At 36.6% G+C, this 121896-nt stretch overlaps 3 protein-coding genes across 3 annotated transcripts; 2 read left to right on the forward strand and 1 right to left on the reverse strand.

Moving 5' to 3' along the window:
- Nucleotides 1-15044: 15044 nt before the first annotated feature.
- On the reverse strand, nt 15045-22409 carry FAM217B (family with sequence similarity 217 member B; the record flags this gene model as incomplete). Its single annotated transcript, XM_081291441.1, has 4 exons — nt 15045-19053; nt 20442-20527; nt 20639-20750; nt 22144-22409. Coding segments are annotated over 4 exons (1584 nt in total), but the record flags the coding sequence as incomplete, so codon positions are not given.
- PPP1R3D (protein phosphatase 1 regulatory subunit 3D) lies at nt 22366-24381 on the forward strand. The gene has a single exon (XM_081290448.1). The coding sequence runs from the start codon at nt 22818-22820 to the stop codon at nt 23712-23714; it is 897 nt and encodes a 298-aa protein (XP_081146574.1). The 5' UTR covers nt 22366-22817; the 3' UTR covers nt 23715-24381.
- Nucleotides 24382-28908: 4527 nt separating this feature from the next.
- SYCP2 (synaptonemal complex protein 2) lies at nt 28909-117856 on the forward strand. Its single transcript, XM_081291963.1, has 43 exons — nt 28909-28946; nt 47516-47578; nt 48745-48888; nt 49608-49740; nt 50515-50615; nt 50900-50924; nt 52847-52932; nt 53524-53609; nt 53865-53899; nt 54707-54849; nt 54935-54987; nt 56213-56258; nt 56820-56915; nt 60574-60634; nt 73006-73154; nt 73946-74020; nt 74442-74588; nt 76572-76671; nt 77486-77643; nt 79607-79676; nt 80477-80534; nt 81215-81348; nt 81685-82112; nt 95925-96052; nt 97057-97093; nt 99199-99269; nt 99367-99424; nt 99878-99933; nt 101076-101133; nt 101750-101918; nt 104283-104320; nt 104772-104939; nt 106282-106480; nt 107761-107966; nt 112473-112563; nt 112911-113063; nt 113681-113808; nt 114807-114901; nt 115014-115113; nt 115571-115629; nt 115776-115854; nt 115967-116023; nt 117125-117856. Exons 2-43 carry the CDS (start codon nt 47555-47557, stop codon nt 117200-117202), a joined length of 4380 nt encoding a protein of 1459 aa, XP_081148089.1. The 5' UTR covers nt 28909-28946; nt 47516-47554; the 3' UTR covers nt 117203-117856.
- Nucleotides 117857-121896: the final 4040 nt, after the last annotated feature.

Genomic DNA, 121896 nt, shown 5'->3' on the forward strand with positions numbered 1-121896 from the left:
ACCCAATGGCCCTCTTACCTTTCCATCCATCTCTCAGCCTTTCTGAAACCCTTGTGAGAAGGTGGGCATCAGAGCCAATGCATCTCTGGTGCCTGTCTGTCTGTGACGCTCCCTTGTAACAAACTGATGGCTAATCTCCCCTGTAACAGGGAGAGACAGAAACCAGAGACTCAGATTCAGATCCTGGGCTGAGATTTTTGTGAGGCCTGAGAATACAGAAGAACTTAACATGGTTTGGTCGTCATTATATGTTGTTGTTTTTTTTTTTTTTTTTTACAGCTACAGTCTACTTATTGTAAGTGAAGTTGGTTTCTAACCACATTAATTTTTATCCATAAAAAGCAAAGTCTTTTTTTTAAAGTGACTTAATTACAAAGGAAATTGATCAAAAGAACATCATTAAATGAACGGTCCTGCAGTGGCAGGAAAACGTGGTGGAACTCACAGCGGTGGCAGGTACGTGACTGCGTTTTCATGTCATAAGAAGAAAGTGGTGTGGACGCGCCTGCAGGCCAGGGCCATGTGCTTGATTCCTGAGACTCACAGTTTGCTCATATTCTAATTAGACATAAAAGCCTCTTCTACGACTCCCTGACAGTACCTGGAGACTCTAAAAGGCCACATCTACTTACTATTTTATTTTCTGCAAACCAAACATTGACAGGGCACTAGAGAACTCACAACTGCCATCCCGTCTCTAAATAAAGTCAAGATACCAGCTTCATTTATTAAGCAACAGACTTACAAGCCCTGTCTTTGACTGGGAAGATCATCTTTTTCATGTTAGAAGCTGTTAACAATGTTGACCTTAAAAATAAAAAGTGGCATTAATTAGTGGGGAATATACTTATCAGAATCCCATAGAAACTACCAGAAGCCATACACATCTAGAATTAGAAACAACCAAAAATAAAAATACTCCTGCGTTTGGTTTTGATAACAGTGATTTCTTGTTTGCTGCATCCAAATTCATGATTACCCACTTCTTTAAGTACAAGCAAAGTTACCAAAAGATTTCTAATGTCTTATGACCAATGGTAAGGACATTTAAAACCTTAAGAAAATACTGCTCTGTTAATCAACAAACTAAGAAGTCAGCATGTCTATTCAGGGTGGGCACAAATGTACTTGTATGTAATATGTAAAACACCAATTGCCAATGGCAGTGGGAGTTAACTGGGTTTGGTTTCCTATCTTCCCTTATATTTAGACATATAACAATTAATGAAAGAGTAGAACTTGGCACTTCACATTTACAAAATGATTTACATTGAGAATTACTTACTTATAATTTACATCTCAACCACCTTCCCCACTCACCCACTAAATACACCTTCCGTAAGACTGAGGAAATAGAAAACGGAAGTCCTGCTGTGTCTGTGTGTGAGAGACAGAGCGGGGGAGACAGAGGAGGGCATGCAGGATAACTAGGGTGAGACAACTGGACAGGGAAATAAACAGCTGATGAATGATACGAAGGGTCTTTTGGAATTCTGTTGTATATTTTCCTTGAAATTGACATGTTTTTATATCAAAATTTAAAGTTATTACTTAGGTTGAGTGACTAAAATTAAATATTCAATTTAGCACTAAGATTCTGACCATTAAAGTAAAAAGAAAAGGCTGTTTTTAAAAATTAAACATTTTCAATAAACTTTTTCCAGTTTACAGTTCCTGATATTTTTTGATAACCTAATGCTTTGAGGAGAAACAAACTGAGAAGGGCCCGGGACTCCTCACCCAGTCCTATCGAACCTTGACATTTTGCCTCGTGTGCTTTAGTGTCAACCAACTGCTACAGATAAACTGAAGCTCCACATGTACCCTGCCCTCACACATCCCCTTCTCTCCTCAGAAGGAAGCCTCATCCTAAATTGCATTTAGCATTTTAGCACACATGCTTAAAACTTGTGTGTGTATGTGTGTGCACGTGTGTGTGTGTGTGTGTGTGTGTGTGTGTGTGTGTTGCTATGTTCAAATGCCTTCCGCAGAGTGGTGCTATGTGCTTGAACCTTCTCTCCAATTCAGAGAGGCAGGTCCTTTAAGAGGAGCTTAGGTCAGCAGGGCTCTGCCCTCATGAATAGATTATGGTCAGTATAGAGAGTGGGCTCCTGATTGGGTTGAAAGTGAGTTTGGCCCCTCTTGACCCTACACTCTTGCCCTTCCTCCTTCCACCACAAGACAACACAGTGAAAAGGTCCTTGCTAGATGCCAGGCCTTTGACTTTGGATTTCCCTGGCCCCAGAACTATGAGAAATAAATCTGTTTCCTATATTATAGGTTACCCAGTCTCAGGTGTTCTGTCACAGCAGCACAAATGGACAGACATGTATATACACATAATACTATGTAGGTTTTTTAGGGTTGGGGATTTTAAATAATGGTTGGGAATAAGCATTACTCCATAACTTATATTTTTACTGGAGGCTTTTTGTTTATTTTTTAAAAGTTTTTTGGGGTGTATGACCTATAGTTGTAGGTCATTCGTTTTCCACACTATATTTTCCACACTGTATGAATAGGGAACAATGTTCTTACCCCTTCTCTTGGTGATGGTCATTTAGACTGGCTCCAGTTTTTCATGAATACCAAAACCACAAAACCTCATGTGCATATCAATAGATCTGTGGAGCATCAGTTTTCAAAGTGTGGCTACCTTGGGGGTCCGCACAAGCCCATCAGAGAGTCCACAAGGCCAAATGGCTTTCGCAGTCGCACTAAGGCATTATTTGCCTATTTTCCTGTGTTACACTTACAGAGCCATGGCAGGTCGAATCGCTCCCGCCAGCAATGGCAGACTCAGTGGCACCGAGCTCCAAGGGGTCATCGCCACTGCTTGCAGGAAAGACATAAAAGAAACACGGAGAACTACCTGTGTGTAGTGGGTGAATTGACTTAACTACCAGAATCCCTGACAGCTGATACAGGGGTAAGAATTACGCATGGTCTTCAGCTCCAGCACCGGACACAGTTCAGTGTTCTCCAAGACCCGGAGGGAGCTGCAGACAGCACCGCTGCTGCCATCCCAGCAGAAGGTTTATCTCAAAGAAAAGCGTGGGTGTGATTGTCTGAGGTGCCAGATGAACCCGCCACTTTCCACACAGAACACCACTTTACTTGAAAGAACTGACGGACCGTGACGGTTCCGTGTGGAAATCTGATGTGCAGCACCTTCATAATGAACCAAGAGCCTGCCGCTACCAGAAAACGGTGGGCAGCCTCTAAACCCAATGATCAAATTAAAGCCTTCAGCAAAGATCAGAATTTTACAAAACTTGTGTCTGCCATTAAGAGTGACAGCTTCCCAGGAACTGGATTTTTTTGGAAGGCCTCCTTGGAGATATGAATGGATTTTGTGTTCTGGTGGAGTGAAACGTGTCAACATTTGGACTCTCTGCTTGTGTTCATTTTGTGTTGCTAAGGGTGGAATACCTGAAGCAGGCTTCTTATGAAGAAAACGAGGCTCATTTGGCTCAGTTTGGGAGGTGCAAGGCCATGGTGCTGGCAGGGCTCAGCTCTGGTGAGGGCCCTCTCCGCTGTGTCATGACAGGGTAGGTGGCAATTGGAGGGGCGTGGGTGGGAGGGCGCCGTTACATGGCCAGACAGGAAGTGGGAGAGAGCCCATGGCCAGACCTAGGCTTTCGTGATATCCCAGGGGCCTATGATAAGTCCTCTTGACCTCCCACTGGGCCACCTCTTAAAGGTGCCACACCTCTGTCACCACAATGGGGCCTAAGCTGCGCTAACACATGAAATTTGGGGAGATAAACCACATCGAAATCAAAGCACCGCATGACTCAGTGAGCCAACGGCTTCCTAACGACCAACCCAGTACGTGCCAAAATCACCTACCACTGAGGGGTTCGCAGAGCACAAGAGACAAAAGGGTTTTAATGTAAGAGAGTAAAATGGGTTTAGATTCCACATTGTAGGTAACTGTGAAGATACTGCCAAGTCAGGCTTTCGTGCATTATTAAAGAAGAAGAGCCACAATTATTTGCTCAAGGCTATTGAAATAATGCATACCTGTGTGAGGCCAGAAGTTCTTAACGGACTTCGACCAACCGTGGGGCACACTGGATGGCATGCAGATGCACAGGATAGCCCAGCGGGCCCCCTGGGTCAGACAGTCAGAAGATCTGCAAAAGTAGAAAGCAGCACAATGCTTCTCCCTCCGTGGCATTTGAAAAACATGGTTGGTTATTTTGCATAAAGATCTGTTATTTGTATTAGCATGTAGTCGGTCTACTATTGTCTTTAATGAATTGAGAAATAAGTCTAAAATTTCCCCACACAGTATCAGTAAATAGAACCCACATGAGCCCAAACCCTAGGGTTTATACCTGAATCACCAGGGGGCAAGGCAAGTGCACTGATGGACCACTCAGATCCTGCCTGGTCACTCTCTGTGGGCGCTGCCTGGCTCCTGCAGGGACCCATCCTCCCTTGAGGGCGTATCCCAGCACAGTGGGCCGAGGGTTGGGAAGTGGTTTCATAGAAAGTGAAGAATCGTGTCTTCCCTTGTGGTCTGCCACCCTCCGGGGGTGACATGGCTGGGTCGTTCCATTGACTTCAAAGATGACGATGATATTTGTTTCCTGTCATCGACTGTGTTTTTACATATTCACCCCAAAGAAAAGAATTTTTAAACTCACTGAATCCCAAAATAGGAACCAATTATTCAAACAATGAATGGTCCTTGATTTATATTGGAAAGGCCCAACCAGCTGGATAATTTTAAGACAGAGAGTTGTAGTTCATGCAGACGAATGAGAGAGTTCATTCCCTTTCCAAAACAGGTGTAGGTAAGTTCACTGACGAGACTAAAGTGAGGTTTCATGTTCTTGTGAGCCTCAATTTCCGCTTCTGTAAAGGGAGGGTGAAGACCAGCCATTTGAAAGGCCCTTCCGGCACTCGGGCTCAGCCTACTCATTTTAGTATGATAGCCCATAAATGGCGCAGCCAAACGTCAGATCAGAGCCGGCTGGGGGTTCCAAAAGGGATTTGAAATGATGACTGTCTGCTCCTTGCCTCAGAGAGGCCTCAGTTTCCCGAGGCCGCCCCGCTTCCCTTCTCCTCTTTTTATGCATGTCTTGGAGACTAACTTGGGATATCCAGTCTGAACGATGCGGGAAGACTAGAAATCATTACATTTGCTGAAATGGTTTTGTAAGTGCTCTTGTTATATTTCCCATCTCTGCCAATTTAGGCAGTTTGTCCAAAGAGGATGTTACTCAAAAGGATTTGCATAATGCTTTCTCCCCATTGAGAGGGGGAGGTGGGTTCCTCCAGCCACAGCGTCCACTGTGTTTTATCAGAGAGGGGCAGCCAGGTGGCTGATGCACGGGCTGCCCTAACATCCTTTCTCAGGTGGGCCTGGGCTTAGGGCGTCACCAGGGTTGTTCAGCTGGCTGCCTAGGTAGCAGTGGCTCCTTGGGGGAGGAAATTACTTGACTAAATGGAACCTTTGTGTCTCCATAGAACCAGAAAGCTCATATAGAGATCATTCTCCCTGGAAATGTCTAAAAATATTTAATTTTGAATGTAAACTTTCATTCAAGGAGAAATTTGGCTTTCTAGAAATTGGTTATTTGAATTTCCTGCAAGAGATTCCAATAGAGGTTCTTTTGCTCTCTACCCTGTCTCTAGCTGGGGGAGTATAGACGGGGTGGTTCAGGGGAACCCTCGAGGACTGGAGTAGCCACCCCTGTGCTGTCGACGGGGCAGCCACCAGCCACATGGGGCTTGTGCTAGTATGGAACTGAAATTTGAATTTTATTTACTTCTAGTTAATTTAAAGTTAAACTGCCATGGGATTAGAGGCCACCCCCTCATCTATCACAATGAGGACTGTGGTAATCGTGGGGCAACGTGTGCATTTGCGGACTCAGATGACCTGGGTTCAAGTGGCTCTTGTGATTATTCCACAATGTGCACATGAACTCAAACACCACAAGGCTCCCCACAAATACAGATACTTTTGTTACTTTTCCGGTACAAGTCTCTCTGCAATATTAATTTTATGAATTTCATTAATGTTAATTTCCATTCTCCTCTCTCAAAGGCAACTCAAATTTAACCTGTCCAAAATGATCCTGTGGCTCATCTTCTCACACACCTGCACCTTCCTCGGGGCCCCTAATTCTATGAAAGTCTGTCTGCTCATCCCAGAGGTCAACCCCGCTGTTCCTGGCTCTCCCCGCATCCATGCCCTATCCCCTTCCCTTCCTGACTTTCTGGTCTGCCAGATCTTCTCTGCGGCTACCTCCACTGTGGGAGTTACCATCATCCTTTCCTGAGAGATGCTGCAAGTGTCCTTGTGACTGCCTGCTCTTGTCCCTCCTTGTCCTGCTGGGGGTTGAACTGTGTTCCTAAAAACATAGGTTGAAGCCCTGATCCCCAGAATAGGATATTTGCAGATGTAATGAAGTTCAGATGAGGTCGCTCTGGATTCGGGTGTCCCTAAACCAGGGACCAGTGCCTCTATGAGGAGAGAAAACAGAGGTGGATACAAATGGGGGAGGCCATGCAATGACAGGCTGGAGTCGAGGAGCGTTGGGCAGAGCGGGCGACCTCAGGAACCCAAGAGGCAAGGGAGACTGCCACCCAGTCTCAGAGGGAGCTGGCCCTGCTGGCACCATGATTTCAGACTTCTGGCATCTAAGAACTGAGAGAATCGGTCCCTCCTATTTCAAGACCTCTGGTTGTGGGTACTTTTTTCGGCAGCCCTGGGACACTGACACACTTTCCTAATCCATCCTCTACAAGGACACCTGGGTGATCTTTAGAAAGCACAAATTCCATCACATCACAGCATGAAGCCGCACAAGCCCCCATGCTCTTAGGAAAGAGTCCAGCCTGCTCTGTCTCTGCTGACCTCCACCAGATTCACCTCTGACCACTCCTCTGTCCACCTTCTACAACCCTCCAATTCAGATGTTCCTGAATGAATTAATGGGTCAGAGAATAAACACTAGCGATTTTCTAAAAGATCACACAATTCAGAATGTCCCAGATTAAAACCACCATCATAGCAACAAAAATAACAGGATTTCTTCATTGTCCAGTTTCATTCTTTTCAAGTCTCTCTCATCTCTGGCCTTTCAACCCTGTCCAGCCCAAGCTGAGGATTCATGGGCTCTGGGGACTGATCTCCCATGGCTTGTCACTGCATGTCACTCAACATGGAACAAAGACAAGCCTGCAGAACAGTCTCCTGTCATTTGGGTCCATGCCAGAATGACAAGGCCAGGGAGTTGGTTCAGGAGAAAGCTATTGTAGATTTACTGCTGTCCTGCAGGATGGGTACCAGGTCAGAGGAGGGAGAAAGAGGTATCTGTGATGGATGTCAAACATGATTATAAACCAATTTGGAGGGAAAGTAACAAGCAGGTCACCTATGGCCAATATGGTAAATAATTAAGCACCTACTTGCTGCATAGCTCTTTGCATAGGTAAAAGTCCAGTGTTCTGATTGCTAAAAACTTTTGACACTTATTAAAACATGTCCCCTCCATCTGTTGTGATTCCCTGGGGTCTGTAGAAAGCTGCTTCCACCACACACTGAAGTATAATCACAGCACAATCCCTGCTGCCCACCACCCAGCCAACACTTGCAGAGGTGAATCACCTTGCTGAGGCAGTGTGCCAACTCGGCAGGAGAGGAATACGCAGCTCTTCTTCCCAGGGAGACCAGCGGAGGGCAGAGCAGGAGGGAGAGCAGGGGGAGAGAACTGGAGCTCAGGATTCTCAAACCCATGCTGACGGGGGATAATAAGACAAGGTTCCGTGAAGCATTAGAGATAAACTTAATGCACCGTCTGATTTAAAACACTCCCAACTCCTGACATGGCAAAATGTGGCCAAGAAAATTTGCCTAACTCCAAGCCACTGGCCTGGAGAAATGGAGTTCCATTAGAGGGTGTGCGGCCGAGACGGGCTTCCCTACATTTTGGGCACTGCTGTATCCAGGGCCTCTCTGAGCATCTGACCTGGGCAGGTGTCCAATGCCTAGCTGTAGTCTGAGCACAGAATGAAGGCAACCAGCACTGCCACTGTGATTAGAAAGTCAGAAAGACCCAGGAACACGCTGGTGAGCCACTATGGTGCCATGTCCCCGGGGCACACCCACCAAGTCAGCTGAGTACAGTGATTAGCTCCATTTTCAGGCAAAGAAACTGAGGCTTAACGAGGGTAAGTTAAAAACCCCAACAGGTGATTCAGTTGAGGAAGCCCCAGGCATTGAGATGTGTCAGAGCTCCCCAGGGGAGTCAGACGTGAAGCCAGGTGAGGGCCAGAGTCCCCAACCGTAAGTGGACGTGCCTGGGTTTGTTTGCTAAGCACCTCAATCCGGAGTCCACAATCTTTACCCCTGATTGCAGTGCTGCCTCCCCACTTGGCCAACTTTAACAGGAAGGAGTGATTTTCTCAAATTAACCCTGTCCACTGCTGGGGCCAACAGAGTAAGCACATTTTTCTCATCATCATTCTGCTGTTTTGATTCCTGATCAAGCAGCGGCCACTGGTGGTGGTAAAGGGTAGATTTAGCCTCCCATCCCCTTTGGTTTGTTCACACTGTCTTTTGTAGAAATACTGAGATTTTCTCAATCTTACGAGAAGTGCGAACACAAGTGTTGTTAAGAAACTTGTGCAGATTGACGTCATCTCAATTAAATGCCAGTTTTAAGACAAGTCCCTCAGTGGCCCTCGCTCCTCCTGCAGACAGGCTGTGACCTGCCCTACCTCCTCATCAGCTCTGGAACACACCTTCCCTCGGTCCACCGCACACACTCCTCACTCCAACGCTGTCCAGCCCTCCTCTCTAGGCTCAGCCACACCACACTCACTCTGCCCTCTTCCTGTAGCCAGAAAGGAGCAAGCCAGCTTGTGTTGGGTTTTCAGTTTCTTGTACCTGAGTTCTGGGACCTGTCCCAGCTCACTTGCAGCAGCAGCAGTGAGACCACTGTGGCTCATGCCTGTGTGGGGATGCCCAAGATGTGCCCGGAGCCCACGGGCAATGGTCAGTCCTCCAAGGTGTGGCTTGGCTCAGAAGCTGGCACCTCCTTCCCAGCCAGGGCCATCTCCTCCAGTGGCTCTCTGGACACTTGGGCTCAGGCACTGTCACTGCAGCCCCTCCCTTCCTCTCAGCCCTTCTTCCTTTGCCAGTGTGAGCAGCTGGTGAGTGAGCTTTAACCTCCTCTGCGGCCAGGAGCGGCCCTGGGAAGGGAGTGGTGGAAAACCCCCAGAAGGCCAGGGGAAGTGGCCAGAGCCACTGGGAAGGTCTGGCTTTGTTCATTCCTTCCTTTATTTCTTGGTTGGTTTTGAGTCTCCAGATAGAATGCTCACTCCTCTTTCTCTAGCAGGCTATCTACTATAATAATCAAACACTGCAAAAGAACTCCAGGAAATTAGCTAAAGAGGTGGCAGGGGATTGGAGGGTAGGTAGGGAAGAAAGAAATGAAAGGAAAAGCCTTTTACTTTCCAAAGGACTTTTAAAATAAAAGTCTTCATCCCAAACATGTCTGGGCTCTGGGGTTTAGATTATTTTTACCAAAATCTCTCTTGAGATAAGATTAATCTGCCTTTTTGAGCCTGGAATTAACTGACCTTGGAATTAAAGTAGGAGGAGATATGGGAAAGAGCCTCCTCTCAATAGAAAATCTGTGGCAACCAGGAGGGTTTGTTTTGTTTCTAGTTTTGTACCAAGGATTGAACTCAGGGGCTCTTAACCACTAGCCACATCCCCAGCCCTCGTTCAACTTTGAGACAGTGCTTCACTGAGTTGCTGAGGCTGGCTGTGATCTCTTGACCCTCCTTCCTGCACCTCCTGTGCCACTGGGATTACAGGTGTGTGCCTCCGCCCTCAGCAATCTGGAGGTCTCTCTGTTAAGATTCTGGGAAAAGGGCCAAGTTGAGGTTCCACTCTACCAACACTCAAGGTTGCAATGGGCACTTTGTGAACCAAATCTGAGATATGAACAATGGTCACCTTAACTCCTCAGCTTGTCATCACATCTTGTTTTTAGCAGATGGAGTCGAGGCGGATCCTTGACTGTGCATTGAGCTCTATGATCTGCTGCCCAGTGCTGTAATTGAATAGGTTATCACGTTGTTGTCCCAGATGGATGGCTTATTAGTGAAAAGTCATAACTGTGATGTGACGGCCTCTAGACGATTCTTGTGCATAAAGAGAAGCAGAATAATGATGGAATGGACCACCTTGCACTTGTGCATGGTTCTGTGATGGCAGCCAGGTGCATGCACCTCACTTAAGTTAGTCCCTAATTAGAATTCATGGGTCAGGTGAGCTAAGTCTCTGAAGGTTCGTTGGGAGAAGTGCAGGTGGGGCCCTCCTGTGGCAGAATAACGCTGGGGTTGAGATGTAGAGCACCAGAGGCAACCCATTAGGCTACACAGGGCTGTCTGAGGAGCTAGGGAAGGGTTCTGCTTTTACATGTGCTCCAATTTGAAAGAAATTGGCATTTTAACATTTTAGTAGTAACTACATTTTCAACCTCAAATAATAATAAGGCAGAATGCCGATTGCCCTTCAGGCATGTCTTCCCTCTTAGGCTGGGGGTCCTCGAACTCAGCTGGCAACCTCAGGCTGCACCTGCCGCAAGTCTGAAGTAGGAGGTTTCTGTCCTAAGCCTCTGGGACTTTAGGGACAACAGCCAGTGCTCCTGTGTCCTCAGAAGTACAGTAATACCTCACAGCCACATGGTGGCAGCTCCCTGCAAGCTGACGAATGAGTGTGTGTTGAAGCCCACAAGGCCAGAGCCACAGTAAGTCGACTAGCCTGGGTGCCACAGTGTGCTCCCCGTCCGTTCTCTGAATTCTCTATGGTGAATGCCTCAGGATGCTTCCAAGACGTGGTGAACCTGCCTGGAGGTGTCCGTGTCGGAAACAGCTCTGCGATTGTCAGGCTCACTGAGTTTTCTTTTCAGGGTTGTTGATCAAGAGGACTTGAACACGGGCATTCACGGTGTTTTCAGGAAAAATCATGTCACAGGAAGGCTCCTACTGTGACCAGGACCTTAGCTGGGAATAAAGGACCATTAAATTCACTTCATTCTAAGAAAGCCACGGACAACTGGGGCCAGACCACTCTGGGCTCCCAAATGCATGCAGTGGTAATTCTGCCACCTCCGCCTGCACCTCAGCCCAGCCTCCCCTCTCCTCCTGCTGATGTCAGGCATGGAGGAGGGGTGGCGCTGTCCTCTGCGGCCTCTTTCACAGAAACAGCCCACTGCCTGGCCCCTGGAGTTGGGTTGGGCTTCTTTCCTCAGGAAGCCAGATGGGAGCATCAGGAAAATCACTGGTAAAGAATAAAGATGACGGACTGGGGATAGAGCTCAGTTGGTAGAGTGCTTGCCTCGCATGCACAGAGCTCTGGGTTCAATCCCCAGCAGCCCCCAAAAGAAAAGAATAAGTGTGATGCCTAGAGCTCAGCCCAACATGAACTTCTGCTGAGACGCTGTTCTGCCCGGTCAGGCCCCAGGGCCAGCTGGGAGGAAAGGAACTCAAGTGGACTGCAGGACGGAGAGGACAGGGATGCGACACACATCATGGCCTTTCAGTGTGTCTTGAATGGACCGAGTAAACACTTAAGAGCTGGTCATGCACCCCCTTCCTGACTCCCCTGTGTTCCTGCTGGCTGGGGTGGTGAAGGACAGGGCCCCACACAGAGCAGCTGGCATTTGGCACTTGGGTTCCTCTGCATGTGGGCAAGCAGCACCAATAGCTGGGGAGGACAGAGGAGCCCAGCCTCAGGCCTGGTCTCTCCTTTCTGTCCCAGCCTTGGAGGCCCCGAGTGCAGCAGAGGTGAGGGGCAGAGGACCCCACGGAACCCTGGCCTTGACCTGCTCCCTCAGCTCTGTGGGAGGGGAAGCAGACTGCAAGCTAGCCACCAGCCTGCCCCAGACAGAGTGTGCAGGTTGGTTTCCATCAAGGTTGACCTTGGAATTTTAAACTGAAGAGGCTGGAAGGAAAGGTCCCGAGAGGGAACCCAGGGAGGACAGACAGCAAGGCAGATCCTGAGCGGAAATGGTTTCTGCTCAAGCCTCCTGAGTTAAGACTTCCCTGATATCCACCCAGTACATCTGAAGATGAACTCTTCAGAACAGCCTGGAGAAGGGTCTCTTCTTTTCATCGGAAGAAGTGGCCAAGTAGCCCTGCAAGTCCCAGCTGTCATACACGCACATGACAGCTATCAGCTACCTGGTGGAGGTGCTGCAGGGTGACGGAGAGCAGCAGACTCACCTGAGGGAGGCAGGCGCCTGGAAGAGGCTGCAGAGGGATGGACTGGTACAAAGAGGGACGGGTGAGGCAGGTGGACACTGATGGGAGCTGTCAGAGATCCACAGGGCCTGTGGGTGTTCACTGGGCCCCTTCAACTTTTCTGTACGTTTGAACATTTTGCATTGTAGTCACGCCTGCCAGAGACAGCAGGCCCAAGTCTTTCTCACTTCTCACACGTATCTTTCCAAAGGGATGACACTGGTAACGAGCTACCTGGCTCTCCTCAGTCATTGACCTACAAACATGTTTATGCCTCTTTAGGGAAGAAGGCTGCACACAGGGAGAGGGCGGTGGGGAGAGGTCCAAAAGGGAGTGTAGCTGAACTCATAGCAGCTCTCGGACGACCCAAAGATGCATTTCCTTTAAAGATCAGAACATCTTCCATGAAACTTGGCATGCTATACATAAAAAGCATTTCTTTCCAGTATTTAGAAAATTGAAAACACCCCCAAAAACTGAGACTTATCTTCTTTTGTTTGTTGGTTTAAGGCAGGCCTCTCTGGAGGAGAGCCGAGAACAGCCCTGGGACAGGCAGGGAGGCCTTCTACACCTGCCCAAATGGTGAAGCCCTGAAAGGGACAGAGGCAGAGTGAGACTCCTCCAGGCTGGACTTTAAGAGAGTGAGACAGTGAGTGCAGGCACCAGGTGGTGTCCCAAGAAAGCTCAACTCCGAGCTACCACCTGCAGGGAGAGTCAACAGAGGCCACAGTTTCTCACACTGGGGATCAGTGGTACAACTAACAGCCAGCCAGTACCTGAGGCCCTGGAGGAAATCACCCAGGTCAGCTGATGATTTCCCTAGCAGCCCCAGTGTGCCAGGCCATGGGTGGGGTGCCACTTTAAAGCACTGGACAGCAAGCAGTCAGTTCAGCCTTGCAGAGGTCTGTGACCCTCTTTTCAGCATGCCCAGGGGCTCCTTAGAATGCAGAGGGGCTTGGAGGTTGGGGACATATCTCTGTGGCAGAGCACTTGCCTGCCCTGGGTTCAATCTCAACCCTGGAGTGGGGGGACACTGAAAATCCAGATGGACTGGGTTTTGGGGAGGGGCTCATGGGCTCGAAACTGTGCTTTAGATCAGTGCAAGTTAATGAGCATCATGAGCTGTCTCCCACGGGATGGAGAGGTGGCAACTCTCCCTACTCATCCTAAGGGCAAAGCCGACATTCCTAGAAAAGACAGGTTAAAAAGAGAAAAGCATAAAATGTTCATTTGATGGATGTTCTGGAGGCTTCAGCATTGAAGACCGGATGGTCCAGGGAAGCGTGTTTATGTTTGTGCTGAGGCGTGATGCAGCACGGACAGCGTGTGGACTGTGATGGGACCACATGGGTACCTGGGGAGACTGTGGGCATCCAGCAGGCTCTGTTACCGACCAGTCCCCTCCCAGGTGTGGGGCAAGGACACACTCTGAATGAGGACACATTCTAATGCCAGCTCTCGCACAGAAAGGTAGGGGAATATTCCCAGGTTTATGACTGGGTTGGTGGCGAGGGGTTCTAGTTGTTTCTTAGAGGAGAAGGGAGAGCAGGGGAAAGACAGCAGGAGAGGGTCGGAGAGGGTCTGTGAGCCCCTCCTCAAAACCCAGTCCATCTGGATTTCAGTGTCCCCTGGCCCCAGGGTTGAGGATTGAACCCAGGGCCTTGTGCGCTAGGCAAGTGCTCTGCCACTGAGATATGTCTCCAGTCCCCAGCCCCTCTGCATTCTAAGAGCCCCTGGGCATGTTGAAAGGGAGTCACAGATTCTGCAAGGCTGAACTGACTGCTTGCTGTCCAGAGCTTCTGAGCCCCTCCCCTCGAGTTTGAGATGTTCAGCACATCACAAATCCACACCTGAGTGTCACCCTTCCTGAGCTCCACTGCTCAAAAAACCATTCAATCTAGAACAATTGTAATCATATTCATAAGAATCCCATTTTTAAATTCCTTATGTATTTTACAGTGTTATGACAATTCCTTAAATATTATATTGCTGAGTATAGGAATATTTAAATTAGGTTTTATGAAACAGGGGTCTCTATGAATATTTTTATGAATTAGTGATTTTTGTGACTTTGCTGAGCATTATTTTACCCTAGATATGGTGTCTTTTATGATCTGGGACTGTTCAGTGAATGAAAGAGAACCCTCCACAGCACTTAACTACACAGAATAAACCAGGTTCTCTTCTGAAGGCAGAGCAGAGCTAAGTAAAGCACCTGGTCTGTGACTGCAGTCATTCCTTCTCTCTCTCTCTCTCTGATTCCCGGACAAACCTCCTTACTTGACCAGAAGGCACAGACAGGGCAAATCCATGATCATCCAAAAAGCTTTAGTCTCCCCCTCGTGGACGATGGTAAAACAGCAACGGCCCCAAACCATCTGCTGTTGTCTGTGCCAAGGAGGGTTATGGTGGGATTCATCCCACCACATGCCACTTTAATTTCACACTCACTAAATCTGCACCCTTCTCCCACACTCCTCGACATCTTTGGGTGATAAGGATACCCAGGTCTCGCCACTTGAGAGGTGCTCCTCCCACGGACCTAGCAGCGGGAAGCTAGTCAGGTCATCGCTCGGTAGGGGGATAGGATCGAATGGAAGTCCAGCTGAAGCACTTCTTGGAAAAAACCAAGGAGAAAATAAAGACAAATTTAGAAACCAAACAGAATATAGAGCTAGACAAAAACCACACCCCAAAATCCCAGATAATATTTTTCTGCTGTTTAATTGATCTCAAGGAAGGAAAAAAATATGAGTTCACAAAAACTTACATGAATTTGGTTCTGTACAAAACCAAACATACAATCATTATGATACCAATGAAACATGCTGAATATTTCCAGGCCATTTAAAATAGTGTCCTGAACATGTACATAAATAAGTAATAAATACTGCCTCTGTTAACCTTCAAATGCTGGACCACCAAGAGCTTCATACTTTTATGTAACTACTTGAGTAAATGAGCAAAGAAGGAGAGTGGAAACAGACGGCATTTCTACATGTAACGCAGCGATTCTGGTCTCTCTGGGATGTGGCCTAGATGGCTGAAGAACCGCCATACACCTCCTCCTTGTAGCTAGCAGCTATCTTCAGACCAATGACAGCATCTCCCTGACATTTGTCAGGCCACCAATTCTACTCCCTTCAAGTTGTTGACAAACCTTCAGCCCCTTTAGGCATTCAAAGATTTGGAAAATAGTCCAACTCTAAACAATCTGATGGGGTTTTGTGGCCCATTTTTGTACTTTTCTACAACTTTTTCCACTGAGTGGAAGCTGGAAATATTTTTTTACACACTCTTTTGAATTGTTTTGACCTCAGATCATTTTAGCTGGTCTAAATGCAAGGTGTATGTAAACAACTCCTCAGAAATGAGAGGCACTTCTTGAAAACGCAAGGACTTCTGTCACCAGATTCAGGATTCAATGAACCGAGTGAGTTCACACTTGAGCTTTCCAACACCATCGGCATGGAAGTGCCAGGATTCTTTTCCGCAGCAGTCAGTGCATTGAGATGGGGTTGGATATGTGTATCAGAGTTCATCAAACTAAAATTGTGCTTATATGAGTACTGTAATAGACCTCTGACTTTAAGAAAAAATCTTAATACTCTTCATTAGGAGCTCTGATCTGATCCAATAATACTGGTTAAAACAACCAACTTCAGGCAAAAAAAAAAAAAAAAAAAAAGTAAACAAGGAAAGACAGTTTTTTTGGCTTTCAAAACTGTCTGAATATATGACTATTCTCCAGAGGAAGCAACTGACTATCTTCCAGTTAAAAGAGCTGGGAAAGAATGCAGGAGGCATTGCTTCATCCTCAATCAACACGATCCTCAGCTCAGACACAGGGGAGGCAGGAAAGGAAACAGCTTCAGCTTACCCACTCTAGGTCTCTGAGAATACCCAGGAGAGCACACCTCAGGAAAGGCAGGGGCTTAGCACGAACGCTCAGTGCGTATAAGAAATACACATGTGTGTGATATTATATTACATATATTAATTGGTCCTGAAACCTTATATAAAGAGCTGAATAAAAATCTTGCAGAGAAAGAATGACAAGGGGTGCCAACCATACGTAATGGACTGATCTGGGCTCACGGGGAGCAGGGCAGGGCAGGCCAGGGCACAAGGGACACCACTCAGGAACCACAGAAAGGAGAATAAGGGCTGCTTTTCCAATGCAATGCATCTACTGAGGACAAAGGTTAAGCGCATATTTGAGGACTATGGGAGCAATGCCTACTACGCGTACATCTTTTGGTTGCATAAACAGGCAGAAGACTGTAGCATACAGCATGCTTTTTCCAGTGGGGTGGCGCACGAGGTGGAGAATCTGCAAAAACTTGCACGTAAACTCAGGAAAAAAAGGCTATTATAAAATTCTCCTCTGTTGTTTCGTATGATTAAAGTCACGTTTTAAAAAGATATCTTATTATTTAACCTCTGCACATTGCGTCTTGTCTTTGTGCTATTTGCAATAAGGGTTCGTAAACCACTATATGTTCAAATATGACATGAATATGACATGTCAAGTTTTTCATTTGCCCCAAAGGTGAAAAGACAGAAACACAGATGTAAAAACAAAACAACAACAACAACAAAAAACCAAACACAGTAATTGTTTGAAGGGATAAAATCAACCACAGTCCAGTCATTAAAACACGCTATCAAGAATCTGTCAACCAAAGGTCTTGAAGATACAAACATCCACAGAAAGTTCCCAGCACAACCATAGGAACAAGATGTCACTTAACTCCAGAGCAGGAAGATACTTGTAGAAGAACCACGAAACCAAGTCTGGATCTGGATGGTGAGAACACCATATATATATCCAGCGACTTCGTCTACACTCCTCCCTCCAGCACTTCCTGGGGCCTCCCCGCCCCCACGCCCAGGCTAGATTGTAGAACCTTGCTCTTACAAACTGAAGCAGATCATTATTTTTGACTAAGGACAACAGAATCTAGGTCCCAAGTCAGTAATTTAAAATCTGCAAATTATTTTTAATCTGTTTAGAAAACTCAGAAATGGGACTTCACCACGGCCTCTAAATTCAATGATTCCTTAAAAAAAAAAAAAAAAAATTCCATGTCAGAGAGAAGTACTGAAGTTCCAGATGCCTTTGTCTCTAGTGAGTGAGCAATTTAGTGACAAATGACTGCTCAAAATAGAAACCTGTGTACTCCCTGACCCAGAAGGAATGAGGCTTCTCTGGGAATAAAATGAATACAAATTCTGCTTGAAGAGCTTACGCAAAAGCAGGAGAGCGTCTTGTTCCAAATGCTAGGACTTCACATCATTTCAAACAGTCTGCCCTGTTTTACACGCTTACATGCAAGAGGAAATGGGGCACCAACCTATCAGTCCCACCCAGAAGTTTCCTTGACTCTTCCCAAGTACTGCCATGTGATCCCTTTATATGGCACATACTTTGGTTAATTTTTACCTAAAGGGTTCTCAATGCCTAAGACTGTCAAAGCAAAGAAAGTCTCACTGCAAGACACAGACTACTGAAAATAACACTACTGGGGGTGGGGTGGACTAAAGAGCCAATCAACCACTCAGCTGTCAGTCATAAAATGCTGTCCGTCAGTCATAAAGTGTAATTTTGGAAGAGCTCCAGTATTGAGGTCTATAGTCTTTGCAGATCATCGTTATTTTAATTTGCATGTCTTTTGTTTTACTCCATTTGCTTTGAGTTTCTTCTCACTGGGCACAGTGGCATGGCCACAGTTATTTGTATTTCCCTTTTTCTTCAGGTGTGCATGTGCTGGTGTTCTGGAGCTCTTGCAGGGGTCTGCGGAGTCCAGAATCTTGGCTGTCTGTCTGGGAATCCAGATGTTACCACTGGTTTCCATCTTGGGGCTGCTGTCACTGTAGGGCAAATCCCAGCCCTGCAGCTTGCTACTCTTATTTGATCTCTTTTTCTTTTCCTCCGTCCTTGTCTCAGGGGTTTGCTTCTGGGAACACAACCTAGTGCTACTCGGCACATCCGGGGACCTGGGGCAAGTCTCAAAGGTGTAATAGGAAGGGTGAACTTCTCCCTGGTGCCAACCTTTCTTTTGTGAAGGGCCTGACTTTGAAGCCCCTTCCAGGTACGGTAGTGGCCTGGACAGGGCAGTAGCAATCAGCTTACTTCTCCCAGGGCTCTTCAGCGCCCCCAAGGTCCCAGGGGCAGCAGCAGGCCTTGCCTTGGCCGCCTTCGCCTTTTCACACTGCACAGTCTGGTCCTGCAGCCACTGGAGCTGGATGAGTCTGTCGATGTACTTCCCAAGGAGTCCCCCGGCCCGGGGCACCTCCGTGGTTCTGCACTCTGCATTCAGAAGCAGGGCCATATCCCGCAGGTCCCAGGAGTTGAAAGGGGACGGAAGGAAGTCGGGATAGTGGTACTCCGGCTTGGTGTGGCCCTGACCTGGGGGAAGGTCAAAGTCAATGGGATCGATTTCTTCAGCTCGAAGCTTGAGATCTGGAGGGGAGAGCGGAGAAGGAGGAATGGGAATTCTTTCAGAATCTGACAGATCACTCGCACTGTCCTCCTCCACGTCTTCCTTCATAATTTTCATGGACTGGAAGTGAAGAAACAGTGTACTCTCCGAGGCCTCTCTGTACCTAGACCCCAGGGTGCTGGCCTGGGGCTCGCCTCCAGCGGAGGCCCCCAGGAGGCTGCTTCTCAGCTGGGAGGAAACATGGGGTCCTTGGGATTTACTCTGCCGTTTTCCCGAAGACTTCCTTGATTGTTGGGCTTTGCTCCAAGATGGGCCAGCATTTGTACTGCTGTGAAAAACAAAACTGCAATTCTTACCACGTAGAGCCAAAAAATGTCTAATTGAGCTATGATTAGAGAAACCAAAAGAATCCTCTGGCTATCTATACTTTTCAGCTATTACTAGGCCTTAGAAAACCTAGAGCCTCCAGATCCTTGCAGAAACAGTAGCTTTACAGAAAATTCTCTGCAAAGTGATCTGCTCAGGAAACATTAGGGACTGCCTGTGCCCAAGTACCATGTGGATTCTGCTCGACACCAAATGCTAGCATTTAAGAAAAACAGTCATAATTCTCAAAGTGCTTGTTTCATAATTTTAGATCAACTGTGTGTGCTTTAAACAACATTGGTCTGGAGAATACCTGCTATAGGACTCTCCATCTAGTCTGTTAATAGTCAATAGAGTTTAAAAATATTCAGAAATAAAACCCACAGCTTTCTTTCGTAGACTTATTTTAGGTTAAAGGTAAATATAATGTAAAATGCACATTTTACACTGTTTAATCACTTGTAGTGATTCTAAGCCAATTCAACTCTGAATATGTTAAAGTACAGCATATAAAAACTATACTTTAAACTAAAAGCTCATTTGTTTCTTTCCATATAGGAAACATGCTAAGGAAAGATGCAATTAAAAGAATAGAAATAAAATTATATGATGCCATTATAATTCAATATGAATGAAAAATAGAGTTAGTGCTGTCTTGTGAATGGCAAGCAGAGGCAAACAAAGAATATTGTGTGTGTTACTAGTGTAGCCCTGGATTCTTCCTGGGGTAATATGCTCCAAGGCAGAATCTCACATCAGAGTTGAAAATACCTGTATTTCAATTTATTCATCAAGAATAGAGGATTTAACCAAAGTAAGTACTTTTCTGTAACAGAAGATAGAAAACAGAAATGGGAGATAATTATACTTCCTGGAAAACTCAAGAGGTTCATTTGCCAGGGATTTCAACCACACCAAGAATGTGTTACCCTTCATCAATAAATATGGAGTATGTTACAGACCGGCCATCAGCTCAACATGCTCAACAAACATGAGTGATGGAGAAAGCAATGAAAGATTGCCACCATTCAGAATCCACAACCAGTACAGTGAAAACCTTGGTTTACAACCAGCTGTCACCTGCACCCCCAGAAGACAGCTATTGATAGTGCCCTTTAATATAGAGGAAACCAGTGGAGCAAAGTGACGGAGGGACTTGCTGACACTGCCAGAACCTCCCCTGTGCAAGCTGACAAGTAACGCCACTTTGTCCACTCGTTTGTGCTAGGTGAAAAATATGAATGTGTATTTCTTATTCAGACCTATTTTTTCCAATGACACATATTCAATCTGGAGAACTGAGGCAACATGGCTTTTGCAAGATAAAGCAATTATATGAAAACTATTTACCTGCTTTTCTGATCACATTCATTCACCCTATTCCTTTTCTTGAGAAATTCACATGGCCGACCATCATCTAGGGTCTGATGGACTGTCTAAAAAAGAGATATTCAGTAGTAAATACTGTGAACACAGATATGTGCACACATACATGAAAACACACAAAAAGGAAAAAAAAAAAGACTGTCCCTTAAAGTTTACATCACCTTTTCTGCACTGCTCAAACTATTCTTGCTCAATCTGTTGGAAGATGATGACAGCTGGGGAGGTGACTTCTTTATTCCTCTTATGTTTGGAAAGAATTCACCACCACCGGAACTAGAAGCAACAGCAAACTGACAGTAAGTATTGATTGCAAATGGTCCTATCGCCAGTATTGGGTCATTTTTTCTCGTTTATTCTTTAGTATTTGCAAAGCACTGAAACATCGAGGCTGTAACATATATTCTGAATTGTGACAGATTAGAGGGGTACACAGTCATATGTTTCCAGTTTAGTCTTTTCAGTCCCCCCCCCCCACAGTGGACAGTAGATACAAGACCACACTAGTATCAAGGCCATGACTGGATTCTTTCTCTACTTCTGCGTATGCACATGCATGAACACGCACACGCACGCACGCACGCACACGCACGCACACACACACACCCTCCTTGAAAATAATGCATTGTTGAGGAAATCTGTGATGCTAAAGTCAAGTCTACTCCAAAGCTCCCACATATACTCATTCGCTCATTCAACAAAAAATTTCAGGAGTGCCTAGAAATGGCCTCCTCTTCCCATGGAGCCTAAACTCTAGTGAGGCAACTCCCTTTGAATTCTTCTGCCTTCCCTACGATGTCTTCCCTTCTGAAACTTCAGTCACTCAAACCAGGCCGTGGTTATTCCTCTTCTTTTGAGAGGCCAATGAGGCGCGTTCATTAGAAACTGAATACTTCTCTCCCATAACACCCCTGTCTCTGTGAAATGGAAAAGAGGGGAATGACAGATGTTCCTGTACTTTTTAAAATCATTTTTCATTTTAAAAAACGTTATTGTACTTCTTTATCATGACCATGTGGGCCTTTTTAGTTGGTTCATATATGATGGTAACAGGAATCACAGGTGGGCTCTGGCAGTTAACTGACCACACCACACTCAGCTGGCTTGAACTCTGAGGTGCAGACAACGTTCTCTGCTTGACCCAAACTGCTCTCCACAAAGTGCTCTTGTACCCTCTCCCTTTCACTCCACAGGACAAGCTTCACACCAAGAGCTGCCTATTTCCTGCCAGAAGTGCCTGGGAGAAAGGAACGCCTGCAGGGTCCTAAGCAAGCAAAAACAAACTCCCATCTTCCCGTGGTTCCGGCTTGCATAGAAAGGAAGCCAAAAGTCAGAGATTCAGGCTACAAAAATGCTCCCCAGGCATGGGACAGCTGCACAATTCATCACAGGGCATTAACCCCCCATCCCGGGTCTTCCTCTGGCGGTGATCTCAGGCAGGAGCGGTCCCCACCCCCACCCCAGGGAACCCGCTGGCCATTGGGCAGGCAAAGGATTATGGGGACGTGTGAGCATGACGCTTCTCTACGCAGCGAGGCTCCCTCGGTCTGGCCGCGGGTACAGGCTGCAGGCACACGTCCAAAGAGCTGGCTGGTTGGACACTAAATCAGCCCCGGACCGGCTCCTGGCCAGGCTGGGTTCTGCCCTCCCTCGCCCCACCCCCACGAACCCCGAAATCCGAGGACCTGCAGCGTGCACCTTCCTCCTCCTGGGTTTGTGCAGACACCAATATGATCGATAGGCGCACAGCCTAGGCAGACGCAGACAGAAATTGATCAGACCTATTCCTTGGCCGCTGGGGGCACGTGACGAAGCCGCAGCCCACTGGCTCCGGCGCCGCGCAGGGGACGGACTGCGGCGCGCTGCGGCAGGCGGGCGGCGTGGCGGGCGCGGGGCTCGGAGGCGCTGGGCTGGCGGGGCCCGCCCGCGGCGGCGTCACGAGGGGCGGGGCGGAGGCGCGCCGGGAAGTGGCGCCCGCTGGAGTTGCAGCCCACCAACGCGGAGGTGGGAGGCGCCCTCGGCCGGGCGCCCTTCCCGTAAGCCCAGCTGAGCGAGAGGAGGTGCGCCCTGCCCTCTCGGGGTGGCCCGAGCAGCTCCACCAGAGAAGCACTCGGCGCCCTGGAAAATACTTGGTGCTTTTTTTCCCCCTCCTTAGGAGAAGCGGAGGACCTAAGGTGAGGACTTGAGGGGAGGGCGTGGCGGACTCAGGGTCCCCTGCAAGGTTGCAGATCCGGCGGACACCCAGTGGCTTCGGAACAGGACTGGGGACACGGAGGAAACCGGCTAGGAGTGGTAAGATTGCCTCGCGGTTCTGACTCCCACCGCCGGACCGACGGCTGCGCCATGTCCAGAGGCCCAGGCTCTACCATCCTACCGCCAGCCTTGGGGTTCCGGAAGCCTGCTCCCCGGAGCCTCAGCTGCCTATCGGACCTGGACAGGGGCGCAGCCCCGGAGCCGAGGCCCTGTAGACCCCCGGAGAGCCCGGGCCGCGCGCCGCTGGCCCCCGCCCCCACGGGCTGCGACCCCCAGCTGCGGCCCATCATCCTGAGGCGAGCGCGCTCCCTGCCCAGCTCCCCAGAGCGCCGCCCGAAGGCGTCGGGTGCGCCAGGCGCTGCGTGTCGTCCAGGCTGCAACCGGCAGCTCCGCGTGCGCTTCGCAGATGCTCTGGGCCTGGAGCTGGCCCAGGTCAAGGTGTTTAATGCGGGAGATGACCCATCAGTGCCGCTGCACGTGCTGTCACGGCTGGCCATCAACTCGGACCTGTGCTGCAGCAGCCAGGACCTGGAGTTCACTCTGCGGTGCTTGGTGCCAGATTTCCCACCGCCTGTCGAGGCCGCTGACTTCGGCGAGCGTCTGCAGCGCCAGCTTGTGTGCCTAGAGCGGGTCACCTGCTCGGATCTGGGCATCAGTGGTACGGTGCGCGTGCGCAACGTGGCCTTCGAGAAGCAAGTGGCTGTGCGCTACACCTTCTCCAGTTGGCGCAATGCGCACGAAGCGGTGGCGCGGTGGCGCGGGCCGGCGGGCTCTGAAGGCACGGAGGACGTCTTTGCCTTCGGTTTCCCGGTGCCACCCTTCCTGCTAGAGCTTGGATCGCGTGTGCACTTCGCCCTTCGCTACCGAGTGGCCGGTGCTGAGTACTGGGACAACAACGACAGCCGTGACTACAGCCTCACATGTCGCAACCACGCTCTGCACATGCCACGTGGGGAGTGTGAAGAGAGCTGGATCCACTTCATCTGAGCAGCGGTCAGGGTACCTGGAGCTCTGAGGTGCTGGTCTGCAGGTCTTTCCTGACTGGGTGGCCACTTCTTGTTTTTAGGTTCACCTACCCTTCCGCACCCCCAAGTTCTGAACTCGTTTCCTTTGCAAGGTCTCTTGACAGTGGCCCTTCCTGCCTTCTACATGAAATTTCCGTGTCTCCTTGTCTAATGAGTAGCCTCACGTAGCCAGCAGGCCAACTCGGTTGTGGAGTGTGTTGGGGGAGGGTCGGTGCATGGGAATGTGTGCCTCTCTGGAGAGGACCCAGGCCCGGTTTTGGGGAAAGACCCACCTGCTGCTAGGAAGGCCTTTTGCATGTGTCTGGAATGTGTCCCTGAACTAGTTGATATTTGTTATTGTGATGTTGGGACCTTAGGCCCATAGCTGATACCTTCTCAGGAATATTCTGAATTTAATAAGCTTAAAGTCCTGTTGTGTGTTTGTGCCCATTGTAAACAAAATGTGCAGTGTGACCTGCATTATGGTCCCTGGAGGCATTCCTGCCCTGGGACAAGGAAAATCTGAGACCTCATTTGCTTGCCAATGCCTGTAGCCTTCTAGCAGTGGCAACTATTAATAGGCAGAGACCTCTGCCTCACTAGCCATCACACAGCCTTTCTGGGCTTTGCGGCAGTGTCTTTCCCATACCTATAGCTGAGGAGAAAGTCGAGGCTGCCACAGGCAACAGCCTTTCCTCTGCCTGCCCTCCTCTCCCATCCTGCTCTTCTCTTGTTCTTATTTGGTAATTGTGTGTCTGCACATTATCTCTTGGGCCATCCTGTTTGGGTTTGAAACTACCTAAACATTTTAAGAAATCTTGCCTTAAGTTATTTCAATTTTCAGGTGACTATAGAATTTCAAGCAACATGCCCTTTGTAATTACTTTTTTGACAATGAAGGTGACTTTAATTTCCTTTTAAGCATCAGAAAATTCCAGGATTTGTCTTTTCCAAGTCCAGTTACCAAGTGGAACTAGGTGTTTTCAGCATTAGCTAGAGCCCTTGAGGAAAAATAATTCACAAATTTTATACTTCTGAGTTATTTTAAATTGTACTTATGTCAGGTTTTTATCAGCTACCTGCAACTTTATTCTTTGTGCCTTCAGATAGGAGAAATTTTTAACATTTTCTGGACTTGTTTCCCAGTTTTTAAATGTTAAATGCTTTAAAAAAAAAAAAAAAAAAACACCTCCAACCAAGTAGCCAAGCCCACTGCTCCAGTGTTATCTGCTACTCCCATGGAGAGGCTGAAGAGTTCTTTTGGTGCTGAGTGGTGGTCTTTCAGACAGCAGGTGCTAGAATTGATGAATGAAAACCCAGCTGAGATGGACAGAACCTCCAATATGGGACCCATATGATACAGCTGAAGCCAGTGTGGTTGATTTTGTGATGGCTGTCACCAGGAGTAATGCTTAAATTTTTGAATACCTGTTGACACTTGTCTAATCAGTATTGAAAACATGCATTTTTGCCTTTTAACTAGTTTGTTTTTGATAATTGCAACTTTGTGTTTTTAAAGTTCCAAGAACAATGACTTTCTTTGGTAACTTTTGATCTAAGAACACCAAATCTTGATTTAAAATCTTGTGATTAAATTGCACACTCGTTGCCTCTTAGGGCTGTGAACTACATTGGCATGTAAGACAGGGAAGCCCTGGTGCATCTCCTGCTGCTTAACAAACCATCCAATTAGGTCAGCAAGTGTGGGAGGGCCTTGGCTGCTCTGCCTATGGCCCCAGCCCAGAGTGCAAGACAATTGTCCCTACTATTCAGGTACAAGTGAGAGCTGCCAAATGGGTTGTCTAAAGGCATGTAAAGTATCTTTCATCTATGTGAAAGTCACTTGCCAGAAGGATTCTGGTCATAAAATAGTTATATCATCAAAATTAAGAGAACCTCAAGGTGCCTTTTAAAATAACATTTTGAAACTTTAAAGCTTCAATAGACAGCTCAAGAGTTTTCAGACCTTAGTCAAAGCTATATTGCTTAGATGTTAAAAGCTTGTAGTGGATCGTGCAATTGCTGGGTTGTCTCCCCAAATGTATTATAATGTAATGCAATGAAAATGATTTTACTGAAGTATTAAAGTATTATGTGCAAAAATGTCTGTGTGCTCTATTTAAGTGGAATTTTTTGTGGTCTAATCACAGAAAACAAAGGTTTAGAAACTTAATTGTTTAAATCATTTCATGCATAAGTTTTATCCTTTTCCCAGCACTGATAAATGTAGGGTCTTAGTTTAAAAAAAAATATGTTGCACCTCACCTTCAGCAGCAGAGTTGTATATGATTTTGAAAAACTGAAAGTTTATGCCAGGTTAACATTACATATGAAGAAAGCTCTAAGGAACCTGGGGAGTGCTAATTATTCTACTTACAGCACTTACCCCTGTGCGTGGAATTGTATGAGTCTGCCCTTCCACCAGTGTGTGATCCTGTTAAATACAAAGCCTTGCCCTTGTTGGAAATGAAGTTTAATTTGTCCTTTTTTAACTGTTTAGGCAAAGTGATAGGTGCTTTATTTGATTTCAGTTAATTCTGCAAAATGTTACCTGGTTGATAATATATATGCCCATTCTGTTAGCTGAGGTGACCAATTTCAAAGAGGTTTAAGTAATTCACCTAACATCCCACAGCTGGTAAGTAGTCAGTTCAGCCTTCAAATTTACAACAAGCTCCTTGTTCTTTTGGCCATTGTGATATGGCATCCAGGATGTTTCCAATAAGTGCTTGTTAAATTTAGTTAAAAGGGGCTGTGGAGGTAGCTCAGCAGTTGGTTATTTACCTAGCATACACAGGCCCTGGGTTCAACCTTCTGCAGTGCAGGGAAAAAATGCTGTTATAATTTGGATATGAGGTGCCACCTGAAAGCTCCTGTGTTAATGCAGGAAGTGGAACAACTAGATTATGAGAAATGTAATCTCATCAGTTGATTGATCCATTTGCTGGATTAATAACTCAAAAGAACTGGTAACTACGCAGGTGGGGCATGCCTGGAAGAGGTGGATCACTGGAGAGGGCCCTTGGGATTATGTCTCCTCCCCCTGGTTCCTCCCACTCCGCTCCTGGCCGCCACAGGTGAGCAGCTTTCCTTTGTCTTGCCTTTCTGCCCTGGTGTTCTGCCTCCACTCAGGCCCAAAGTGATGGAGTGATGGGGACGTGTGAGCATGACGCTTCTCTACGCAGCGAGGCTCCCTCGGTCTGGCCGCGGGTACAGGCTGCAGGCACACGTCCAAAGAGCTGGCTGGTTGGACACTAAATCAGCCCCGGACCGGCTCCTGGCCAGGCTGGGTTCTGCCCTCCCTCGCCCCACCCCCACGAACCCCGAAATCCGAGGACCTGCAGCGTGCACCTTCCTCCTCCTGGGTTTGTGCAGACACCAATATGATCGATAGGCGCACAGCCTAGGCAGACGCAGACAGAAATTGATCAGACCTATTCCTTGAAGTGAACCTTGGAAAAGGTGAGTAAAAATAAACTGTAAAAATAAAAATTGAACTTAGGTATTTTGATCACAGCAAGGAAAAGCTAACACGGAAGCCAAATTTTGATAAGGTTTTCCCTCAAACCCCATAATCTAAAACATTTTAAAAGAATACAAATAAGATTTTTCTTCCACATTGTACTTTATTGATATTTACTAAAAAGGGAAGATGAAAATCACTACTCTTCATTTTTACAGTGTATTAGTAAAATTCCTGTGCATTCACTACTCCATCATGAAGGATGTTAAATCTATTAGGGGAAAATTAGATGTGAAGATTATTATGAAATTCTGTCAGGTCAGGAGGTTGAGGCACTCCGAGTTTACATTATGCATAATATGTATATGTTATTAACACTAAATTGTGTAAAGAATCCAAAAACATTGAGAACTTTGATTTTATAAAACACCTCCAAATCCCTCTAGATTACCTACGTATTTTGTACACTGAATTTACAGGTTAAGATCTCAAAATTAGTTCAACGTAGCATTTACAAAATTGTCAGGCAGTTTGTAATTCTACCTAAGCAAAATATTTAAAATGCTTGGTGGGCATGGTGTTCATTCCTGTAATCCCAGCCACTTGGGAGACTGAGGCAGGAGGATCACAACCTCGAGGCCCTAAGCAGTTTGCACCCTTCCTCAAAATTCAAGAACAAAAACTAAAAGGGCCTGTGGATGTAGCTTAGTGCTAAAGCATGCCCCTGGGTTTAATCCCCAGTATCAAACAAAAAAGGCTACAAAATATTTAAAATGCTTTATAATTTATATTATCCTATGTGATTTGATCTGCTTTGGTCCTCAGTTTTTATTCCCTTGCGTTTACTTTTTCAAGTGCTTTCCACTGTATGTTTGAATCTTAATTTCATACATAGGGGGGCGGTGTGTGTGTGTGTGTGTTTACGTATATAAATGTTATCTGTGTGTTGGAGGGGTGCTGGTTATCCAACACAGGACATCCTGCAGGCTGAGCGTGTGCACTCTGAGCTGCACTCCAGCCGCCTAATCCAATATGTTAAAACAAGTGTTGCCCTTTAGATAGATTGCTACGGAAATACCTTGTTGAGTTCTGCCCTGGCGCACGTGCCACGGGGCCACGGCATTCCCACGCGGACGGTTACCCAGCACAGAGCTCCAACAGGCTGGGGCTGCAGCACTTGCTGGTAGGAGGGAAGCAGGGAGCGTGCACGCAGGCCCCGGGGCAGGATGAGTTGGAGGCGGGGGATCCGTACCCAGTGCCTGGCCACCGGCCTCGCAGCAGCCAGCCTGGCTGGGCGCGGGCTGTGTGTGCCCAGGCAAAGCTGGGGCGGCCCAGAGCCTAGCAGACGCCAGCGGCGCCCGGAGTGGGACTGACGCGAGCGCTTAGCGCCCTCAGGCGGCCCCGTCCCACGCCAGGCAGGGCTGGGGCGGCCGGTCAGCTGCGCTGCGCCCCCTGCTGGTCCCTCCGGCCGACGCGCACCATTGGCGGGGCAGACGAAGCCTCCCCGGCCCCTAGCCTCAGGGCCGGCCTGGGAGACCCCAGAGGCGAGAGTGGAGGGGCGGGGCTCGGCCGGCCGGCACGGATTGGCTGAGCGGCTGACCGCCGGTGCCAATTGGAGGGGCTCCTCCCGCCTTTCGTCAACCGCCTGACGTGCCCGGCGGTTTTTGAGGGGTGAAGACTCGACGCCCGGCGGCGGTGGTGGCGGTAGCGGCGGCTCGAGGACAGGACGCGGAGTCCTGCTCGGCCAGCAGAGTGAGCAGGTGCCGGGGTGGGCCTCCTTGACGGCAGGGCGGGGGTGGAGAGTCCTGCTTCCGGCCGGCGGTCCCCACGCTTGAGGCCAGCTGCTGTGGTAACGGCTGCGGGCGCGTGCGTGCAGTGGGCACCTAGGCCGGGCAGAGGGCCGCAGCGCGGCCGGTGTCGGAATCCACCTCCAGGCCACGTGTGTGCCCTGCAGTAGCCGGGGTGGACACTGTCGTCGTGGTGGGGAAGGTGTGCCTCATCGCCGCCCTCTCGCGGTGGCCCCGCTCCTGGGCCCCAAGCGCCCTGTTGCACTGCGCATGCGCGCCGCCTTGGCCTTGCGGCCTGCGGGCACAGCCCCTGCGCGCAGGACCCTGTTCTTGATACAAGCTGTGCTTGATTTCCCGGGTTGTTCCGTGCCCCCAGTCCTTCCTGTTGTTTATTGGAGTGGTAGAATATATATGCTCTGATTCTGTTTGCTTCTAGAGTTAGATTTCCCTTTTATTTGCAGTTGTTCCACTTCTTCAGAGTACCTGGTAAAGCTACCGTCTGGACTGCAGTCTTTACTCATTGATCCTTTCGGGGAAATGTGAAACTGGATTATTAGTTTCTTTTTCTTAAAAAATTATCTACCAATATAAAAATTATTTTTTCTTTTTTCTTTCATTGATCTCCTTCTGAAAAAGTTGCTAGAAATTAAAACCACCTTATTAATGTGCCTCTTGGCCATAATTCTTCAGTGCTGTTAGAAAGATGTGTGTAAATATAAACATCCCATGCATTTCACTGTATCATAATCGAGACCTTTTCTACTTATTTTATGTTCTGTTGACAGTAATGATCTAAGGATTAAAACAAAATGTAAATATATTCAGAACGTAAACAAATTTGAGTTTTCTAAAGATTGACCACCGAATTTTAGATTTTTTAATAACTGAATCTTACTATTTTTTTTGTAACGATAAACTTACCATTCTAATTGTTGTTGTTGGCCAGCTAACTGCTGTCAACAAAAATGCACTAGGAGGAAATAATTTAAAATTAAAAGGGAGGCTTAAAAAAAGAGTTTGCAAACCAGGAAGAGGCAACTTTGGGTACAAAAGGAATATGCCCCCAAAGGGATAGGCTGGCTTATATAGAGGAACCACAAATGAGGGGGATGCAAGCATGGTTAGCATTCCTAGCATTTCTATTCCTGATTGGTTGATGTTTATATATGACTGTAGGTCATAGTTCATTGGTCAGGTCTTTGGAGATTGGGGAGGCTTTAATCTGGGCAGTTGGAACAGGAACAGACCCTGGACTTCAAAGTTTAGCTTGTGATATTTACATAAACACAGAGTAGAATCGGTGAATGGCTGTCAGGCTTTATACTGAATTTTAGGTCTAGTTAGCAACTTGGGACCTTTGGAGATTCAACTTTTCCTAAAGTTCTCACTGCCATTGTAAAGAGTCCATATTATGTTCATGAAGTTCTTCTAGGTCTGCAAATCTGCAAATCGGGCATTAAATATGAATTGCATAGTGCTACAAAATGTTTTGGTTACCATGTGCAACTGTTACAAACTATTGTTCACTAATTTGCTGATATTTCCAGAGCCACAATTAGAATACAAGAAAATGGTCATTTGGCACCATTAGGAAATAATTCATTATGCAAGAATCTATTAGTCTTACTCTGCCAGAGGAAGGATTTGACAATTAATGTCTTTTTTTTTTCTTACCTAAGCTCTTGAGTTGCACAAATGCTACCTTTGTTCTGAAGCAGAGACTAAAATGTCATAGCTATCCCAACCTGCAACCTTCCTTATTTTCAGCTGTAGGTTTCCATTCCCTCTTGCACTTCTTGAATTGTTTTTATTATAGAAGATTTATAATACTTAAAGCAGTCCATTTAATTGCACTTTTCTTTCAAAGGCATAGGCAAGAGAAGTGTTTCTCTGGGCCTGAAAAGTGTGATTTATGAGTGAATGTGGTTATAGAATTTGCTCAGTTGGTACTCAGTAGTGGATCTAAGTGAATAGAGATGTTTGTGTGCTCTTTAATGGGAGAGAACAGGGAAAGAGGAGAGGGAGGCTGGGTCCCTTTTTGCCTGTCCCAAGGATTGTGGTGATTGAAAGTGTATACTGTATCGATATATGCTGAACCTTAGGCAAAAGAGCTGGGTTAATTTGAGCCATTGTATTATCACTATGGTATCATGTAATTGGTCTAGGCACCACTGTATTCTATCCTCAGTTTTTATCACAAATGAACACTATAATAAAAGGCTATATACATATATAAGAGTATATAGCCTTTTATTATAGTTTTAATTTTACGTAGACATTGTCTCAGTATGTCTTATTCTGTAAATTTGTTTTTATCCTATATTGTGTTTGAGATGCATCACGTTCTAAATATCACCACTATACCGCATCGAGTCTGTTTATATAACCCTTCCCCTGCTACATTGACATACAGGCAGATTGCAATTTCTTGCTACTAGAAGTAATAACACTTCAATAATATTTTTATTCTCCCTTTTTACTTTTGAGTTTTACTAAGGTAGGAGATTAGAAGTATAACTACTATAGTTAAACAAATTTGAATTTTTATGAAATGCCATGAAACATTTTTTACAAAATGTAGTCATTTACTCCCATGCTTTCCTAACTTCCATATTTTCATTAAAACTTGGTATTTCAGTTTCTTCTTCTAATTCCTGTTTTTGCCAATATAGTGGATGGAGGATATTGTTTTAATTATCATTTCTGATTACTATACAAGTAGCATCTTTGCTTTTTTTTTATTAGTTGAGTTTCTTTTTTTCTGAGTTACTTGTCCTTATTTAATCTCCTCTACTTTTCTATAGGATTATTGTTTTTGTCTTGGTTTGTAAATTCTTTGTAATTATTTTGATGTTAATCTTTAAACTGTCATTCCATTGCAGAACTTTTCATAATATGCTGCCTCTTTTATAGAAAATAATGTACAAAAAGTTCAAATATATTATTATACTTTGTGATTTTGAGGTCTTAAATTCTTCCCTATTGCAAGGTCATTTAACTATTTTCCTGAATTTTATCTGAATAGTTTATAACATTTGGGTTTTTTTACATTTTAATAGTTTAATTCATCTACAGTTTATCTTTGTGAATAGAGGAATACAGTTATGATTTTATTTTTCCACATGGTGATTCAATTTTCTCAATACCAATATGTGCCTAACTTACTTTGTTTTCCTCTCTGATTTTTCAAAACCATCTTGCTCATATGTAATCTTCCAATATGTAATTGGGTATGCATTTGAATCTAAAAAACAAAGTTGCAAAAATATAATTTTTTGTTTTTATTGGAATTACTTTGAAGTTTGGAATTCAGATTCATGTTAGGGAAGAATTAATAGATCTCTAATGTTAAGTTCTCACATTAATGAATGGGAATAATTCCATATATTCATATCTTTTATTAATGTACTTAATATATTAACATCTTATGTATCTTGTTTTTTTTCATTAACTTGTTCAATTTAGTTTTATATATCTAAAATTTTCTTTTTTTTCTTTTTCCTTTTTTTTTTTTTTTTTTTTTACTATTGCTGATAGTTGGATATTTGTGCTGAGCCTTATTGGAATTTCTCAAAAAGCACTTTTTTTTTTCTTTTGGTTTTCTGCAGAAACTTAACTAGCCAAAAAGGTTAAATGAAAGTTTGGTGAATTGGGGTTTAGGATGTTGGTGTAATAAATTTGTGAATACTAAGCTCCAGAATTAAGGAATTTACTATCTGAAATGCAGCAGGTTAGATAGATCTTTCCTGCCCTGTATCCCCCACCTTACACCCTGGAACAGAAAGGAGGCTTACTCTAGAGGAAAGAGAGGACAAAACAAGGTGCTGAGTTTCTCACAAAGTCAAATTTCCTGAAAGAACAAAACTGAATACAACATGAAACTGAAGAGTTCCCATGTACAATTAAGTGTGGGGCTGAGCAGAGTCTGGTTCATTATCCATTCAGAATTTACCAACCAAATAAATAATTACAGATCATCAGAGGTAATATGAGAAAGAGGCCAGTCATTTCTCACAGAAACTAGGATTAGGGAAAAGGTTTCCAACTTTTTGTTTACTTAATTATTTCAGAGATTTATCTAGACAATTTTGTTCCCTCCTTGATAAGGCCACTTCCCCCTTTTGTGAATCATGTTTGAACTGGAGGAGAAGTTTAGATGTTGGCCCTAGAGGTACTAGATTTGAGTAAATTAATTCAAATCTAGTAATATTTTGTATCTGAGGCAAAATTTAATTCCCTAGTCTGCTTCCCATTTGAAATTATATCAAGATATATTGTCGATCCTCTGATATGCTATATAGAACAAAAAAAAATTTGTAATAGCACTTAAAGTAAAATGCATAAAGATGTCTCAGTAGTAAAGTACCAGTAGACTAGATTCTCCACATTTGAATATAAGGTCCTTCTATTCTAGGAAGTTTAAGAACTTTAAAATTTAAAGATTAAAATCTTCTGCAAGTCAAAGCCCAAGGACCAAAAGAATTAAAAGTTTAAAATCTAATTTTCTGGTACTTTTGAATTAAAGAAAAAGTCTTTATAGACAAAATTCTTAAGTCCCAAATATCCATCTACAGTATCTTATTTTGTTCAGGATATCAACTTTCATAGCTGCCTTTCACGGAAGAGAAGTGCTAGTTCTAGATTTTCAGAAAGTATATATTAGCTCAATGTCAAATTTCTGATATATAGTCCCTTTGAAAGCATTTAAAAATTTACAGGACATATATGTGTAGTATAACACTAGCCTTATTTGATGTAAAAAAATGGCCAGTGCTTGGCTCCTGGTGCAGTTATTTCAGGGGGAAAAATGTATTTTCATTACCTAGTGTTTAGTGTTGCCAAAGAATGATTCAAAAGAATCTCAGTAGTATGGGGTTGAGGGAAGAGAGCATCCAGAAATGATGATCTTAGACTCTCCAAAAGACCAGCTCATCTCCATCAGTTATCAAGAATCTGACTTCTTTAACTGAAATGGAAAAAAAATTGGCATCACATTTAAGGAAAATTTCTATGCATAAATTACTCTCTAGGGGCATTACCATCATACATAGGGGAGTACCCTAGTTACTAGATCTTAAATGAGGTTTCTTATATTCAGAACCTTAACTTTTATTCATGCTTTTTTTTTTTTTTTTGAACTGGGGATTGAACATGGGGACACTAATCCACTGAACCACATTCCCAGCCCTGTTTTGTATTTTATTCAGAGAAAAAAAAAAACTCTCACCGAGTTGCTTAGTGCCTCACTTTTGCTGAGGCTGTCTTTGAACTCACAGTCCTCCTGCCTCAGCCTCCTGAGCCATTGGAATTACAGGCGTACACCACCGCACCTGGCCTATTTTTTGTTTGAATCCCGTATTTCTGGCACCCAAGTGTGGAATTAAGTGTAGGTTTTAATTAGTGACTATTTTGTGTTAAATTGTTTCCCCTCAATAAAATATGTTAAAGTTTTTACTCCTAATATCTCAGATTGTGGCCCTATTTGGAAATAGGGTTTTTGCATTACTGAGTTAAGATAAGGTCATGACAGGTATCCTCATAAAAAGGGGAAATATGTCCACAAATAGGCATAGAAAGAAGGCACTTGGAAGAGTAAAAATGGAGAAAACTATGCAACAAAAGGAGTCCAAGGTTGGAACTATGCTCCCACAGGTTAAGACATGCTACCAGAAGCTGGAACAGGTAAGGAAGGATCCTTCCCTGGGTATCATCAAAGGGAGTATGGTCCTACTCCCATCTTGATTTTTTTTCAGATTTTTAGTTTCTAGTACTGAGATAATAAATTCCTGGTGTTCTAAGTCATTGAGTTATTCATGCTTTGTTAAGGTAGCTCTTGGAAATTAATATAGTAGTATAGCAAACATTTTCTTTGTAGTATCACAGAAGCTAACTGCTGCTACCTCTTGTGGAGTGTCTGAGGTTTGTAAAACCTCTTCTTTTAGTGCAGGTTCCTCCCTCAACTTATACTTTTCTTTGCTGGATACTCCCCCAGCAGATTCTTGAATGGAAGCTGCTTTGGTTACTTCTGAAGTTTAATCCTTTGATACTGGGAGGGAGGATGGAGAAGATGATTTCTGAGCCTAGAGACAAATCAACATAAATTCAATTATTTATTCCACAGTTCTCTATGAGGTTTTTACAAACTAGTTACATTTTAAAACAGACAATATTGTTGTTACATTTAATTGAAATGAACACAGTTTTGAACTTCTAGTTTTTCCTCTTTTTTTTTTTTTTTTAAAGAAACCTAGTGATTGGGTTGTTACCCTTGTGCATTTGGGAGAAGGGAATACCAATGCTCTCTTTGAAGAAACATTACATGTATTTAAAACATTTAGGAATCAGATGTCAATTGAAACCTTATTACCAGGGGAATACATTAACAAGTAGATAGCTGGTCAGCATCATAGACTTCTTTTGTAGGTTGACAGTCAGGAGATGTGGCATTAAATAAGTTCTGGTGACTAAATAAGTCTCTCTTGTTCAGTTAACATTTCCAACTATATATTTGCACAATCTGTTTAATCAAATAATATAGTAAAAGTTTTGAATATTAACACAAGTTTAATAACAGGAGTACTAATCTTTTTCTGTTATCTATTATCTATCTATATTTGGCCCTCATCAGATCAGAATCTTTTAACTAGTTTTACCTGGTTTTCCTCATACTTTTCCTTTAATGTGTTGTCTTGGTGTGATTATAATGTCTATCTTTGCTTTTGTAGTTTTTAATTTTTGTGTCTCAAGAAGGTCTCTCTCACTAGTAGAGGAGACATTCTTCTAGATTTTCTTCTATTGTTTGTTTTTATTTTTATTTTTTAATTTAATGCATTGGAATTTTTCTATGATATAGATTTTGTTTGGGATTTTTTTCTTCTGAAGCACAATTATTGAATATCAAGTCACTCATGAAATTTTGAGAGCCAGAAAAACAGGCTGGGATAATATATAGTCAAGATATAAACAAGAAACAGATTTGTTCCATGGACTACGCTTTCTAGTAAAGTAGCCATTAGTCATATATATTTAGCTTTTGAAATATAGCTAGTCTAACTGGAGAAATGCTATCAATGTAAAATATACTGTGAAATTCAAAGTTATAATTCAAAAAAGCAAATGTAAAATATTTACATATGTAATTATCACTGAAAAGGTCAATATTCCTAAATTATTGATAGAATAAGTAAAATTAGTGAAACTGTAGAAGATTTGAATGGTGCAATCATTTAACTTGACTTAACCATTTTAGAACATTTCATCCAGTAGCAGAATATTCATTATTCTCAAGTACACATGGAACGTTTACCAAAATAATCCATGTTCAGGGCCATGAAAAAACTTTGAAAAAAATTAAAATGATGCAAATCATGCCAGGCATGTTCTGTGACTATGAATACATATATGAATACATACTTCTAAATAATTCATGGATCAAAGAAAGAAATCAAGAGAGATAGTTCATAGTAATTTGAACAAAATGAAAGTGAAAAGAATAATATATCAAAATTTGTTGAATACCACTAAAGCAGTATTTAAGACAAAATTTATTGCAGTAACTGCCTATTATAGAAAAAAGGTCTGAAAATTGTTGTCCTAAATTTCTAACTTCAGGAACTAGAAGGGAAAAAGAAAAATTTAACTCAAGTAAAAGAAAGAGAATAAAGAAATCAGCAGAAATTAATTAAATTGAAAACAGAAAATATCAAATCAAAATTGCTCTTTTTAGAAGATTAATAAAATAAAACTGTAGACACCAGAGAAAGAAGAAAAATACTAAATATCTGGAATAATAGAGGCAACATCTACATCTGATTATGAAGAAATTTAAAAGGATAGTAGGGAAATATTACATAGAAGAATAGAAAGTTTAGAAATAGTCCCATACATACATGGACTCTGACTTTTGGTAGAGATGAAAATGAAAAGGCAGTTTGGTGGAGAAAGGATGGTACCAAAATAGCTGGATATCAATTTGGTAAGGAAAAAGAAGCCTTTTATTTACATGTTATATTATATATGCAAATAAATGGAGCATAGGCCTGAATGGAAAACCTCAAACTATAAGGGAACAAAAATATAAAACCTTCATGACCTTGGGTTAGGCATGGATTTATTAGCTATGTATGAAAAGCATGAGCCTGAAAGAACAAATTGACGAACTGCATTATTAAAAAGGTTTTGCTCTTCACAAGACATTATCAAGTGAATACAAAGACAGGCCATAGTCTGGAAGAAAATTTTGCAAATGGTATATTTTAAAAAAGATTTGTTTCTAGAATGTGTGAGGAATTCTCAAAATGCATTGAGGAACTCATAAAATGCAGTAAGCACACAACAATTAATTAACATAAGATGGGAATAGAAACTTCATGAAAGAAGATCTCTGTATACAGATAAACACATTACAAGCTCCTCTGTATATAGTTCATCAGGGAAATACAAATACAAAATGACTTTAAGAAAATACTATGTAAACTTTTAGGATGGCAACAATTAAAAAGATGGACAGTACTCTTTTTGCATCTTAACCATAAAATAACATATAAATAAGCCAATTAGAGTTTCTTTTCCATTTTTGTTATCTTTTTAAAAGTGATACAAGAATTCTTCATCTAGTTTAGAAAAAAAGACTTGGTGGCTGTAAAAATGCAGCCACAATGACTTTTACTTTGTGGCTTGCTTTATTACTTTCTTAATGATGTATTTTGAACAAGTATTTTTAATTGTAAGCTTACCCAACATAGTTTTTTCCTGAATGGTTAGTGGTTTTTTTTGTATAGAAATTGGGACTTTATTTTTTTTTAGTAATGTCTATTTAGTTAGTGCTTTTATAATAAAAATCCTTACTTATAAAGTCTAGAAGTTGTTCTAATATATTATTTCACCTTTTTACATTTTAATTTTCAATCCACTTAGGCATGTTTGCATATGATATGATAGTTGGTAAGCATTAGTGAGGCTTGGTTGTATTGCTTATGGTCATTCAGTTGAACAGTACAATTAATTGAACAGTCTGTCTTTACTCCTTTGTATCATAAACCAGAAGTCGTTATAAGTTATGTCTGGATTATCTGTTGTGTTCCATCTGTCTTGGCTAATACCACATTGACTTTTGGTAAATCTATGTTAATATAATTTAACTAGCTTTCTTTTAGTTAATATTTGTATGTTTTATACATAAAAGGGTGTGTATCCTTTTATTTTTTGTATTTTTATCTAGATGTGTGTCTTAAAAGTATCATTTTTTGGATTGCATATATAAAATTTAAATTTTTTTTTGTTTTAAACTGGAGTTGTAGAGGAGACAAAATTTCCTCTCATTTTGACCCCCACCCCCATCCCAGATAAGCCTGAGAATTAAGTTGACCTAAGACAGATTAATGAGAGAAAACCACAGATTTATTTTATGCAAGTTGTACCTAGCACAGAAGCCCTCATAAGAATATGAAAACCCAAAGAAGCAGTTAGAGTCAGACAGACTAGTAATTCATAGAATACGATAAGGCAGAAGAGGCTTGAACTAATATAGGTAATTGGGTAGAAAAGTGACCAGAAAGGTAAGGATTAGTTTAACAAATTTGTTTGTATAAATTTTTCTTGGCTTTACTTTTCTGTACTTGATGGAAAGAATGTTACTTTCTTTGTAATAGGAAGGGCATCTTTAACATGGGAATTTCATCTTCTGCTTTTGAAAAACAGAATGGAGGCCAGAGTGATCTTAGACCTCCTTTTTATTTAAGTGACTTTAATTCAAAATGGTTTTGAAGAATAGCATATTTTAGGATGACACATTCTTAATTCATTTTCTTGTATATATTAATATAATTACTGATAACTAACTTTAAGTGTACCATCTTACTTTGTGCTTTCTGTTTGTCCCTCCTGTTCTGGGTTGAGATCTCACTCATGCTCCTTCTCTCCCTCCTGTTCTTTTGGATTTATTAAAAGAAAAACATTACCTTCCCCTACCTTACTTTAATACTGATGTATTTGCTCACTGTTAAAAATGATATTCTAATTTTTATCAGCATATATTAATAATTACAGTGTGGAATGCTTTAAGTTCATTTCTACTATATTGACCACATAGCCTGTTATGTATTTTAAATTTATACATAACATTATGAAACATTATTTTATATGCTTAATATATATTTAGAATTTTTTAACTCTTTGATTCTTCCTATGGTCTTCCATCTTCTATATGGGATCATTTCCTTCTGAAATTTTAGTATCTTATTTAGAGAGTCTGCTGGTAACATTATATAAGTTGAGTTTTTCTTATTTTTTCCTCTTAAGATGTATTTTTCATTATTTTTAGATATATTTTTTGCTGGCTAAAGAATTCTAATTTGCATAGAGGGTTTTTTGGCCTTCTTTCCCTTTTAATATTTTTGCCTTTGATTTTAATAACTTTCTATAGTATGTTTGGGTGTAGTTTTTCTTTTTTCTACCAGAGTTTTTTGAATCTGTAAGTTTGATATCTTCTGTTGGTTTCAGAAAATTGTTACCTTTCTTTCTTTTTTTAAATACCTTTTTAGTTGTAGATGGACACAGTACCTTTATTTTATTTATTTATTTTTATATGGTGCTGAGGATCAAACCTAGTGCCTCACATATGGTAGGAAAGTGCTCTTTCACTGAGCCACAACCCGAGACCAAATTGTTACCTTTCAATGTACCTTATTCTGTATCTCCTCTCTTGGGAATCTGGTTACATATAATGACTTTATCATATATCTTGTATATTCTTGTCCCACATCCCAATCCAATATTTTAATCTCTTTGCACTTCATTCTGAATATTTCTTATAATATAGCTTTATTTCACTAATTTTCACTTCATCAGCAACTAATTTGCTATTAAACCCATCTATTTGTTCTTAATCTCATTATAGACATATTATTTTTAGAATTATTGGTTCTTTTTTTCAAATTTTCTGTCACTGTACTCATCTCTCACCCCAGTTTCCAATTCTCTGCTGAAATTATCAATCTTGTTTTGTAATCTTTACATGGGTATTCAGTTATTTTAAAATGTTTGGGTAATACCATCTGGTGGTTTTGCAGGTCTTTTTCTTTTCAATAGTTCAGCTATTTCTCACTTTTTAATAAATTCAAAAGTCTATATACTGCAATTATTAAAATTATATGGTAAAAAAGAGCATAATCAATGAAAGTTATTATACACTAATACTCTCAGAAAAACCACTGACACACATTAATTTTCAGCTGCTTTTTCCGTAAAAGGTAGACACAATTCTTGCTCACATTCTACAAAATGAAACATCATGTTAGGTTTTGAGTATGACTATAGCAGTGATCTGTTTTCTTCTCCATTTCCAGCATCATTAATCCCATAGTGCTCAGGGAAGGAAAAATAAATGACCTTTGACTTTCTCCTTTTTAAAAACTCCCTAAATAGGATTGTTTGAAGAAGCATCATCTATTTTTGGTCATGTTTTCAGGAGCATTGAATCTCACTTTAGAACCTGGGGAATGCATCCCCTTAAACATTAATTTTTGGTGGTCATTTGTATGTGCATCCCATGTCTTAAGGGATCCACATTACTTTGGGAAAGTGATACTCTCTACTTGATTTGGGCATTTGGCCAGAAACTAAGGTTCTCTTTTTTCTGAACATTCTTTCAAATATAAAATGTACTTGGGTTACCTTTTCCTCACTCTTCCTTGTATATTTGTATGTTCTAATCAGTCTTGTTCTTAATGTATTTGCATATTCTTTCTTCCTGAATAATTTATTATTAGCCTAAATTTCAGTCAAATATTAATACAAGAATATTTTTCTTCTCATTCCCCAATGTAGAACAATACAGTAGGAATGAAGGTGAAGAAGACCTAGGTTTCTTTTTATTTTTTATTTTTTTGGCTTTTTAAAATTTTTTTTTCATTTATTTTTTATTTATTTTTAAATTGGTTGTTCACAACATTACAAAGCTCTTGACATATCATATTTCATACATTAGATTCAAGTGGGTTATGAACTCCCAATTTTTACCCCAAATGCAGATTGCAGAATCACGTCAGTTACACATCCACAATTTTACATAATGCCCTATTAGTAACTGTTGTATTCTGATACCTTTCCTATCCTCTACTATCCCCCCTCCCCTTCCCTCCCATCTTCTCTATCTACCCCATCTACTGTAATTCATTTCTCTCCTTGTTTATTTTCCCATTCCCCTCACAACCTCTTATATGTAATTTTAGCAATAAGGGTCTCCCTTCATTTCCATGCAATTTCCCTTTTCTCTCCCTTTCCCTCACATCTCATATCTCTGTTTAATGTTAATCTTTTCTTCCTGCTCTTCCTCCCTGCTCTGTTCATAGTTGCTCTCATTATATCAAAGAAGATATTTGGTATTTGTTTTTTAGGGATTGGCTAGCTTCACTAAGCATAATCTGCTCTAGTGCCATCCATTTCCCTGCAAATTCCATGATTTTGTCATTTTTTAGTGCTGCGTAATATTCCATGGTGTATAAATGCCACATTTTTTTTATCCATTCATCTATTGAAGGGCATCTGGGTTGGTTCCACAGTCTAGCTATTGTGAATTGTGCTGCTATGAACATTGATGTGCAGTATCCCTGTAGTACGCTCTTTTAAGGTCTTCAGGGAATAGTCCGAGAAGGGCAATAGCTGGGTCAAATGGTGGTTCCATTCCCAGCTTTCCCAGGAATCTCCATACTGCTTTCCAAATTGGCCTCACCAATTTGCAGTCCCACCGGCAATGTACAAGTGTACCCTTTTCTCCACATCCTTCCCAGCACTTGTTGTTGTTTGACTTCATAGTGGCTGCCAATCTTACTGGAGTGAGATGGTATCTTAGGGTGGTTTTGATTTGCATTTCTCTGACTGCTAGAGATGGTGAGCATTTTTTCATGTACTTGTTGATTGATTGTATATCCTCCTCTGAGAAGTGTCTGTTCAGGTCCTTGGCCCATTTGTTGATTGGGTTATCTTATTGTTTAATTTTTTGGGTTCTTTGTATATTCTGGATATTAGGGCTCTATCTGAAGTGTGAGGGGTAAAAATTTGTTCCTAGGATGTAGGCTTTCTATTTACCTCTCTTATTGTTTCTCTTGCTGAGAAAAAACTTTTTAGTTTAAGTAAGTCCCATTTATTTATTCTTGTTATTAACTCTTGGGCTATGGGCGTCCTATTAAGGAATTTGGAGCCCAACCCCACAGTATGTAGATCGTAGCCAAGTTTTTCTTCTATCAGACGCAGTGTCTCTGATTTGATATCAAGCTCCTTGATCCATTTTGAGTTAACTTTTGTGCATGGCGAGAGAAAGGGATTCAGTTTCATTTTGTTGCATATGGATTTCTAGTTTTCCCAGCACCATTTGTTGAAGATGCTATCCTTCCTCCATTGCATGCTTTTAGCCCCTTTATCAAATATAAGAAAGTTGTACTTTTGTGGATTGGTTTCTGTGTCCTCTATTCTGTACCATTGGTCCACCTGCCTGTTTTGGTACCAGTACCACGCTGTTTTTGTTACTGGTGCTTTGTAGTACAGTTTGAACTCTGGTATCGCTATACCTCCAGATTCACACTTCCTGCTTAGAATTGCTTTTGCTATTCTGGGTCTTTTGTTTTTCCATATGAATTTCATGATTGCTTTATCTGTTTCTACAAGAAATGCCGTTGGGATTTTGATTGGCATTGCATTAAACCTGTAGAGAACTTTGGGTAATATCGCCATTTTGATGATGTTAGTTCTGCCTATCCATGACAGGGTACATTTTTCCATCTTCTAAGATCTTCTTCTACTTCTCTCTTTAGGGTTCTGTAGTTTTCATTGTATAAATCTTTCACGTCTTTTGTTAGGTTGATTCCCAAGTATTTTATTTGTTTTGAGGATATTGTGAATGGAGTGTTTTTCCTCATTTCCGTTTCAGAAGTTTTGTCGCTGATATACAGAAATGCCTTTGATTTATGCATGTTGATTTTATATCCTGCCACTTTGCTGAATTCATTTATTAGTTCTAGTAGTTTCTTTGTAGACCCTTTTGGGTCTTCTAGGTATAGAATCATGTCGTCTGCAAATAGTGATAATTTAAGTTCTTCTTTTCCTATTTTTATGCCTTTAATTTCTTTCGTCTAATTGCTCTGGCCAGTGTTTCGAGAATTATATTGAATAGAAGTGGTGATAGAGGGCATCCCAGTCTTGTTCCAGATTTTAGAGGGAAATTTATCGATGTCTTCACTATCTTCTATTTTATTGGAATATAGGTTTTCAAAATAATTTCTAATTGTCTTCTGTATTTCTGAAGCGTCTGTTGTAATATTGCCTTTTTCATCGCGTATGTTAGTAATTTGAGTTCTCTCTCTTCTTCTCTTCGTTAGCATGGCTAAAGGTCTGTAGATCTTATTTATTTTTTCGAAGAACCAACTTTTAGTTTTGTTAATTTTTTCAATAGTTTCTTTTGTTTCAATTTCATTGATTTCCACTCTGATTTTAATTATTTCTTGCCTTCTGCTACATTTGCTGTTGTTTTGCTCTTCCTTTTCTAGGGCTTTGAGATGAAGTGTGAGCTCATTTATTTGTTGGTTTTTTCTTTTTTTGAGGAATGACCTCCAGGCGATGAATTTCCCTCTTAAAACTGCTTTCATTGTGTCCCATAGATTCCGATATGTTGTGTCTGTATTTTCATTTATCTCTAAGAATTTTTTTATTTCCTCCTTTATGTCTTCTGTAACCCATTGATCATTCAGTAACATACTGTTCATTTTCCATGTGATGTAGGATTTTTCCTTCCTTCTTTTATCATTGATTTCCAGTTTCATTCCATTATGATCAGATAAAATGCATGGTATTATCTCCACCCCTTTATATTTATATTTACCCCTTTATATTTATGGTCTATTTTTGAGAAGGATCCATGTGCTGCTGAGAAAAAAGTATATCCACGTGATGATGGTTCAAAATTCTATATATGTCAGTTAAGTCTAGGTTATTGATTGTGGTATTGAGTTCTATTGTTTCTTTATTCAACTTTTGTTTGGAGGATCTGTCCAATGGTGAGAGAGGTGTGTTGAAGTCACCCATAATTATTGTGTTGTGGTCTATTTGATTCTTGAACTTGAGGAGAATTTGTTTTATGAATGTCGCAGCACCATTATTTGGTGCATAAATATTGATAATTGTTATGTCTTGTTGGTGAGTGGTTCCTTTTAACAGTATATAATGTCCTTCCTTATCCCTTTTGATTAACTTAGTCTTGAAGTCGATTTTATTCTATATGAGGATGGCCACCCCTGCTTGCTTACAAGGACCGTGTGCGTGGTATATTTTTTCCCATCCTTTCACCTTCAGCCTGTGTATGTCTTTTCCAATCAGATGTGTCTCCTGGAGGCAGCATATTGTTGGATTTGTTTTTTTAATCCATGATACCAGCCTATGTCACTTTATTGGAGAGTTTAAGCCATTAACATTTAGAGTTACTATTGATATATGGTTTGTATTTCCAGCCATGTTTGATTATTTATCCTTTTTTTAAAATTTAGTTTGTTTCTCCATGATTATCTTTCCCCCCGCCCTCTGTCTTTACCGAGGCACTTCCCACTGATGGTTTTGGTTATTGTTTTTCATTTCTTCCTCGTGTAGTGTTTTGCTCAAGATGTTTTGCAATGCTGGTTTTCTGGCTGCAAATTCTTTTAACTTTTGTTTATCATGAAAGATTTTTATTTCGTTGTCATACCTGAAGCTTAATTTTGCTGGATACAGAATTCTTGGTTGGCATCCATTGTCTTTCAGTGTTTGAAATACATTGTTCCAGGACCTTCTTGCTTTCAGCGTCTGTGATGAAAAATCCGTTGTTAACCTTATTGGTTTACCCCTGAATGTAATCTGCCTCTTTTCTCTTGTAGCTTTTAATATTTTCTCTTTGTTCTGTATATTGGATATCTTCATAACAATGTGTCTTGGCGTTGGTCTACTGTGATTTTGTGTGCTCGGTGTCCTGTATGCATCTTCAATTTGTATATCTGTTTCCTTTTTTTATTTCTGGAAAGTTTTCTGTAATTATTTCATTCAGCAGGTTACTCATTCCCTTGGTTTGAATCTCTATACCTTCCTCTATCCTGATGACTCTTAAGTTTGTTTTTTTTATGTTATCCCATATCTCTTGGATGTTTTTCTTGTGATTTTTTACCTGCCTTTCTGAGTTGGCTAGACTCTTTTCAAGATGATATATTTTGTCTTCATTATCTGACGTTCTGGCTTCTACTTGCTCCACTCTGTTAGTGATACTCTCATTTGAGTTTTTAATTTGGTTTATAGTTTCCTTCATTTCTAGAATTATTGTTTGATTTTTTTTATAATCTCTATCTCCTGATAAAGATGCTTAACTTCTTCTTTTATCTGTTTATGTAATTCGTTTTCAATGTGTTCTTTCACTGTTTGAGTTTGCTGTCTCGTATCCTCTTTAAGGTTCCATTCCATCTGTCTAAGGTGTTCCTTGAGTTCTTTTTTTTTTTTTGGCACAGAATGGCTTTTATTTTTGAGTTAAGCAATTATGGATTCATGCCATATTAGTATTCCAAAATACAGCCTAAATCCATGACAACAACTAGCCACCATGTTCAAATTCACTTTATTTTTGTTAAACATGATATCCTTTTTTGGATAGCTGACTGAATTCTAGTTGTTTTTCCGTGTTATCTGCTGAATAAGATTTGATGCCTTGTTGCTCAACTCCTTGTGCCATTCATGGAACGTATCATATCATCCAGGATGCAACGATCGGAACACCAAATAGTAGCTTATCCATCACAATATGCTATAGCAATACACCTGAAGATATATGTTCTTGACTTGGTGAAATGGCTCAGCAATTTCCTCAAGAAACTAGGCTGTTTTTTCCACTCTGCCTTCCTCAGCATATTTTTTGTCTTCATGACTGTTACCGAATAGTTGGAAGAAGGCTGTCTCAGCTCCAAGAATTGCATTCTCAGCCTTTCTTCCTAACCAACCCCAAGGCTCATACGGCAGCTTCATAAGTTGTTGTTCTCCAGGCTCTGCACATCTTCTTGCTTTGCTGAACCTCTTCATGGTACAAGATGTTGCTCAAAATCGAGCCACTTCATCTGCATGCCAGCCAGCATGGAAGGACTTGCACTTTCCTATTAAGGACAAACAGAAGTCAAACACATCTCTTCTAATTGTATCCCATTGCTCAGAATTAGTCACAACGTCAAATCAGGCTGCAAGGTAGGCTGAGGAGTCTCTATTCAGGAGAATCCAGTCATGTCTTCTAATCTGGTCACGGAGGGTAACCTCGGGCCGCAGGATGCCTGCTAGATTCCGGGGCCTGGAGGCATGGAGCCGCTGTCCGCGGCTTTTTCAGGTCAAGCGATGCAGGATGCTTCTCGCATTTCCCGAATGCATCTCGGGCACTCGACCCTTCGTCCCTGCCGGGGTCCAGATCAACAGCCCAGATCACCCCCCAGCTACTATGACTTGAGTTCTTTATATGACCATTTTTCTGATGACTCTAGGTCCTCCTGAATATTTACGCTGTCCTGCATTGTTTGTACTCTTTTCTTCCTTGCTTTTTCATGCTGCTCATGTTACTTCTTGTTCTGTTTGACTGCTGAGTTACTGTTTACTCCTATAAATTTATTTGATGCTTGGGAGGAAAGGTATTAGAAGGGAAGGGAAGAAGTCACTGTAGCCGCAGGTTTCAATGGCGTTAACTCCTCCACCACAGTCTGGTGACGTAAGTTCTCTGCCATGGTGGTATCTCTTGCAAATGGCGACAGTTCATTTCCCTTTGCCGGGTGACCAATGCAACTGGTGGGTCCTGACTGTCTCTCCCAAGCCCCGTTTAAATCCTGTGGCCACTGCCTATGAAGGCTCGGTTGGCATTTACCTCCATAGGATCAGAAGGGCCGACCAGTTGTTTCAGCGGGATGCATTAGTGCTGAGTCACAGCTGTTTGTCTGCGGGAAGCAGGCCAATGGGAGCTTGAATTCAGCCAATCCGGGCTCAGTGTGTGTTCTGAGAGGCCCAGACTGTTCGCCCCAGATCCACGTCAGCTCAGCAATGCCTAGTGATCCTGAGCAAACAGCATTTAGACTGTTTACGACTCCCTATGCCCGCACAGCTGAAGAGGTCAGAGACTTGATCTCTCCGCGCCCGTCGCCATGTTGGATCTCTAGGTTTCTTTTACTAACTAGCTTTGTGACCTTTTGGCAGGACTCTTTGACATTAATTTAAATAATCTATTTTTAAAAAGGATTTGGGTAAATGATCTTTAAACTTTTCTCTAGAAATGTTTTTGACTAGATATATAATTTGATAAATATGAAAATATCCACTGAGGAACTTAAACTATATTTACTGCCTTTGGTATAAGTAGCATGTATGAAAAATATCTAGTGAGGAATGTAAACTATATTTATTGCCTTTGCTATAAGTAGCGATATTCATTTATGCATGTTAAGATTATTAAATTATAAACACATGAAACAGATTATAAGGCACAGAAAATATTTTCTTTCATAGGTATTTGCTTTCTCCTGCTGTTTTTAAACAAAGACAAAAATGCCAATACGACCAGATCTTCAGGTATGTAGTCCTGGAGAACAGAAGGAAGTCTTTTAATTCCTAAAATCATTTTTCATGTAATTGTACATATTCAGTACTATAATCTCAGTCAATCTTCTTTCTCTTTCTCTCTCCCTCCCTCCATCTCTCTCACTATCCCCCCCATCCCCCCCCTCCCCAGTACTAGGAATTGAACAACTTGGGGCTCTCAGCCACTGAGCCACAGCCACAGCCATTTTTTTTCTTTTTTCATTTTGAGACAGGACCTCACCAAATTGCTAAAGCTGGTCTGGAACTTGAAATTCTCCTGCCTTAGCCTCCCAACCCACTGGGACTATAGCGTGCAAGATGCTACACCCAGTTTCAGTGCTATAATCTTTGGCAGTAACTAAGCTTCCATGTTTTTATGAAATGGTTAGAGTAGATCAATTTACATAAATATTTCCTTTCATTCATTTAATGATATGTTTTCAAAATCATATTAAAATGTAGGATATTAAAGATAATGATTCTTTATACATATACCTTTTACTTACTAATTTAAGTCATAGTAGTATGCCTGGATATTTTTATATCAACTTTTTAAACTTGTAGTTTAAGTTTTAATAAAATCTATTTACATTGTATATGATTCAACATCAAGTCTGCTTAGTGGTCAGCTTGAATTATGAAAACTCATTACTGAAATTATACTAAATAGCAGGGAAGGCAAGTTTTGTAAACGTTATAAATATTACATAAGAGTACTATTTAAATTATATTGATTGGTATAGTTTTTAAAAGGTGTTTTTGCCTATCTTTATGCAGTTTTCTTTACTATTTAAATCACACTAAGAACTTGGTAGTCAGATATGCTAATTTTATCTATGGTATTAAAATATTATTAAAAAGTTGATTTCACTTTTTTCATCAAATTTTCATTGTGTCCAGTATAATAATGGTGACTCTAACAATAAAAGATTAATTTGGCCATATTTGTGAAATATTTTTCTTACCTAGAATTTTGTTAACAGATAAAGTTAATCTGTCAGTTACTTCAGATTTAATAGTAGGTAGGTTTTTTAAAAATTGAATTATTAGTTTGTTTGAGAGGTTTTGTGTGAAAATAATTCTCAAATTACTAGAATGCATAAGGGAACTATTTTGGTTTTGATTTAATATATGTGCCATTAACTGTATTTCTCTAGCAGTTGGAAAAGTGCATTGATGATGCTTTAAGAAAAAATAATTTCAAACCTTTGAAAACACTTTTACAAATTGATATATGTGAAGATGTGAAGATTAAATGCAGTAAACAGTTTTTCCACAAGTTGGATGACCTTATATGCAGGGTAAATTATTAATTTTTGCTTAAAGTTGTTAAAATTGTTAGATTTTTATTTTCTAGGGAGTACACCATTAGAAAAAAATGAAGAGGCTTAGGAAATATTGCTTTCAACTATATAGATAAATGTTTATTTTACCATTTGCTTTTTTATTTTTCATTTGAGGAGTTTTAACACATTGAACTCTTACCATTATTAAATATTATGCAGCTAAATATTATGTCGTTTTCTTTACTATTTAAGTCCCACTAAGAACTTAGTAGTCAGATATGCTGGGTTTTTTGTATCTTGTGTAAAAGTATTATTTTAATAATAATGTTTTAACGTTGACTTCAATTTTTTCATCAAATTTTTATTGTGTCCAGCATAATCGTGGGGTGTAAAAAAACACTGTTTACCTGTTTTTAGTTTTTAGTTTAAACAACTTGATATTTTTAAAATAAACTTAGCATGCTTTTATTTATTTTTTAGTTGTGAATAGACCTTTATTTTATTTATTCAGTGCTGAGAATTGAACCCAGTGCCTCAGACAATGCAAGGCAAATGCTTTACCACTGAGCTACAACCCCAGCCCTGATCAGTGCTTGGTGCTTTCAGAAATAAAGATGATGGTAATCTTTCAGCATTTGTGAGGATTAGAACTATAAGTATAATGCTCCTGACACAATTCCTATTCTATACTATTTTGTTTTTATAGAAGTTTAAATGTATACTTTTCATTTCAGGAACTTAATAAAAAGAATATCCAAACTGCCTCAACCATTTTGGTTTCTATTGGAAGATGTGGCAAAAATATCAGCATATTGGGACAAGCTGGGCTTCAAACCATGATAAAACAAGGACTAGTTCAAAAGATAAGTATAGAATATGTAAAATATGCATGTAAGGGAAGTATAAAAGATGTACTTTTTATTAAAATGGTCCCAACTGTCAAAAAATAAATTTGGAAGATTTCTGCAAAATTTTGAAAATAAATATTTTTAAACCTTGTGGTATATGCTACAAAAGTAAAGATCACAAGGAGATTGTAGGAAAGCTCCTTGATAATCATGTGAATTTAAGGTCTGTGGTCTCCCTTTGACCTTTATTTTTTATTTAACTGTTCTTAGTCACTAATTTCATTTTTGTTTTTATATTGTTTACTGACCGTCTCCTATGCCAATATTTAGGATATTATTGTCTTTATATCAATTACTGTATAACCAGTATCTTGGACGGTGCCTGGAAAGTAGTATGTACTCAAGTATCTAAATTAATTGACTAAAATAGAATAGTGCTGAAACTTTTCATATAGTAATGATACCAAAATAATCTACATTGCAATGATAATTTATTTTCATATACTCTAACAAATGTACCTGCACTAGGAATTTGAAGGGGGAAATAAAGATCTTCTACCTAGACTTAGATTAGATTCATCCATTCCCATCTTATAGTGAGTTAACCAAAAAACAAAAATGAAGAAGATGTTTAGAAGCATGAACTTATTTTGATACAGTACTGAAATTTTTATTTTTAATGTCTCTTTTTGCCTAGGTTTACTATCTATACAAATAAAAATACATTTTCAAACTTATTAAAATGGAATTCAAATGAACTAATATGTATAATTCCTGTTTTTTTTCTACATGGTTACCTGGTTTGAAAAATCCAGAGAGATTATTCTCAGTCGAGGAAATTCAAAAGATGAAGCTGTTATAAATATGATAGAAGACTTATTTGATCTTTTGATGGTAAAAATCACATTGATTAACTGATGTTATAAAGCATGTGTTTATTTAGAAAATCATTTGTGTTCTCTATTCAAGAGTCAGTAACAGATTGATTAATGATTTGGTTGGATTAGTCTGTTTAGATTGCAAAAAACATTTCTATTGGTTTATCTGATTCAACGGTTCATTAATAAAATTTAATTATGCTATGAATTAAAATATAAATTGCCATTTTAATACCATTTTTAATGATTTTTATTAGAAGATAATAAATTATACATTAAATATTATTCACTTTTTTTTAGGTCATACATGACATCGATGATGAAGGTAAAATAAACATTTCTGCTGCAACAATGACTTACTGTTAGTTTTAGTATAATTTTGCAAGTTTTAGTATAATTTTGCAATTCATGTAATATGTCCTAATGTTAGAAACTTTTTATCTATAAGGGATCAAAAAGATAATAAAACTTTGGATGTTGTAGGCCAAGAGAAAAAAATGAGACTATTATGTAGATACTTATATAATAACAAAGAAAACAAATGTCTGCAAATGTTCTATTAATATAATTGAGAATAAAATAATTGAATTATTTGTAGTACATAGATCTACTAATGAGAAAGATAGCATTCTTTTTTTGAGGGGGGTAACATTTCACTATTGTTTAAAGTTAGTGTGCCCTATTTTCAAAATTGATTACATATATTCATTTGCTAATGTTTACCTTCAGGAAATTTATGTATGTCAAATTAGAAAAATGTCTTTTCAAGCAGAATATATAAGTTCATAAGCATGATCTCAATTGAACATGGTTATTACTTAGAACTCATTAACAGAATTCTGTTAGGTTATTTTTTAAATATTTGCCTTTTAAAATGTCATTGCATTATAGATAATCTCTTCCAATTGAAGGCTATTGGGAAGCACCTGAGTTGCACCTATTAAAAGGACTTTGAAATAGGGAAATTTCCTTTGAATTCATATTAAGGTCCAAAAACACGGGTGGACCCATAGTTACAGTGTGGAAAAAAAATATGCCCTATAAATTTGTGTGGGAATGGAGATGTTGCTTTTTGTCATAACTTCTAATAGTTTAGGAAATGTACAAGGTAGCTTGGTATTACTTGCCACTGACAACTTTAGTTATCATTAAAACAACTTTATTGCAGTGTAAATTCATCATGAGCACTCTTTGTCTTATAATTTAGGGCTCAATTCATTAAGCAGCATTTTCAACTCTACAATCAAAGCTAGTTATCAAAAGAGATGTTCAGTATTCAGTAATAGTAAAGATAATTCTTATTCAGAAAAAGTTTAGTCTTGGTCCTGAGTCTCAAGAGTCACAATAAAGCTTTGCCACTATTAAGCCATGGACTGCTGTGTTGTAGGGCAAGTAGCATACTTGGTTACTATTTCTAACAAAAATTCACATAACTGACAATGGCTGACTAAGACAAGAGAATGAATGAAGCTCACCTTTGGCACTGGTTCAATAAAACATGACATTCATATGTCGTCTGTAGGTACCTGCTTATATGTAAATATAGCCATACAAAAACAGTGGGTTGGACTTAGTTGGCGTGCCATAATTTGCCAGCCTTTGATCTGATAGAATCAAGAGAATGCAGAACATGCCCTTTCACTTGTGACTAGCAAGTGTCTTGTGATAAGCAGTCAGATCAAAGTTATTTTATCTCTGTATTTTTATTGGTTGAGTAAGACTTCCCCAAGATGCCAGTTGAGTCTGGTCAATAATTTATAAATACAGCTATTTGTTATCTTCAAAGCCAAAAAGTTTTAAATTAATTGTGGTCTATTTAAATAATAATTAACACTTCCTTTTCATTGATTTGATTTTCTTACAATTAACATAACAATCTCATCTAAATTCTTACTCGTTTTTTAGGGGAGGAAAAGGCCCTAAAGCATCAGTAATTATATAATTGATTTTTGAAAGTAAATTGTCATATCTTTTTATCTCAGTATATTTTATCTTCTAGTTACTTTGGAAAGTTATCCATTTTCTGTTGCGGTATTTCTGTAGTTATTTTTAAAATTTACATTATGAAATACAGCATAGCAAATTCCTGAAATGAGAAGTTGGATATGGGCTTATTTCATGCTTCCTGATGCCCTTCTTCAGAATTGCAATAATACATCCTTCCCACTAATTGATGTAAGAAAAAAAAACTGCCTTTTTAAAGGATTTACAATTAACATTTATCAACAATTTAACACTTTTATTCAGGTAAACAGCAAGTAGTAGAAAGTTTCGTACCTCGAATTTGTGCCCTGGTTATTGACTCAAGAGTGAATATTTGTATTCAGCAGGAGGTAAAGTCGCATTTGATTGTCTTTTAATCCTAAGAATTTCCAAGTAAAGAAATCTTACACTAATTCATCAAATTAAAGATTTATTTCATTTTAAGCTAAATCAACTTTTGGAGTGTATTTATATTGACTTAATCCATTGCCTGGTATATTTCCTAAATGTAAAAAATTCATAACCATGTGGATTTATATATACATATAGTCATGCTAAAACAAATTGTTATCAAGATATTGGGATCATTAAATATATGAATGCCAAAATAACTTATATTTGTGTCTGTTTACATACATATACCATAAGAACAAAATTAATAAGGTAATTTTTTTTGTTTCCATAGAACTTACAATAGAATAATTGCCATTTTGCAAAGGGTATAAATGCTTTAAGTACAGGAGTCATGTTATATTCTGTTTTTAATATCTATGATTTGTCATTTTGTATTTAATTTTTCATATATTCTTTCTTTTATCCTGTTCCATTCCCTGTATAAAATACAGTGATTAAGATAAAAAACTTCTGAGTTTATGTGCCTGTTTATATAAATAGTTAATGTTTTACTGAGTATAAAGTTAATTCTTTTTTTTCTTTTCTAGACCTTAAAAAAAATGAATGCCATGCTTGACAAAATGCCTCAAGATGCAAGGAAAATACTTTCTAACCAAGAAATGTTAACACTCATGTAATAATTTGCACTATATTGCTTTTATTAGTTGTTCAAGTCAAGAATTTAAAGAATGTTTTATAAGGCAATAAGGCAACCATGAGCTTGCATTAAATAATTGAAACATACAAACTTTGTAGGTTTAATATATGCATGAATTTTCTGCAAAAGTCATTTATACTAGCCAATTATAAATTTTACTGAATCCCCCAAAACATGTGGGCTTTCTAATTAATACTAGTTCAGTATATAACCTATTATTTTAATTTACAGGAGTAGTATGGGTGAAAGAATTTTAGATGCTGGAGGCAAGTATATCTTTTAAGATTTGAAATAATTTCAAATTTATAAATAATATTTAATAAAATATTAGCATAATGTGATATATGAAAGAATTATAAACTCTTTATATACAATCATGCATTTTAAATTACTTTAGTATAAACAAATTCAAAAGTGTCTTTGGGACACAGATAATTTGTCATTAGATAAATATAATTTATGCCTAATGGTAATTTATGAATAATAGTTGTTTTCTAATAGTTTTGAATTACTTATGATAAACAATTCCTCAAATGATATTTTGTGAAATTAGAAGGTCTAATATTCCTGGGATAAATAAACTTTTTAAACAGTATCTTTACTAAAAGAATCTAAATTTTATTTCCAAAGTTTCCTATGAGCAAATTTTGATGTAGTTATTTACTGATTTACATAGAGTAAATCAAGGTTTAAAGTACCATGGGTTAATTATAAACATTATGTCGAAGAAAAGGAAAACAAAATTCTGTGATTTCCTATACTACTGTTCTGCAGTTTACAACTCTAGTAAAAATAGTGAAACAGCAGAGTCTGAATATTTAGATGTTTCTTCTAAATACTTTTTAAAATTTTACTCTTCTGTCAGTAATCTTGTTTTTTAAAAAATTGGACTGTTTAATTATTATAATGATGAAATGTATCTAACCCAAATAAGGAAAGTAGCAAAAGATGAATAAACTATACCAGCATTTTCATATTTCTTTCTGTTTCTAAAGCCTTTGAAAATGTATGTAGTTTTATAAATTAATTTTTGTAATTTCAAACCATACATTAATTTACATTTTTTTTTCTAGATTATGACTTGCAGGTGGGCATTGTGGAAGCTTTATGTAGAATGACCACAGAAAAACAAAGACAAGAACTGGCATGTCAGTGGTTTTCAATGGATTTTATTGCTAATGCATTTAAAGGAATTAAAGACTCTGAATTTGAAACAGTAAGTGGAATAAAAGAAATAGAAATAAGCAAATGTTTTTGTTTGATTATGATTTTTAAAAAAGTCTTTCTCTTTTTAAAATTAGGATTGCAGGATATTTCTCAACCTTGTAAATGGCATGCTTGGAGATAAGAGAAGGTAAACTCAAAGCAACCATTTACTGATAAATAGAGCTCAAGAGGGAACATCTAGTGTTAAACCTTTATTAATATAACTTTATTTGTTCTTTTATATTTGAGTATGTAGTGAACTTGGGTATTTAATTTAAAACAATATTTTATGTAACATCATTTAGTTAATTACTACACCAGTAATCTGAAATAATCCTTTGCTGACCTTGTTTAGCTTTCTACTTTGTGAAGAAAAAGTGCATTCCTATTTAATTCATATTAATCATTTTGTGCCTCCAAATTTCATACAGTTTTTCAGATTTGCATAGTCATTATTACTTAGTGTTTGAGGAATAATAAAAATCTAAGTATATATTTCTTAAACTGCCTCCTTCATCTACATACTAGCATGAAAGTATGAAGCAAAGACATCATCTCATTACTTTATAATTGACATATTGTTTAATCACAGGCATGAGCATGAGAAAATACATAATAAATTTTTATAATTTTTATAATGATACAACAATAGTATTTGTAATGCCTGATTTCTTAATTGATGTCGTGGATGAATTAGTTTGTATTTACTTACTAAGTAAATGAAAAATACAGTGAGGGTTAAATGCAAGAAGTCATATTACCTGGATCTAAATTGTAAGTTCACACCTTCCTTGTGTGTGTGTGTGTGTGTGTGTGTGTGTGTGTGTATACATATATGTATGAATATGTATACACACATCACATACCCCTCCACACACAAATTATTTAACTGTACTCCCTCAGTTTGCCTTAGCTATAAGAATGCTGATAATACCTATCTTGTGTTTGTTGTGAATATTAAGTGGTATAATATGTTAAGTGTATAAAATAGTATTTGACCATGAAAGAAAACTGTAAGAAGTTATTTTTTTACTATCAGAATTATTTACTTAACTTTTACTATGGAACTTTTGTTGTATTAGTGTAGTGTAAGCAAACTTAGGAATTTATGCTCATATTTTATAGTAAACACAAAATATTTGATATAGTTACTTTATGAAACTAGTAGGTTGAGTAGTATAAGCAAAGTAATATGCTTTTCTTTACCCAAACAAATTTGCATTAAACACTGATGTTATAAGGTGATAGACAGGATTTCATTTAAAATATTATGACCACTGACTGATTTCTCTTTGATTCTAGGCATGAGTCTATGACTGGAGAAGATTAAGCTGTGAAGGTTTATTAACTTTTTAAACCACTTTCTATTTCAGGGTTTTTACATTTCCTTGTTTATCAGCATTTCTTGATAAATATGAGGTAAATTTGAAACTTAAAACATGTTGTTAGATTAATTTTGGAAAGTCGAATAAATTACGGGATTTGATACAAGAAATTAATAAGCTGGTTTAGTATTTTATATGACAGTGACACCGGGAAAAATTCTGTGAAAATACAGCACATGTGTATCTGTAACTCTACACATTTTCTCCTGTTTCCTTAATCAAGCCCATTATTTATCATTCACAAATATATTCAAACTAATATTTTCAACCTCTGTTAGTACTTGAGTATTTGTAACTTCCTGAAGCAGGTTGATTTCTGTATAAAATATTGAACTAGGATTTTCTTTGATTCTTTATAAATTTAAGTGTTATACTTGCTGTTCTATTCTCTTATTTCCCCTTCAAACTATACTCTTCTTTTTTCCTTCAGAAAGAATTCAGAGAACACTTTTTCTTTTTTATGGAATATAGTGTTGCTGGATTCAATTAGTTAAAAAGCCAATTAAGATAATAATTTAACCATGATATAATATAATAATTTTATGTTGTTATTTTATAAATATAGTATAGACTAGTTTTATGTTCATTTTATTAGCTGCAAATACCATCAGATGAAAAACTTGAGGAATTTTGGATTGATTTTAATCTTGGGAGCCAGACTCTATCATTTTACATTGCTGGAGATAATGATGTAAGCTTTATTTCTCTTGTATTATTCTGTATTTGTATGTATGTATGAAAATTTTTATATGTACTTTTAAGAATCTACTTTAAGAATTTCTATTTTTCTGGCTATTCCTTTAATATATTTCAGTGTTAGCCCTTGTAGTTTTGAGTAACATAGTAACCTACCAAGCTTATTAGAAATGAATTTTTTTCTGATGTTTTATTATAACAGGAAAATTAATCCTAAATTTTAATACTAAATTTAACATACACCTTTCAGAAATAAATTATGTTAATGCAAAATTGTACATTCACTTGAATAAAGTCAGTTGACTCTGGAAGAGACAGCAGAGGGGCCAGAGAGTATAACTCAATGGCAGAGTGTGTGCTTAATTTGTGTTCAATCCCCAGCACAACATTATTAAAAAAGAAAAATACAGTAACTACTCAAATACAGAGGCATTCTTTTAAAATTAACTTTAACAGATGGCAATAAAAAGAGTCTTATTCATTCATAAAATGTTCTATTTGAAACAGTGAGAAATTGATAGGGTAGCATTTGAAAGTGAATTTGCTTAAACCTTCTAGACAGGTGGTGTGTTTTCTACTGATCTTTTTACCTGAAGATAATCCTTGAGCCATTGTTTCTTAACATATTTCACCTAATATTTGGTACACTAGCATACTTTATCTGGAATTGTGTGGTCTCATTACCAAATTCTGATTGAGACTTGATTGACATTAATCTGGTTGTGGCTGGTGATATTATATTAAGGCTTTTAGTCTGTTTCTTGATAGAATCCTGCTTTTTGTTCCAGGTAAACTGTAAGCAAACATTAGCCAAATACCTTAGAATTTCCATAAATTTTCACTTTTTTTGAATTTTAGAGCACCTTCTTAGAATTCTTAATTAAAACCGAATTCCATTGATTAGCTCTACTTCTCAAGGACAGTGATAGTTTTCATTAGTGTGTTTTTGAGAGTATTTAACTGAATTTTCTTTCAGAAACTGAAATTTCATTTTGAAGAAGAGAATTTTATTAATTTAATTCTTCCCTCCATTCAGCCTGGTCTAATGAGATTCAGACCATACTATAGTATCATATATGATAGGGAAAGTACTATGCATTTATAAATTATGTTTTAGACACTGTCAAGATGCTGGGGATTCTTCTCTCAAATATATTTTGAATCCTCTCACTTCTGAATTTTCATAGTAGTAGTATGTTACTATTTAAAATCATTTTGTTTATTTGTGGTTTGTTGTCCACTTTCCTCCATAGGATGTAATATTCATGAGCTATCAGGGACCTGCTTTTTCTTGTTCATAGCCATTCAAGGGCTCATGTTGACTGCCAGAGCAAATAAGTAAATAAATAGTGAAAGAACTGTATGATATATAATTTAGTGTATATAATGCATGGAGGGTTAGGAAAAATAAAGTAGTGTGGAGCCAAAGAATGATTTTAAGAGGTAACATTAATTCATTAAATATTATTAAGAACTTAACTATGTATTAGATATGTACTATGCATTCATGTATAAGATATCCCTGTGGGGAGAATGTATGTTTAAGGGCCAATATCAGAGGCAGTTTGGGGGCTTTTGAAATTATCCAGGTGAAAAGTCCTAATGGCATGATTTTGGGAGGTGACGGTGAGAATGGATGGATTGTAGAAAAACTGAAGGGGAGGTAGAATTGACAAACTTAGTGATTTGTTTTATAATAAGAATGTTCAATAAAACTTGGTTAACTAGATGGAGATACTGTCACAGGAGGGTAAGTTTTGTAGGGCAAGAATGGGGAGTTCAATTTTGAATGTGTTGATTTGGAGACACTTGGATAGATCTGGTAGGCAGTAGAATATTTTGGTCCCAAGCTCAGGTGCAAGCAGTGATCGCTAAGTAGAGTTATAGAAGCTGTCTTTATATAGATAACAAATAAAACCATAGGATTTATGAGTGTCTGTATGGAAGAATTGTGAAAAATGCATTTTTACAAGATACAAGAATCAGCCCAAAGAGAACAAATTAAAAGGGTGTGGTGTTGTGGAAGACTAAGAAAGGAATTTTTATAAGAGAAAATGATCAATACCATGAAATACTCCTGTAAGATTAAGTAAAATAAAAACTAGTGACTCACGAAAGAGAAGTTTCACTTAAGTGACGAGAGTTTAGGCATTCCTAGAAAATTGGAATTTTTGTTGAGAAGTCCCAACATCAAATTAAGGGAAAGAGAGCATAGTAGTAGGTAGAATAATGTGAATTTAAGGGAAGAGTTTTTCTATTATTTTTTAGGTTCTTTATCTTAAGTATTAGAGATTTTTAAAGGTGATGATGTAAGGCAGATATTCAAGCAGGAGATGTAAGAAGAAATTGAGGTCAAGAGGAAAGCACATAAAACAGTTTCAGAGGTGATGATGGAATAAGTTACCACAAAATATTAAAAACTGTTGAAGCTGGGTAAAGGCATAGTTCATGCTTGTAATACTATGATTTTTACTTCTTAAAAAATCTAGTTTTAAATTCCTATAACTTTTTTTTAAAATGAAGCAGTGAACTGGTATCTCAATATATGGGTAAGAGTTGCTCTCAAGTTGGTAGATGGTAATAATCAGTAGCTATAGAGTGAGGGCTGCCATTGTTAACCAGGAATGAAGGTTCTACCAAGGCTGCACTAAAACTTTTCTGTCTCAAATGTCCATCTTAAGGGACTCGGCTTTTATGAAAGAGGAGGTACTGAGGGACCAAAGGCAGGAGATATACTTTGTAAATTAGCTAGCCTATGCTAGTGAGAATAAGTCGGTTTCCCTGGTGTCTTCCCTGGCTAGTAGGTGGCTCCTCAGCCTCTTTCTCTGTAGGAGGAAATCCCAGACACAGAAAAGCAGCTTCCAGGAAGTCACTTTTAATTTTAAAGGGGTTCTGTTTCATCACGTGTCTCAAAATAGCAAGGTTTGTTTTACAGAACTTTGGAGAGAGAGGAGAGTATCAATACTTTCCTCCTGACACTGGAGTTTTGAGGTATGGCTGAATTAGTTCCCTAATTGAAGAAGGCTAGAAAGGAAGTGATGCCATTCAGGGATGACCAGTTTCAACTAAGGCAAAGAAGTGAAGAGAATTAATGAAGAGATTGAAGATTTGGAGGAATTTTCATATGTGTCTTCATTTATAAGTATTTTTCTTTAAAGAACAAATAATTAGAACTGTTTTCCTCACAAGATTATTGGAGGATTTATGGTCCCATATTTTTAGGGCTAATATATAATTTGTACTATAACTTTGCAAATTTAGTATCATTTTATTTATACAGATTTTAGTAAAAAACACTTGGACAGGTACACATTATTACTTAGGCTATTTTTCATGTGAGCTCAGTTTTTGAATCCAAGGATAATCAATTAATGAGTATTATGGTTTACAACTAGAGATAGGTAGTAGTAGTGCAAACTGAGGAATGACTGTGACTTCACAAAATATTTCAAAGGAAGAAAAAAAGGATGTGGAAACATTTTTAAAAAGCGTAACCTCAAATATTAACAGTCATTCTTTTGGGGGAGTAAGAATAAGAATTTGTGAAATTAGTACCATCATATCATTTATATAACTTAAAAATTGATATTTAAAGATATTTTAAACTAAGAATAAACTACTGTTCATTGTCAAAACTTGTTTTTACATTTAAGGATCATCAGTGGGAAGCAGTCACTGTGCCTGAAGAAAAAGTACAAATGTACAGCATTGAAGGTACATTGAAGTATTGTCATTTATAGTTTTCTTCTTGATTCTTATCTTCTGGAATAGAACTGTATCTTCTTTGGGATAACACAGTAGAATAATGGGAACAAAATTAACATTTTCAGATGTTCACATACATAAAGTCATCAAATTTCCTACTCCACATTTCCCTCTAATCACCCAGCTCCTTCCTGTACTTATTCCCTTTTCTATATAGTCTAGAACCCATGATCAATCAGTCTGACCCCTTGCTTGTTCATATTTTCAAGGTTCTTATATTTTTATCTCATTTGCTTGATTAAATCCAAGCATCTAGTTTCTCTACTCCTTTAAGTGGAATTGTGTAATGCTGCTGGATAAAATCATGTAATTTGGCAGACTGGTGTCCTTACAAATTCAGATATTAAGACATATTTCAGTCATTTCAGTGAACATTTAGTGTTCTCTATGATTTCTATTTGCATCTCCCTAAAGTCCAATGTTGTTGAGTACTTTTCATGAGTAATAATTTTTATTGGAATATCTTTTTTATTTTTAGTGCATTATAGTTCTACATAAGAGTGGGGCTCATTTTGACATATTCATAAGTGCATAAAACAACATTTTAAGTTATATATATATATATATATATATATATATATATATATATATATAGCCAGTTGACAAAAACAATAAATAGAAGGAATACCAGTAACAGTAGAGGAAATAGAGTAGAAGAAGCAGGAAGAGGGAAGAGAGGAGGGGAAATGGAATTACTAGAGATTGGAATGTAATAAATCATATTACATGCTTGCATGAATACATCAAAAGGAACTTCATTATTTCATAAAAAATCAATAAAACATTAAAAATAACAAAAATGAAAAAAATCATGTTTTAATGTATCAGAGTGCTATGGATATAACAAGAAAAACCTTCAAGCATTTCCCATAGGAACATTTCACCACTCTGATTGTAGGCTTAGGAAGAAAAACTCTGCTAGAGCCAAAATATTAGCAGCAAATATTTAACTGATCAGTTGGGCCTGGAGTAACAGACAACTCAGAGACTTTACCACTGTAGAATGCTATAAATATAGTATGTTATAGTATGCTTATTTCAGTCCTTTTGGGTAAATACCATGGAGTGGGATAGTTGGATCATACAGTGGTCGCATATCTTTTGAGGAGTCTCCACCCTGCTTTCCAAAGTGGTTGCACTGATGTGGAGCCCCATCAACAATACATGAGTGCATCTTTCCCCCACACTCTCACCAGCACTTATCATTTATATTCTTTTGATGACTGCCATCCTAGTGGAATGGGATGAGATCTCAATATTCCACGATTGCTAGGGATGTTGAACATTGTTTGTTTGTTGGTCATTTGTATTTCTTTTGAGAATTGTCTGTAATTATATATACAAGACCCAAAGAAAACTCAACCCAAAGACTTCTAGAGTTGATAAGCAAATTCAGAAAAGTAGCAGGATAGAGATTAAAAGAGAAAAATCAGTAGCTTTCCTATATTCAAATATTGAATTTTCTTAGAAGGAAATCAGGAAAACTAGTCCATTCAACCCTGCCCCCCTTTTAAAAAAAATAGCTGGGAGTACTCTAACCAAGGAGTTGAAAAACTATAATGAAAACTAGAAAAACCCAAGAAAGAAATTGAAGAAGACACAAGAAGATGGAAAAATCTCCCATGTTGTTGGAGAGGCAGAATTAATATTGCCAAAATGAACTTATTACCAAAAGCACTATACATATTCAATATATTCCTCATCAAAATACTAATAGCAAATTACAGAACTAGAAAAAAAATTCCTAAAATTAATTTGGAAGAATGAAAGGCCCAGAATAGCCAAAGCAGTACTAAGCAAGAAAAGGATTACTGGAGACATCACAATACCTGATCTTAAATAATACTACTGAGCAATAGTGATAAAAACAGCATGGTATTGTCATCAAACATACAGAAGATCAGTGGAATAGAATAGAAGACACAGACAAATCAACAAAGACATAGTCATCTGATACTTGCCAAAAGAGCCAAAAACGTATGTTGGATAAAAGTATCAGGTTTTCCCATCAGCATTTATTTAAAAGGCTATCTATATGTAAAGGAATGAAACTTGATTCCTATCCCTTAACCTGCACAAAAGTCAACTCAAGTGGTTCAAAGATCTTAGAATTAAGAAACTTTTCAATCGCTAGAATCAAACATAGGATCAGCACTTCACCTTATCGGTACAGTCACTGACTTCCTTATCAAGACCCCTAAAACTCAACTAATAAAACCCAAAAATCAATAAGTGGGATGGGATCAAATTTAAAGGCTTATGTACAACAAAGGAACCTTATAAGTATATGAAGAGAGAACTTACAGAATGGGAGAGAAATATTTTCCAGCTATTCTTCTGACAGAGTATTAATATCCAGAATATATTTAAAAGTCAAAAAATCTTAACACTGATAATAACGCAATCAACAAATGGGCAAAAGAACTAAACATATATGAGTTTTAATTTTTTCCTATTATTTTCTAGGAGGATAATTTACCACATATTACTGCCATAATTTACTACATCTTACTCAAATGGAAGTCTCTAACTTTGAACTTCAGATTCTCTCACAGCTGCTTGGCAGTCCTCCATGTCTATAGTGACTTTTTTCTGGTTCTCTAACAGCAGCTATTTACATCTTTATAAACTTAAGCTGGGTTTTCCCTCCCCCCCCTTTCTTTTACTATGATGTGATAACCCAGAAAAACATGATTATTTTCAGGTAAGAAAGCCTAGAGATTTTAACTTCTTAGACCCTTAGTCTTCAAACATCTTTCTATCCTGCTAAAAAAAAAAAAAAAAAAAAAAAAACCTCTTCTGTAGCCAGGTGCAGTAGCACACCCCTATAATCCCAGTAACTTGGGAAGCTGAGAGAGGAGGATCACAAGTTTGAGGCCGACTTCAGCAACTTAGTGAGACCCTGTCTCAAAATAAAAAGGGCTGGGGATGTAACTCAGTAGTAAGGTATTCCTGGGTTCAATCCCCAATACCCTCACCCACTACAAAAAAACAAAAACGAAAGCAAAAAGAAAAAAATAACTGCTGTAAATGGAAGGCTATTCTTGTGGAAGGCTAATTTCTCTGAGTTCTCCATTCATATTTTTCAGTTATTTGCTCCATCAATTCATATTTCTTATATCTTCTTCCTCATTTCTCTTTTTTCAGCATACAAAAGGCGTCACATGTCTACATCTTAAAACAAAAAGCCATGTCATCTTCAGCTCTTTTCCCATTCATAGCCTTTGTTGTACATAAGCCTTTAAATTTGATGCCATCCCACTTATTAACTTCTGTTCTTAATATATTCTGTTGTATCAAGAACTCCACTGAAATTTTTTCACTATCAAGATAATAATTAACTCATAATTTTTAAAAATGTGAGTCAGTCCTCATACTGACTCACATTTGACAATGTTGGCCACAACTTTTTTAAAAATATTTTTTTTCTTATTTCTCAGCTGACTCTAGATACAGATATAATGCTTTTCTACTTGGATATTTTCACAAATACCCATGTACATGAAACTGAGCTCATTATCATACTTTAAAAAGCTCCTCCTTCATTTCCTGTCTTAATAAATGGTTTGATAATCATCTAGTTTTGCCAAATATGGAAGTCATTCTTGACTGTTTCCTCTATATAACCCACTTTCCATGAGCATTCATTTTTACTTAACATCTTTTGAATGTATTCTCAGTCCCTTTGTCCCATGTTTGATTAATGTGAAGTGATAATTCCTGAGGATATTTTTATATAAAAATTAGGTATATACTTTTAAAAAGATTTTTCTAAATGACTTTGCAGGATAAAAGCATATTAACATATTCATGTAACTATAGTATGCTGGAATACCATCCATTGAATTTGATACATTAATAAAGTTCTGATATGTTGATATACATAAATATTTAAATTTTGTAGCAAATAATGTAACAGGAAGTCTTCTGGAATCTCAGTAATATTGCTAACAAATTAAAAAACAAAGCAAGCCACAAACATGTTCCAGGCAATTGATGCAAGTACCAGAAATTTCATGTAAGTAATCAACGAAATGTAAAAAATACCAATGAATTTCTGTATAGGCAGTTACAATACAAGTACACAAATCTTTGTACAGACCAGGTGTGAAATCATTCAGCAAAATCAGATTTGAAGTAATTCTCATATTCTTGTGCTTGCAAGCCACAAAAGCAAACATTACATTTAAGTTCCCAGCAAACTACAAAAAAAAATGCATTATCAGAAGGATAAAACAATTAGCAAAAATATTTCATTAAGATTACAAATGTTTTAATCTTGATCATAGAAACATGAAACATTATCATCTTAAAAGCCACCTAAATTTTCATCTCTGAAACCTAAAAAATTGTTACTGTTGCGATAACTGTTTTTAAACCACCATAACTCCTTGAGTTAGAAACTATGTCACCACTATCTTCAATCTATTAATAATTTGTACCATCAAAGGGTGATTTACTGTGGAAGTTTCACAACATATACGTGCAAAAGGACTTAAAACATTTTCTGCTTCAGCAAACTTCTTAAGAATCAGAAAATTTCATAACCCATAGGGTTATTTCATTTCTTTAGGCAGATCATGGGGTGGCATACAGAGCTTTTTCTGAAGCAGAAATTCCATATTTTGTTTTGGTTCTTCTACCTCCACATGTTTTCTTCCTGCTCAAAAGTGTATTCTGTGGGCAGGTGTGGAGATTTCTCAGCCAACAGTAGCAGCCCTACCATAGGTAGGATAGGAGCAGTAGTGGTCCCTGGGCTGGGGCTTAGTCCATAATATAGGCAAATTAATCAGGTGCCAGGTGATTTGTAGATAACTTTTCTGGGGAGTTAAGTGGAGTACTGCTTATAAAATGGCATTTACAATATTTTTGCTGGATTTAAAAATTTGTTGAGCATAAGATATTTGGGGGAGATATCCTATTGATATTTATCAAATGGTATTTGTAACATTTATGTAAGTATATAACAACTATATTTAATAGAAATGTTTGAATAAATGCTTATGCGTATAAATTTAGTACTTATTAAAGTTATTTTCTTTGTTGACCTTTTTAAAAGTTAATAAAATGGCTTTCTCAAATGTATTATGAATATTTTGTTAAGAATTTCTTTTTTTTCTTTTTTTAATTGGTTGTTCAAAACATTACAAAGCTCATGACATATCATCTTTCATACATTTGATTCAAGTGAGTTATGAACTCCCATTTTTACCCCAAATACAAATTGCAGAATCACATCAGTTACACATTCACAATTTTTACATAATGCCATATTAGTGACTGTTGTATTCTGCTGCCTTTCCTATCCCCTACTATCCCCCTTCCCCTTCCCTCCCATCTTCCCTCTCTACCTCATCTGCTGTTGTTCAATTCTCTCCCTTGTTCCCCCCCTTTCCCCTCACAACCTCTTATATGTAATTTTGTGTAACATTGAGGGTCTCCTACCATTTCCATATGCTTTCCCTTCTCTCTCCCTTTCTCTCCCCCCACTCGTCTCTGTTTAATGTTAATCTTTTCCTCATGCTCTTCCTTCCTGTTCTGTTCTTAGTTGCTCTCTTTATATCAAAGAAGACATTTGGCATTTGTTTTTTAAGGATTGGCTAGCTTCGCTTAGCATAATCTGTTCTAATGCCATCCATTTCCCTGCAAATTCTATGATTTTGTCATTTTTAGTGCTGCGTAATACTCCATGGTGTATAGATGCCACATTTTTTTAATCCATTCATCTATTGAAGGGCATCTGAGTTGGTTCCACACTCTAGCTATTGTGAATTGTGCCACTATGATCATTGATGTGGCAGTATCCCTATAGTACGCTCTTTTAAGATCCTCAGGGAATAGTCCGAGAAGGGCGATAGCTGGGTCAAATGGTGGATCCATTCCCAGCTTTCCCAGAAATCTCCATACTGCTTTCCAAATTGGCCTCACCAATTTGCAGTCCCACCAGCAATGTACAAGTGTACCCTTTTCTCCACATCCTTCCCAGCACTTGTTGTTGTTTGACTTCATAGTGGCTGCCAATCTTACTGGAGTGAGATGGTATCTTAGGGTGGTTTTGATTTGCATTTCTCTGACTGCTAGAGATGGTGAGCATTTTTTCATGTACTTGTTGATTGATTGTATATCCTCCTCTGAGAAGTGTCTGTTCAGGTCCTTGGCCCATTTGTTGATTGGGTTATCTTATTGTTTAATTTTTTGGGTTCTTTGTATATTCTGGATATTAGGGCTCTATCTGAAGTGTGAGGGGTAAAAATTTGTTCCTAGGATGTAGGCTTTCTATTTACCTCTCTTATTGTTTCTCTTGCTGAGAAAAAACTTTTTAGTTTAAGTAAGTCCCATTTGTTTATTCTTGTTATTAACTCTTGGGCTATGGGCGTCCTATTAAGGAATTTGGAGCCCGACCCCACAGTATGTAGATCGTAGCCAAGTTTTTCTTCTATCAGACGCAGTGTCTCTGATTTGATATCAAGCTCCTTGATCCATTTTGAGTTAACTTTTGTGCATGGCGAGAGAAAGGGATTCAGTTTCATTTTGTTGCATATGGATTTCTAGTTTTCCCAGCACCATTTGTTGAAGATGCTATCCTTCCTCCATTGCATGCTTTTAGCCCCTTTATCAAATATAAGAAAGTTGTACTTTTGTGGATTGGTTTCTGTGTCCTCTATTCTGTACCATTGGTCCACCTGCCTGTTTTGGTACCAGTACCACGCTGTTTTTGTTACTGGTGCTTTGTAGTACAGTTTGAACTCTGGTATCGCTATACCTCCAGATTCACACTTCCTGCTTAGAATTGCTTTTGCTATTCTGGGTCTTTTGTTTTTCCATATGAATTTCATGATTGCTTTATCTGTTTCTACAAGAAATGCCGTTGGGATTTTGATTGGCATTGCATTAAACCTGTAGAGAACTTTGGGTAATATCGCCATTTTGATGATGTTAGTTCTGCCTATCCATGACAGGGTACATTTTTCCATCTTCTAAGATCTTCTTCTATCTCTCTCTTTAGGGTTCTGTAGTTTTCATTGTATAAATCTTTCACCTCTTTTGTTAGGTTGATTCCCAAGTATCTTATTTTCTTTGAGGATATTGTGAATGGAGTGTTTTTCCTCATTTCCGTTTCAGAAGTTTTGTTACTGATATACAGGAATGCCTTTGATTTATGCATGTTGATTTTATATCCTGCCACTTTGCTGAATTCATTTATTAACTAGCAGTTTCTTTGTAGACCCTTTTGGGTCTGTTAAATATATTATCATGTCATCCGAAAATAGCGATAAAATTTAAGTTCTTCTTTTCCTATTTTTATGCCTTTAATTTCTTTTGTCTGTCTAATTGCTCTGGCTAGTATTTCAAGAACTAAATTGAATAGAAGTGGTGATAGAGGGCATCCCTGTCTTGTTCCAGATTTTAGAGGGAATGCCTTCAGTTTTTTTCCATTTAGGATGATGCTTGCCTGAGGTTTAGCATATATAGCTTTTACCATGTTGAGGTAAGTTCGTGTTATCCCTAGTTTTTCTAGTGTTTTGAACATAAAGGGATGCTGTACTTTGTTGAATGTTTTTTCTGCATCTATCAAGATGATCATATGGTTCTTGTCTTTAAGTCTATTGATGTGGTGGATTACATTTATTGATTTCCGTATATTGAACCAGCCTTGCATCCCAGGGATGAATCCTACTTGATCTTGATGCACAATTTTTTTGATATGCTTTTGTATTCAATTCGCCAGGATTTTATTGAGAATTTTTGCATCCAAGTTCATTAGAGATATTGGTCTGTAGTTTTCTTTCTTTGAAGTGTCTTTGTCTGGTTTCGGGATCAGGGTGATGTTGGCCTCGTAGAATGAATTTGGAAGAGCTCCTTCTTTTTCTATTTCTTGAAATAGCTTGAAAATTATTGGTATTAATTCTTCTTTGAAGGTTTTGTAAAACTCCGCTGTATACCCATCCGGTCCAGGGCTTTTTTTGGTTGGTAGTCTTTTGATGGCTTCTTCTATTTCTTCTTTTGTTATTGGTCTGTTTAAATTGTGTGTGTCTTCCTGACTCAATCTGGGCAGATCATATGACTTAAGAAATTTATCGATATCTTCATTATCTTCTATTTTATTGGAATATAGGATTTCAAAATACTTTCTAATTATCTTCTGTATTTCTGTAGTGTCTGTTGTGACTTTGCCTTTTTCATCCCGTATGTTAGTAATTTGAGTTCTCTCTCTTCTTCTCTTCGTTAGCATGGCTAAGGGCCTGTCGATCTTATTTATTTTTTCAAAGAACCAGCTTTTAGTTTTTTCAATTTTTTCAGTGGTTTTTTTTGTTTCAATTTCGTTGATTTCTGCTCTAATTTTAATTATTTCTTGTCTTCTACTACATTTGCTGTTGTTTTGCTCTTCCTTTTCTAGGTTTTTGAGGTGTAGTGTGAGTTCATTTATTTGTTGTTTTTTTCTTTTTTTGAGGAAAGAACTCCAAGAAATGAATTTCCCTCTTAAAACTGCTTTCATTGTGTCCCATAGATTCTGGTATGTTGTGTCTGTATTGTCATTTGTCTCTAAGAATTTATTATCTCCTCCTTTATTGATCATTCAGTAACATATTGTTCATTTTCCATGTGATGTATGATTTTTCCTTCCTTCTTTTATCATTGATTTCCAGTTTCATTCCATTATGATCAGATATGGTGCATGGTATTATCTCCACACCTTCATATTTACTGAGAGTCGCCCTATGGCATAATATATGGTCTATCTTTGAGTAGGATCTATGTGCTGCTGAGAAGAATGTGTATCCACTTGATGATGGTTGATATATTCTATATATGTCAGTTAAGTCTAGGTTATTGATTGCGTTATTGAGTTTTATAGTTTCTTTGTTCAGCTTTTGTCTAGAGGATCTGTCCAATGGCGAGAGCGGTGTGTTGAAGTCCCCCATAATTACTGTGTTGTGGTCTATTTGACTCTTGAACTTGAGGAGAGTTTGTTTTATGAATGTTGCAGCACCATTGTTTGGTGCATACAAATTGATAATTTTTATGTCTTGATGGTGGATGGTTCCTTTTAACAGTATATAGTGTCCTTCTTTATCCCTTTTGATTAACTTAGGTTTGAAGTTGATTTTATTCTATATGAGTATGGCCACTCCTGCTTGCTTCTGAGGGCCATGTGAGTGGTATGATTTTTCCCAACCTTTCACCTTCAGCCTGTGTATGTCTTTTCCTATCATGTGAGTCTCCTGAAGGCAGCATATTGTTGGATTTGTTTTTTTAATCCAGGTTACTAGCCTATGTCTCTTGATTGGTGAATTTAAGCCATTAACATTTAAGGTTACAATTGAAATATGGTTTGTACTTCCAGTCATATTTATTTATTTATTTATTTTAGTTTGGCTAGTTTTTCCTCTTTGGTTATTTTTCTCCCCCTTTACTGAGATGCCTCCCACTGTTAGTTTTGGGCACTATTTTTCAATTCCTCTTCTTGTAGTATTTTGCTCAAAATGCTTTGCAGTGCTGGTTTTCTGGCTGCGAATTCTTTTAGCTTTTGTTTATTGTGAAAGATTTTAATTTCATTGTCAAATCTGAAGCTTAATTTTGCTGGATACAGTATTCTTGGTTGGAATCCATTATTTTTCAGCGTTTGAAATACGTTGTTCCAGGATCTTCTCGCTTTCCAAGTCTGTGATGAAAAATCAGTCGTTAACCTAATTGGTTTACCCCTGAATGTAATCTTCCTCCTTTCTCTCATAGCTTTTAATATTCTCTCCTTGTTCGGTATGTTAGCTGTCTTCTTAATTATATGTCTTGGAGTTGGTCTATTACGGTTTTGGATGTTTGGGGTCCTGTAGGCTTCCAGGATTTGGCAATCCATTCCATATTTCATCTCTGGGAAGTTTTCTAGGATTATTTCATTTAATAAGTTGTCCATTCCTTTGGCTTGAAACTCTGTGCCTTCTTCTATCCCAATAACTCTCAAATTTGGTTTTTTTATGCGATCCCATATCTCTTGGATAGATTGCTCATGAGATTTAAGCATCTTTTCTGTGTTGACTATATTCTTTTCAAGTTGATAAACTTTGTCTTCATTATCTGATATTCTGACTTCTAGTTGATCTAGTCTATTTGTAATATTCTCATTAGAGTTTTTAATCTGGTTTATGGTTTCTTGCATTTCTAGGATTACTGTTTGGTTTTTTTTTTTAAATCTCTGTCTCCTAGTAAAGCTCGTTCTTTGCAGTTTGAATTTGTTTGTTTAGTTCGTTTTCAAAATATACTTTCAATGCTTGGACTTGCTGTCTCATGTCTTCTCTAATATTCCGTTCCATCTGAGTTAGGTATGCCTTGATTTCTTTCCCTGTCCATGTTTCTGATGCTTCTAGGTCCTCCTGTAGATTTAAGTTGTCTTGCATTGTTTGTAGTCCTTTTTTCCCTTGTTTTTTCATGTTTTTCACGTTACTTTCCAGCTCTGTTTGACTGCTTTGTAACTCCTTTCTCCTATACATTTGTTTTGGCTTTGTATATCTCTGTTGTCTCTCCTTTGTGGTGGGAGATTATGCCTAGAAATGTTGGGCTTTATTGTACTTTAAAGCTGATTCATTCAATTCATAAATGGCTTCCAGGTTCTGTATGCATATAGTGATTTGTTGTTTGTTCTTAGGACTATATGTTTAGGTTAGGTGCTATGATGGTACGAGGGTTAGTATGTCTTGGCTACTTTAGAAGATTGCTCTACTGAAGGTGGATACTAACAGGCAATTGGATCAGGGTATTGGTAGTAGCTAGGTATTTAGGAGCCCTATAGACAGCCTCGAGACATTCACCTATTTGCATTTAGACAATTACACGTAATGGAAGACGTAATTCTTGGGATGAAAGTTGGGGGGTAGGGGAATGAAGGTGCTCTTAAAAAGAAAGAAGGAGAGAGAGAGAAATTAGAGGGGAATGAAAAGAACAATAAAACTTGAAACGGGAAAGAAAGAGAGAAGGAAAAGGGGAGAAAGGAACAGAGAGAAGAAAAAAGAAAAAAAATATTGAAGTCTTAGAGATCCATGTTCTTCTCTTCCAGTAGGTGGAGCTGTGCCCTCCGAGTGGAGCTTCTGCTCTCTACCTGCCCATAGCAATCCCTGTAAGGCGTCTCCTGGGAGTCTCTCAGACTTGTCAGTCCAGAGCCGTTTCACTTCTCCGGCCCTCACCCCCCTTCCTTCTGTCAGCCAGGTCCTGTTCGCCAGAAGCGGTTCCCCGGAGATCTAGTTACACTTGCAGCCCCACCTCGTGTCCCATTTAAGCCCCAGTGCTGTGGTAAACTGGTGGCTAAGACCTTGGGAGTCACCGCTGGTGATATGGGGGGTTGGGGATTGGTTGGGGATCCCCTCTACTTCCCTACAGACACGACCCCTGAGAGGTCCATGAAGTTTCCTTCTGGATGGGGAGGGAGTCACACACCTGCTAAAGTGGATTCTGCTGGGAAGGAATTCTGTAGGCCGAACTCTGATGACGTCACCTCTCTGCTATGGCGGGCCCCAGGCTCCTTGCCAGGGTATCCGAAGGGAGGGGTGGGACTGGTCTGTCCCCGGTTGGCTTCAGCTCCCAGCTCACTAATTCATGAAGCCTTGGCTAAAGACTTCTTCCTGCCAAGTTGTGTCTCGGAGGCTAGCGGGACCCAGTCACGTTTGCTGTGGGTGGACGGGCCGCAGCGAGTGGACTGTGGCTGGCGGATCTGGACCTCTGCGTCTCGTGGGGCAATCTGTCACGTCAAAAAATCCTAGTAGCTCCCAGCCGGTCTCTCTTCAGTGGAATTTTGCTAGGAGATTCTCCGTTGGTAGAATCTAAGCATTATCTATGCATCTTTATGACCCCATCACTGGAGGGGTATTGAAAACGCTGCCTCTCCACCCGCCGCCATGTTGGATCTGTTAAGAATTTCTTAGAGGAGGCTGAGGATGTGGCTCAAGTGGCAGTGCGCTTGGCTAGCATGCGTAGGGCACTGGGTTCAATTCTCAGCACCACATAAAAATAAAATAAAGATATTGTGTCCACCTAAAACTAAAATATAAATATTTAAAAAAGAGTTTCTTAGAGTCCAGAACTATTCTATGCTCTATTTCATTAGTTATGACATTACCAAGTAATGTATAGATCTAGGACACTATGACACTGAAAGATAAATTGACTTATTTACATAGATAGGTAGTGCCAGAATTGATTAAACACTTTTTCAGTTTTAGAAGTTTTAAGTTTGATTGAATTAATTTAAATTAATATGCTGTATGTTTTTCTTTTTTTATAGTATACTTAGAGTGATATAGAAATTAATATAAATTGTGATTTGTTTGCAGTGATAGAATCAAAGAAGCTACTGACTGTAATTCTGAAAAATATAGTAAAAATTGGTAAAAGAGAAGGGAAGGAATTGCTTTTGTATTTTGATGTATCATTGGAAATCACTAATGTGACTCAAAAAATTTTTGGTGCTGATAAATATAGGGTAAGTTTTTAAACTCTTTAAATATTTATTATGTTCATAATTCTGGAAACCCAGTTTGGGGCTAAAAGTTCCATTGCTATTTTTTCCCATTCTACATTTCTTAAAATGACATGTAGTTCTTTAAAATTGTACTGTGGAATAGCCATCACCTAATATCCTTTGAGATGTCTATTAGAAAATATCTCAGATGACAGAATTAGCAGCAACTTCTTAGAACATTATTGAATTCCTACCATGTGTTTAAAAGTGAAATGAAACAAAGCACTTCAAGATATTAAGCATTGTAAGAATTGTACCAATGATACCTCAGAAGAAGTAAGTAATTAGTTTAGGGAAAATGAATTATGTATGGAAACTGAAGAAAGAGAATGATCATAAGAGGTTTGAAGGTAAGGCGTTATTGTGGAGATGGGCCTTGAATGGGCTTCAGAGTTAAAGAGAAGGATTTGGATAAGATGCTTTCCAGGATTGTGGAAGACATTTTAAGCCAAATATTATTTAATGAGAATTTAAGGTGACAATTCATCTTAAATGAATTGGGGGAGATATCCTGTTGAAAAGTTTAGATAGTGCAGAAGATTTATGTTGAAAGATAATAGGATATATTGGTGAGGAACCCTTGTAGAGGGAACAAAATGGTAAGACAAGGTTACTAGGAAGTAATTGAAGTGTTCTGAGGAAGGGTATTTATATATATGAGAAAAGGAAATTTTGGTAATTTGGAAGAATACAGATAGGAAATAATTGCATTAAATGGAAAGAAAATGACATTATTTTGAATTGAATTTTAGGAATTTGCCAGAAAACAAGGTATTTCAGTTGCCAAAACATCTGTGCATATACTTTTTGATGCAAGTGGATCACAGGTATATCTCTGACTTAATTTATTTTTATCACTGGGCAAAGTTGAAGAGTAAACAATAATAGCAATAAAGTTGACAATGGGTGAATATCTAAAAAAACATATTATCTCAATATAAACGGAACTCTAATAAAATGTATATGATTTGTATAAAGTTACTAATGATAATTTCATTACAAAGATTACAGCATTATTGATAAACACCACTTTTAGTAACTTTGTAAATTAGAAATATATGTTCTTCCACTAAAGGCAACACTTGTTTACAAATGAATATTTAGTTGAGTCACTTTGTAAAAATTGGTATATGGATAAAAGAGGGAAAGAGTTGACATTTGTAAATGTGAGGTGAGTAGATTTATTAAAATTTTATTACTTTATGGGTTACAGTTTTAAAATAGTTTTTTTCTACATTCTCTACCAAGATTCTAGTGCCAGAAAGTCAGTTCTCACCAGTAGAAGAAGAACTTAGTAGTTTAAAAGAAAAATCTAATCCTCAAAATGAATTTGCTGAGCCTCCAAAATACATAAAAAATAGTAACCAAGGAAATGTGAAAAATAGTCAGCTCGAGGTAAATATGGTGTCAAAATAGTTGTTTATAGAACTGCATAAGTCAAATCATTGTTATAATAAGTACAAAAAAAACTTAGCTTGCATTTATATATTATTGGCCTTGATAAATGACAATTCAGTTTCCTCCCACGTTTTGCAAATGCAAACACAAGAAGATAATATTTTGGCTGATTATGTATATGTGTAGGGTTAGGAGTTAGAACAGGTTTACTATGGAATTAGCACTCTAATTCTTTTCCTACTTCTGCTCCATCAAAGAAACTTTCTCTCCCATCTACCTTTTTATAGATTTTTCTCTAAAAGCTTACTACCTACCCAGTGTTCTAAACATTTTACGGCTTCCTTGCAGAGCTTCTTTCATACACATAATTTAAGCTTTTAAATTATGTCCAGACTTGTCCTCAAAGTTCTATCAGTGCATCTATATTCTTTGTTCTAAGATTTCCTCTTGTCTCTATCTTCAAGTCATTTCTAAAGTCTAATCTTAATTTTTGCTCAAATCATATCTGCCTCCACACCTCAATAACAATACTGTTAATTTTTCTGGAGATAGCCTTGATGCTGACATCTTTTCCCCATATATCTAGAGCCAAGATGGTGATGACTGTCCTTTCATAGTGTCTCTCATATCCTTCCTTCCTTCCGTTACTCACCTCAGTACACCTAGGTTAACGTCGTAGCCTCCTAATTGGTTGTTGACACTATTGCTTCATCCTCTAAGCTATCCCTGCTATGCTAGTGAATTTGTTGTTAAATAACTGTGTTCTGACAGCACTCTTTTGCTCAAAAATCTTTTTATCTCACTGACTCGATAGATTTTGATTTAGTTCTGTAGACCTGCAATCACATCATTTGTTCCTTTTTTTAAAAAAAAAAACTTTACTCATCTAAAACATACTTATATTTGCAGGTCTTAGTTCATTTTTCTTTCTTCTTGAAACTTTTTTTCTATTTCAGATTTTATTAATCTTATCTTTAGTCGACTATGACTCTCCACAGGCTTTTACATACATTTTTGCATGTTTGTTACTCAGTACTTTCTTCTGTGGTGTTATGTCTTCAACTAAATGAAAAATGACATCTTTTATTTCTTCAGTATATAAGTATATATCAATATTTCAGCTCTCATTCAATATATCACAAAAACAGTAATTTCTTTAAGAACAATATACTGGTTCCAAAGCTGCTTTTCTGGTTAATATTAAAATTCCTTTTCCTCCTGTATTTTCTACACTTACCCCACATCCCACATATATACCTATTCCCTGCTCCATGGTTTATTTTCCCCTCTGATTTAAGGAACTGTTCCTTGAAAAAAAGAAAGAAAAAAACAGCTGTCCTATGCTTCTGTATGGTATGTTACTTTATGTGGTGCCCTCAGAAACTTTGAATTTTTGTAGTCCCCACTTTTGCTTATCTACTTCTGGTACTCTTATAAGTCATTCACTCTGGGATGATGTAGAAAAATACAAATCCTTGTTGAAGCCTCTCCTACGTGCCACCAAATCTCTAAATTCCTATAGTGGCTTATTTCAAAGGCATTTTGGTTTCCACAGATTATTAATTCCAGTTTCAAAATTGTGTGAAAGTTTTAAAGAATGCTTAACATTATGAAAGCATTTAAAAATAATTTTACATAAGTACGTACATAAGTACAAACATAATCCTCATAAAATAGAAGAGGAAATTGCAAGTTAGCTAGATAAACTTAAAGTCAGTAAAATATTTTCAGTTTGTACATGAAGGCACTATATTGTATACATCTAGATATTTAATAAATATTAAACAGTATTTCTGATTTGTTTTGATTACTTATGCAATACCAAATATGGATAAAACCTTGTGGTCAGCCTGAAACACAGAAATTTCTGAATATTGTCTTATTTTTAAAAAGCATCATATGCATGTTATGAGTAAAATTGTAGGATATTTAATTTCAGAGAGAGTGTATGTTTAATGTGGTTGTTTCTCATGGTTTAAGATAACTACTCCTAGCAAAAGAAAAATGTCTGAAGCATCAATGATTGTTCCTGGTGCAGATAGATACACTGTGAGAAGTCCAGTACTTTTAATCAACACATGTAAGTTTTATAATCTTAAAAGATTTTTTAACAAGTATTATATTTCAAAGGAGAAAATATTTAATTCCGGGAAATTTTGACATCATTTTCCTGAAGAGACATAAAATTGATAAAAATATGAATCACAAATATCTTCTAGTGGGAAGAAAGATATAATGAGTATTGAGATATAAACATTTTTCAAAATATTAGTATCCAGCATTAATAATTTATCATAATCTAAACAGGAGGCAGCATAACATAATGGTTAATAATTGAATTAATCATACTGTTTGGCTCTTCCTGTACCCCAGTGTGTATTTTGTAAGATTATTTTCTAGCTAAATTTAGAACCACTGTCTTTTTTTGTGATACAGAATCAAAGTGTCTGTCTCATCAAGATTAGAAGATTAAATAAAGATCATCATTCAAAAAGGAATATTTATTAAATATTTAGACAATGCTTGGCATATACTAAGAGTTATAAATTTAGAAAAAACTGATACTTTGTGCTAATAGTTTTAAACAAAGTCTGTCTTCCTGACAATTTAATATTGACTTTCCATTCCCCAAATCTGCTGAGCAATTGCCTAATGTATGACAAATTTCTCAAACTTAATAAGTCCAAAATTAAGTCTATCTTACCTTACACTCTGACATTTTTTTTCTCCACTTCTTGATAAGTGGCATCCATGTCCACTTATTTTTCTAAACCAGAAACTTGAAAACTGGTTTCCAAGAACCTCCCTTTCTTATCTTTCTCACCTAAAAAAGTACCTCAGTACAAAAAAACAAACAAAAAAAACAACTCTCACCATCCTTTGTCCTCCTTTAGCAACACCACGAAGAAGAAGAATTAAACCACCACTGCAAATGATAAGTTCAGCAGAAAAAGCTGCTCTTTCTAAAGCATCAGAAAATGGAGTGGATAATGCTATATCCCTTAAACCTAGATCATCAGAAGGAATAAATAGGAGAGAGAATGCAGACAAAGTAAGTACTCTTTGGGTATTTTTTAAATTGTTTTCAGATTATCATAGAAATATATATTGAGCTGACTTCTTTTATAACCAGTATATTTTTCTAGATATCATTTATTATCCTTTAAAATAGGTTTCTTCTAAAGTATGACTCATTTACTATGCTTGCTATAAGACTTATTAACATCTGTTCACTATAATTGCAGCTTTTACACTGTTAGGAGAAAAGGTCTTTCTATTATTAAGAGTTTGTGGGCTGGGGATGTGGCTCAAGTGGTAGCGCGCTCGCCTGGCATGCGTGCGGCCCGGGTTCGATCCTCAGCACCACATACCAACAAAGATGTTGTGTCCGCCGAGAACTAAAAAAATAAATAGTAAAAAAAAATTCTCTCTCTCTCTCTCTCTCTCTCCTCTCTCACTCTCTCTTAAAAAAAAAAGAGTTTGTGATACAAGTTAACATCTGCTATGGAGAAGGCTTTAGTGGGTACAGAAATGTGAGATCCAAATGGACTCTGTATTTATGTATTTCAAAGTCTCTCATGGTTAATAAGATAATCACAACACAGTGTAAGCATCATCAGATGTACATAGAAGTTTCCATAACAGCCATTGAAAAGGCTAACCAATATAGCTGGAAAAGAGGGTGAAAATCAGCAGAGACCTTTTAAGGAAATATTGAGGGAGGGTGAATTAATTTTTGAAGTACCAGTAAAAGTTAGTCCCATGAATATTGAAAACAAGGGCATTCATTCCAGGTTATTGAAGGGACAGGAATGGGGAATGGATAAGGAAAAAAAATGGTTTCTTGGAGAAAGAAAAGTTTGTAGATGAGGAACACTTAATGGGTTTTTATTTTCTTCTGGAGTATGAACATGGTAAATTTCTCCTGGGATCTGTTGAAGCAGGGGTCAGGAACAAGTAAAGATTCAAAAATAGCTCCTAAGAGTTAAGGGGGAAACTTGAGAATAAGTCCAAGTGTTAGGCAAGGTTCAGTTTAAATTTAAGACTGAATTTGATCATTGTTACTGAATACAATACATTTATGAACATACATTAGTTCATAAAATGTGAGCAATATTCTCAAAGCATAGTAGTCTTCATGCTAAAATTTTAAAAAAGAGCACTTGGTGGATTTTTTAAAACTTTAAATGGGTGTTTGTGGGAAATAAAGAATGTAAGTGTTGAAGAAAGAAAAAATAGTTAAAAACTAATGGCCTAAATTATTGAGCTAAGTATTTTTTAATAAAGGTATTATTTTTTAATTGTTTGCCATGGTCCTGAATATTGTAAATGATAGGTATTGTAGCTAGAATTGCACTTACATATTTCAGGAGAACCCTCTTCACTGTGACACCCAAAAATGTACCTGCATATTTCTACAGCTGTTTCCAAGTATAGAAAATCATTGGCTAAATTAGGTAGAAAAGATTGCTAAGGCAAGGTAAAATATCTTGGGATATCTTGGGTATATTTTCTGAAAGTGATAGCAAATTTTAATTTTATCTTCATGAAGTATGATTCTGTGGCTATGGAAAGAGGAAAGCTTAATGCAGACAAGAACTTACCTGGGCAGAGGCCAAAAATTTTAAAATAATTTAATACTTCATAATTTCCAAGTTCTCTACATACTTCAGTGAAAAGACAGAAGAGGTATAGCCTGTGAAATCAGCAACAACAGGAGATTTGCCGTGGAGGTTCTAGAGATTGTCAATAATAGATGAGAATTATTACTCTAGCTATGGATGGGATTAGAAAATTTGTAGGATCTTCTGCCTCCTTGTCTGCAATGAAAGGTAGCTTCTTGGTTTCAGAATAGGTAATATTCTAGAATGACCATAACATTTATGAAATATATGCACTGTCCAACTTTCATAGCAAGACAGATTTACTTTTTCAAATGTTAATACTCTTGACGTTTTTAAAGTATTCATATGTCTTAATTAAAGTTTACATTAATATGTGTCCTGTGTTTGTAGCATATTAAAACTGCTAAAGTTGCGGAAAAGACAGAAAAGAAGGACATTGAATTCCCAAACCAAAATTTCAGTAAGTTCTTTTTGGTTTAATTTAAGTTGCTTTAAAATATAGAGAGAGCTGGGTACAGTGGAGCATTTCTGTCATCCCAGTGACTTGGGAGGTTGACACAGGTAGTTCACAAGTTCAAAGCCAGCCTCAGCAACTTATGAGACCTTGTCTCAAAATGAAAAAAAAAAAAAGAGCTTGGGGTATTGCTTAATGGTTAAGTACCCCTGGGTTCAATTCCTGGTACCTAAATGAATAAACAACAGAAATGAAATCCAGGACATTGTTCCTGAATCACAGGCAGTGGCAACAATAGATAAACCTGTGTAAATGAGAAAATCCATCAAATCATATAGTATATATTGTTATTTTTAGATGAATATAACAGATTTGAGAAATGTAACATTTGTTATAGCATTGATCTTGTTCAGTTATTTAGCCCCACTGACTTTCATTGAGTTGAAAAAGAAAAAAAATTATAATGAGTGTGTTTTGGTATATGCCAGGAACTTTTGAGGTTGCACAGAAATAGAAGAAAATTTCTGTTTCCATTAAATTGGGGCCTGAGGGCTGGGGTTTTGGCTCATAGGTAGAGCACTTGCCTAGCATGTGTGAAGCACTGGATTTGATCCTCGGCACCACACAAAGTAAAATAAAGACATTGTATCCACCTATAACTAAAAAATAAATAAATAAAAATTGGGATTTTGAGATGGAGGAAGCAAGAGATCAGTATCCAAATTTGTGGATCTTTATGGAATTCTACACTAACCCCCATTTGACTCTTCCCAATTATATGAAAATATCATTTTTGTTTTATTTAGATGAACTCCAGGACATTGTTTCTGAATCACAGGCAGTGGGAAAAATAGATAAACCTGTGTAAGTATGAGAAAATCCATCAAATCATTTAGTATATAATGTTATTTGTAGATGAATATAACATAGTTGAGGAATGTAATATGTAATATTAGTCATAGCATTAATCTTACTCAGTTATTATAATAGCACAATGGGAAATGGTCTATACTTATTTCCATATTAACCAACATAACTCTTTTCAAGTTGAGAGATTTTAAAAGGATGAGATTTTGGGCTGGGGATGTGGCTCAAGCGGTAGCGCGCTCGCCTGGCAGGCATGTGGGGCCCGGGTTCAATCCTCAACACCACATACCAACAAAGATGTTGTGTCCGCCGAGAACTAAAAAATAAATATTAAAAAATTCTCTCTCTCTCTCTCTCTCCTCTCTCTTTAAAAAAAAAAGATGAGATTTTTTAAATGTAATGTATGAATGTGAAAAAATTTAACTTGGTTTAAATACACAGTAGAATGTATGAAAAGTGAGATATATTTAGGTGGATATTCAAGTAGTTGGAGTAGTAGTACTTTTCTAATTTTTTAATCAGACAATTATAAATTTTAATTTTTGTCATGTCTTATGAAATTATTTTCATGTTTAAACAGACTGTTTTCAATAAACATTGGCTAAATAAAAGTCAAGGTCTTAAGAGTCATATGCTAATTTTTAGTAATATATTAAGCAAATGAATTTATTTTCTAGGCTGCCTGGTGTTTTAGACAACATCTGTGAAAATAAAATGAACTCGAAATGGGCATGTTGGACACCTGTAACAACTATTAAACTATGTGATAACCAAAGAGTCGATACTTTTTCAGGAGAAACATTCAATCAAGGTGAAACATAGCTTTGTATGCATGTGGTGGTAGTACAAAGAAATAATAACTTCCTTGGATGTCTAACAAGTATTTTGGGTTTTAACAAATTTTAATTATTTCCAGGCACAATGGCACACTATAATCCCAGCTACTCAATAGGCTAAGGCAGGAAGATTGCAAGTTTGAGGCCAGCCTTGGAAATTTAGTGAGACCCTGTCTCAAAATAAAAAAGGAACTGGGATGTATCTCAACGGTAGAGCATACCTGGGTTCAATTCCCATTACTGCAAAAAATAAAAAAATATTATAAATTTATGCGTTTTATTTAAGAATTAATTTCTTGTCTTTCCATTAGATATTGATATCAACAAGCAATATACTAAACAAAAATCATCTTCTATATCTGATGATGATTCTGAAGAAACAGAAAATGCAAAATATACGAAAGAAATAGTGGAGCCTAACAAAGTATACAAAGCAGAAGAATTGTGCAAAAGAAACGATCAACAACAAAATCATCCACAGTATTCAGAGCAGAATACTGAAAATACCAAGCAGAGTGACTGGCACATTGAATCTGAAACAACTTTTAAGTCAGTTCTTCTAAATAAGACAATTGAAGAATCTCTGATCTATAGGAAGAAATACATATTGTCAAAAGATGTGAATACTGCTATTTGTGATAAAAGCCCTTCTCCTAGAAAAAATGTGAAAAGTCAGAGAAAATCAGGGAAAGCAGTGACTTCGGAACTTAATTCCTGGGAATTGAAAGAAAAACAAATGGTGAGCTTTCAGTGAGTTTTGATGTCTTCATACCAGTAAGGTGCCTACTTAATTACATAAAGTGAAAGTTGATTGCTGCATATTTAATGTGTGTAATGCCTTATTCTTTGATTGAATGTATAAACCCTGAGAGTAGGTTTCCCCTTATCCTCCTTACTCATTTCTCCCTAATCCCAGCCCTGATAGAACAGTATTTGATCCATATTTCTCCTTAATCCCAGCTCTGATAGATCAGTATTTGACCCATGCAGACATGTGTAGAATAAGTGAACCCTGAAGTTTCTATCACTTCTCTTTGGGTTCCTCCCATTCTCTCCTTTTGAATATACATACCAAGCAATTCTTTCTTCGTTTTTATAAATGGTTATTTTTGTTTTTCCTCTATAACTAACCTACCAAAGAGTAGGGCTTGTGTTTATTCAGACTTTGTTTTCCTGCATGTCCTATATTACTCATAGTAGCATCTTAAACACTTCTTGGATGAACGCATTAAATCTTTAAAAGGGTTTGCAGGAAATGATGTAAATAACTTAGAAGAGACTGTCTTCTGCAATTGTTGCTAATTCTTATTGGAGCCCCAGCTTTATTTTTCAGACTAAATCATCTAAGTATTACATCTCCAACACAGTTTAAATTACTCTGCATCACACTTACACAGAAGAAAAATTTTACTTTTTGTAAAAGTTGTCATGACTTTTTGTAATTGCTATCAAGATACAGATTAAGGAAAAGTTTTAATCAGAATACATTTTATTGCCAATAACACAATTTGCTTTTTGCCATCCTATGATAGTTTTTTTTAGGTTTAGATTTTCATTTATCCTCTGAAAATACTAATACCTGAGTTGTCAGATTTCTGGAGTCAATGTAAAATGTTTATACCTTGTGATCTAGACATTATTTAATTTGTTGACAGCCTCCTTTAAAATTTTTTTTAACCTACAATCTACTTTTCATGTTTAATTTGTGTGCTTTCTTCCATATATTCCTTTGGGATTTTTAGGTTGGTTTTTTTTTTTTTTTTTTTTTTTTGATTCGTAGTATGGTGTTCTTTTCTCTTTAGGCTCTTAGCTGCTATTTAGTTCCCTCAATCTTAGAGGAAGTAAGATTCCAACTGTCCAAACACAGTTATGTCGTTTAATTTTTAATTTGAAACTTTTTTTTGGTGGGGTAAGAATATTAGAAACATTTCACAAAATTTTCCTGATCTAGTTATTTCTTTTTTTCTGGAAGTGCAGAAACTTAATCCTCTATTCTAAGCTGTGGTGTGATATTTTAAAAATCTGCAGTTTTCAGAGGTTCTCGTCGTTTCTTTGTACTTTCTGTATCACTACACAATATTTCCTGCCAGTTTAATGGATCACTCTAAAGTAATCATCGGTCTGACTTTGCCTTCCTACTTAGTATATCACAGAGTAAATCTCTGTAGTTCAGATTTCTCACCCTGGCTCTAATGATATTGAAAGTTCTGAAATCACACTATTTTTTTTGAGGTTACAGACAGATTTATTTAGGAAAGCAAGAATACATTCAAGGGAGAATGGGGTCTACTCTGACCTTCCAGTTTCTCTTTAATTATTTCTACAGCTTATCTAGGCCAGGGTATCACCACACGTAGGCTCTGCTTGCCATCTCCTTAACAGAAGGGATAAAGGGGAGGTGACCTTGACACATACACCCCTTACAGCTACTCTGTGACAAGAGCAGGATCTGCTGGTGGAAAGGGAGCGTCAGCTAGCCCCCTTGGTCTGGGGACCGTAGCTAGGGACTGGACAGGAGGACTGAAGTCAGGGTGGAGTTGCACAGTTTTGTACCAGTTTTTCTAGCCTTTGTTTTGAACTTGGTGTTGCTTTTTTTCAAGGAAGGGCGAATGTGGACCACCCAGGACAAGGGCTGAGAGCATGGCTGGGTTGCTGGGGAGTTCATGTTTCACTTCCAACGTTCATGGGCATTCCCTGCATTCCCACAGCTCCTGGGCCCTCCTCTTTGGGGACTTGGACTTTTTAATTTTGCTTTCTGCACCTCCAAATTCCTATCTCACTACTATGTGGGAGGGACTAGGTTACCATGGAACAAAAGACAAGACCTTAAAGAGAGAAGCAAGTCTTAACAGCGTGGCCAGCAGTCCAGTCAGGGCCTGTAGGAGGACAATGTGATCAGAGAAGGGACTGAACCCAATTTGAAGGGGACTCAGGGGAAGACAGCCCCTCAGTAACCACCCACACTCCAGTTGAATCCAATTACCTTCCATTCTTATATGCACCAGGCTGTGTTCTCTCCCTGGGAGGGGACGGGACATGACACATCCCTGAACACTCCTCCCCACCACCCTGTGACAATTTCCTCTGTTCTGACCTTCCCCACCTGGTTGAGCTCTGTCCTCCTCTGCAAAACCACTCCTGAAGCAGAGTTGACCCCTGCCTGAGCCCCTCCAGCCCTGCAGAAACCTCATCCCAACGTCCATTTCTCCTCACACTATTTTAAAGGAGGCTTATTTTTACTGTATGTTTTATTAAGACGAGTAAACCATGTCTTCATGCTGATAATCTCAAGAAGTATAGTACATGATAATTTATTACTTATTTATAAAAGCATATGGACTTCAAAATGGTTAAAAAGTTTACTATGCCTATATTGCTACAATTAAAAAAACTCCAAATACCTTTTATTTAGGAAAAAAAGTAAATATAAAATCAGGAGACCTTATATCTTTAAGAGTATTGTTAGAATTTTAAAATTATACTGATACTTTTTTTAAAGTTAATAGACTTTGTTAGGAGAGTTTCACATTTACAAAAAAAAAATGAGTAGAAAGTAAAGAGACATCATATTTTCCCTTATCCATTTCCCATATTAACATCTTGCATTTAAGTCATGTATTTGTTAGAATTGATGAATCATTATCGAAACATTATGATTATTAACTAAAGTCCATTATTAACTAAAGTTCAATCTCTGTTGTATATTCTGTGTGCTTTGATAAATATGTGATAACATGTATACACTATTACAGTATCATACAAAATCGTTTCATTGCCTTAAAATTCCCATGCTGCACTTATTCATTTCTCCTGCCAAAATCCTAGGAAACCACTATTCTTTTTACTACATCCATAGCTTTTTTTTTTCTTTCCAGAATGTCATGTTTTTGGAATTTTATAGTATATAGTCTTTTCAGAGGTTTCTTTCAATTAGCAAATGCATTGGAGGTCTCTTAATGTCTTTGCGTGGCTGTTTTGGTTGTTGTTTCTTTTTTTTTTTTTTTTTTTTAGTACTGAATTATATTCCATTTTGTGGATTTAACAAGGTTTATTTTCACCTTTTGAATTTGCTTGGTTGCTTTCACATGTTGGCAGTCATGAATAAAACCACAAAACATTTATGTGCAGGTTTCTGTGTGGACATCAATTTTTAATTCATTTGGGAGAAATACCAGGGAGCATGATTGCCGAATCATATGGTAAGAGTATGTTCAGTTTTGTTAAAAAACAGAACAAAACAAAACAAAACAAAAACACCACCAACAAAAACTGCTGTCTTCCAAAGTAGCCATACCCTTGCATTCCTGGCAGCAAGGATTGGGAGTTTGTTGTGTAGTATTTTAATTTGCAGATTTCTAATGACAGGATGTTGTATATACGTCCATATTTTGCCATCTGACCTGTATATTTTGTTTGGTGAGTTGTCACTTAAGACTGTTTCGCATTTAAAAATTGGCTTGATGTGATATTTTTGTGTTTTATTTAAGAGTTCTGTGTATATTTTAGATACCAGTCCTTTATCAAACAGCTGTTGTGCAAGTATTTTCTCCCAGTCTGGGTCATTCTCTAAATGGTTCTAAGTTTTTAATTTGAATGAAGTCTTATTTTTTTTTCATGATTTGTGCTTTTGATGTTGTATTTTTTTTTGTTTTCCAGTAAAACTTTATTTATTTATTTATTTATTTTTTATTTTATTGTTGGTTGTTCAAAACATTACATAGTTCTTAATATACCATATTTCACAGATTGATTCAAGTGGGTTATGAACTCCCATTTTTACCCCGTATACAGATTGCTGTGTCACATCAGTTACATTTCCATTGATTTACAAATTGCCTTTCTAGTGACTGATGTATTCTGCTGTCTATCCCATTCTCCACTATCCCCCCTCCCCTCCCCTCCCCTTCTCTCTCTCCACCCCCTCTACTATAAATCGTTTCTTCCACTTATATAATTTTTCTCCTACCCCTCCTTTCCTCTTATATGTAATTGTGTATAACCCTGAGGCTCACCTTCCAATTCCATGCAATTTCCCTTCTCTCTCCCTTTCCCTCCCGCCTATCATCCCTGTTTAATGTTAATCTTCTTCTCAAGCTCTTCGTCTCTACCCTGTCCTTGGTTACTCCCCTTATATCAAAGAAGACATTTGGCATTTGTTTTTTAAGGATTGGCTAGCTTCGCTTAGCATAATCTGCTCTAATGCCATCCATTTCCCTCCAAATTCTATGATTTTGTCATTTCTTATTGCACAGTAATACTCCATTGTGTATAAATGCCACATTTTTTAATCCATTCATCTATTGAAGGGCTTGATGTTGTATTTAAAAGGCACTGACAAACCCAAGATAACCTAGATTTTCTTATATGTCATCTGCTAGGAGTTTTCTTGTTTTATAGTTTAAGGCTATGAATCATTTTAAGTTAATTTTTATGAAAGGTATAAGGTCTGTGTGTGTCTAGGTTTTGTTTTTTGGGGGGGGGTTTGTTGTGTTTTTTGGGGGGTGTTTTTTTTTTCGAAGTGGATATTTAGTTGTTCCAGCACCATATGTTGAAAAGATAATCCTGTCTCCATTGAATTGCCTTTATTCCTTTGTCAAAGATCAGTTGACATTATTCATGGGAGTCTATTTCTGGGCTCTTTGTCTATGCTGTTCTGTTGATCCTTTGTCTATGCTGCTGTTACTACACCGTGTTGATTATCGTAACATTTTTATATGATTTGAAGTCATGTAATGTCAGTCTTCTGACTTTTTATTCTTCATTATTCTGTTGGTTTTTCTGGGATTTTGCTTTTCTGTATAAACTTAGCAATCTATTTGCTCATAACCACAAAATAGCTTGCCTAGGATTCTCGTTGGGATTGCATAAAATTTGTAGATCAAGTTAGGAAGAACTGACACCTTGACAGTATTGAACTTCCTATACATATATGTGGAATATCTCTCTGTTCATTTGATCATCTCTGATTTCTTGCATCAGAATTGTGTAGTCACATACATGTTTTGTTAGAATTATACCTAAAGCAATTCATTTGGTGTGTGGGGGGTGCTAATATAAATTGTGTTTTTAATTTTGTTGCTATTTATAAAAACGTTACTGGGAGGAGATTCAAGATGGTAGATTAGAGGAATGCTGCATTCCTAATTGCTTTGAGGCTCAGGATTCAAGTAGCGGGAGTACTGTTTCTCAAGAGAGTGAAAGAGTGATTTCACAAAAATTCAATACTGGATAGTCAGAGTGTCTTAGAGACTCAGAAATTTGGGTGCCTTGAACAAAGAAGAAAGAGTACATTTGAGCCAGCCCATTTGTAGTAGAGGCAGAGGCATGGGTCCACCTCAGAACACAGAGAAGCAAAATGGACAGATTTGGTATGGAAAAACCTATAGATCAGAAAAGCAGCATGAACTTAGCTGATCCAGATGCTGTATTGAACTGGTGTTTGAAAATAATGAACTGGTGTTTGAAAAGTGCTCTGTGGCTAGGGAGAACTGAGGTAGTAGTCATCCTGAGGCAAACATGCTGTAGCTGCTGCTATGGAACCTCAAGGGCAGAGCAAACATTTCCACGATGCCCAGGCAAATGCCTACTATGTGGCTTAGGATGTACCTATCAGAATGTGAATGGAAGAGGCACAGAAAAGATTGTACCAGGGGGAATTCAAGTCAGAAAAACAAAGGGGAGCCCAAGTTGCTTTTCCTACAAGTCTGGCAGCTCAGAAGACCCGATGAAGAGGGTCAGGAATTTGAACAGGGAGATGTGAATACACTCAGGTGCTAAGCCTGGGAAGGCTGTGTTTATGGGCAGCAGAGAGGTTGGAGGATGGACTCCCCTGTCCCATGAGTAGAATTCTAGGGAGGTTCCTGAGATCCCAATTTTCAGAGCAGAGCAACTGCCTGGCCCCCTGTTGTGTTAATCTAATCTCTCCAGAGCAGACACCACCCAGCAAAGCCCCTAAAGCCTGAATAGACCTAAACTCCAGCCCCTGGAAATCCCCTCATTGAACTCTGCAGCAGCCCTGTCTTGGGAGTGCATTGATCTGGTCTGTGTGGACAACTCCAATTAACAGTACTTCCAACTGCATCCTATCTTATATGGTAAGAAGGGAAGCTGAGCTATTTCCATGAGCCTCAGACTTAGGCCACTCCAATGGCTAGCTCAGTGAAAGCAACACAAAAAAGAGGAAGAGGTTAAGAATCTTCAGCCCTTGATTGTGTGGAGATTCAAGATGGTATATTAGAGGAATGCTGCAATTCATTTGCTTTTGTGCGGTCTCTCATTCTCTGTCTCTTGCTGACCATTTTGACCACATCAGTGGAAACACTTTATTTTTCATTAAGAATCATTTTTTTCCGCACACGTGCGTGTGTGCACACACATACACACACACTTGCTGTGCTGATTGTGTATATCCGTATTTCTCATTTTTAGTATTTTTTATTAAAACATAATTATCCCATATTTATACCCCTTTCCCTCTTTCTTCCCTCTATCTCATTCTCTTCCTTCCACTACACTGATCTGCCATGTATCTTTATGATGTTCAATCTCCTTTCTTGCCACCTTCTTACCCCTTATTTTGCTCTAGTTTCCACAAATGAGAGAGAATTTTTGGCTTTTGATTTTCTAAGTCTGGCTTATTTCACTTAGCATGATTTTCTCCATTTCCATCCATGTACCAGAAAAAGCCATTGTTTTACTCTTTATGGCTGAGTAGAACTCCATTGTGTATATATACCACATTTTCTTGATACATTCATTTGCTGATGGACATCTGGGTTGATTCCATAATTTGGTCATTGTGAACAGTTATTTTTTCTCATCTTGTGTTTTGAGAGTTAGGGGTTTTGATTTATTTATTTAGGTTTTGTTTTTATTGGTTTCTTTCCTTTTTTTCCTCTGCTAACAGCAAAACTTTCTTCTTTTTCTTTTTTCATATTTTTCTCCTCCCTCCTTTATAACCATCACCTACTACATCTCTTCTGCATTCTGTGTTCCCTTTTAAACGTTGTAAACTCACTTCTACTTTCTTATATTTTCTTTTCTCTCAATAAACTGTATTTACACCATCTTTTAGAACTGGTTTATATAACTCCTGCACCCACCATCCATGCTCTTGGAATTACTGCTGTGGATAACATAGTTGACACCTGCTCTTTGCTTTAATGCTCACTCTAGTTCATGGTTATTTATTGTTTTTCTGTTGGCATGTGCTGATTCCTCCATTCCTCTTTGTTATGGTAATTAATATTATAGATGTCATACTAGGAACTGGGTACTTATTGTAATGCTGTATTTTGTTTGTTGGTTATTGCTATTGTTTGTTTCCCCTATATTGTGAGATGCTAAGGACCTACAAGGACATGAGGAGTTGACAGGGTAGAGACTCTGGTGCTGAACTAAACTAAACTCAGCCAAAGGGTTGCACATACCTTGCTTCATATACATATTAATATTCAAACTTCAGCTATACTTTAATACTAAGAACAGAAGAGACAAAAACCCAAACTAATGACCAATCCCCAAGTAGAAAGGGATGAGAGTAAGCCCTTAGGTTCTACTCATAGACATCCACTGCTACAATAAAAACGGAGATGTAACACAAAGGCTGTGGATGCCACACTTATGAAGGGGGTCTCAATCTAGATCATTCTAGGATGCTTTAGCAAGTCTGTGTCTTAAGAAGGCTCACATGTAAGAGTGGAAGAGAAACCCATTCAAACATGTGCCTAAAACCTAACACAGGAATAAAAGAAATATGAGAAAACAGGGTAATAAAATACCTGCTAAGGTTCACCAGCAATTGACCTCAAAGATATTGAAGTGGATGAAATTCTAGATAAAGAATTCAAAAGAATAATTATAAAAATGATCAATGAATTCCAAGAGAACACAGAAAAACAACTGAATGAATTAAGGAGCCAGTACAGGATATGAATGAGAAATTGATTAAGAACATAGAGATATTAAAAAAGATCCAAATGTGCAGGTGAAAGTCTAATAGAGTAGACCATGCTGAAGACAGAATCTGAGTTGGAAAATAAAAGTGGCCAGGCTTGAACATTCAGGCAATATTAAAGAACATAAGAAACTATGACCAGAATATACAAGACATCTGGGACAACATTAGTAGACGAAGTTTAATTCATTAGAATTGAGGCAAGTTGTGAGATGCTGGCTAATGGAGAGGACAACTTCTTCAGGTAAATAATTACAGAAAAATCTTCTAAACCTTGACAATTAGATGAACATCTAGATATAGGCTACATTCAGAATCCCAACTAGACAAGGAAGAAAAAAAAAAACTTCTCTCAAACACATTATAATTAAAATGCCTAACATACAGAGCAAGGATAGGATTTTAAAAGCTCCAAGAGAAAAACGTCAGATCTCATATAGAGGCAAGCCAACTAGAATTACTCTGGATTTCAGAGCACAGTCTCTAAAAGCCAGGAAGACTTGGAATGCTGATGTTCCAAGTCCTGAAAAAGTAGCTGTCAACCAAGATTGCTATATCTAGCAAAGCTATTCTTCATAATCAAAGGAAAAATAAAATTCTTCTGTGATAAGATTGGAATGCTGGTATACTGAGCCAGCATACAGAATTAAAGATTCTCCATACAGAAAAATAAAAAACAACCCCAGAGCTCACAAATGAACAAATCTCATTTGAACAATAGCTAAGCAAATGAGAAACAGGACCAAATAAAACAATACAAATAAATCAAAATGGCAGGAATTAATAAACCTATATTAATAACAACTCTATAACAACTTTTGATATAACAACTTTTGATATAAATGGTCTCAGCTCTCCAATTGAAAGACATAAGCTGGCAGAATGGACCAAAAAATAAGATCCAACTATGTTGTTTCTAAGGGACTCACCTTACAGGCAAAGACAGTCACAGGCTGAAAGTGAAAGGGATAGAAATTGATGTACTATGTGAATGAAGTCCAAAAGCAAGCAGGGGTAGCTACTGTCATATCTGACAAAGCAGACTTTAAATTAAAATCAATCAGAAGAGTCAGAAGATCACTTCAAACTGGTAAAGGAACAATCATAAATATTTATGCCTCAAACATTGGTGCAACTAATTATATAAAAAAGAAACTACTTGAATTAAAGCCTCAGACCCCAGTACATCCTAGGTGATTTTAACATACCTCTGTCACCGTTAGAAAGGTCATCCAGATATAAACTCAGGAAAGACTCCTGAAAAATATTATAAATCAAGTGGACTTAAGAGACATCTATAGAATATTTCATCCAACAACAGCTGAATACACAGTCTTCTCAGTAGCTCATGGAACCTTCTCCAAGATAGACCATATTCCAGGCCACAAAGAAACTCTCAGCAAATACAAAAAAAATTGATATAATTTCTTCCATCTTTTTCTAAAACATTTATTTTTTAGTTTTAGGTGCCCCATACATGCTAGGCAAGTACTCTACCAATGAGCCACTACCCCAGCCCCAATTTCTTCCATCTTATCAGATAATAGAATTAGAGATCAACATCAGAAAACTATCAGACTATATAACATATGGCATAAACGTATAAAAATATGGAGATTAAACAATATAGTTTTAAATGATGAGTGGGTAGTAGAAGAAATCAGGGGAAAAGGTAAAAAAAAATTCTGAAATGAAACAGTGATACAACATTTCAGAACCTCTGGGACACCATTGAAGACAGTTCTAAGAGGAAAGTATAGTTATGAGTGCCTATTTAAGAAAATTAGATCCCCAATAAACAACCTAATGATGCATCTCAAGACCCTTGAAAAATAAGAACAAACCAATTCCCAAACCAGTAGAAGGAAACAGTTAAGATAATAGCTGAAATCAATGAAATTGAGAATAAAAAATACAAAGGATCAATGAAATGATTTTTGAAGAGATAAACAAGATTAATAAGCCTTTAGTCAATCTAACCAAAAGAAAAAGAAGACTCAGTAAAGTTAGAGTTGAAAAAGGAGAATCATCACAGACGTCACAGAAATCCAGTGGATCATTAGGGAGTTTTTTAAAAATTCAACAAATTGGAAGACCTAGAAGATATGGATACATTTATAGACACATATGACCTGCCTAAATTGAACCAGGAAGACAGAGAATCTAAGCAGCATTACTAGTAATGAGAGAGAAGCAGTAATTTAAAAAAAAAACTATCAAGAGCCCAGGATCAGATGTATTCTCAGCTGAATTCTGCCACATCTAAGGAAAAACTAATGTCATTGTTCCTAAACTTCTATGAAATAGATAGCAATGGAACACTTCCAAATTCTAAATTCTATGAAGCCAGTATCACTCACAGATGAAAGCCAGATAAGGACACATCAAGGAAAGCAAACTACACACTAATATCCCTGATGAACTTACATGTAAAAATCCTTAATTAAATATTAGCAAACCATATTCAACATATTAAGGAGATTGTACATCATGACCACGTTGGTTTTATCACAGATAGGTAAGATGGTTTAACATATTCAAATCAGTAATGTAATTCATCACATTAATGTAATTAAGCACAAAATCATTCCTCTCAACAGATGAAGAGAAGCCCTTTGATAAAATTTAGCACCCATTCATAATAAAAATACTGAAGAAAGTAGGAATTGAAGGAACCTACCCCAACAACATGAAGACTGTATATGAAAAATCTAAAGTTAATCTCATAGTAAATAGGGCAAAACTGAAGTCATTTCCTTTAAATTCTGCAATAAGACAAAGATGTCCATCTCATCACTCCTATTTAATGTGGTGCTAGAAATTCTATCCAGAGCCATTAGACTAGAGAAGAAAATAAAAGGAATAAAAATAGAAAAGGAAGAAGTCAATTTATCACTATTTGCAAATGATATGATTCTATACTCAGAAGATCAAAAAAAACTCTACTGTTATAACTAATAACTTCAGCAAAGTGGCATATTATAATATCAACATACTAAAATCAGTAGCTTTCCAATATCAATAACGTATCTGCTGAGAAAGAAGTCAGTAAAGGAATTTTTCACCATAGTCATTTTTAAAACCTAGGAATAAATCTCTACCAAGGAAGTAAAAGACCTATACAATGAAAACTATACATCATGGAAGAAAGAAATTGTTCATAGAGAAGCAGAATTAATATTGTGCAAATAAATGGCTGTAACTCCAAAAGTAATATACAGATTCACTGCAATTCCCATCAAAATAACAATAACATCCTTCATTAATCTAGAAAATAATAGTCCTAAAATTCATCTGGAAGAAAACAAGACCCAGAATATCCAAAGAAATTCTAAGCCAAAAAGCATAATACCTGACCTCAAATTATAGCACAGAACTATAGTAAAAAGAACTGCATGGTACTGGCATAAAAAACAGACACATGGACCAGTGGTGCATAATAGATAATGCAGAGACAAACCCACACATGTATAGTCATCTGCTACTTGACAAAGGTGCCAGAAACACATTGGAGAAGCAGCCTTTTAAGAAATGGTGCTGGGGGGCTGGGGATGTGGCTCAAGCGGTAGCGTGCTCGCCTGGCATGCGTGCGGCCCGGGTTCGATCCTCAGCACCACATACCAACAAAGATGTTGTGTTCGCCGAGAACTAAAAAATAAATATTAAAAAAATTCTCTCCTCTCTCACTCTCTCTTTAAAAAAAAAAAAAAAGAAATGGTGCTGGGAACCCAAACTGGTTATCCATATGTACAAAAATGAAACTAGACTCTTATCTCTTACTGTGCACAGAAATTAACTCAGTGGATCAAAGACCAAGGAATTAGGCCAGAAACAATGCAACTCCTAGAAGAAAACTTACAGTAGACATTCCAGCTTATAGGCACAGGCAGTGAATTTCTAAATATGACCTATAAAGCTAAGGAAATTATGCCAAGAGTTAATAAAATTGGCATCAAATTGTAAAGCTTCTGCACAGCAAAGGAAACAAGAATGTGAAGAAAGGACCTAGAGAATGGGGGCAAATTTTTGTGAACCCCTTTTCTTAGAGGATTAATATCCAGAATATATAAAGAACTCAAAAACACTTAAACCAAAACAGCAACAACAACAACAACAAATAATCCAATAATAAATGGGCAAATGAATTAAACACTTCTCAAAAGAAGAAATACAAATGGCCAACAAATATATGAAAAAGTTTTCAACATAATTAGCATTTAGGGAAATACAAATCAAAACCATATTTAGATCTCATCTCACAGCAGTCAGAATGGCAGTCATCAAGAATACAAACAAAGGATTTAGAGGAGATTGTAAAGTAGTACAACCACTATAAAAATCGGTATGGAGCTTTCCTCCAAAGATTGACATAGTACTACCATATGACCCAGATATACCACTCCTTGGTATATCCTAAAGAATTAAAATCATCATACAACAGTGATACATGCATACGCATGTTTATAGCAGCACGGATCACAGTAGTCAAACTATGGAATGAGCTGAGGTATTCACCAGTAAATTATTGGGTAAATAAAACGTGGTATATATACACATGAAGTTTTATTAAGCTGCATGAGTGGATGTTGGATTTTGTCAAATGCTTTTTGTGTATCTGTTGATATTTCTTGCATACCAGAATACCATTTGGTAGTGGTGCATAGGTTTTTTTTTAGTACATTATTGGACTTGATTTGCAAATAATTTGTTGAGAATTTTTGCATCTGTGTTTATGAAAGACACTGGTCTGTAGATTTCTCTTTTTAATGTCTTGGGTTTTGGCATTAGTGTCATACTTGCCTCATAGAAAGACTTAGAATGTATTCCGCTTCTCTCTCTCTTGGAAGATTGTGGAGATTTAGTATCATTTCTTCCTTAAGTATTTGGTAGAATTTACCATTAACCCATCTAAGTCAGGCACTTTTTGTTTTAGGAGATTAATTATAGATTCACTTTCTTTCATACATACAGGAATATTAAAATGATCCATTTATTCTTGCACAAGTTTTGATACCTTGTATCTTACAAGAAATTTGTCCATTTTATATAGTTATAAAATTTGTAGACATGGAGTTCATAATATTCTTTTTACCACTTTAATGTCCAGGTGGTCTAAAATGATGGCCCCTCTTCCTTTATCAATATTAGTAACTTGTGCTGGGATTGTGGCTCAGTGGTAGAGCGCTTGTCTAGCGTGCGTGAGGCAATGGGTTCGATCCTCAGCACTACATGTAAAAAGAAAGTTATAAAAAAATAGTATTTTTCTCTCTCCCTCCCTTAATTTGGCTAGAAGCTTATCAATTTTATTGAACTTTTCAAATAACTGGCTTCTTTTTCCTAAAGTTTATTTTTATTCTCATGTATAGAATAAAGAAACTACTCTATAGAGCATTCTGCATAGCTTTTATGTTAAAGTCTTGTCCTGGTTGGTTCTAATGCTTTACAAAACCCAACTTATTAACTAATTTTGGCCCTTTTTATTTTTCTTTGTAGATATATATAGAACCAAATTTTTCTTGAATTTTTATATTTAGCCTTTATTCTTCTTTGAAAGTCAACTGGGAGAGTTTTAAAGTAACTTACAAATTGTTTCAGAGAGAAAAGTCAAAAGGAAAAGAATTTACTAATGCAGCAGAAACCTTAATAAGCCAAATTAATAAGAGATACAAACCAAAAGATGACATGAAGTCTTCAAGAAAATTAAAGGAGTCTTTGATGGATGGGTATGTTGATTAAAATTTTAGACATAAATATTTTTCTAACAGCTAACAACTGAATTATTTTTTTAAATGTTAGTTTTAAGTATGCATTCAAATCATGTAACTATCCAGTAGAAAACATATAGTTGTTATGAGCAATAGCTGTTTAGATTAAGCAGGAGGGAAATTAAATTTTAAATGTGCCATTCTAGTGATTGGTTACATTTTATAAAGTATCAAATAATGCCATATCAATACAGTATACTATTTTAGAAGTAAATCTTTAGGATGCGAGTATCTTACAATTTTATTTATGGACTCTAGTACTGAGAGTACTGAGTAAAACTAAATTTAAATATGTTGCTTAATGAAATATGAAGTTTAAGTGAGCTTATTTAAATGAATTATTTTAACATAGTAACTAATGTATTCCTTATTATCTTAAGGTTAATTCCTTTAATACAAAATGTTCATTTATGAACTATCAGGTTGTTATTTTGGTACTGGGGATTGAACCCAGGGGTGCCTTACCACTGAGCTATATCCCCAATGCTATTTATTTATTTTTGTCTTGAGACAGTGACTGAGTTGCTTAGGGCCTTAATAATTACTGAGTCTGATCTTGAACTTGTAATCCTCCTGCTTCAGCCTGCCAGTTGCTGGGATCACAAGCATATGCCACTGCATGCAGCTGTCAGGTTGTTAATTCAAATTAAAATTAATCCTTGCCCTGTTAATTTAATTAAAATTAATTAATTCTGACATTTAAAAATGACCTTCAGGGCAAAACCATTTTTTAAAAATTGTTTGCTACTTCCTGCTTCACTAATGATTCAACTTATAATTAACTATTTTAGCTGCTATTTTCTCTTAGGAAAGCTGAAAAATATAGCTGTGGCATTTTGGTTATTCATAAAATATTGAATATAGTGTTAGTGACCAAAATATGTTTTGCCTTATATAAAATAACTTTTGAGAAATAATCAATATTTAATTGCTCTTTAAATATTGTCAATGTTTTTTTATAGTGGTTTTTTAAACAAATCTGACCTACAACTTAGTAAGGTAGGTATCCTTTATTTAATTTCACCAAACCTGTAGTCAAACTTGATATTTGACTGTAGACACTAAATTAGTATTAAGAAGGAATTGGATGCTTCTTTTATATAAGCTCAATATTTTACTTTTTTGTACATGATTCAGTATGTCCATATCACTGGGTTGTTTTTTTTTTTTATTTTATTTTGCGCTAACTTATCCCATCTGTCTTGACAATTACAGGTCCTTCTTAAGTCCTGATTTGGTAAAAAAAAAAATATTTTATCTTCATTGAGGCAAAAATAGTTTTCTTAAATTTATTATTTAAAATTACTTTCTGTAATTTTATCAAATTCTGAAGTTTACCCTCTGTAAGTTCTTTTGAATCTTTTCTCCTTTATGACAACTCCTATTGTCTTTCAGTTCTAATTTCTGATTCCTGAACTGTTACGATAGTCTTTATGTAATTCTCTTTGTTTATAGTGTAATATGTTTCTGTGCCAATCCATTCATTAGTACATTACTTATTCTCTTTAACCTTTTTTGGAAAGAACTCAAATTCTCATTCCTTCTTTTTTGATTACCAAGATCTTAATATTCATTGGGAGTCTTGCTTTTGAGTCTGTCTTCTTTGTGAAAAGTTTCCAAGGTCCCCTGACCAAAGAAAAAATATATTCAATTGGAAATAAATAATTTTTTTGTGCTTTTAAAATTATTTTATTCATTACTACAAGGTTTTCCCTTCTCCTGTCTTACTAGGGTGTAACTGTCTTGAGTCATCTTTATATCTTCTTTTAACATCTTTGTTCACCTTTGTACATCTATAATACATACATGTATTAACATTTGCATATCCTGTTTTATATGATGTTCTGTAATACCTAGCTGGTATTACTGGTACACAAAAGAGAAATAAACATACATACCTGAACACTGGGTAAGTCAGATAAGTGATCAGAGGAATGATATATATATAGAGAGAGTTTTGAGAATAATGCAAATAATTCTATATGAGATAGCCAAAATTTTAAATTGAAAATAAATCACAAATTAAAATGAATGTTTTAGATTTTAATATTTATAACTTACCAGATGTTAAATTAGTCTTCTGATTATTTTGATTAGTTATTTAGCAATATTACTTAACCATAGTTAAATGTAATAAATCAATACAAATATTAATTCATTAAATTTTGTTTAACGTCTTTACTGCCCTCAGTAATTTGTGATCTGGTTGAATATATTTTGAGCTATAATCTATGTGAATAATTGTACACATATTTTCCCCCAAATAATTAATACATGCATTTAAATCATTTTTCTAGTGTGGATGTTTGATATTTTCCTTTTATATATTTAAGGTGCATGAAATGATGATATTACATAGTGAAATGATTATTGTAGCCAAGAAAATGAACACATCCATTATTTCACATTATTCACCTGTATGTGTGTTTCACAAAACACCTAAAATATGATTTTTATGGGAAAAAACTGAATACAATATAATATTATTAACTGTAGTCCTCATTTTCTATATTAGACTCTAGAATTGATTAATCCCTACCTATTATCCTTTAATCAACTTCTCATTTCCTTCTCCTTGCCCCACTCATGACCACCATTTTACTATTTCTATATATTCAAACTTTACATTCCACATGTGAAATCATGCAGGTTTCTTTCTGTCTGCCTTAATTTCATTTGACATAATACCCTCTATGTATATAGATGTTGTGATAAATGGTACTATCTCTTTGTTTTAAAGCTGACTAACATTCTTGTGTATTTGTTTGTGTGTGTGTGTGTGTGTGTGTGAGTGTGTGTGTGTTTATTAGTTTCCTTATCCATTCATCTGTCAGTACACACTTTAGGTTGTTTCTCTTAGATATTAAAATAATGTCACAAGGAACATGGGAGTGCAGGTATCTTTACAGGTGGTGATTTAATTTTTTGAGGTATATGTTTATTAACTCACATTAAGGAAAATGTTATAAATGCCAGATTTATAGTAGTGTAAGTGCACATGGAAATGTTAAATAGATGAATATTTAATTGCATATGTGATTTGTTTGCTATGTGGTCAGTAGTAGTCTAAGTTTAAATGGTTTATGTAAACCTTTTGTATTTAGGAAAAAGTTCAGAAAAAAAGTTACAGAAAACTGAAGACTACTTTTGTTAATGTTACTTCTGAATGCCCATTGTAAGTAATTTTTTATTAATCTTTTCATTTTTTTCATATTTAAAGAAACTAAACATTTCTTTTATAATGGAACTAACATTTGTATTTAATTTCACAGGAATGATGTTTATAATTTTAATTTGAATGGAGCTGATGATCCTATTATAAAACTCGGAGTAAGCTAGAAATTAATGTTTATTTTGTACTTATTCAGTAGTTATTTTGCATGTATTATACAGTTATGAGTGTTTTTGATGTGCATCTTCTTATAGATGTACTTTAAAATTTTTTTAAATATGTGAAAATATATTTGGATAACCAGCTAGGGTATCTCTAGGGTTTTTCTAAATGTTTTGCAGATAAGGTGGAAAGAAATGAGTGGGAAAAGTAGAAAACTTATTCTATCAAGAAAATATTTTTTTTTTTTGCTGGGACAGGTTTAAAACAAATACTTTCATTTGTTTTGCTTTGAGTGTATTTTATTGTATTTATTGTATCATTTTAAATTTTATTTTCAATTTTTATGATTCTAAGAAATGACAGAAACTAGATTTTGTGCTTATTCCTTAATTTTTGTTTACCTTGACACTAAGAATACTCTTTATTTTTAATGTTTATTCACCATATAGATCCAAGAATTTCAAGCTACAGCTACAGAAGCATGTGTGGATAATTCAATGAAATTGTAGGTGTTTTTATTTTAATAACATAGGTCAGATTAAAACAATTTTAACTTTTTCCCCTCTTAAGTAGCTTGTCCTCACTCTGTTTCTCTAAGAGTTTTTAACATAGGAGAGGAATGAAATTAAAATGCTACTGTCATGATTATTTTTTTTTAGTTTTATTGATTTTATTTTTTTAAATACATGACAGTGGAATGCATTACAATTCTTAATTCACATATAGAGAACAGTTTTTCATATCTTCGTATGTAGAGTATGTTAACACCAATTCATGCCTTTATACATGGACTTTGTGGGGGGGTTTTTTGCATTACAATTCTTATTACACATATATACCACAATTTTCATTTCTGTATATAAAGTATGTTGACACCCAATTCGAGTCTTCATACATGTACTTTGGATAATGATATCCATCACATTCCACTGTCCTTGCTAATCCCTTCCCTTTCCCTCCCACCCCTCTTCCCTATCTAGAATTCATCTAATCCTCCCATGCTCCCCTTTCCTACTCCACTATGAGTCAGCCTCCTTATATCAGAAAAAACATTCAGCATTTGTTTATTTGGGATTGGCTACCTTCACTTAGCATTATCTTCTCCAACCCCATCCATTTACCTGCAAATGCCATGATTTTATTCTCTTTTAATGCTGAGTAATATTCCATTGTGTATATATGCCACATTTTTTTATCCATTCATCCACTGAAGGGCATCTAGGTTGGCTCCACAGTTTAGCTATTGTGAATTGTGCTGCTATAAACATTAATGTGGCTGTGTCCCTGTAGTATGCTGTTTTTAAGTCCTTTGGATATAGTCTGAGGAGAGGGATATAGATGGGTCAATTGGTGGTTCCATTCCCAGGTTGTCATGATTATTTCTATCATGATTCTGCTACTTCAACATTTACTTTTTCAGTTAATATGCAAATTATCTATACTTTGAATTGTAGTTGTGTATTTCTTCAATCCATACACATTATTTTATAACTTACTAAGTTGAGAGGATAAGTTACCTGGCCAGAATTATATAGCTAATTAGTGAAAGAGTTGAGGCTGAAAACTGAGATCTAATTGTCCAGTGCATGTTGCTTAAGAAAACAATCATAACAGATATTTTTACATTAATTATTATTTTTGCTTAAGGGTAGGTTCACGGAATCATGATGAACTTCAACCTTCTCTCAAAACAAAAGATGAAAGGGTAAGTTATAATATCCTAATGTATTCTATAAAAATAGCATTTATTTTAATACATTTTAATGCCAAAGATTCTCATCAAAGAAATGGGGAAAAATATTTTTATTTTTTGCTGGGTGCAGTGGCACACACCTGTAATCCCAGTGGCTGAGACAGGAGGGTCTCAAGTTCAAACCCAGCCTCAGCAAAATAGAGTTGCTAAGCAACTTGGTGGGACCTTGTCTCTAAATAAAATACAAAATAGGGCTGGGGATGTGGCTCAGTAGTTCAATCCCTGATACCTCATCCCCCCAAAAATCATTATTTTTTTCATTCCCTTATGAAATTATCCATCTTAATATAAGAACTTCTGTTGTTTTCTTTAACAGTGTTAGGTTATATCTCTGGAAGTATATTGTTTTGATTTTTTTAATTAACACTATCATCAAAATATAAATCTCACTATCTGATCTGTATTTCTGAGTTACTTTCTTGAATAGATCTTTAATGCCAATCCTTAAGTTGGTATGTTAAAAAAAAGGAGAAGTTAGATTTCCTGGATTTTGGGGGGAGAAGGTGTTGACTTAAACTCCTTTAATAAGATATTTCTTCATCTCTTTCAAATCTTTTTTTAAAAATAGATTATCACAAATCATAAAAAGAAAAATCTCTTCAGTGATACTGAAACAGAATATAGGTGTGATGACAGCAAGACAGATATTAGCTGGCTAAAAGAACCAAAATCAAAACCACAGCTAATAGACTATAGCAGAAATAAAAATGTGAAGAAATGTGAAAACGGGAAATCAAGTAAGAAAGTATTAGAGAAATAATGCAAATTTATCATTTTGATTGTGTTAAATGTTTTATTGTTTGATAAGTATACTTTTATATGTAGACCATTTACAACAATATATTCCCTACAAATCGGACAAATCACTATAGTAGTTATGTTTTTGTTTTGTCCACTATGGTTATATTTAAATTAATTTTTAATAGGACTGTAAGGACACAAAATTTGATTTAATGTGGTCCTTGGTTCATGACATACTTTCATCACTTTTTTACTCATGGCTCACTTAACTGCTGCTGAGCTAATTGGTTATTGTAAATAGTACACAAAGTACTCGTAAACTCAGAATCCTTAAACAAAACCAGAATTTGAGCCTTGACACTTTCATCTATTTACGATTATTTGCATTTATTATATATATTTTCTTCTCAGCATCCTGGTTCTCTGCTGTAGCCAGCTTACATGCTTTTTAGGAATTCATTTGGATGCAATAAAAACATATCAGAAGGAAAACAATTTTCAAGTCTTACAAAAAATATTTTCCGAGAGTATGGTTTCTGTTTTTGTGAAAATGAATCTATTGAAGTAGTTGAATACAAGTTTGAGTTATAGGTTTTGGCTAAAGATAATTACCATTTTTGTAGCTGAATATCAATGTCAATGTTTGCTAAAAGACAAAGACTTTATATACTTCATTTTTAAAAGAAGACAACTGTTTTTCAATTGAATTTATATTTATTTCAAGGGAATTAGCTTTTATTTAGTTTTAGAATAAAAATAACCAATGACTGCTAACAGGGTGAAATGGCTTAAAGAGAATTAAAATTAGACAAAAATGAATTGGGGAATATACTTAGAAATGAGGCTGAATCTCAAAATGTGAGAGTCCAACCAAATACGTCAGAAAGGAAAGGAGCAAGATTATCATAGGTAAAAGGGACAGGATTATAAAACAGCATAGTATATTCAGGGAATGCAGAATGGGGGTAGTTGTAACATACATAGATTTTATTTGTAACAATAATGAAAGGTGAGGCTAGATCTAGTCATGGAATCTGGAGTTTGAAACTGTGTGTTATAAGCCCAGGAGAAACATGGTAAGGCTCACATGACCTCAGGAGGCTCACAGTTTAATGGGAAGATATACAAATGAATACATTTCTTAAAAAGCAGAAGACTGGAAATTCTCAAGATTTTAGAGATTAAATACTATAATCATTAAATACTTATAAAATTGAACTTCTATGTGAATTACTTTGTTTAAATGATTAAGTGACAAGTTAATATGTATATAAGTTAATTGCCAGGATTAGAAGACCTTTCTTCCAAATAAACTTTACTCCTTTGACTTGGATGATCTCATTTCTTAGGCTTCAGTGCATATTTAAAAAGATATTATCCTTGGAAAGGAAAAAAGGGAAGTGGAACTAAAACTACTATCGATAATATGGGTAAATCTTAGAAACATAACAATGTATGGAAAACAAAGCAAATCATGGAATAGGACATGACATTAATCTTACAAAGCTTATTATATTTAGAGTTACATATCTGTGAAACAAGTCTTTTTTAAATCAAGTGAATGAGAAACAGATTTCAGGATAGTAATTACCTTTTAGCAGAGAGGATATGGAGGACTATTAAAGAACATATGTAAGTAGATCAATACCATTCATAATCTGTTTCTTAAATTGAGTACTAAACTAATGGCTGTTCACTTTATAATTTATATTACAAATGCTTTTACATGTTTAAGAAGTTTGGGAATATAAAATAAGGAGAGGCAGGAAGATTGGCAATTCATACTATACCAAACACTATATAGTAAGAGTATCAATTCTTGAAATTTAAAATTCTGAATGCGTTTAAAGATGGATTCTTTCCCATCTATGATGTGGTACCACGAATACTAACTAGAGTTCAGGGGAATGGCTACATGTGGTGGTATGTTCCTGTAATCCCAGTGTCTTGGGAGGCTGAAAGAGAAGGATCATAAATTCAAGGCCAGCCTCAGCAGTTTGGTGAGACCCTGTCTCAAATAAATACAAACAGGGATGTGCGTAGCTCAGTGGCAGAGGAACCCACTGGGATCAATCCCCAGTACCAAGGGATAGGGCAGGAAGCTTGGAGGAAGGGAATGCTCCCCAAGCAGCCTGTCAACCTGATGGCCAGATTCTTCAACAGAACAATAAAGATTTATGTGTGTGTGTGGGGGATGGGGGGCTATGTCCTGGTGGCTTAAAGCCACATGAAGAAACAAAATTTTAAAAAAGGATATACGCTCTTGTTTTTAATGATTTTTAATTTATACATGGCTCTAAGAAACTTAATGCCAGTTTTTATATATTTGAAAAATTTAACCTTATTTTCCTAAATTGCAGGACCATCCTTGGATAAGGGTCAACCAAGATCTAAAATGGTAAAGTAAGAAGTTTTGTGTTCAAACATTCCCTTAAAGTTATTTTTTTCTTATCATATAAAAATAATTCATTTGCCATCTCATAATTTTCTTCCTATCAATTGCTTATTTTCCATAATTGTTCTGTCTTTGCACACCTCTCTTGACTTGTGTTTTTTAGAATCATGTTGGCCTTATTTTTAGTCTGTTTCATTCTGTGTGATAACAGGTATCAAATGCTTTAATATGGAAAACACTTAATATATGTTTGCAAGGTACAGTGAAAGCTCAACTAAGAGCCTATTTTTAATGTGCTTTTAGCTGGAAATATATTCAAAATCTATTAATCAAGAATCATTTTATTCTGACCAAATATTTTATATATGTCTAGTGTCAATTTTATAGCAAGTAGCTTGTATTTTTTCTATCTTAAATATTGATCTAGTAATATTCAGGAATTTTTCTCTTAAAGGCATACAAAAAAAACACCAAGCAGAGGGAGGAGATAGCTCCTGATGGGAGAACCAGACTTCCAAGAAGAGCAGCAAGAACCAAAAAGAATTATAAAGATCTCTCAAATTCAGAATCAGAGAGTGACCAAGAATTGTCACACTCATTTAAAGAGCGCTTTCTAGTAAAGGTAAATAGGTACAGTTCAGTTTAATAATTTCTCAAAGCCTCTTGAAGTATTAAATATATACTTTTGTAAAAATATCAAATTTAACTTGTTACTTCTTTTCTTAAATATCAAATTTAACTTGTTACTTCTATATGAGAAAACTGTTAAATATTTAGTTTTTAGTTTTAGGTGGACAGGACATAGATTTATTTTATGTGGTGCTGAGGATTGAACCCAGTGCCTCGTGCATGCCAGGCGAGCGCTCTACCATTGAGCCACAACTCCAGCGGAGAAAACTTTTTATAATAATTCTAAAAAATTGGTCTCTAGGAAATATAGTGCTAAATTTTATAAGTTGGCATTAGTGTTAAAAATTAGATGTCTGTCTCTAGTGAAATTATAACTTTAAAATGATGTTTAGAAATAGAAAAGTACTTAATTCTTTCCAAAATTATGCTTCAGTATAGTACAACCTTTTGGGAAACTGTAGCTCTTTCTTGAATGAAAGCAAAACTATTGGTGTCAGGTTCTTCCTTTATACTGCCCCACCCTTGTCTCATAATGTTAAAACATATTGCCAGCACCTGTGTTTGCACGCTTTTATAATAAAAAGGTGAAAGATAATATGTCAGCTGCAGTTTTAAGCACTTTACAGATTTATCACACAAGAAAGTGATAGAATTTAAACCCAGAGAGTCTGGTAGGTTTCTGACTACTATGTTATATTGATCTTAAGTAAATAAACCTCAACCTCCCTTATTATCTCCTACTTACCTCCATATTTTGTATCACTTCAATTTTAGTTTACCTCACATCTAGGCAAATGAATCCAAGTCACCTCTCATCCTATTGCTCTTCAAAGAATTAACCCTGAAAATCTTCCTCTTGACGTTCAAAGCATCAAAATACCTTTCCATGCTTGCTTCTACTTTTCCCCATTATATACCCAGAACTGTTAACAACCAGATACCATAAGACCTGAGCTTTCCACAGCCTTCACTCTATCAGCCATCTTCATATCCCAGTAAGTCCTCCCTTCACTCCTTTCACCACTCCTCAGTGCTTCAGATACTTCAAAATCTAGGAATTCTTTCTGGTTTCCTTAAATTGGATATAATCTTTGAACTCTTATAGCATTTTATTTGTATCTCTTATTTATTGTATCTAAACATTACATTTTCCTGCACATTTGTCTTATGCCATCCAGTATAATAGAAAGTTTTTCACTAATGTCTAGGCCCTTGTGATGCCCTTATGTAGTACAGCATAAAACATTTAATAAGTATTTCAATGTGATTTTTTTATGTGTCTAAGTATAAGAATTTGTATTGAAGTGTAACTTCAAGGTTATCAATAAATGTAGGAGGAAAACATCCATTCCAGAACCAAAACAATGAAACTGCCAAAGAAACGACAGAAAGTCTTCTCTGCTGATACACAAAAAGAACTATCAAAAGAATGGAAATACTCGTCTCTACTAAAAGATACTATAAAAGATAATAGCCTGGATTCATCTCCTTCATCTTTATCTGAGACTCCATCATCTGTAGAAGTAATGAGATGTCAGTATTATTTCTGTGCATTGTAATTGAATAATTAACTCTAATTATGTGAAAGTATAATTTGTAGATTAATTTTGAGGGATTACGATTATAGGTATTTAAGATTATAGGCAGTTAAAACTTCATTGTTATACTAGTTAATGTTAGTAACTTTATTTTTGCTAACTTGGGAACAATGTCATTTAAATTTTTCATGTTAGGAAATTAAAGATCAAATGCTTTAATATGGAAAACACTTAATATATGTTTGCAAGGTACAGTGAAAGCTCAACTAAGAGCCTATTTTTAATGTGCTTTTAGCTGGAAATATATTTAAAAACACAAGTATTATAGGAATTTCTATTTTTTCCTTGTTACAATTTATTGACAAGAGTCCAAAGGATATCATGATCATCCTGTAGACTAACAGTAGATTATCTTCATAATAGATGTTTTGCTTTTTAAAAATAAATTGTAAAGAAAATTCACAATCTTTGGAGCTTTGGTATATGTATGTCTTTCAAGTAAAGAAACTCCTTATAGTTCGCACTTTTCGATTCACTTTCAATTGCTTACAAGGATCTTTCTAAATGTTATTTCTAAATGTTATTCATTTCACTTAAAATTTGGCAAATAGATCAGTTAATGTACTTATGCTCCACCTAAAGTAGCTAGTGATTGTGTTCTTTTACTTTACTAATGCTTAGAACAACTGTCACTTCAGATAAGCACATACTGAAAAGACAGATGTACATGCCCAGATTTCATATGAAAACAGAATTCTTTTAAGACTTATTTCAGCAGTGAATTTCCTCATTTTATGAGATATTCAGATGAGATGATTTTCCTAGCCTTTCCAATCATAAAATTCTGTGACTTTAATATGTAAAAACACTATTTACTATGGTGATAAAATAATCAAGATAATATTTAGATAATTATAATTCAGTTCATACTGTAGATACTTTATTAGAAAATGTTTTGAAAGTTTTTAAATTCAGCTATTTTTCAGAGCCTTACAAAATATTTTAAACATAATGTAGCCTTAATTTATGGAAAGTTGTTCTTTTATGTTTTTTAGTGGTGCTGGGGAATCTTTCAGTTTTAGAGATGGAACCCACATGCTAGGCAAGCACTCTGCCACTGAGTCAGCCTGCAAAAGTTTATCTTTTTAAATATAGCTAAGATTTTAATGTTCAATAACTGGTCATATTCTTAGAATTTAATCATGCTATTTCTAAAGCAGACATCTTTGATAACACCTGCCATCTGTTTTGTTTGTGTTTTGTGAGGCACTACAGGTATAGAGAAAATAACAGAAAAGGATTTTATTCAGGATTATGACTGTAGAACAAAATCTCTATCACCTTACCTGAAAACCTCATCACCTGAATCCTTAGACAGTAACAAAGAAGTTGGAGGTCCAGTAAACTCATCCAAAAACAATGGAACAAACTTGCTATGTGCAAGTGAAAGTTGCTCACCAATTCCACAACCTCTGTTTTTGGTAAGCGGGGAGAGAGGAAAGGGGCAGAGAATCAGATATATCTGTCTGAAGGTAGTAAATCATTTGTCTATGATCTTAATCAAATACACATAACTTGTCTATTTAAGGTTTTGAAGTTGGTCTGTGGCCTGGGGTAAGAGGACATAATGACAAATCAGATACAGTTCTCAGCCTCAGTGAACCTAACAGACTCATGTATAGCTGCTACACAGGAAAAAAAAAAAATGTGGTATTGTGACAGAACAGCGTACAGATAAGGATTCTGTGATAGGAATGATCGCTTCTGCTTTTTTATCTATACACCAGAACGGCATACATTTTCTAGTTTGGGATAGATTTATTCCTGCAACACAGGTACCTTCTTCACATTTCACCATAATTCAAAGTCCATAACCTTTTAAGAAACTTTAGTTAATTGAAATCACAAGTTGACAACTAAATTGCCAAGAATGTAGTTCTAAACGGTATAGTTTTTGCTTTAAATTTTTATAAGGAAGTTTAAAACTGATTGGTAAATAACATGAATATAAAAGTTAAAATATATATGATGGATTTTTTTCTTTCAAATATCAAGTTATATATAGTTTTGTAATAAAATGTATGCCTAAATGTCCAAAACTTGATAATAAAGATAGGATGTGATTAAGTTTTAAAATGAGGTAGATAACTGAAATGTTGTTTAATGTTCATGAGGAGAAAAAGAAGTTTTGGGATACTTTGGTACCAGTTTATAAAACTTACCAGCACCTCCTTTTTTGCTTGTATATTATATATGGCTTAATTTAGATAATTTTGAAGTAGTGAAAAAACAATTGAATGCAAAGATATTCGTGTTGTTCATTACTATGGTATATAGCTGAGAGTTATGAGTCAGACAGAATTGGGTTTAAATCCTGACTTCACTGTTTGCTAGTTAATGAATCTCTTTGCCCTATTTTACAGATGAAAAAGATGAAGTGCAATGAAAATTTTAGGCTGAACTATGTAAACATAGTACCTGATATGTAGTAAATACTCAAATATTTTCTTGATATGTGCTAACCTTTACATACAAAGTAGAGTTAATTATTCAGTGGTAGAGTGCTTACCTAGCATGCATGAGCCCCTGGATTCAATCCCTAGCTCTGCAGGAAAAAAAAAAAACTGTTAATGACTATTCAGCACACCTATAGCAGAGATCTAAAACTGCTGTTAAAACCAACCTTCTGTCTGAGTACTTTTAAATGAATGTGCTTTTTATTCCTAGAAGATTTTAAGGTCCTTTTATTCTTTTAAACCAGTAGTCTTCATAGAGAATATTTTTCAAATGACCTCTTGCAGAAAACTCCCAATATGTGAAACAGATGAGAGTGGAACTATGTTCTTCAAAGCAGAAGTAGGACATCTAAATCCTAGCCTGTATAGCTTTCCTCCCATATAATCCCCAACACACTTTTCAAGACTAAGTTTCTACAGACAATTTAAAAACTAGTTTCCCACAAGATTATTATCCTGTGGTCATTTATCAGTGTTGCTCTGTCATCCTTAGTTTCCCTGAATCCTTTAGTTCCTCAGTATCCCAACTTGAAAATGCCTAAACCAAGGTAATTCTCAATCTTGATACCACTCTGTACTAGAATTTGTTATATATTTATCTGTTGGATACTGATACATGAGACATTTATTTCCCCCTCCATTTACTGTTGACTCTTATTAAGGTATTGGAAATTTTCTTTACAAAGTAGCTGTACCAGGTCTGGGGATGTAGCTCAGTGGTAGAGGATTTGCCTAGCATGTGCAAGGCCCTGAGTTTGATCCCCAGCACTATATGTTTTATTTTTTAAAAAGTAGCTGTACAAGTTGACACTCTCAATAGTGCTGTGTGATAGTGCCCCTTCTCCACAGTTTTAACTAGATGTTATCAGATGACTATTTTTGCCAATCTGATAACTGTGCAAGTTGTGTCAACAAGTATTCATATATGTTTTAGCCATCTTGTGAATTACCTGTTTATTTTCTAATTTTGTAAATGCCTTGTTCAATTTGCCTTATAAATTTATTGTTCTTAATCTATCCTGATATTTTGTATTGGTTATAAGTAATGTAGACTTTTTCTCCTAGTATGCATCTTGTCTTTTGACTTAGTTACATCCAAAACTTCCATATGGCAAATGATGTAGTGTCATCAATCATTTGGGTTATTAAGAAATCCTTCCCTGCCAGGCATGGTGGTGCATGCCTGGAATCCCAGGGATTTGAGAGACTTAAGGGAAGAGGATTGCAAATTAAAGGCCAGCCTCTGCAACTTAACAAGGACCTAAGCAACTTAGTGAGACTCTCTTAAAATAAAAAGGGATGGGGATGTAGCTCATTGATAAAGTGCCTCTGGATTCAATCCTAGTACCCACAACACACACCCAAAAAGAATTCCTTCACTAAGCTATTGTCTCATAACAAGCATTTTCCTTTCTTGCAGAAATGTTACTTGTGATTTTAACTTTTAAGGGTTTTTTTTTTTGTCTTTCTGAGCTTTCTTCTTTCATATAGATAATAAATTTATGCAACATCATGAGCAGAATGCCTTGGTGACTACAGATGATCTATTAGGCACTATTCTGTTTTAATGACCTACTTACTGTCTTTGTGCTAACACTACATCATTTTAACAACTGTAATTTTACAGTTACACAGTGTTTCTCATACACACCCCATTCTTTTACTTCAGCATTCTTTTAGCCCTTTACTTATCTGTATAAACCTTAGAATTAGTTTGTCTAAGAAAAGAACTGCATTTCTCAGTATTGAACTGATCTTTCTCATCCATATCGTTTTTTTCTCCATTTTTTGGCCCTGTTTCCTACAAATGGTACCAAAGTTTTCACAAAGAAAATTAGGCTTCTTGTTAAAATTAATTCCTCTTACAAGTTTTCTTTTTGTTGTGTCTTAAAAACACACACACTGTTAAAAAATTTACATTTTCTGCTGTTTTCATTTTATATAGGAACATTGATTTTTGTATCTTGAATAACCTTGCTGATGTTATAATTTTCTGCACAGATTCTCTTAGATGTGCTGTATAGACAATTATATACACTATTACTCATGATAATTTTTGTCATTTCTGTTCCAATCCTTATACTTAATGTTTTCTTGTTAAGGTTGACTTTGACCTCTGTGGTATACTTCTGTGTCCCAGGCTTCTATACTAGGAGGGCTCTTTCTCTATATTTTTTGGTAGATACTTGTCAGCAAGTTAATGTTCTATTTCTCTTTAAGATTTTTTAGAATTATGAATTTTAAAAAATTTTTAAAATTATTAATAACTTTAAATGTTTAAAAATTATGAATAGGTGTTGAATTTTAGCAGGGAATTAATACTTCCTTCAAAGTGTAAGTAGTATTGATTTAATGTTTCCTATTATGTTTAAAGGTGTTGTTTTTTTTTTTTTTGGCTTTAAACAGTTGTCTAAATTCATTTGGGTTTCTGAATCTTATTCATTCATAGCCCAGGCATCTTCAAAATCAGAATAATGCAATAGTGAATAGAAAAATGTATAAATGCTGTGGTACTTAATTGTACACATAATTGTAATAGCTTTTCAGAGGTAAGCAGTTATAATTCAGAAAAAAAAGAGCTTATGGAAATTGAATTTCCAATTATTAATGAAAATCATATACAAAGCAAAAGAGAGGTAATTACTATAATCTTCAGTTTTTCCTTTGAGATAATTCTTGTAAGAATCAAATTATTGGTCTTTAATGTTAATTATATTTAATACTTTTCAATAACTACTACCTGAAAATCTGATGTTTAAAGTGTATAGAAATACTTAATTATAGAAAGGTGTTTTTTGACATAAAAATTTAAAGTTTTAAAATGAGGGTAGCAAGGTCTTAAATAGTGAAGACTAGGCTGCTGAACCCCCTAACTTACATATTTATAATTAGGAATGGTTTTACAATTATATAAGAATTTGGTTGCCTTGAGCTTCTTGCCATCATAAAAGTATATCAGTCCATTAATAAAAATATTGTAACCTATAAAATACAAACACACTCAAGACTGAATTTTATAGTTTGGAGAGAGAAGTGGGATTTGAGATCGACCTAAGGTATATACAGATGAAGTTGAGCAATAACAGTAACCAAAATAAAGATTACAAAGTTTAAAAAAAGTGTATTCTAATAGTAAAACATAAGGTTAAATGTGAAAGATGCAGTTTGGAAGAAAGAGTTTAAACCTTGAATTTTTTTGTGGCTCCCCACAAAATTTAATGAAAAATTTAACAAAGAAAAATGGAATAGCAGTAATAGTCAAAAAAAGCAAGCTCAAAACAATTAATATAGGATTGACAATTAGAATCTAGTTCCATTAATGGTATTGTTAAAGATGAAAAGAGAAAAAATCTGAGAAAGAATTGACATCATTTCAAATTACTGAAATTAGGATTTGAGCAAGATGGTCAAAGGTGAATCCAAGAGTACTTTATAGTGTCTTGTTATTCTAACTTCTAATATGTATTTTAGGGAAGCCATTCACCATCTCCATTATCCATGTCTAGTGAAAAAAGAGAGAAAATATTGTTTGATATGCCTTGTGACACTACTCATGTATCAGGTTTGTAGTCGGCCTTTTTTTTTTTTAAGTACTAGTTTTTGAAATAGTTCCTTTAGATGAAACTTCACATTATTATGTGTTTTAAGTCATGCCATTATTTAGTTAATGTCAAAAATATAAACACCTAGATTGAATCATTGTGTAAAAATATTAAGATGATTTTATAAAAAAATAACAAATAAAATGAATAATTATATATATATATATATATATATAAACTAGGTAGAATTTAGAGAGCAATTGCTTAAAACATAATTAACTGAAAGGCTTTTTAAACAAAAGCAAGAAATTATTAGGTATTTTAATCAAAATTATAGCACTATTCATTATTTTTAACTATTTCTAAGGCTCCACTCAGCATCTTAGTTGTAAACGAGTGCACATAGAAGATAATCTTGGTAATGTCAATGAAGTGGAAATGGAAGAAGAAGAACAGAGAGTCCACTTGCTTCCCAAAAGATGGTGTAGAACTGAAGATGCAGACCACCACACCTGCAGAGGTGGGTATATCAAAAGCCTGTGTCGGCATATAATGATTGGAAGGTGGCTTCTTAGATTCTAGATGACTTCATCTTCAAAACAAATTCCTTTGTAAAGACAACTTTGAGTAATTCCAAGTTGGACTGTGTTTCATTACAATAAAGTAGGAAGGGTCACAGATGATACTCAAACTCCCCCTCCTTCTCTGTCACTTATTACTGCATTTAAATTTTAGTAGAGTATGAATTAGTGTTAGTATGTCTCTAAAACTCATGTTAATGATTATCTGGAAGTAGTTGTAAGTTTAAAAAAATCCCAAAATGCTCAGTTTTAATGTTGTCATTTCTAGCTTAATAGCCATACCAAAAGGTTTCTTTTATAAATCAGAATTTTAATTAGAAAAACTTAATGAGGGGCTGGGGTTGTGGCTCAGCGGTAGAGCACTCGCCCCGCACGTGCAAGACCCTGGATTTGATCCTCAGCACCACATAAAAATAAATAAGTGAAATAAAGGTATTGTGTTTAAAAAAAAAGGCATAATGAAGTCTACTTTTGATTTCATAAACTATAGGTTATACATAGACTATGAAAATAGTAATGTATATTTTAACTTTAGGTGATTGTTTTTGTTTTTTAGTATCTGAAAACATATCTCCATTATCAACAGATGATTTTTTAATTCCTGAGGAGAACTGGGAAAGTGAATTTTCAGGTGTAGGGTTGATTTGTGAGAAGATCAATTCAGAATTTAAGAGGAAGATTCATGTGAGTTATCATTCTTTATAGTTTATACTCAGTAATATGATAACATATATCCCACATTTTATTAGACTGTTGGCTTATTTGATCCTTGGGCAACAAAACACCCATTCACAAATTCAACTTCCTGCACATGTGAAAAACTGAAATAATTATCAAGTTAAAAAAACAAAATAAAACCTGCTTTCATGAGCTGAGTTTCTCTCACTTTAAAATCTGTCCATTGTCTATATTATTTATTTTTCTACTAGTCTTATTTTGCTTTTCAGCTTCTCATTTTGTTTCTTCTATAATTTTTATTTTCCTGAACAGTTTCCTTTCGTGCCTCGTCTTTAAACATTTTTATTTCAGAGGTGACCATTAATGAGAGTAGTGTGATATAGTATGTTACCCTGCCTCCTTTGTTCTACCTTGTTTTTTTTTTTGTACTTGTCCTTGTTTTTTTTTTTTTTTGATGCTCTAGAAGCCTCAAAATGAAATGATATATGCAAAAATTCTCTCCCAAACAATATTTAATTATCAGAATGTTTTTCTACCCATATCTTTCTCTCATATGCCTATATTTGAAATAGTTCTTTTATATTCCTTGCTGAATAAAAGGTATTTTAGCACTATCAGGATTGTTATCAGCCCTGCCTCATGTTTGCCCTTTTCTTCTGCTCAGGGATAAAATTGAAAATTATTTAAAATTCTATGCATCTCTTTTTAAAATTTATTTTTATCTTTTCATTGTTGTTGTTGTTACTGGGGACTGAACCCAGAGGTGCTCTACCACCTTAGCCTTTTTATTTTCATTTTGAGACAGGGTCTCACTTTTTTACTGATAGAATGACTGAGCTTGTTTATAAAAATCTTCAGTTTAAACAATTTATTTTTTAGTTTTTTAACTTTCTAAACTTTTTCTTGGTCATTTAAATTTCATGGACAGGTTTTTCTCTTAGTATGGTCTTGTTTCAATTGTTGTTTTGTGAAGAGATTGTAAGTTAAAAATTAGTATTTTTCAGATCCGACATAAAATGATGGATTATTTTACTAAGCAGTCTTGGAAAACAGCTCGGCAACATCTGAAAACAATGAACCATCAAATTCGGGAGTATAGGTTTGTAATAACTTTCTGTTCTGAAAACTTCTGAATGTTGTATATTCATATATTGAAAATGCATATTATGGATGCTATAGTTTTTGAACTTAATACTGTGTTTCTTTAATAGGATTAAAAAACTTGATAAATTCCAATTTGTCATCATAGAAGAACTGGAGAATTTTGAAAAAGATTCACAATCTTTAAAAGATTTGGAGAAAGAATTTGTGGTTTGTGCTTTTAAGAGCTTAAACATAACTTTAAGCATTGGGAATGTAACACTAAAGAACATGTCAAAAAACAGACACAAGTTACATTAAACTCTTGACTTTAAAAAAGCTATAGTTAGGTTGCTCTCTCAAAGCAGAAAATAAATGAGTTATTCTAATGCATTTTGTTTTTTATAACATAATCTAGTTTTACATTTTTAATCAGCTTTATATGAATACTTAAATCGAAAACAAGTTTATATTATCTTTTTATTATTCTATTATCTTTGATAATCCAGGAGAAATCTTCAGAAATGTTACTTTCAATTTTTTAACTCTGAAAGTATATAATATCTAGAATATTCTTAGCCAAATTGTTTATTTAAATTTGAAATATTAGAAATATACAAATTTCAACTTTTAAGTTTTAGTTTTCAGTCATATTGAAGTACAACTAATTTTTTATCCTAAAATTTAGGACTTTTGGGAAAAGATATTTCAGAAGTTCAGTGCATATCACAGAAGTGAACAACAGAGGTTAGTATGTTATTCTTAATGACTTCTAGAATCTATAAAATGAGGTTTTAAAATTAAATATAAATTTGAAAAACATTGCATATATACACAAAGCAATTTAACTTGAATTCCTAATAAATACAAAGGTAACTCATTTTATTTGTTAGGCTTCATCTGTTGAAAACATCATTGGATAAAAATGTCTTCTATAACACTGATTATGAAGAAACTATATTTACATCTGAGGTAAAAATTTATATTTTTATATATAATCTTTCTTGATTTTGGTTAGTCTGGCTTTTTGCTCTAAAAACTTTATGATAAATTTCATAGGGGAAATATGTTTACTTATTTACAGATGTGCCTGATGAAAGAGAACATGAAAATGCTCCAAGACAGGCTTCTGAAGGAAATGGTGAGTCAGCTGAGCTTGCATTTCCAATGCAGTTGTCAAGCTTAATGTCTTGTAATGGGATGTTTTTCTGTAGGTTTTTCTTTTTTTCTCTTTGGCCTTGGAGAAGGCAATTTAAGCCCATTAACTTTTAGTTTTTAAAATAACAGTAATGTAGTTACAGCAAAGAATGAAGGTAATATAAATAATGAATTCCTCCAGACAGTGGATAAAAAGAATATCAATTTGTAAGTTGAAAAATTAGCTGGAGGCAATACTTCTTTTCACGTCCTCCCACCACCTCTGAGCTATATCTCTAGGCTTTTTATTTTTTCATTTTGATTCGGCATTATGCTAAGTTGCCCAGGCTGGTCTTGAACTTGTAATCATCCTGTTTCAGCCTCCAGAATTGCTGGGATTACAGGTGTGACTACCATGGTTGTCTTTGCACTGTTCTAAACACTGCACTGCAGCAGGACAAAGCTATCTAGAAAGGCTGTGTAATTTAGTGGAATACTTGTTCAGCAGGACTTTATGACTTACATTTGAGGATAAAAATCCTCATCTTCCCAAAGATTGTAGACAATAGCAAGTGCACCTGACAGGTGAATATGTTTGGGTGTCTTTCAAATTGGGAGATATTTTTAAGTGCACTTTAGCACTTAAAGAGTGCTAAACTATGGTGGTCTATGAGATATATTAATATACTTATGAAATTTTAATAGGATTTCAGTATGCTGAAAATAGGAGAGGTCCAGGATATTGTAGCTAAGCCAGTGTAGCTTGAAGCAAACCAGAACTACCTGACTAGGTTGCTCCTTCTTGAAACTTTCTTCTAGATTATCTATATTTTATTCTCATTTTAAAAATTTAAATGTCATTGATATGGGGAGTTAAAAGATTTTTAGGTCTTCTCTCAATTTTATCATCTTGGATATTACTGATAATCACAGAATTCTATGGATATCTTGATACAGATTCTGGTGAATTAGATCAAATGAACACTGATACACAATATCTTTATGAAAGTGGTTGTTTTATAATGAATACCTAAAAACAGGTTTGTTTGTTTTTTCCTATTTTATGTGATAATGTAAAATCCATGATTTTTTTCCTTGGTCATAGCAAGAAGAGGAACTTCTTAATGTACGGAGAGGACTGATGTCATTATTCATGGCCCATGAAAGAAATATTAATGTGTGAAATCTTAATTGCTATCACATGTTTTATCTAATTATTTTTTTGTATGTAACTAAGAAAACAATAGATTAGTCCTACAAAGAAAAAAACTGCATGTCACCTAGTCAAGTGTTCCTTTGGAGGAACCCCCAAATTCAAAGAAATCCCTCCTTATGGATGAGAAACACTGTAACTGGACTCCAAGCCCTAAAGACTTTTGTCTACACAATAATACTTTTTCTGTTTTAGAGAGGGGAGGTTTTGGGAAACCAAATAGTAAAGGAATCGGCTTATTTTTGTGGTAGTATTTACACTAGTTAACTATACTTAAAAGTTAATTTAATAAATTTTATTATGTAAAATGCATTGTAAAATTAATACCATTTGAACTAAAGTACATTATTAAATTTGTTTAATAGTTCAGAATATTCAATTAATAAAAATTTAGGCACACTTAATAGAGAAGGAAGTCCACAATTTAAAATGTTCACCTTAGTAAACCAGTACTTTCAGCTCATTGTTTCATTCAGTTTTGGCTTCAATGTATTCGAAGGCACTAAATGCCTAAAATTATTACTGTATTATCTAAATATTTTAATTCAGCATAGAAATCAACTCATAAGAAGGCTATTTGGCAGGTCATTTTTAAGCTCCTGATATAGTAATATTTTGCTAGATTATTTTTTCAAAACGAGTACACATTGATTTGCTTTCATATATTACAATGAAATAAATGCCTATTTCAGTTGCATAAATATTATGAGATTATCTTTATTTTCTCTTTTATGATCATTGGATCAAACAAAATATCCTCCTCTAATCAGATGACTGAAATATAATAATATAAGCAGCTTTTATTGTCCCTTGCATATTTAAGGTAGCAGAGTGTTTGAATACCATTATGTAAATATGATGGTAAAAGTGGCTTCTTAGTCAACATAAGCTAAAAACAAAACCCTTTCATCTTCGATCATTCAAATACTGGCACCTCTCTGCATTACCAACAGAATATGACTCTCACTTTCTAACGTTCTTATCGCCCCAAACTTTGTGTCTTTCCAGCTTATTTTCTAGAATGATCCCAGGCCATCTACTCTACCACTTTTTCTCTCTTCTTGTTACCCTTCTTGTTTGTTCTTCCTTCCTTACCCATTTTAGATTCCAAAATAATATTCTCTTGACCTTTCTCCTGTCAATGTTACCTAATAATTCAAAACTCTTATTCTATGAGCTGAACAGCACTGGAAAAAATTGTGCCATCAAGCTTTAAATTTATGTTCACACATTTCAAATGGCACACAACACTGCTCAACAGTCTTTACTGCCCTGTTTTATTGGCTTTACTATTCCAGAGTATTTTATATAAAATAACCCACTAAGTCCCAGGTTTTCAATTGTGCAAATAGCTCAACAAAATTGACACAAGTGCATTAAAAATGGTTATAAACACAATATAGAGCTTATTTATTAATATAACTATTATATCATTATGTTATTTTTACCTAATATTATATAATTCTCTGATAAGTTTTTACAGGTGTTCCACATCTGGGACAATGGGACAAAATGGGTTCATTCCTTATTTTTCAACTGAGGGTCTCACCTCATAATTTCCTCATTTTACCCTAAAATCGAAATGTTACTTGCTTGCATCAATAATAAAATCAGAAAAATTGGTTTCTTCTTTGTTCTAATGGCATATTTGCCTCTTTAAGGACAGTCTGCTCACTGGAGCTCTGAATCGCATTAGCATTGATTTTTCCTCTCCTCTCCTCGTTTATATAGCCCATGTTTATTAAATAAGTAAATAAGGCCCTCCCTTGAACATCAAATTCTCCTCTTGTGCCTTTCCCATGTAATTCTTGACTCGCCTTCACTGAATGCATATCAAAATAACTGTAGTTAGTACTGTCTCAATCACTTCCTGTTTGCTCCTTGCCTTCCCTCAGTCCAAGCTTCTGCACACTACTTCATTGAATCCACTTTTATCGAAACCACCATTTATATCACCAGACCCAATCTCTGTCTTAGCCTCTCTGTGGTATTTCACACTTAAAATCCTCTAGTCTCTCCCCAGCTTGTCTTTACTCTTCATGTGAGCCTCAGGTCTAGTCTAGTCATGTCATGTCTGGTCTGTCTCTTTGTTCCTCTATACTTTCTCTTTAGGTAACATCATCCAGTCCCATGTAATAGCCATGTCTTGTGTTGATGTTTCACAGATGTATAACAATATAAAAGTCCTGACCTTCACATTAAACATCAGAATATTATCTATTGTAGCTAATGGACAGTTCAAATAAGATCTCACCTCTCAAACAATTTCCTTTTGTTCCTCTTTTATTCTTTTTCTCCTCTTTTGTTCAGTATGCTTTAGGCATCCTGGCTTGAACAATCTTATTCCTCTGAATCTTTTGTTCATGTGATTTCACTTTTCTAGGAAGACTTGCTGTCCTTCATGTCTCCATTTAAATGGCAATTCTTCAGAAAGAACTTCTGTCACCATCCTAGTAAAGCTAATATTACTCTATCATATGGCAGTTTTGGGAATCCGAAGTCTTTATTTTTGCCCCTCTTCCCCAAACCTACTCCAGAAACTTCTGTAGGAGCCAAGAACATTGACTGCTTCATTCATCACAATTTTCAGAACCTAAAAGAGTAATGAAGGAACAAATGACATAGCCTTTCCAGTAGGGATTTACTAAGTTAGACAGCCAGTGTGTCTCCTGAAGCATTCAAGTCCTGTGTGTCAGTATTTTCATTGCAATTAATGAGACATGACATGCATTGCACTGAATTTACTCTAGACACACAGCTAAGAATGAGCCCCTTCCTCATACTTAAAAATGAGGAGATAAGTGCTTTATGGTCATGTAGATTCATATGAATTTCCATTTTGTTGAACCCTTGAAGGAATTGTGAAAACAAAAATCGCCTACATGGACTGTTTTGCTAACATGTTGATGTCTTTGTAATGGTTAGTTTTCATTTTCTTAGACCCATGGAAATCCTCTGAAATAACATTAGGAGGAAAATAAGTCAACATTTTTTCAGGAATACAGATATATTGAGTGAGATCAATATATTATATACCACCTCGAACTTTAGATAATATACTTTTAGCTTGTACTGTGATAGCAATAATTTTAAGTAAAAAGGATTTGAGGAGTGGGATGTCAGATTATTGAAACATTTGCCTTTAATATTGATAAGGCTTTCTTTATGTTTTACCTAATTTGACAATGCATTTTATATAAGTCAGATGACTATTTTTCAGTATGAAATTATAATGAGTATTGAGATTTCGAATAGATTTGATGTTAAAATCTTTTAGGCTTATATAACTTTTAGGTATTTTAATTGTCTTGGGTAATTCATTTCTAAAATTTTCGACTATACATTTTTTTTTTTAAGTTTAGAGCAGGAGTTGGCAAACGTCTTAAAAGGCCACATAGTGTATGTTTTAGACTTTTTGGGCCAAAAGGCAAATTTATGACATTTCAAATGTAACCACTTAGAAATATAAGAACCATTCTTTGCTTGCAGGTCATTAAAAATTTTTTTAAAAAAGCTGACCAGATTTGGTCTGTAGATTGTAGTTTACTTATCGCAAGTTTAGAGGGTAAATTTTAAAGATTACATCTCTCTGTTCTTCATTGCAATTTTCCCCAGTTTATCTTATTGTTTAACAGAAGTAGTGATTTAAATCAATTTTTCATGAGCAGAGTAAAGTTGGTATATTAATCAATAAGACTAAAAATTGTTGACTTTTCTGTTACATTAAAAATAAATGATCACTGTAGTTAATGACTTGCATATCTTACCTGAATTACAACCTAACACCATGTTAGTGTACGTTTACCACATTCTCAACCAAATAGAGCTGCAGCGTAGTAACTCTCCCGAAATACACATGGAAAGGACATGAAAGAGAAAAAAGATTAGATTAGTATAGCTAGGTAGGAATCTAAATTTCACAGCAATTACAACAGTGATCTAAATACCAAGAAATCCTGAAGCCATAGACACCCGACACCAATTTAAAAGGCCAGCATATCCATCAAACTCATAGTAAAATGTATGCTTTCCATATAGCCTTTAATTCCACATCAGAATTTCATTGTAAAGTCACAAATTCTGCCAACTTTGAGTTCAGTGCTTAGTGTGGAGCTCCAGTTGCTGGAGGTAGTTCTTCAGCCATTTTATCTTCATTACCGGTTAACATTTACCTGGTCACACTTACTGTACATGAATGCATACTTATTTATATAAGTGTTTAACATAGTTAATCAAAAGTTGAAGTAAGCATAGAAAATGCTGTGAATAAACAACTAAAGTAGAATTTTGAGCAAAATAACACACCAATAAATTAATGTTAGCAAACAAATCTAATATGGATTGTAAAAATTAGAGCAAGATAGCAAGCAAGTGGTTCCTGAAATCATGCTTTGTGCCATACCAGACATCCCCACCAAGAGGCAGGCTAGGTGGGAACAGGGAACAAACTGGTGGTGTAGGCCAGTATAGTAATATGTTCAGTGTGCGCATGTTTAAAGAGGGCTAATAAACTGCATTTAAAAAGTATAATGCACAAAGAATATATACTAGCATGTTGGCAACTTTAAAATCAAATTATTAGCATGTACACCATATCCAGATTTCTCTCCCATTGCTTACCAAGAAAATATCATTTTAGGGATTCTTGTTTATATTTTTAAGGC

This window comes from Spermophilus citellus (assembly GCF_964194105.1).
Source record: "Spermophilus citellus genome assembly, chromosome: 4".
NCBI lineage: Eukaryota > Metazoa > Chordata > Mammalia > Rodentia > Sciuridae > Spermophilus > Spermophilus citellus.

Bases quoted from the DNA above. Each gene is read 5' to 3' on its own strand.
- PPP1R3D (XM_081290448.1), top strand. From the start codon at position 22,818: ATGTCCAGAGGCCCAGGCTCTACCATCCTACCGCCAGCCTTGGGGTTC.
- SYCP2 (XM_081291963.1), top strand. From the start codon at position 47,555: ATGCCAATACGACCAGATCTTCAG. The intron at 47,579-48,744 runs GTATGTAGTCCT...GTATTTCTCTAG, and splicing joins CAATACGACCAGATCTTCAG to CAGTTGGAAAAGTGCATTGA. The intron at 82,113-95,924 runs GTGAGCTTTCAG...AAATTGTTTCAG, and splicing joins AATTGAAAGAAAAACAAATG to AGAGAAAAGTCAAAAGGAAA.